The following is a 144,179-nucleotide window of genomic DNA, read 5'->3' as shown; positions in this document are numbered from 1 at the left end:
TCATACTGATACAATGAATAAACATAAAGTAGTTAAGTTCAATCTATATAATGAAACCAAATATAAAACATCTTTGAAAAACTGAAATTAATTTAAATAGAATTAATTCATGTTATCCAACTTATTATTCTTCATATATATTGGTTCATTTTCCCAACAATTGAACTTTTCCCAAAACAAAAGGAGGCAAAAATTGATAAAATTTTACGTAATTTAAGAATGAACTCGTTCAATTTTCTCCGTTTGAAGTACTTAATATCGCTCATCCAGGTAAAACATCATTTCGGCATTCATGTTCTTGCAGAAGAATATCACGGAAGAAAAGAGTAAAAGCTCAAACCAGAAATAAACGCTTCATAAAACAGCAAGCAAAATTCTAACTTCTAACGTGGACAGACCGAAACAATCTACAGCCACCACAAGTAGTCAATCCATGTTCTCCTTGGAAAATTTACTAAAACTCAAACGTGAAGTTATGAAGCCTGAACATCAATTACATGAAGAGCATGGTTCTATACAAATACTGCTAGTGGCTCGACAAAAAGGCAAGATGTCTAATATTTCACCTTTTTCTTTTTGGAGCTTGAGCAACCTTTTTCCCAGATGCGGAAGCACCTTTACCTCTACCAGCCGATGCCTTCTTGGAACTCGAATTACCCGTTCCCTTCAGTTCCAACTGCACTTGCGTGGCTACATGAATCAAGATGTATAAATCATAAATCACTTAAAACTCCAATAAAGCAACCTCCAATGGCACATGACGAGCACCTACCTTTTGAATTCAAGCTTTGAAGTTCTGATTGCAGCTTCTCTCCCTTGGTGATGCCTTCTAATGCATCACAAGAACAAAAATTGTCAGAAGCAATCAATCAATATTAAAATAATAATAATAAAACCAAATAACTTACCCAACTCTTCTGTATCAGAGGTGTTCTCTTCTTCACTCTCGTCCAAGGTGTCATCTTCATTTTTGCCTCCTTCCTCGGCTGGTTCAAGTATAGCAGCAATCCGCTTCTTAGGGGCCTTCTTTACACCGGGAAGTGTGATTTGGTCGGCAACTCGAACCACCCGAGATCTGCTTTGCTCTTTATAGGCTTTTGTCAAAGCTGACTTAACAGCAGGCTGGATCCCATCTAGTGGATTAGATTGACCCTGATGCATGTAAAATCAAAACATTAACCCGAGGTTGATAGTAGTATGTAGTATAAAGAAAAACATCAAATATATTTAAGGAACCTTGAATTTTGATAACTCTACTATAGTATCAAAATCTTCCTGACTGATAGAGTATGTATTCATGAATTCCACAACTTGTTGAACCGCTTCAGCCTGGTCATTATTCCGAAAGGGCAATTAAATTTTGTTCAGCATTTCAGCTTAAAACATTTGGAATATTTAGAATCAAAGAAACACATATACTTCCAACCTTAGGAAGGGTTCGTAGGGGTTCAGTCAGTCGTTTAAGAATAAGAGTAAGGTATTCCATGCGAATGGTATCCCTGCAAACCATTTAGTGAAGCGTGACTATAATCACTCTACTAGAAACTGTACTAATGGAGATCACTGGAGATGTAACTCTAGAAACCTAATAGATAAGCCCACATTGTACATATAAAACGGAAGCACCAAAAGATTGGCAAAATATTCAAAAATATAAAAAAGATGACACAATGTCACCGGATTTGATCTGCATTTTATTTCTTTCCAAAATCATCAAGGTTTACAAATTTGCATGTATCGACAGAAGCATTTAGCAAGTGACAATAAACTCACAAAAAGATGGGATCTGAAGGTAAAATATTGAATTCATATTTACCTTCCTGAACTGGATTCACGAGAAGCAAGAATGTGAACATGAAGATCATCCAAAAGCCTAAAGTTTTTACCCATTGTCGAGTTCTTCCCCAGCCACCCACCAAACCGGTTGAAATTGCGTTCTCCCTGCAAATATAATACGAGTTATGATAGAGACCTACAAGCAAAATCAGATGAGTTCAATGAAAAGACCAGTATAAAACGACCCACAAAAGCCCACCATGAATAGGGATAATCAAAAAGGTCAATCAATTCACCCCGCCAAAATGGGTTGGTGGCATGACTGAACCCACCAACCCGCAAAAACAACCAAAGCAACTCATAATCAACCGAATCAACAATGGACTGCAACTCATAATCCACCAAGTCAACAACGGGCTGGGATGACTTGCTCAGTTGATTCCTTTCAATTTGAAATTCTAAAAGTGAGGTATTAGGATTGTCATTATATCATCACTGATTTGTGTTTGCACGTTATGGTTATCAGTGGTTTGAATTTTTTCATTTTCTGTTTATATTTATTTAGTGATTAACTTGTACGGTATCGTTTTTTAACCTACTTTAATTATTTCAATTTTTTAAAAAATATATTAACCTAACCTGTCTGTTATGGAATTTCCAAATATAACACTTGACACCAAGCATACAAGACATTAATATCTAAATATATTAACCTAACCTATCTGTTATGAAATTTCCAAATATATTAACTTGTACGGTATCGTTTTACATCTTCAAGTATCTAAATAGGAGAATGCAACGAAACCAAGTCATGAGCCAAGCATACAAGACATTAATATAAAGACATATAACACTTGTAAACTTGAGATAACGCCAATTTTTTCGAGGAGAGACCTAGAGGAGATTGGAAACTGATAGGTCATGAGCAAACACATAAAGAACCATGACGCTTCCTCCAACCTAAAATCTTAATGCAATAGTTTTGTGGGTCTTTTCTTCTTATATGTTTTTATTCTTGTATATTTTTACACGAGATGTGAAACTCCAACACATACTTAACTCTAATGAACTCCCCCCCAAGTGTGTCCCTTTGACATTGGTTATACTCTCCCTCGATGGAAGTATTCTTCACCCAAACCATGTTGGTACACATTTGAGCTAGTCACTACGACCAACGACTTTGATTGTTAAGTATCTTTTAGGGAAGACACCAGGCAAATTTAAGAGATATAAGTCATGAGTAAACCCATATATGGAATCATGACATCCCCTTCAACTTAAAACCTTAAGGAACAGTCTAATCAGATCCAAAACTGCAGAATATAGTAGACTGAAGTGAAAGATGGGTTTCGCTGGAGATGGATGCCTCTGTCACTCGGGTAGCATAGAAGGAAGGGACTCTGGTGCTCTAGTTTTCAAAGGTCCGTAAGTTAACTTTGTCCTCGATCATTTTCAAAGGTCCGTAAGTTAACTTTGTCCTCACTATAGCAACCCTTCTTTATGGGCAAAAAAACTTTAAAGGGCTGACACGTGAATGAAAAATGAACTCATCATGTACTGTCACTGCTGAAGGCTTCTCAGCCACACGCTGAATGTGCCATTGATAACTATGTTCTCCCCCTGAGCCCAAAATAAAGAGGGGAGCAGGATGGTAAAGACATACTGCAACTGCCAACACAATAAATTTTTTACCTGTTCAAGTATTTCTCTTTGGCCATGCAACAATGATGCACTGAAATAGACAAAGATGAAAAAGTGAATGGATAAAAAACTAGATAGAGCAAAATCTAAAAGAAAACTGTTATTTGCCATATCAGTTACAAGGTTACATACGGAATTATGCATGTTGCTGTACAACTAGCTTGAGAGAGCTGCCACTGTCTATATCTGCGAATCTGAACATTCACTATATCCCCATCAGCAATAGACTCAGCAGCACGGGCAATCAGGTTCATGCGTTTTATCCCATTGTCATCCTTACCGGCCAAGCTTGGTTTATAATTAATATAATTTTCCTGCAATGCATAATGCCATAAGGAACAGTTATGAAAGGAGTACTTGAAACACAAGCCACATTTGCAGCATTCAAGAATACGAATGTTCATGGATCAATTTAACCTAGGGCAGGTTTCAGATATATTTTCAGGATAGGGAATTCTAACATATAATTGGTATAACAACTGATTGAAATCTAAAACCATACCAATTTTAAATAAGTCATTCTGCAATACTGTTCATATAATGTACACGTGAAATCAAATTTGAAAGAGGTTAATATAAGAAGTGCTATCCAAGCCATTGTCCACCAAGTTCTTCAGGCTATTGGTCTTCAAAGATAATAATTTAAACAAGCTAAATTGATAAAATAATGAAAATGAATTACCAAACCTGAATAAGAAGAGGAACAAGATCAGGATCACTCATGCTAAGGTTTATCCTCTCATCCATTTTCAACTTCCCAGCATTAAAACCAAAAAGCCTACAAGAAAAGAGATGTTGTTGTGAGATTGAACTTGGCCACAACCTTCTGAGCAGTTAATCCTTCAGATTTGAATGAAATCTAAGCCATGCAGAGCGCCTCCAACCACCCCCCGCCCCCCCTCCCAATGGATCATTGATGAAACGGCAAACATTCACAGAACTACAGCTTATAAAGTATAAACCTTATAAATGTCATCACACCCACTTGTATCAGAGCAGACTAGTGAAAAAAAACAACATAATAACTAGAAATCAACACTTGAAATGAGTGTAGGGGTCCTCAAATTGATTAATTGGAACAAATAAAAATAATTAAGAGAAAGAACCATATTCATTAAAGAACAACTTTAATAGAAAAAATTCATTTGTTTGTCTAAACCATATCAACTCAGTTCACATCCTAAACATATTTTTCTTAACTCCTCAGAATACCAATTGAAAGTCCATTTTGCCTTCACCCAAGTCCCGTTATCATATAAAATTTCTCACAGAAAAATCTACCTTTGAATAAGTTCATATTTTATTCCAAGGGAATAAAAAATTGTTTAGTCCATTAAGGAGGCCCATTGACATTCTAATGCTACGAACGAAGGCATGAGATATTCAACAGTATATAATGATTTTAAAGACTAGTACAGAGATAAAATATATATTATACTTATCAACAGCCGTGAATGGTGAAATGTCTTCATCCTTTGCATTGGTAAGAAAGCGTTGTCTAATGTCGTCATAGTTGATAATTGACATAGAGAGGCTCATATACTGTAACTGATTTACTGCCATCCGCATATCTCCATTAACTCTTTCTGCTAGTTCCTCAAGAGCAATCTGAAACAATCATTGTGAACAATTTAAGAAAATAGGTAAGTGAACGCAAAGAAAATATTTCACAATTTGAGATGGATATAAATGATTGGAAGTAACTTTGAACCCTCGAAGTCCACACAATTAATCCAAAATAAAAATCCTCACAAACAAGATGGAACTTCGTAAGTCAAAAAGAAATCACCTCATTGACTTGAAGCCCTTCAGACTTTGCAACATCCATCAACCTCTTTGCCATCTGACATGAATAAAATATTAAGTTCAAAACTCTCCGTCCTCAGCATAATTGTTTTTTTAACATGCAAAGGAAACTAACAAACTTAAGAAAGTAATGCTACATGTTGCCGAATAGACCTGCATTTTAGGCTATGCAGACTACATATAAAAACTAAGATAATCTAATTTCCAAATGCAATGAAGCACATATCACTTAACAATAATAATCACTTTTATGATCTAGAACATGGTCATAAAATTGCACGAGTTAAAGATCCCAACTCCTCATTTCAAGTTAATTAGGTAGCAGGCTATGAAGAATTGTGGTGGACTCAAGTAAAACTCAACCAAACTAGCAAGTTTGTGATCAAGTTGGCGAGACTATTTGTTCTTTTTCTTTTAAGTGAAACAACTCAAGTTGTGTTGTTTTGGCTTACAAAGAAAGAAGAAAAAGCAATTAATGTGTAGTTCGCATTTCTCTCTCCCTTTCTCTTTCTTGTTAATAGAAATGTTTTCTGTTGCAGGTTGCATCAATTGTCTTGTGGAGGAAGCCAGGTGGACAAAGTAGCAATAAAATCATATGACACTTGGATTGTTACAACCTTAAGTAAAAAAAGCTATACCCAATCTATTAGTTATATCATTTGGCCTAGTAATAAACATTGGATCCAACACTTCTCCATTCATGACAGTACTTCTAAGGTTTGTTGCAAGATTTTGGGCAGTTGAAGGTTGTCATCATGGTTATCGAACAATGATTTGTTCTTCTCCCTGCCTTGTTGTGGGATTGCATAGAAGTTTGGAAACTCCACAAGCATGATCTTCTCCTCTACCCACTTACTTTCAATTTAAGGAAGACATTGTGCATTTTAACTGAAATCTGCACAACTAAAATTATTGAACATAAACTAAAATTTTCATAGATCTTCTCCTTGCATTATTGAACATAAACTAAAATTTTATTTTCATATTTACTTCTTATAGTCCGAATTTACTACTTCTGCAATTCCTATATTGTTAGTACCATCTTATAATCTAATATACCTAGGAGTGTATAAAAATTCAGCAAAAGGAAAAGGGAATGCCTCTCAAATGTTAAAAGTAGAAGTAAAATGGTACATATTAGGTGGAAACACAATAGATGAAGATATAAATGGAGTCATAGTACGGAATCCTTATGTCTTAAGCACAACAAAGAAACATGTTACACACACACACACACACACACACACACACACACACACACACATATATATATATATATATATATATATATATATATATATATATATATATATATATATATATATATATATAATTTACATTGCATTAAATAGAGATGGGCCTAGGTCCATATAGTAAAATACATCTAGCACTCTCCCTTAAGTTAGAGGAGGGTGGGAAAGGTTGTGGGTTCAACTCCCCCCACTAACACTTAAGAGTTATAAGGTTGGCTTGACAGGTTTGGAAGGGAGGGTGAGAGAGGTTGTGGATTCAACTCCCTCCACTAAAAAAATACTAACAACTACCATTTGCCGATAAAAAAAAACTCTACCTTAAGTTGGCATATATATATATATATATATATATATATATATATATAGAGAGAGAGAGAGAGAGAGAGAGAGATACATAGATATATATAGTAAAGTACAGCAAACAAATGTTATTGCTAGACTTGTTATGAATTTGCTACTTCACATTGCTTGAGCTTATTTAATGGTAATGAACTACTAGATTTGTTAACTTAATAGAGGATTACTATTTTGCATTATTATGAAATTAAAATGTTCAACCATTATGTTATTTATAAATATTTTGACAATCTTTTAAATATTTATGAACTCTCATGAGCCTATGAACCTCTAACAGGTTTATGCAAACTTTGAAGTTTGGCAATCTTGATATAGAGAAATAACTCAGTATTGAGATTATACACCCCATCTATGCCATAGAGGGGAAGCAAAGAAAACAGGATAACCAATAACAAACTATTTGCCAAAAAATAACAACTGACTGTCATCATTTCCCTCCCAAAAACAATTAAATTAGCTCCACAGTTGAGGCAAGGTATGTAACATTTAAAATAGTTATATTTGGCTGGAGGTACTTCATTTAGCATCACCCAATAATGACTAACTATTTTTATTGATAAAAACAGAAAGACCTGCTGCTTTGTAGGCTTCCGAAAACTTAGAAGCAAACAGTAGTTCACAAGGCTTTTAAGTTTCTGGCTGTAACGGTCATTGCAAATGCAGATAATAGGAATTTTTGATATCTTGATGGAAGCAATAAGATCAGCAACACCACCCCTATCACCAGCTGACATCCCATCAACCTCATCCATAATTAGCACAGATTTGGTAAGCTTGGACCTGAAATTTATAATTAAAACGATTTAACAGGGTGCATTATGGACTCAAAACTTACATGTTATGATGAGAGATCAACCGTTCCATATTAGCACCAATAGACTCATTGGTTACAAGCTCCTTAACAGAATTTGTCTTGCTTCCACTAATTCCTTTCTCAATTTTGTTATCAGCTTTTCCACGGCTATCACTAGCATTAACCTTCAATGCATGTATGGACACATGTGAGAGAAATTACATGGCAAAATAGATTTATCCAAATATACAAATTTACCGAGAAATATTGCAACCTCTATGGCTTGGAAACCAAGCTCCTGACAGACCAACTTTGCTGAAGTTGTTTTTCCTATACCAGGGGTTCCACTTAACAAGACAGCTTTTTTCAAACCAGAGTCATTTTGCTTTTTACCCTTTGTTTTGTTACCAGTGTCCAAAAATTGGTCATGCCAAGCTTTTAACCAGTTACGTAGTTGAACAATCTGTACATTACATTTAAGGAAGTGAAAACTGATTATTCAAGTTCAGGTATACATTAGAACAGAATATAACCGCTAAAATATGCCAATGAAGACTAGTGATATACAAGTGACTGGTTCCCTATGACATCTTTTGGATCTTTAGGTCGATATTTCTCTGTCCACATCACAGAAGATTGAACAGTAGTAGCAGCCTTTGGCTTAGCTTGCTTAGAAGGTGAGCGTGAAGACAGAGGAACTGCATTTGTTCATAAGGAATGCAACTCAGAACGTAAATAAACAAATACCCTTTGATTGTAATAAGTTAATTTGAACCTTCTGCTGATTCATGAATATAAAAAAATGATAATTAAAAGCACAACCAAACAATGCAGAAAATAGAAGCAGAAAGCATAAACTTATTAGGGCTTACGCTTTACTTGCGATTTCGGAGAAACTTTTGACGGGGATCCTACTACAACAGCCTTATTCACAGGTTTCTTTTCTGCCTCTGAAGGAGCTTTTGCAGGTTTTGATGCACGAATCATATCAAATAATCCATCCTCCGTGAGGAAGGAAGTTCTATATAGAAATATAAAACATAGGTCGTATTACAATGGAAACAAAAACTGTTTTAAATGCTTTGTAACAGCATAAAAAATAATGCTAACCCTAGCTCTTTGGCCTTTTCAGACTTCCGTCCCCCAATGTCTTCATCACATAGCAAATAATTCTGCAACGGAGGGTGTTAATCACATGCTGATTATAAAATTAAAACACACTTGAATGCAAAACCCTTATCCAACCGTTTTCTTGCTGACAGATCCAGTGACTCGACCACCATGGCGCTTAATCAAATCTTCAGCTTCTTCACGTTCCAAACTGTAAATGTGCAGAATAAAAAATATATAAAAACCTAAACTAGCGAAATATGATCTATAGACCCAAACTTTCAAAAATAGAATGAGAAACAATATTAAAACTAATAGTGGAGGACAAAAGATGAGCAATGAACAAACCAAGTTCTGAACAAGCAAGTCAAGGAAAATATGAGAAGGCTACGAAAAAAATTTAGAATTCAATTACCTGTCCAGTGTTCCACTAATCACAAAAGTCAAGCCAGCTAAACAGTTAGGAGCACCTTCAGGGACTTCCTGACACACAAAAGAAGTCTCAATTCATTGACAAAAATTTTAAAAAATAAATAAATCAAAAAATCCAAATGCTTGATAAATCTGAACCTTTTCTCCTTTGTGTGGAGGATCTTTTCTTTCTCCAAAATTCATGAATCCACCCCTACCACCTCCTCTACCTCTCCCACCACTTGATCGCCCAGGTGCTCCCCTTCCACCACCACCCCTTCCAGCAGATTTAACAGCAGACACGGCATCTTTGTCATCATCTTCGTCACTTTCTTCCAAAACTGCAGATTTTTGGGGAATTCCTTTACCTGATTCACTCTTTAATTTTTTTTTCGGAGTGGTCTCAGCTAACTTCTTTTTATTGGTGGGCAAGACAGAATCATCTCCAACATCTTCATGAATTTTCTTAGGCTCCGGTATATCTTCACTGTCCTTCACATTCTTTCTTTTAGCAGGTAATTCCTGCGTTTCTTTCTCATCTTTCACCTTTTGCTTGTTTGTGTTAAAATATTTGCTAGTTACCCTTCTCCCTGAGCTTTCTTGACCTCCAGCCACCTGCAAGAAGAGCAAAAATCATTTTCCCTTTTCCCTTCAATAATTTTCTATGCATTCAAATACCCTACCATCTCAAATGATAATAATTAATTCCCTGATTCGCCAAGCACCGGATGAAACCTAGAACAATATTCAGCTGAAAGAGATAGAAATACGCGAAAAAAAAAAACAACGACATAAAAATTTTGCTTTTATCCATTACTTATACAAGCAAGCAAACCCGTAACAAAAAAAAAAGTATCCCAAAACGATATTGTTGTTCTGAGGACAATGTAAGAACCAAAGTTTCGCATTCTTCAAATTCCATTATTTTTTTTCCATGCATGCCCCCATTTCCATTAACCATTGGAAATAGAAACTAAACCTACACTCTGACTTCAAAACTCACTGCATTTAAAAATGAAAAAAAACAATAAAATAAAATAAAATAAAACATACAGCAGCAGCACACTAACATTTTTATCGGACTGGGGTTTATCCGAAGAAGGCTTGGATTGATTGGAAGGCTTGGAGGGAGCGGCATTGTTGCCCTTGTCATGTGATTTCATAAACCACTTCCTTATATCACTCTGCAATTCGACAGAGAGAAAGAAAAAACATAAGGTAACAAATTTCAAGGTGCAGAGAAAGATAATCGAAACGATAACGGTTTTTAAGAGGCGAAGAGAAGAGAAAGATAGAGAAAATAAGAACCCTAACTTACCATCTCTGTTTAGGGCGGGAGAACAGAAAGTTTGCACCACCTGAATGCAGACTGTGTTGTGACTTCACTCCAAAACAGCAATATTATAAGTTATTTTATTTATTATTTTAAAAGAGAAAAAATAACTTCGGCTAATTTTAAAATGAAGACTTGAAAACCCATAAATATAAAATATTAATTTTAATTCAAACCAGAGAAATAAAGTCAAAGTTACTAGAACATATATATAATTAACTTTTCTTAGTACCATAGAAATAAAAAATAAATAAAACAGAATCAGTATTAAATAGTATGTATGTATGGTTTAATATATTTAAGAAAATATATGTTTATTTTTCTTCAGAAAAAAAAGAAAGTATTTGTGGAAAGTAATATGTCTTATAATTAATATTACTATTTTATGATATGTAAATATTCTCCTCAAAATCTATTTATTTTTTCTTTCGGTACAGAATTTAAAATTTAAAAATATATTTAAATTTATATTCAACTATTTAAAATGTGATGATTTGGTTTCTTTTTTGTTTTCAATATTTACATTTAATAAACAAATAATGCGTATTTATTTATTTCTGTTTTGACATTTTTAAGGTACTGACTTATTCTTAGGAAGTCAAAATAAATGACATTTATGTTTCTTAAATACTTTAAACAAAAATAATTGAAAGACGTTAGTTTAAAAAATCATACTTTCAAAGATTGAAATATAGTCAAGTTATTTAAAATGTAAAATTTAACTTAAAAATTGAAATATAGTCGATCATTGTACAAACGTATTTCATAAAATTATTCGTCTTTCATGGTAGTATTAAGTATTTTATTCATGGTGGGATTAAGTATTTTATTTATATCATGCTAATATTTTTTTAAATATAATTTTGTTGTAAAATTGAAATTTATTTATATTCAAGATGGTTATGCTATTTGTTTTCGTAATTTTAGAAAATAACTTTTATAGTCCATTTTATTAAAAAAACATTAATTTTTTTAACGAGCAGCATTTTACTATAGCATCTATCTTTTTACACGTTTTGTACTTTCCTAAAAAGAAAGTTTGTGAATTAATTTTTTTTTAAGTGCAGTGAAATGTTTCACTGAAGGTAAAAGCTTGTAAATGTTGAGTTTTACTAAAATTAAAACATGTTGAAACCTTATTTATTTATATTGAAATTGAAATCCATGGTATTGAACATTATACGTGGCATCGAGGAATTTTGTGAAAATCAAAAGGTTGATCATCTTTGCATGGAATAGATGCAATTGTGTGGTTTTTTTATGGTTGAGAGGGAGAGTGATACAAGTGAGGTGAGTGTTTCTTTGTATATTTTTATTGAAAAGTTTGGTCTTATTTGAGTAAAAATTATTTGTCTTTATTTTCATTGCATGCTAACAATATTGATGTTTATGGTGGTCACATTTAGGGTTATCTTGTTTTTTTAATGGTTGTTGAATAAAAATTCAAGAGAAGTGATGCAAATTCATCTTATTGATTTTTAGTGGAGAAGATGTTTGTGTTTAAGTAAATTAATAAATTCTAATGAAAATTCTTATTGGACATTAAGATAACTAAGTTATCTAAATGTGAAAATTCACTTCAAAGGACTCGACTAGAAATAAAAGATGATGGATTTAAGTTCATGAAAAGAAGAAACAACATAATGAAACATAAAACACAATATAGTAAAACATAAGCTAAAAAATGAAATAAAAAATGAAAAATCAAAAAGGAAAAGGCAGGCAAGGTGGTCACATCACTTGGGGATCAAAGCCACCTAAGATAAGTGGTGGTGCAGCCACTCGAACATAGGTTCGAAATAAGACCACTAGTACAAAAATCGCGTACAACGTCGAATATTTTGGGCTTTTAACGGTGAATTCGCGAACGGCGTCATATCAGGGACGTTAAATTGACATCGAATTTATCAATATACGACGTTAATTTAACATCGAATTTTGTCAATATACGACGTTAAACAATTATTTTTGTTTTTTTTAATTAATTAAGATCTTTTTTACAACTCTACGAGACTTGAAAAGCAGAAAAATAACAAATTTCAGTTTTTGGTATTTTATAAAGCAAGAACTATGAGCGTGTAGTGTAGTATCAACAACAAACAATAATAACCAACAACAAACAAGTTCAATCAAACAACAACAACAAACAAATTCAACCAAACAACAACAAACAAGTTCAACAAAAAAAACAACAAACAAGTTCAACAAATAAGTTCTTCAAAACGAAAACTAACCTTCAAAAGGTGGGTTCGTCGGAATAAAGTGTCGTCACCAGTGATAAAGAAAGCAGAATACGCCTATGAAGGACAAAAGCACAAAAATAACTGGTCAATAACATATGAGCCTAACCATATAAGGGATCAACACCACTCTCTACCCAAAACTTTAAGGCAATGGGTTAATGAGTCTTTCATCTTTATATAGTGATCTACTTTCTCATTTCTATCTAATGTGAGACTTAGATTCACACTTGGATTCCCAATAATCAATTGTTAAGTACAAACAAAGTCCCACATCAGATAAAATAAGAGATGGACATGAGTTTATATACACATAAGATACCTTCATTGGTAAGAGGCCTTTTGGAGTGGTACCAAAAACAAATTCGTGAGCGGACCATATCTTACCAGTGTGGAGATCTATGTGTGTATGTTGACCCTCCCTATAAATGGTATCAGAGTCCATGGTTCAGGTCTGGTGACCGGGTTCAAACAAGTATTTCCCTTCATGGTAGGTGGCCAGTGACAGATAGCCAAATGTATCATGAGAGGTGGAAAGCAAGAGATGCTTAGTGTTTGACCATGGATCGTGAAAGAGAGCAAAGAGAAGTGGCGACCATGGTGTACTCGAGGATAAGAAAAGACTTCCGTTGTAGGGGTGGTGGAGGTAGAGAACCATAGTCCTTTGTTTGAAGGGAGGATTGTTGGGTACAAACAAAGTTTCACATGAGATAAAACAAGAGATGGACATGGGTTTATATACACATAAGATACCTCCATTAGTGAGAGGTCTTTTGGAGTGGTACTAAAAGAAAATTCGTGAGCGGACAATATCTTACCAGTGTGGAGATATATGTGTGTGTGTTGAACCTCCCTACAATGGTATCAAAGCCCATGGTTCAGACCTGGTGACCGGGCTCAGACGAGTACGTCCCTCCATGGTAAGGTGAAGCCTTGGTAGGTGGTCGGTGACAGATAGCCAGATGTATCATGAGAGGTGGAGAGCAAGAGATGCTCAATGTTTGACCATGGATCGTGAAAGAGAGCAAAGAGAAGTGGCGACCATGGTGTACTCGAGGATAAGAAAAGACTTCCGGTATAGGGAAGGTGAAGGTAGAGAACCATAATCCTTTGTTTGAGGAGAGATTGTTGGGTACAAACAAAGTCCAACATCAGATAAAACAAGAGATGAACATGAGTTTATATACACATAAGATACCTCCATTGGTAAGAAGCCTTTTGGAGTGGTACCAAAAGCAAATTCGTGAGGGTTTAGCCCAAAGCGGACAATATCTTACCAATGTGGAGATCTATGTGTGTATGTTGAACCTCCCTACACTATTTACAAGTGGTTGATATGCCTTCTTAAATACACAGTGGGAAGACCCTCTTAACAAATACCAAAAAGGAGAAATGATAACCTGATAAAACCAAAAAGGAGAAATGATAACCTGATAACCTAGCAAAAACAAAAAGTATATTTCTAGAAGCTTAATGATGAAGGAAATGGCAAATATGGTTTACTCATTACAAAACCATGAAAAAGGTAAATTCTCACTTTTCGAAGTGTGCAAGGTGACCCCCACTCCAAAATGCTATTTTTTCCACTTTCTAGATGTTATCTTTTTCCATTTCCAAAATGGTCTTTTTAGAAAAATTAAAGGTTTCTTGGGCTAGGCTCCTCTCAAACCCTCCATTCTTATAGAAGGTGACAACCTCCAAAAAGAGAATGTGTCACTAGCATCCTTACAAAATACAACACAAACATGAGCTTTATTTAAGACAAAGACTAAACAAAGTAAAAGAAAGAAGGTGAAGAAACTTTCCTCCTAAACATGTTTATTTTTCTTGAAGTTCCTCTTCCATCCTTGGTTGGGATTAGGGGCTCATCAATATAGGTCTCTTGGTAGTTTTTCATCACATAGGAAAGTTTGTAAGTATAATAGGTTATGTTACAGATGAGAAGTTGTGCAAGGAGTGGATCCTGATATGTGGTCTCATTTTGAAGCATTGAGGACAAGGAAATGGATTTTAATTTTGATAATGGGTAAAGCTTTGGCATAAGCCAAAGAAATATATGATGAATAAATATTTAAGGCAACTAGGTACAAATAAGGATGTTATGAAATTGGCTAATTATGCAAAATATAATAAAGAGAATGTTGTTATGTATGTTGAGCCTATTGTTAGTTTAACTTAGAAAATTAAATTAGTTGAAGGTTTCAAGATTAAAGGAGTGAACGTGGGTGAGGGTGGTGGTATTGAGGGTGAGGGTCTTGATGTTGTGGTTGGGTATGAAGAGATTGTTGGTGTTAGTGGTGAGATTGTTGAAGTTGAAGTTGAGGAGAATAAAAGGTTTGTGGTGTTTGTGGTTTGACTAACATTGTTATTGAATGACATTGGGATATTTAAACCAATAGTTGGATTTTCATTCACGAGTAGCAAAAGATACTATAATAACTTTTTATCAATATTTTAATCACAATTGAATATTATACCTAGTAGCACGTAACAATTAATTGTATTACTTGCAAACATTTATTCAAGTTTTTTTATGGAATTCTTGAAGGAGTTGAACATAGATTTTATTCAAAATATTTGTACAACAACTACAAGAAGAAATTTGGTGGAGGATAATTCATTAAAAATCTTACGATAAGAGTTGCAAAACCAAAATACTACCAAGACTAAGAATAACAAATAAAGTACTTTAAAAGGTCAAATCCATAAACATATGAATGATTATATGCAATTCCTCGTAAATCTTGTTGCAACCAGGCCTTTAGTGCATACCCTATGTGTACTAATGAACAATTTGTTAGAATCATTTAACAATATAATAATATTTTTTTATAACATTAAACATAATAATTGCATATGAATGACAAGAGAAAACGCACAAAACCAACATTATTTTACACCGTCATTCATGTTGTTTGTTTTAAAAGCAACAATCTTTCTCCACAACTATAAAGTTATTGTTCGAACTATGAAGATGATAATGTTGTACATTTTACTATAGAACTCCTTCACAAAGATCCAAATGTACAACACTAAGACTTCATCACACAACACTGAGACCACTAGTCAAATCAACACGTAAGAACTTAAATCCTAAAAATCCCTAATTTATTATCATAATAAAAAAACAAAATTATTTACCCTTATTTTCACCACAAAATTTATTAATACCACTATTCTTCAACACTTTTTGTTTTCACAAACACATTAACCTTTTATTTCAATTTCGATTCATAAGAACACAAATAAAAGCATTCCTCGATGATGTTGATATATAATCAAAGCACAAATGTAATCACATGACAATAATATATATGTAAAAACCAAAAAAACTAAAAACATATTTAACTTTTATTTTATACACTGTTATGTTTCCGTTCTTTATATTTATATACAACTTCATGTTTTACGTTTGAGAATAAAAATAATATAAAATAAACGAATAAATTAATTAAGATAAAATCATCGAAAAAAATGTGTTAAAGTATTTAAATTAAAGCTTATATATAATTCATATACACATGATTTATTCTCAATAAGGCTTCTTTTTTTTCTTTCATCTCCATAATTCTTAAAATATCATTTGACTTTTGGAAAAGTGACTTCCAAAAATTTTGAATTTTTTTTGGAATATATTTTTTTGGAATATATATGATAATTTTTAGAACAAGCTTTCGTAATATAATTTCTATAATAAGTTCTCGAGAATTCATTAAATGCTTTCCGAAACCAATTTTTTTAGAACAAACTTTTTGGAATATATATGAAACGTTTTAGAACAAGTTTTCCATAGACATAAATGCATTTCGAGACGAGGATTTATAACAAAATTTGCAGAATAAGCTTTTTGGAACATAAATAATAGCTTCCGTAACGAGTTTTTTTTTTTTTCAAAATGAGCCTTTTCTTTTCTTCTTCCTCTCACAGAGAACAGTAAAGAACAAATGCACAATAGTAATGACACAACGCGACAATGGCTATAGCAACGATGACAATGACTATAATGACTATAGCAGCGATGATTACGAGTAACATAGGCGTGATGCAGTTAAAAGGGGTATTCTAGTTTTTTCCAATTTCAATACCAGGTAGTTAATGATAATGGGGTGCAAGAGGAAAAAACCTAAATGTCACAATGACAATATTTTCAATGCAAATTCTTCCGACATCTCCATATTTTCATCCTACACCCTCATGAATATAAAATGGTGTATATAAAATTTCCATTTTATCCTTTGTGCAATTTAAAAGTGAAGAATATTTTTCAAAATACATAATCCAATAGTAGTTTTTTTTAAATCTGAAAATTGATTTTCAAATTATATAATCTAGAAGCTTCTAAATTATGCATTATTTTCTTAAGAAAATACTTTTGAATTACACAATTCAAAAGCCACAAATAATATCCCGATTGCACACTTCATAAGCCATTTTTTAAAAAAGTTTCCAAATTATGCAAAATATCCTTCGTTTTTTTTGTACAAAATACCCAAATGTCATTGACTTTCAGATTATCCAAATCTGAAGATTAAAAATAACTTTCATGCAAAATAACTTTCAAAAGTTTTGTTTTTTAAATTGGGAAATTTGAAAGTCTTAAAACAAAAACTCTTCCAAATAATATAATTCAAAAATTAGTTTTTGTTTTTGAATTTCACAATCTCAAAGATACTTTTAACTTTCAGATATAGAGTACAGGACGAAAATTATGGAGATGCTGGAAGAATTTGCCTACTTTCAAACAAATCCGCATTTTTACTATCTTTTTAACGCAAACCCTTTGTTCCAATAATATTTACTTTCAATCTTCTGGCTAGCACAGAATTACATTAACCTTCTAAACACGGTCACGATATTAAGTTAGAGGTAGTAGTTGCTGTTATCTACTCCCGTTGCAGCTAAGTTCATTGAAGAACAATTCATATAAATATTTTGGATATTCATTCTTCATTTTGATAATCAATAAAAACACTAGTAGCCACATATAAAAGTTGTTTATCAATGGAAACACCACCAACCACTGTAATGGTAACGTGGAAGCAAAACTTGTTACATCATTTCAATTTCAAACCAGGAATTTAAGACTCATTATTGATAATATTGAATCAAAACCCTCTTCAATTGCCAAGTCAACATAGCAAAGAGAATCTAAAGATTGCCAAGTCAACCTAGCAAAGAGAATCTCATTTCAAGTTGTATACTGCAACAAAAGGCATGAGAACACTTCCTATCCATAGTCTACCATCCTTCTCCTCCACTTCACTTATCGCTCTAACAACTTTCCCCTCACTGTCTTCCAATATCTGCAAAATTCTACCTTCAGGGCTATACTTCATAACTACTGCATGTTGGTGACCTCCTATTTGTAGCATGTAATGAAATTTTAATGGTATAGGAAGCTTGAGTATGATTTTCCTTATCTTTGGGTACAGACCCATATAGTATGGATACATATACCTTCTACAATGAAGAGCTACCCAAAAATCACCATCTTCATTGACTCTCACATTGTCAGGAAATCCAGGTAGAGTGGCTAAAATCTCTGAAGTCCCAGCCTTTTCTCCTTTCAGCCAGTATTTACGTAACCTACATAACAGAAAATGGTTTGAGAAGGTGACTTTTGCAGTAACTTGAATTCAGATGTAGAAGTAATTGCCAGCAGCTGACAACAACAATCAATAAACTGGATTTGCATCATTTGCAACCTAGAGAGATATATTAGTATCAGGCTTTGAGTAAATAAGAACTAAATTTCTTATGCCCAATTGAGTACAAAGCATGCTCAGGTAAAGGTAAATAACAAACATTGGGAGAAATTCATAGGTTCTCCACAGCAAGAGAAGATTTTTGTAATTAGAAGTGTAGCATTTCGATTTTGTGTTTAGTCAAGTGGAAAACGCATTGATGATGAAGTTGACTATATGAATCACATGGCGTCATTCAGCTTGGTTAAAGATCAAATATTACAAGATCCATTTGTGAAATAGAAAAAAAAAAGCCAGAAACTTTTCTTGCTTTAAGAGCATATAAGAAATTCTACATAAAAGGTTAGCATAGAAAATGCTGAAATATGATATATTAGATTCACCTGCCAACAACCCCTTCACACAAGACAAAGAAGGAACCATCCTTGCTTAAGGTAATGCCATTTGGGAATTGAATGTTCCTAAAAAGAACAGTGGTTTCCTTAGTGACTAGGTTGTATTTCAAAACCCTGCCACTATCATCCCCAGAGAATACCAGTTGAAGGAAATTCCTGTACAACAATTATGTCAGAATCACCAGAACAAAACAGATGAAACAATACAGTATAAGCATTTTAAAATTCCAAGCCCTGAGGTAGTAGATTGGATCATTCTCCTATATTATTCAAATTTCTCATTTCTATAAAATGTAGGACACCCACAAACTCCAACAATAATAACCTTTAAAAACATTTTAAACAATAACATGCCATTTCTTTAAACTGAGCATGATTTAGAAACAAAAATGACCAAATAGTGTATTTATAGTTATTGACTAATGTTAGGGAACTAATTGTATATAGTAGAAGGAGAAACGTTACCCAGCCTAACTGCCAAGGCAGTTAGGAAAGTCAGTATAAAAGGGGTGGCTTGGTTGGTGAGAGGACAGTTTTTGGAGTATTATTGTTTTGCGAGAACTCTTGTAGTTCTTTGGAGAGAGGTTAAGCTCTCGGGTTACGTTGTAACACCATTCTTGTTGATTCTTTTCAATAAAAGGAGGCTGTATAATTCCGAGTACCTGTTCTGTGTTGTGTTTCTAGTGCTATTCATAGGTTCTTGATTAAAAGAACCTACCATTTGGTCCGACCTGCCGGATCGGAGTGGGGGTGAAGGATCAAGAAGTAATCGAGAAACTGCCGGATTGAAACGCCACCGGAATCGTGTGCGGGTGAAGGAAATTGCGGTTGATAGAATGAAGGCGCAGATAGGGGAGCTACGACCAGATTATGCAGCAATACGCCAAAATTATGCTGCAATACGCCAAGATTTGCAAGAAATAATGAGGATGATGGGGGCGCGGGCTCACAACAACGACGAACAATCAGGTGGAAGTCAGGCTTACGTCAAAGGGAACAAGCGACGGTGCGAGGAGGATATTAGAGGGAGAGTGGGTGGCGATTACGGTGGGACCCAAACCCACAATCACTGTGGCGATCACCAGGAGGTGCAAAATCAATGGCGGAAAAGGGGTGAATTAACCGCTTTCGAAGGGTTGGACCCGTTAAACTGGATCAATAGGGCGGAGAGGGTTTTCGAGCTTCAAGGAGTAGCGGAGGAGGAGAAAGTGCAGTTCGCGGACTTAAGCATGGAGGGCAGCGCGGGCTACTGGTTCAGAGCCTGGAAGGAGAAAGCCAAGAACCGTTCCTGGGATGGCTTGAAGGAGGCCCTGGTGATAAGGTTTGGAACCATTGTTGAGCGTTTGGCGGCATCGAAACAGGTAGCGACAGGAGAAGAGTATGTGCAAGGAGGCGAAAAGGTAAGAAAAGGGAGCGGAATAGAAGACGAGTCATCTGGGGACGAACGCGAGAAGCGGTTACCGAGCGGTACGAGGCCAAGTACTGTAGACCAGACCGAGCGGGATTAGCCGAACAGTCCGAGGCCGATCGCTATAACACAGGCAGATCAAGAGCTGCCGAGCAGTCAGACGAAATAGAAGACCAGTCGACATGGGGACGAACGAGCGGTCAGTGGACACAGTCCGAGGCCGATCGCTATAACTCAAGCCGATCGAGATTTCCCAAGCGGTCCGAGGACATAGAAGACCAGTCGTCTTGGAGACGAACGAGCGGTCAGTGGACACAGTGCGAGGCCGATCGCTATAACACAGGCCAATCGAAGGTTGTCGAGTGGTCTGAGGTCAAGCGCAATATCCCAGGTGAGGTTGCCGAGCGGTCCGAGATAGAATTAGACCTGAAGCAGACGGAGTTGTCCACTATCTCGGCTGGTGGCCCTATTCAGCCAAAAGTGATGGAGCTGCATGGGTCGATAGATAAAGAGCCGAACGGTATAAATATAGTGGGAAGAGAGCCGAACGGTATAAAGATAGTGGGAATTGAGCCGAACGGTAGAGGAGGACTGTTGGATCCGAACGTGAGAAGACCGGAACCGAACGTGAGGGGACTAACAGAACCGAACGGGAGAGGACGTCGGGAAGCCAACGGGAGAGGATTGCCGGATCCGCACGGGAGAGGACTGACGGACCAGAATGGAAGAGGACGGGAGGAACTGAACGGTCTTATAGCCACAGTAAAATGCCGAACGGTTTTACACTCAAAACGGTCTCCTAGTCATTGGCCGAACGGTCTTACAATTAGATTCAAAGGCCGAACGGTCTTACAGTCCAAACAACCTCTCAGTACTTGGTCGAACGGCCTTACCATTAGAATGAAGGATGAGGAAGGAAAGATGGATGTTACATCGGGAGGCGATAACAGGGGAAGAATGGTCAGAAACTTACCTTATTCAGAGTTTCTGAAGAGGCGGGAAGAAGGAAGGTGTTTCCGATGCGGTGGACCATTCGCTCCGGGTCATCGATGTGCGGAGAAGAGCTTAAGGGTCCTGTTACTAGCAGAAGACGAGGAGGAGGAATGGGAGGAAAACTTTAACCTGGAAGCAAAAACCCTGGAGCTGTCGGCATGTTCGGCGGAGGGGCTGACGCCTTCCAAGACCCTGAAGTTGACCAGGTTGATAGGGGAGAGAAGAGTGGTAGTCCTGATCGATAGTGGGGCCAACCACAATTTCATTAGCCGGAAGGTGGTGGAGGAACTGAGGCTTCCGGTAACAGAAACGGCCACATACGCGGTGAGTTTGGGTGACGGGTGTAAGAAGTGGACTCGGGGGCGATGTGAAAAGGTGGGATTGAAGTTGGGTAATGTGAAGGTAGAGGAGGACATGCATGTGTTTGATCTCGGTGGAGTGGATTTAATATTGGGTATTGCATGGTTGGCAAAACTAGGTGAGGTGGTTATTAACTGGAAAGAAATGTCTATGCTGTATGTGGTGGATGGAGAGAAGAAGAAAATCTGCAGTGACCCAGCCTTGGCAGGACAGCTGGGTGACAACACAGAACATATGAATAGCACTAGAAACACAATTTTAAATGATAGGTTCTTTTAATCAAGAACCTATGAATAGCACTAGAAACACAACACAGAACAAGTACTCGGAATTATACAGCCTCCTTTTATTAACTGTATTGCAGCATAATTTTGGCGTATTGCAACATAATTTTGGCGTATTGCTGCATAATCTGGTCGTAGCTCCCCTATCTGCGCCTTCATTCTATCAACCGCAATTTCCTTCACCCGCACACGATTCCGGTGGCATCTCAATCCGGCAGTTTCTCGATTACTTCTTGATCCTTCACCCCCACTCCGATCCGGCAGGTCGGACCAAATGATAGGTTCTTTTAATCAAGAACCTATGAATAGCACTAGAAACACAACACAGAACAGGTACTCGGAATTATACAGCCTCCTTTTATTGAAAAGAATCAACAAGAATGGTGTTACAATGTAACCCGAGAGCTTAACCTCTCTCCAAAGAACTACAAGAGTTCTCGCAAAACAATAATACTCCAAAACTGTCTTCTCACCAACCAAGCCACCCCTTTTATACTGACTTTCCTAACTGCCTTGGCAGTTAGCCTGGGTAACGTTTCTCCTTCTACTATATACAATTAGTTCCCTAACAACTAACGTGTATAACACTCACCAATAATATCACGCCCATACCACCATTAACAAATACTAATGTAGCACTGCTATAATGTAATGTGTGGCAACAAGTTCAACATTCCTAATTATGGTATCAGTATTCCCTTTTCAGCAGTGGTACATTATAATTATGTTAGAATACTTTTATCTAAAACGGTGACAAAATAAAAACTTGCAACTCTAATGACGATCAAAATCCTACCTCCTCTGATAATGAGCACTGCTCTCTGTAAAATAAACATTCCCTTCCCCATCAACATCAACATCATTAGTAAATTTCAGTGGAATCCCTTCAGCCTCAGTCACAAGAGATGTTGCCAAGCCACCCTCAGGCCCCACCTTCAAGAGCCCAAAATATGCATCTGCTATGAACAAATCACCTGTTTTCTTGTGAAATCTGAGCCCCAAAGGCCTTCCACAGATATGCTCAGTCTTCACATAACTAAATGGGGTTGCAGATGCTACTGGATTACATATCTCCGACCTGTGTTTAGGAACAAATCATAACTATACAGTGGAAACGATATTGTATGCAAACTTAGCCACAATCTGGATGAGGAAAAAGGTTAACATTTAGTCATCACTCCAATGCTAAAGATTTGTGCTTAAACTTAAATAGAAAATGACACTGGCATGTAAGGTCCATCAATCATGTCACAAGAAGGTAGCGTTTCACAGCAGTATCATGGAATATGATATGTGGGGTAGAAAATCAGAGACTAGGGAAAAAAAAGGCTTGCATTGATAGTTCTGTTAACATCTTCAAGTAAAGAATTGATAGATTTTCATCCAATTAAGCCATTCATCTATGAATGCAGCTATGATGGATTTGAAATAGGCTGTTAAGTTACAAACCTTTCATCGTTAGAAAAACTTATTTTCAAAGTGTCAAAGGGAACGGGGTGACTCACAGGTGCATAGTCACCCCCAAATATTCCAACGTTTTTAATATTCCTTTATTAAAATAATTGTGGCACACCCGAATTACTGGCTTGTTTCCTCTGTCGTTAATTTAATATATTTACTATTACTAATTTTATTCAGATTACGAGCTCAATGGATCAATGACCACTGACACTCTAAAGATTGTGCATCTAATGAATTATTTAAGTTCTAATAAAGCCCAAAACACAAAATACTGAAAAAAGAGAAAAAGACTCTAAATATATATATAAACAATGATATCGGAGGAAGTTGAGTAATAAAAGCCTAGATAACCACCTTTTATTAAAATCTTTCCAACATCCTCAACTTTAACGTGTAACATATTATAGGATTCAAGTTGTTACTATAAAAAAGTCAGTTTAAACTCACATGTCTCTTTAAAAAGCCAATAATATTATAATACAAAGTTTGCAAAAGGAGACTCTTCCGCGGTCTCTAAATAGACATTCTTAAATCTAAATATTCTTTTTTTTCTTATGCATTTCAAACCCAATCATCCAATTGGATAAAAAAATCCCACAGAATTGCGTCAAAACACCGTCTGCATTTGATATTTTCAATAGCTAAACTAAAAAACATTTTTCTATTATAAAAAAACTAGTTACTTAAGTTAATTTTAAACCTTACGTTAGGGCTCTACCTTATGATTCTGGAATCATGTTAAGAAATTAAGTAAACCAAACAAAACAGGACCTGTAAAATAAAAAAAGTATTTATCATATAAAATTCACAAAACCATACAATACCATTAATAAAACTGTCCTACGAAATAAACCTAGTTAAGAACAGTAGTGCAGTAAGAGTGAGGGAATGAAGTGAGGTAGTACCTATTGGGAGAGGTATAGGCAAAGTCAAGCCAAGAGTGAGAGTTCCAGAAGACGATTCTTCCATCAGCAAGACCAGTGTAAGGGCCACGACCATGATGATCGAAAGCAATGCTCTCTGGTCCCTGCACCTCGTTCAGGAACTTAATCTCGGACTTCTGCAACAGATTATGTTTGTCTTGGTCGGTGGGAATGTCCGACCATGGGGGAAGGTCCACCCTCTTGCTCTGGAATTCCGGGAAATGGGCTATTGGGCTGTGGTGGAAGGGGTCCAGCCCACAGTAGAGAGCAACCAAGAGGAAGAAGATCGCAAGACCTCGCAGCAGAGTCATGGAAAAGTCGTTACGAGGAAGAAAGGGTTGTTGGATCAAACAAACTAATAGCAGCGTGGGTTAGGTAGGTGACCAGGCCTTAGCCTCGTGACCACCTAAAACACTTCAATGCCCAATGCATTTTTTCAACCTCCATCAGACAGCCTTCCTTCCATTATTAAATTCGCCACGTTCTTACTATTTGTTTGATAAAAATCAGGATTAAATAAGTATTTAATTTTGGATACATTGGTTTTTAAATTTTAAAATGTTAATTTTTTTTATGTTGAATGTATTTTTCAAATAACATTGATTCAAAGTATAAACAAATTTCAATTAAGTTTAAAAAATTAAAAAAAAAATTGAATTCAACTTTTTTTTTTTATTCAAAATTTTTCATTCTTATAATATTTTTTTTTCATTAAAGATATTATTAAGTTTCTTCTCAATAAAATTGTTTTACTAATAGATTAATTTTGAATTAATATTATTGGTTGAAGTTAATCCTTAATATTTTATTGTATAAAGTATTTTAAATTTTTATAAAGATAAATTTCACTGATTAGGATTTGGATTGGAACATGACCGTGTCCTGTTCATTGCAACAAAGTACTTTGAGTGCTTCATCCTACACCTCCAACATCTCATCCTGCACCTCCAAAAATTCCATTTTTAACCTTCTGACATCCTGCACCTCTAATTTTTAACTTTTTTCTTTTTTTTATTAAAGATATTTTAATAACTATCTTTTTATTTTCTTCTCTTTTTTATTAAAGACACTCTACACCACCTTAAAATTAATTCTAATTTAATTTAAAATTTAAATATTATTTAATATAATTTTATATTTTAATAATTATTAAAATATGATTTATATTATAATAATAGCTATATTAAAAAATTAAAAATCAGTTTTGTTTTTTATTTAAAATTTAATCAATATTTAATTTAATTAAATTTATAGCATTATTTATTATATTTTTATATTTTAATAATTATTAAAATATGATTTATATTTTTATAATAGTTTTATTAACAAATAAAAATAATAATAACTAAAATAAGAGTAAAAGTAATAAAAGTAAAAATTATATTAAAAATCACATTTAATATATTTAAATATATTAAATTATATCAAAATATTAAATTAAATTAAATAATTATTAAAATTTAAATAAAAAGCAAAATTTTAAAAACGTTATCGGATATTGACGTCCGATAAATTTATAATCGGATATGGATATTCGATAAATAAATTTTTCTAAAATTTTGATTTTTATTTCAATTTTATTAATTATTTAATTTAGTTTAATATTTTAATATAATGTATTTAAATATATTAAATGTGATTTTTAATATTATTTTTATTCTTATTTTAGTTATTATTATTTTTAATTTTTAATAAAACTATTATAAAAATATAAATTATATTTTAATAATTATAAAAATATAAATTATATTTTAATAATTATTAAAATATAAAAATATAATAAATAATGCTATAATATTTAGTTAAAATAAATATTGATTAAATTTTAAATAAAAAGCAAAACTGTTTTTCGATAACAAGTTTTTAAAAATTTGTTTCTATTTATTGTTTAATTTATTTTAATATTTTAATATAATTTAATATATTTGAATATATTAAGTCAAATTTTATATTATTATTATTATTTTATTTTTATTTTTATTTTTTTATTATAGTTATTATTATAATATAAATCATATTTTAATAATTATTAAAATATAAAATTATATTAAATAATATTTAAATTTTAAATTAAATTAGAATTATTATTAAGGTGGTGTAGAGTGTCTTTAATAGAAAAAGAGAAGAAAATAAAATGTATTTAATTAGAAAGAAAAGAAAGTTAAAAATGAAATTTTTAAAAAGGTTGGAGGTGCAGGATGTCAGAAGGTTAAAAATGGAATTTTTGGAGGTGCAGGATGAGATGTTGGAGGTGTAGGATGAAACACTCAAGTACTTTTATTGGGCCAAGAATCAGACAAATTGTAACAATAGTTGATGGATATAATAGAATTAAAAAAAAGAAAAAAAAACAAGAAGAAGTAACCCATATAATTAAATTTCTTAATAAATGAAAAAAATAATTAATATATTACATATAAAAAATAAGTTATAATTAAAAAATAAATTATAACTAAATTAAGGTTTATATTTTAATAAAATTTTTTAAATTAAATTGAGTGGTATAAAGAGGACAAATATTATAGTTAAAAAATATGGTCCAAAAGACATTTTTTTTTATCAGGTTTGAAATACACATTCAAGGTAAATGTTTGGTTTAATTGTTTCCTTTGTCCCCAGTTTGATTGAATTGTGTCAAATTCATCCTCATTTTTAAAAAAGTGTCAATTGAATCCAAACATAGAAAAAATTTGTGTCAATGTAGTCATCTCCGTTAAATACACACTAATGGTGTTAAGTGGCTGATTATTTGGCACTAGAGAATTAAAACGTGGCAAATGAGTCACAGTAGTGGTAATGACGTGTCAATGACGTGGCAGTCCTTAGGAAGGAAGAACTCGACGATTGAGATTTCAGATTAACCTTAATTAAATTCAATTTGGAAATTTCAATTCTAGAAGTCCAAATCTTTCCTCAATCCTCGTTTCTGTTCTTGAATAACCCAACTTAGGGTTTGTTTTCTTCTTCTCCTCCCTGTCGAGGCTTCATAAGAAGATGGAGGCACCCATTTTCTTTTTTTTTTTTGTCGCTTTGTTTGTTCCGCGGTGAGGGAGGCGCGAACCTCCTTTTCCTCTTCCCAATTTCTGGTTCGTGCTTCGCAGGGAGGGAAGACTCCCTTTCGCTTCTCCGTGGCCGGTTCGTTCCTGCAGGGAGGGAGGCGATTTTGAATGGCTCAGGCGCGTCTTTCATTTTATCGCGGCGTGGTGGATGTTGAAGCCGGGACGCCTTTGCAGCAGCGGCGCCTCCGCGCTAGGTTCGTGTTCCGGCGTATTCGCAATGAAGGGAAGTCGCGTCTGACTCGAAGTTTGGGGTTCCTTATTGTCGCGACTTGGAAATTTGGGGGTTTCTGATTTTGCGATTTGAGTGGGTTTCTTGTTTTCCTCTCTGTAGATTGGTGTTCTTCATCTTGTAATTTCGGAATATTTTTTTCCTTTCTTGGCAATTTTGGGTAGGTTGAGTCGCGCGGAAGAAGACCCTGTCGCATTTTGTTCTTGATTATTGTTAAGAAGCTGCGGGCAATAGTTGATGGTGTCGCAGGGAGGCGTTAGAATCTGGATGACTCATTACCACTACTGTGACTCATTTGCCACGTTTTAATTCTCTAGTGCCAAATAATCAGCCACTTAACACCGTTAGTCTGTATTTAACGGAGATGACTACATTGACACAAATTTTTTCTATGTTTGGATTCAATTGACACTTTTACACCACGTGAAGACGACAATGAAACTTTTTTAAAAATGAGAATGAATTTGACACAATTCAACCAAACTGGGGACAAAGGAAGCAATTAAACCTAAATGTTTTGATTGATGTTTTAATTCATAATATAAAAATATTGGCATCAACTAATTTAATTTAATTTGTTAATACAAGTTAAGTAAAGTCATGTCTGAAATAGTTATGAATATAATATAATTTAATATAGCAACAAAATATATGTTTCACATTTTTTAAGTCACAAAAATGATATTATGGAAAAGATCTAATGTTGAACGTAATAATTAATTATGTCACTCTGAAATCATGTATGCTTGTTTAGTTTAACAACTATCTAATGTAAATTCATATTTAAACATAAAATGACATCTAAATAAAAATATTTAATTTAAACTAATAATTAATTACAAATACATTAAGTTTTACGTATCTGATATGAATAGTCAACTTCTTAGCCAACATGGTGGTTGGATGTCGAACAATTTGTTTGTACATTGTTTGTACATATTTTACATCTAATATATTATTTAAGAACGATTGATAGCACCTGCTTTGCATAAATTTGGGTAAAATATTAAATATGAGAGTAATACCTAAAGTAGAATGGTTTAATTAGCGTAACGAATAAAAAAAAAAGTCACAATGTCTAAATGTTTTTTCACTCTGTGATTCAATTTATTTGCCAGTGAGACTTTTTATTTACTTATTCATTGAGCTTTTGTTATTAATTTATCTTGAATTTTCCATGAAGGAAGAATGTTTGAACTTTTTGTTTCTATCTCGACATAAACAGATTTTATTGTTTGAGAATAATTAAGTATTACATTTAGAGATATCAAATAACTAATTATTGTATTATTATAATATTTTGAAAAAATAATAAAATATAATAATAAGTTATTACATTATAAAATATTATAAGATATTTTAAGGCATGTATAGTTTTTATTTACGTTTTAGTTTTTTTTAATTGGTTATATAAATTGGGTTAATTATTATAAAATCTATTAATTTATTGTCCACCTAGTTTAGTTATGTACTTTCTTTTACATGACATAGATTATTTTTTAATTAATTTGCAAGGACATAAGTTAATTTTGACATTTGTTATAAAATTAATAATTTCTTATTATAGTTGTAAAATAATAATAGATATGTGCATCTCACACAGTTTATAAGTTAGTTCCGATTATTTTTAAATAAATTTCACTTTTAGTAGGTTAAGGTTAATTAGTAGCAAAGTGGATTTAAATCAACTAAATTTTTTAATTAATTTTTAAATATAATATCTTTAGTAAGAGTTGAAAGTTGAGCTAAGTTAGTCTAAATTAAAAGTCGAACTGAGTTAACCTATATTGAAACTTAAGCTTAGTCAACCTATACTGAAAGTCTAGTTGAGTAGCCTAGGCTGAAAGTCAAACTAAATCAATTTAGATCAAAAATTGAGAAAAGGTTGTAAGGGTTGAAGTTCGAGAAAATTCAGTAAGAGTCAAAAGTTGAGACGAGTCATTCAAGATCAATGGTTAGGCCGAGTCGACAAGGACCACAGGTCGAGATGAGACAATTTAGCGAATACTGAATTAAGTTGGCTCATGTAAAAGGGGTGGAGCCTGGTCTGTTCACGTTGAAGGTCAAGTTGAACTAAACAAGGGTCGAAGATTGAGCAGTGTCAACACGAGCTATTGGTCAAGGTGAGTTAGCCTGAATGGTGGAGTTGAGCTAATTCAAGCTAAATGAAAAAACCGAGTCATCATAAGCCCAATGTAACTTGTCTATCTTGACCTCATATATACATATAAACTCATAAATTATTCCTTATCCATGAAACTTTTATTATATTTTAATCTTGTAATCTTTTTTTTATTAGTTTTTTAACCTTGTGAGTGTTTTTCTCTCTCGCAAATGTGAGCCAAAGTCAAATTTTATGAATTAGACTAAAATGAAAAATATAAGTATTGATAAGAATTAAATATTCTTTCCCCTTAGCTTTCAATAAAATTTGAAATTAGTTAGTCTCTTAATATACCTGAATTTAGTCTTTTAGCTAAATTATGTTAAGTTTATTTGACATTCTAAATGCATTTAATGATAGCATTTGATTTGTTTATAATATGCATTTAGAATGTTAAGTTTATTTGACATTCTAAATGTTATCATTAAATGCATTTAGAATGTCAAATAAACTTAACATAATTTAGCTAAAGAGACTAAATTCACGTATATTAAGAGACTAACTAAATTCAAGGTAAAAAACAATATGCAATACAAAATTCTCCTCGTTAAAAACTAACTATTTATTTAAAGTCTTCTTTTAGTTTTTTATTATTTATTATGAAAAGTGTTTTAAATATTATATACTTATTACTTATGAAACATATATATATATATATATATATATATATAATATGATAATAATAACTTGATTAATTTTTAATTAAATGGATAGAGAAAGTTTTTATACATTTTATTTACTTTGTCAAGCATTTTTTTTTGTCCGTTATGTTTGTGCATAATAATGATATTTTAAGATATAACCACTACAAGAAATGCAGTAATTACCGAAGGATAAATACCGAAGGTTTTTTGACCGTCGGTAATATCGATTTATTGAAGGCTTTACCGAAGAGCATGTGAGGTGATTTTACCAAAGGGTATGTGACCGTCGATAATGGCTGAGTGATTTTACCGAAGGCTTACGATTGTCGATATAAGCATCGACTTGATGAAATACGAATTCGGGATTTTCCTCTCCATTCTCCCAAATTGTTTTCGCGCAAGTCTTCCTTTCTCCCTTTACTCGAACTTTCTTTCTTCGAGCACTACTCCCTTTCTTCATTCCTCAATCCATTTGAGTCCGAGAAAATTGTTTCTCCTTTGCTCCCAATCAATATTGGCTTCCTTCTTCGGTAGGTGGTGGTGAGGTGAGGCTTGGAGCTGGTTTGGTGCTATCGCTACGAGAGGCTGGGTGGTGCGTTTCTCTCATCTTCGTTAGGGGTTTTCGTTGACGGCTATTGTACGGTAGAGGCTTACTTGCTGCCTTTTGTGTTGCTGTCGAGGAGGCTATGTTGGAGGGAGGATATGGACAATCCCTACAGTGGAGGTTTTGTGTTGCGCTACTTCCCCTACCGTCAAGGTAAGTAGGTTTCTTATTGAACCTGAATGTGTTGAGCCCCTATTCTTCGTAAGAGGGTGTTTGATGATTAATATTTGTTGGTGTTACGTTTTGCTAATGTAATTTGTCCATTATTCTACAAGGTTTTAGGGTTTCGATAAGGGATTGAGTCACAAAATGTGTGGAAGGTTCCAACACAATGGGTTAAAGCTGGTTGCAAAAGGGCTGCACTCAAGTGTCCAACAGTTCATCATTTCCAGGTAGGTAAAGTTCATCCAGCCTACACCAGCCCAACCATCTACATAGCAACAGGATGATGAAGATCATTCTCATGATGGCTATGTAGACTTTTAGTTTTATTTTGTTAATGAACATAGTTGTTAGAACATTTTTTATGTTACATTAGGATTTTGTTACATTACATTTGCTAGATGAACATATTGTTTTATGTTTTATGATTTTGAAATACAAGTTCTTAAATTTCAACAATACAAATGATGTTATTATATTGTTGTTTACTCCATTAATGATTGAATGATTTTGGAATCTATATTATGGAGCTCTGTTTGTGGTTTGAAAATTTATACAGGTCTATCTGTGCTGTGAACATCTTATGCAGGTTTGTGTGGTTTGATAACAAATACAAATATCATTTCCTTCTGCCTGGTTTTTACTGAAGGCTTTACCGAGGGCTGCTGCTTTTCGGTAATTACCGAGGTTTTCCCCCTCGGTAATTACCGAAGGACAAAAGCCCTCGGTAAAGGTTAGCGACAAGAGAATTACCGACAGTAATTTGACCGTCGATAAGCCCTCGGAAAACTGTCATTACCGACGATTTATGGTTGTCTCTAAGGGATTGTGGCCTTCGGTAATGCCCTTTCTTTTTGTGTATTTTATCATCCATCAAAATTTGGTGACCTTTAAGAGTGTGTTCATAATTAGGGAAGGGTGAGTGGATGAATTTGATGGATTTGAGATTGAATTTATTACTGTTTTCTTGACAGGATTTGGAGGTGAATGAAAATTAATTTAAAATTAAAGTTTGTAAAAATTAATGTAGAATTTAATCACATGATGAATAAAAAAAATATTTAATTAGTAGAAATAAAAAATGACTAAAATACCCTTTGTAGTAAAAGTAATATAAAATTATAATTGTTAATATTATATATAATTCTAAAAATTATTATAAAAATTGAAATTAATATTATTTTTTTTATTATTATTATTAAAACTGTAGGGGTCATGTTTTCCTTAGTGAAGTTGTGTTCATTGAACATGACTTCAAGTTTTATATTTGACATCGAAATTTATAAATGAAATCGTGACAATTAATAATAACTTTCAGTTGTTAATTTTCAATTGAAAGTCTTCGAACATAAAAGTTGTAATATATGGATACGACTTTTGTTTTTCTTTTGAAAATAAGGATCTAAGGATACTTTGTTTTTATTTTTTTATAAAAAGAATTAAAGGAAGAAAGATGCAGTGAATGATAACAGAGTACAAAAAACATAGCAAACAGTAATTATTTTTTGTAAGTAATGGTTCATTTAAAATAATATAATTTTTAATTTTGATTTTTAAGTATTAATAATATTAAAATTTATCTATGAAAAAAATTGTCAAAAAGAATTTAACACTCAATAAATATATTAATTACAATTGTTGAAGATTACGTTATTATATGTAATAAAACAATTATTATATAAATTTGCATTATTATTCTATGAATTTAAATTGTTCTTTAGTTGTAGCTTATACCCCACTTAATATATCTTTTACCTTTAATTCTTTTAAAATAGGAAAAACAAAATACTCAATTAATAGATCCTTACTTTTCTAGAAAAAAAAAACAAAAATCATGTTCAATAGATCATGACTTTTATGAAAAAAATAAGTCTAAATTATTATTTGCAATTAAAAATTAATAATTAAAAGTCGTCTTAGTTAATTAGGTTTCATCTTGAAAATTATATTTTAAACATACGACTTTTTGATAAAGTAGAACATTATATAAAAATAAAATATTTATTGCTTTAAAGTTTTAAGAGTAATATCAATCTTTGACCTGAAAGATGTTATTGGTGTTTATGTCTCTCTTACGAACTCTCTTTGATAAACTCAAGTGTTGTCTCATCTATTAGCAAAGACAAATTTTTAATTGCTACATAAAAGAAGAACCATGATGGTCCCATACCAAAGAAATAAGTAGACATCCCATTAACAAGAATAACCAGAAATTACGGAGTTTAAACATCCTTTTAGACTACACTTTTGTCAAAAGCTTAAAAAAATTTCTACTTTTGTAGTAACATAACATATGTATGATATAGTGTTGAAGACCGTCACCATGTTTCTCACACTCACCATCACCAGTCAAAAACATCCCGAATGACTTCGACCCGAAATTGGATAGATTTATATTACTGTACAATGATTTGATAAAAGCCAAATTAACGCTTCTTTTCTTGTTTCATAGATTTCACATATCTTAAGAAACAACTTGTCTGCAACCAACAACAACCAACCATCAATCTATCTCACCAGCCACCATATCTTGTTCTAAATATCCCTTCCAACAATATTAGTTAAGGAAATCACCAAAAAGTTCTGCCAACTCCTTTTAGCCATCATTTATCTGCTTTACATATTACCTTTTAATTAAGGCAATGTTACACTCAATCACTTCTCATACAATAATTCCTTAATAATAATTTTACTTTCAATCACTTTCCAAACAACCTAGTTTAATATCTTACTTTAAATCATGCCATCATGTTGTGATGATTATAAATCTTTTTTAAATATGATATTATGCTTTGAATGAATATATAAATATGTTTTAAATTCTAAAATAATTTAGAGAAGATATAATGTAGGTAAGATAGAATAAGAACGTAACTTTTTTTAGACTCAATAACTTTTTTTTTTAGTAAAGTGAGAAAATTTAAAATGCATAAAATATATACTTTTTTATAACATTTAGTAGAATGTTTTGGCCATGCATGATTAGTAGAAGTACATTTTTGTTGGAACATAAACAATAACACGAGGCTTAGCCACAACTTTTGCTTACAATGAAGTTACATCCACTTTAAAAATTGTCTTCAAAATATCTCCAAACGATTCAATATATATTGTGATGAAAAAGACCTCTGTAACGAAAGCAAGTACAAGGTTCAATTGATCTTTTTTGTGTGTGGTTAGCGTCACTAAAGATGAAGGTTATGTATGAACATGAGAAAATATGTTTATATACCTGCCATTTATCTCATGTAATTTGCATATCACTTATGTTTTTACACAGGTTGCAATACTCACAATATTCCCGTTGATAAAAAAGCAATAAATATATATTTTTATATAATTTATATTCTCATGCTAAAATAGAAAAGGTTAGATAAACAAGTTATTTTCTGAATTCACAATAACGTATATTTCATATTGCTATAAGTTTAAAAGAGTCATTCTTAATAATATAGGGTAACTTAACATTTTTGTATGGCTAAGTTAGGAAAATGTATAAATCTAAAGAAGAGGCTTAGGAGTTTAAAATTTAGAAACTTTTGACATAGTTTTATTAGGAAAATAACAATGGAGGTTAGAAAAAAAGATAAGTACGGCCTTATGGAAAGATATTTTTGGAGTTAAAGTATAGTTTTTAGGAAACTTAAATTATATATTGAAAATAATTATGAATCTTAGTGGTGGGATACTTAAGAAAAGTATGTGAGAAAAGTTTTTGGACGAAAATTAAAACAGGTTTTTTACTGCTGATTTAGATCTATTGTTAAAATGATTGTCGATAAAAGTATTAAAAAAAATGACTGAACCGCCGTCAATTCTCTTAAAATCATGACGATTTTCAAATCAGGTCGCCATAAGCTATCTGAAACTTAAAAATAAATTTTTTACAAAACAACAACTGTTATTATTTTAACCGTCATTATAATCTATATAAAAATTTAAAAAACAAAAATATTTACAATTAAAAAACGAGGACAAGTTTAACTATAATCATCATTGAAAATAAGTTCTTTTTTAATGTAGTATTTACAATTTCTTTTTATCACAAACTTGTCTGAAACTTTTACACAAACACGTTAAAAAAGTTCGAAATATTTAAAGATCTTAAAATTGTAACAAATAACTAAATAACTAATATATATATAAAAAGTATTATAAACTAACTCTAACTACTCTATATTTTTATCCATTAGTCACACTCATAACTTTTTAGTTTGTTTATTTCACTACACATATAATAAAAATATTTACATAAATAGATTTAGGCATCTACTATACTTGCAGAACTGACAACTACATTGAAAATTAGTCAAAAAATATATTAAAACTTTTCAATTCCTATCTCGTAATCATTACTTATCTGTGATAAATTAACCCAACTCCGATCCATATCTATGTTTCGTAGATACATGATTGAAATTAGTTCTCTATAAATTCATGCAAATCTTACTTTTTCTCATAAAAGGTATGATCTTATCCCATTCGAAAAGATTCACTTTATTATAATTGAATAGTACAAAAATTGCAATTATTACCCCTTATATTTTGCAAAATTTCGCATTGGTATTTAGGTGACACGAAATAGGAACAAAAAATCTCCACAGTCAAATATGAATACGAAAATCAACACAAAGTGCAATAAACCAAAATTGAGTAAAATATATGAAAAGTAAATTATAGTTTATGTATTAATCAACTAACAAAACATGATTATTCTTCACTAACTGTCCTATAAGCCAATTCAAGATTTAATACAATTATTGTTAGTACAACCTCAACTAAATTAAAATTAAATTTATGCTGCTTAAAATTGGAGTACTAGACAAATCAATGTATTTAATATCAACCGAAAAACTAATGATCGCTCATTGTTTGTTGAAGGTCGGATACCTTCAGACTTAATCCTAACACGTTTAACCGATAATTCAAACAACAGTTCATACTCATTAATTCCAAACTAATTAAATTAAATAAAAACTATCTAACAATTCATACTTATTACCGAAAGAAAAAAAAAGCATTTTTAAAAATAAACTTATTCAAAATTATGCATTTACATTAATACTAACCATGAGAAAGAAAAGCAGCGAACGAGAGGTGATGGGGAAAATGTTGGCCAACAAACCACAATGGCGACGAACACGATGGTCGCATACATCGGCAAATAGGTTGGTCATGTATGTTAACGAAGAAGGCGAGAAAGGTGATCATGAATATCAACGAAGGAGAAGATGTACGCAAACCAGGTAAGAAAGCCCAACTGCACTGTCGAATGGTTATTAACAATGCAGTGATCTATAGTGGCTTACGAATGATTGTGGCATAGGCGAGGAAAGTTGTCGTGAAAGATACGGACAATAGGGGAGAAGATTTATGCAAACCATGTAGGAATTGCATTCTCGAACAATTACTTTAACGGTGGAAGCGACTTCTGGTGGCTTGCGAATGATGGTGCTAGCGGTAATGAGCGATAGTAATGAACATTTTCAACGACAAAGAAATAAGCAGTTGCCTGGGTAAGTAGTGAAAAACTAGGGTATGAAATTTGAATGCCCTGTAAAAGTGAAAATTAAATGGTCATGTGACGACAGTTCTACTTAGAACCATCGTTATTTTCAATAACAATGATGATTGTTACTCCCAACTAGGGATGATAACGGGTCGGGTCGAACACAAATAGTGTGATACCTGAATCCGACCCGCATGTAAAAAGTTGTACTCGTACCCGCCGAATACCCGCATGAAAAAAACCTGCGGATTTTTTTCAACCCGCGGATACCCGTTGGATACTCGTTTTAACCCGCAATTTTAAAAAAAAGTTTAATACATCATTTGGTCCCTACTTTTATGGGTTTGGTTCAAAATGATCCTACCTTTTAAAAAGTTCAACAAGGTCCCATAATTTGTTAAAAAATGTTCAATCCGGTCCTTTTCGCTCACGTCGTTAAAAATCTAACGGTGCAAATGCCACCGTGGCCAAACTTGACTGAGCTATGAAATTTGATGAATACGTTGCATGTTCCACTGTTAAATATTTTAAAAAATTAAAAATGACGTATTTCTTCCGCCACTTGAAGTTGCAGCACGGCCACCGCCACTGTCACCGCTACGGCCACTCCCACCGCCACCACCTATATCTTCTGAATCAACGGCAACACCTTCCACAACCCCCAAATCGATTGTCATGGATTTCGATCCCAAATCTTTCACATCATCGGCGCCAAACCCTAACTACGCAAATATCATCAATTGTTCCGCCATTCAAAATCCTTGACGTGAATCGTTCATCAACGGCTACCGCCTCAAGCTTTCCACTATGCAGTCTGCATACAAGCTCCTTCTCAACAAAGAGAAGTTTTATAAGAAACTAATGCAGATGTCTGATTGTATATGCCAATAAAAAAACTATAAAAACTAAAATGTAGGGGAATTTGAAAGACAGATTCTACAAATTTAAAAAGTCATTTCAAAGAAAATAGAACATGGTGTGGAACTAAGAACTGAATAACTCAATTCAAAACCTTTGGACCACTTGAGCTTCTAAACTAGTAATGATTGAAGTAAAATAGTAAAGAGGAGTGTTGCTTACATGGTTCTCTTAACCGCTTCAAAAGCAGCTGAGCAGGCAAAAAGTCGTTTACAACAACTTCCTTGTTTTCATTCTTCTTGTCTATAAATCCTTTATGAAGGAAAATGTATAGCTTTCATTACATGCTGAACTAAAATGACCAATGCGTTTTCATGATTCCATTATGTCTATAGACCATAAAAAATAGAAAAATTGAGAATCAGGTGTTAGATTTTGAAATTTTGGAAGGATACAGTCTTCAAAAAAGCGAAGAATTTCAGCAAAAGACGACTTATTGGCGTGTGGTAAATTTAATGTTTGATATACTATACCTGATCAATCATGGGAATGAGACCGATTGCTTTGGCCCGAAGAAAGCAGCCGGGAAGAACTTTCTTATTTCTTGTAGTTAGGGTTTGGCGTTGGTGATGTGGAAGATTTGGGATCGAAATTCATGACAATCGATTTGGGGGTTGTGGAAGGTGTTGCCGTTGATTCAGAAGATATAGGTGGTGGCGGTGGCGGTGGCAGTGACCGTAGCGGTGACAGTGGCGGTGGTCGTGCTGCAACTTCAAGTGGCGGAAGAAATACGTCATTTTTAATTTTTTAAAATATTTAACGGTGCAACGTGCCACGTATTCATCAAATTTCACAGCTCAGTCAAGTTTGGCCATGGTGGCATTTGCACCGTTAGATTTTTAATGGCGTGAGCGAAAAGGACCGAATTGAACATTTTTTAATAAATTATGGGACCTTGTTGAACTTTTTTAAAAGGTAGGATCATTTTGAACCAAACCCATAAAAGTAGGGACCAAATGATGTATTAAACCTTAAAAAAATAATATTTTATGATTTTTTTAAAATGTTTAAATTAAATTGAAAAAAAAAACATACAATTTTCTGAAACAAAATTGGGCCAATGTTCAAATCATTTATTTTATGAAAACGGGCCAAAAGTCCAAATCACCTTTTTTATTATTAATTTTTTTTTTTGAAAATAGGCCAAACCCAAACCCTTCTTTAGGATTTCTTCCTCAAGTTCATCGTAGTGGTCCTTTCCCTCCCCATCTGGTGCGGTAGGAAAGCATGGGAATGATGCCATGTGGCAGCCCTCATTCTCACCCAAAAAATTAGGGTTCCAGAATGTAGAGAGTTTGCGCCGCGTATTGGACCAGGGCAAGGATGCTTCGCGGTAGCTGCTGGAAATTTTTCCCTGCGTTGGAGGTTCTCTCGTGATGATAGGGTTTCGCCTGTTATCTTTTGCAGCGGCACTCCATGGTGGCTCCTTCGAAGGAGGTGGTGGCGGCACAAGTTGCATTTTTGGTTCCCTAGAGTCGCGATTGAGAGGTGCGATTAAGTTTGCAATTTTTTTTCTGGAATCTCTGTTTGGATTCTTCTTACAGGTTGCGCGAGAGAAAGATGATGAACTCGCGAGATTTACGCGACAAAGATGACTGGTTGGCGCTGCTTGTGACCGCAATTTAGGGTATGGAGAACGACTAGAGGAAACCCTAAGATTGAACTTCATTTTTTTCTCCCCTTCTCTGACGGCAATTTGAATGAGAGGAAAGTGTATGAAAAAATAATTGAGATTTAAGGTTTGACGGCAGAGACCAGATACAATAGCTACTAAGAAAAATAATTTAAAGGACGAAGGATAAAATTATAATTTCATTTTTCAGACAGTTAGAGATATCCGCAGGTACTAAATCCCTACCCCCAAGCATTGTCATTCAAACAAAAGTTACTATTTTAATGAAAGGAATGATTTGAACACGAGAAAACACAAGTTATTATTTTAATGCATGAGTTAGGCAATATTACACTAGACATGGAAAAGAAGAAAAATGGGTTTGGAAGGATAGTAAAACTAAAATTTACACATTGAAATCAATGTATAACAAAATTAGAAATCAAGCTAAGATATTAATTTATATGAACTATTTTTTAATATCAAAGTGTCACCAATTGCTTTGAAAATTATTGTTAAATCTAATTTCAACTTGAGACGATTTAACCAAAAGCGGGGTGGATGTCATAAGTCATGAATGTGTCATGTGCGCAAGAGGTGATTAAACAATTCAACATGTATTATTTAACTGTATAACAAAGGGAAAATTTCGGAATATGTGTGCCAAATGATTGAAAACTATTACAAATCACAACATAACAATAACATCATTTCCAAAATTTAGGTTGCCTAGGTTAACCAATAAAGAAAAATAATATGAAAATGTATATGGATTACTATAGGATGAATTGTATGAACATATAAGAACAATAAAATTGTTTGGTTCACTGTGAAAGATGTTGAGAAGGTATTCAAATAACTCAAATAAAGGCTTGGATTTAGATTTCAATAAAGTGCCAAGTTAAGTTTGTGTATTCCGGTTGGTGTTTTTGTCCAATTTTATGCATAAAAGTCTAGATGATATGATCCAGGAAAGATTACGATCTTTTCTAAATTTGAATCCTCAAGAGGCACAATAAAAATAAATCAAAGAAGAACAATCTAGCATATTGATAAGTCTAGTGAAGATTCACCACAAATATGTTAATCTTTGATAAGAATATGAGTTCAAATCCAAAATCAAAGAGAATCCTCTCTCAAAAATGCAAATGCATATATTAAGACTAAATAGTGTCTACATTAGTTTTTGGTGTCTCTATATATAAGTATATAAGTTTAAGAAAACCTGGAAACCTAAAATAAAATTCAAAGCCCAAAACACATAAAAATAACAAAAAAAAATTCACAAATCAAACTTTTTGCCTTATGAGACCCGTTCGTCTAGTGAACACAAATTGGCTCACCCAGCGAAGTAAAATTAAATTAAAATTACAAATTATTTAATTTCCTAAATTATTCTTCAATTGTGCTCATAATCATAATTATAATGTTCTTTAAATTCTCTCTTTCATGAAACATTATAAGATTTAAGGAGACTGTTTTGATCTTGGACCTTGTCATAAATCCTTTGAATTGCGAATATTTTTTTTTTCAAGTTCTTCTCATATTTGTTTTAGGAGATAGTCCTCTATCTAATAGAGCTTTTATATTCTTATAAAAATATAGCCAGATATTGATTGTATGATCTCATAAAAGTTCGTATTGAGGCCGAAGAAAAAAAAAGAATAAATGAAGTAGGTTGGACCTATGATCATCATGAGTCATACATCATATTCTTTGTTTGAAGGTAATAATGCAGGTAGACAATTAAATCAAATTTGCATGTGAAACTTAATTCTAATTCTTAACCATATTGTTTTGATTAGCATGTAATAAGATGAGCCCAAATGTTCTTATATTCGTTGTTAATCAAATTTTTATCATTTTTAAAGGATGAGATAAATATCACGTATTTGTTCTAATTATTGTCTTACGACAAAGTTAAGAGCTCTAATATTTCAAATTGCAATGGATGTTTTACTCAAAGCAATTTTCTTACCATGCAACATGTGAGTTATACTCCATGGGAAAAATATAATTAGGCTCTACATGAATGACAACAAGAAATTTTGAGAATGCAAGTTTTGAAACAAATTAATGTGTTCTTATCGTTCATCTTGTATTTTTCTTTTCAACTAAATATTTTTCATTATTTAAAATATTATTTATTATTATACTAATAAGTTTTTTAATCCGTCATAACAATAATATTTCATATGGGTTATAGATTAAAATTTAGAAAATGTAGAAAGTATGATTTTGTAAGATATGAAGGGCGCGAGGTGTATGAAGTGAAATGATATATTTTGGGATAAGTAGGAACTAACCCTAATCTCGAAATCCCATAGAATGTCATGTTGGAAGTGACCTTTAACACATGAATGGGGTTTGGGATGATGATGAGAGAGAGGACAAAGAGACATAGTGTCAGAAGGGTTTTGCATGAATACGATCTTGTACAAAGCTCTTACAAGCGAGAAGGAGGAGCTTCTTGGTGGCCCTGCTCATCGCAAGAACTATACCGCAACACAAGGAGGCAAGCTATCGTGGCTTTGACAAGGAGCTTGAAGAAGAATGAGATTGGTCACCACCTACAAAATTAATAATACATAATATTATACTTATATATATATATATATATATATATATATATATATAGTATTTTTTAGAAGAATATGTATATTTCAATTGTCATTCTAAATATTAATGATAGTTCGTTAGATTTAAAAACAATAAATCTAGACTAAATATTAATAATTAATATGATAAATTTAAAAACAACAATGTTACTAAAATATATATATCTCAAAAAATAAGATTCGAATTCATTTATATGTTGTAATTTGCTTTTACTCTAATAAAGGTAGGATCTCCAACACAATAAACATATATTTTCATATAGGACAACAAATAATTTCAACTTTTGATTTCCTTCAATGTTATGGTTGACGTGATTAAATACTGTGGTTGATTTTTAAGAATGATCACGTATATTTTATTTTAATAATACATGTGATAATTAATAAAAATCAAATATATATTTAATTACCTTAATCATTAGCAAAGTTAAAACAAAATTTTCAAGACTTTTTTAATATTATTGAAAATTTATATCAACTAAAAATAAAAGTTAATTTATAGTATAGAAATTAAACCTTGTATTACAAATTGATTTGGTAGAAAAATAAACTTAAAGTCAACTGAGTAAGAAAATATGTTGGAGATCTTATATAATTAAATATATTGTGAAATTACACTGTATAAGTGAATAAAAATATCATTTTATAATTTAATTTTATAAAATTAAATTAGACTTAGATTTTAATTCTTAATAATTATACTAAAAACAAAGTAATAAGTTTATTGTAAAACTATTTATTTTTTCAGTGGTGAAAAGTATAACGAGAAAATAAGTTTTATTTGATTTTTTTGAGTGACGACGCACTTGAGAATTATATAGATTCTGCTATCTATCTCAATTATTTAGGGGGGAAATTATTGGTGGGGTGCTAGTTGTAGCTAGTACGATACGTATCCCTACTTTGTGCTTCTTCACATTTGTAGTTTCGACAACTGCATGTTGTCTTTCCTTTATTCCTTTTCCTAAACCATATTTTCTAATAATTTTTTATTCTAATAAATCAAATATATAATATGAAGGTCATGTAGTCAAACTTTTAAATTTTCTTAAAAATCTAGCTTCTCAACTTTCATTTATTCATAATTATTCAACTCATATTAAACACACATTTTTAGGTTTGAATTTTCACTTTTCTGTATTTCACATTTGTTTATTAAAACTAAGAAACACATAGGACAATACTCGCTAAATATGTATTTGATTGGTAGAAATGAATTGTCAAATGTGAATTATTATTGAATGTCAATTTTCTATTTTAATTTTTTTATAATAAATATATGTAACCGGCAACCGTGGTACTACGAAAAAAGAGGGGTCCCGACTAGTGTCCTTCTTTTTGTCATAATCATACTAATTTATAATTGTTTTATAAAGTTATCATTTGATATTGTGACACATGTTTTGCATTCACAATTTTGATATGGAATATTGAATTTTACAGTATTTTGAATTAGAAATGACAGGAATGAGTAGTATCAATATGTTATCTATCATGTTTGGAATAACTTACTCTATTATCGTTTAGCTACTTGTGATGAAAAAATATTTTTGATTTTTTTGGATTAAAATGCTATAAGACGTCGGGGACCTCACTAATATGACGTCCATTCGATTTAAAAATTAATATTCGCAGTGTATATCGATGTCGGACGTAAGGGGAGTTGACGTCCAAAACAACTTTTCACCTACCCTGTCAGGTCATTTAGACGTCGGATGGCGAGATCAAACGTCTATATGGCGGAAAAAATATAGACGTCTGTGATAGGAGGACCGACATCGATAATCGTATATAGACATCGGGATGACGGGATCAGACGACTATATGGCGGAAAAAAGAACTTTTCATCTACCTGTCAGACATATAAACGTCTGTTAGGAGGGGCACCGACGTCTATAATATTATAGATGTCAGGGACCCCCTCTAACTGACGTCTATATGCTCAACTTATTTACAAAAATTCCACCGATCAATAATTTACGTGGATTATTTTGAAGTTTGACGTATACGGATGACGTTAAAGGCTAATTTTGTACTAGTATAACATATATATATATATATATATATATATATATATATATATATATATATATATATATATATATATATATGATATCTGTCGATATTTTTTTTAAATTTAAGTTAAATTATTTAAAACAAGTCTTACAATATAAATAAGATAAAAAAGTAATTTTAAAATACAATTTTAATAAAGTTAGATATTAAATTATTTATATAAGTAAATGCTCTCTTTAAAAGATAAATTTAAATGAATTACGTCAAAGTATAAACTTCAAAAAAATCAACCTTTTTAAAAATCAATCATTTAATAAAAAGTATAAATATATAAAATTAAATTCTAAATAATTATTTAATAATTGATATTTTTTTTAAAATAAGTTTATACTGGATATTACTCTCATTACATAAGGATATTATTAGAAAAAAAGATAAAAAAATAAAAAAGATCACATCAAACTTATATAAAATTACATGACATATTACGAAAAAAAAAACTAAGTAAAAACATGAACTAATAACATTAAACCCATTTCCTTCACAAAATTTCTTATACTTTAAACTACATATATAAGGAAAAAGACAAATTCTTTCACATATGAAAACTTTTATCATTAGTTAGGAATCTCACATTCCAAACAAAATCTTTAAAACTCATTATGTTTTTTAGAAGTCATTATTTTCAATGATTTAGTATTATAACTTTCTTTGACCTATTCTACTATGTTTTTTTTAGTTTAAACTGATGCATCATTATCTTTAGTATTATAATTTTCCTCTCATCTAGAATATTAGTCTATTTAAAAGCCAATTTCAACTCATTCTCAAAATAAACTTCTTTAGACGTCAAATAATTAGGAATTTTCTCAAAATTACTAAGGTGAATCTAGCTGTTGTAAACTTTATAAATTACCGCGACAATAGAAATGAAGTCTTTTAAAGAAGATAAACCAACTAAGAAACCAGACTCCACTAATACACCACCATCTAAATTCTTAACAAGAGAAGATCCTTTATAAAACAAATATTATCATGATTCTGACTAAGTAACATGTTGTGCCAACATAGTTTACACTATAAAAGACTAATCACATACTCCACTATATATTTTACTAATAATATTACTTTATCATTTACTTTTAAGAATATTCAATTTATAATGATTAACAAACAAGGAATACTCACCCATTAACTAGGATGTAATTAAAATACCCATATTTATTATTCGCAGCTATTCATTTAATATCTTATATAAATTTTATTTGTTATGTGCAAATATTTTTATCATTTCTATATTTAACATACATCTTATCGTTATACTAATATGAAAGAATTAAATATGTTTTTTCGTTTCCAAACTATTATCAAAATTTGTGATTAGTCTCTAAATTAATCTATAAAGAATTTTATTAATTAAACTTTATTTAAAACATTATTTCCAACGAACTACTCATGAAGGTTATATTTTAATGGAGAGTAGTTATTTGACAACGTAAATTTTCTCGTACTTTCAATTTACACTTTAAAAAATTATTATTTTGTTGTAACATTTAATTTATATTTATTTTTAATATATATATATATATATATATATATATATATATATATATATATATAATTAAAATTTGGTGTCAAATAGACGTAAAAAATAAAAGTGGTGTCCAACCACTTTTTTTTCTATTTTAATTATGGAATTCTATTATTACAAGAAAAACACTCTGCACGTCGTTTATTAGAAAAGATGGTTTATATTGACTTTGATAAAGTATAAATACTAAATGCTTTATAATTTAGTTTAAAGATGAAACATAATATTTTATATTAGTTTAAAAACAAAAAAAAACATGTTTATTCTAAAATATAATTATTGAAACATTTTAATTTCATACAAAATATAATTCAAGTAAATTAAAAATTTAATTAATTAATTATTAAAATAGACTATTTATGTGAGAATAATTGATAATACAATATTGATTCAGTGAAGGATATTACAGGAATAAGAATTGTATGGTAGATTACCTGAGCCAATCAACTAATAACCCAGGCGACCACCGAAGATAAGCAGTTTACGGTCGTTTCTAAATGATCGTCTACTTATTAAAAGGAACGATCGTATAGAGACATCCTATGTTGGTCATCGCCGCCCTCGACATCAACCATCATAAGCGATCGCTATCTAACGATCGTCTATCGATTGACGAGCGATCGCTGTCTAACGATCGTCTATCGATTGACGAGCGATCGTTGTCTAACGATCGCCTATCAATTAAACTATAGGGCGATCGGTCGATTTTAGTCAAAATTGACATCTTAATCCTAAGAAGTTAAGAAGCAAGTGGTTGGATGTATCCGGTTATAACGCAGCGGATCAAGGAGTCAACTGACCCAGTATCAAGTACGACTTAACGGTTGTATTTTCTGGAAAGTCAGACTCTCAACCCACCGGATTTTAAGGTAAACGGTTTATTTTCATTACTGGGATAAATATGACAAAGCAAGAGGAAGAAATGTACGTTTTTTCCCCTAGAGAGAAATTAAGAAAGAGAATATTGATCTTCTTCTTCATTTTGAACTGATAAAGGTTCAATCCATCCTTTTCTAACTTGAGCGTCGGAGTGCCTTTGCAGGTACCCAGTCCATTTTATTTCAAAAAGCTTTATACAGGAAGGAGACGCGACAGAAACAGTATCACTGGAAGGACCGATGGAGATTCATTACGCTCGTATCTCGGCCTCAACTAATTTACCGAAACAAGAATGTTATTAAATAGAGTAAAACTACATAAAATTAACTTCAATTTGACCAAAATACTTTTTCCTTTTATTTGAAACCAGAAAAAAAAAATACTTACCACGAGTAACCAGTGATAAAAGTTTATAATTTACATGAAGTATTAAGTTAAGCTTAATTAATATAATAGATAAAGCATATGGTCTATTGTCCAATCAATTCCCCATCAATTGACAATGCTCTCATTTTCTACTTTACGTGAATAATATACGCAACATTTCTAGCTGGATGTTGCGGCATCACCGTTTATTGTAATTATATGTTTCGTGTAATTAAATATATTTCTAATTAACTAAAAATTTTCTTACGTCCAACGTAATCTCATTTAATTTAAGCAAAATCTTGAACACTGATAGATCATGTGAATAGACATTAAAAATATTCGTAATTTTACACATCTTTCCATTTACTAGTTACCCCTCCTATATCTGAAAATATAAATAATTTGTTCTAAATTCTTTAAAAAAAAACGAAAAAATAAAAACATTTAAAGATGAGTGAGTGGACTATGAGAAATGAGAAATTCTAAGATGTATATAGTAACTATTGTTATTAGATTTATTATGCGAATTAAAACGTGATTATAATAAAGGCCTGTAATTTTAATGGAATTTAATACTAACATGAGTTCAGTAACATTAGTGTGTTATTTGAGTAAATATATTCGAGATCTAAATATACTGGGAATTGGAAGATTTGAATCCGATAACTCATAAGTCAATTTATACAAGAGATATGGTATCAAATTTTTAACTAATGGTATTATCGACCTAAAAATAATTAATTTAATTATGTTCATTTTTTGGTAATATAGAAATTTATTATTTGGCTTGACGACGGTGAATTAGGTGAATTGATTTGGTTAAAAATATTTTGTTTTTTTATTTTTTTTTTGTATATATTTTAACGCAGTACAATCATGATGAATTAATTCGACTCTTTTATTTATAATCATACAATTATAATGGATATTTATTTGATCAAACATTATTATAAATATAGTAATTGAAAATTAAAATATCAATAAACAAACAAATTAAATAGTTAAACTATTTAAATATTATTAAACAGTATAAAAATCTCAATTTGCTAATCTATATAATTAGAAGTAATAAATAATTATGCTAATAAAATTATGAAAATACGGTAAAAAAATAATAAATATTTGTTGTTGATGGATTATAAATCAAATCTATTGGACTCGACACAAACCTGTTTAATAATTTAAGTGAGTTAATTTGAATTTGACCTACATTTAAAAAAAACTATTTTTTTAAAATTAATTAGACTTAAACTTGTAATGAGTATTTAAATAACCTTTTAAAGGATATATTTTTAACTCAAAATTTTAATATTTTAGGTTGGAAGTGTTCCTCACAATTTATTGTATTAAAGTTTGTCTAATTACATCTCTTGGTATTATTTGTATTCGAAGAATCCATTTATAAGTAAGTTGAAGCAATTTTTATAATGGTGAACATATTTTTTGATTAGGAGAATTGAGCTGGTAGATGTAATTTCCATCAACAGAAAGATCTAAACGAGAAGCCGTATGCTAGAATCAATGAATTATGCAGAAACTTGTGTGTCTAGAGGGTGTCTTTTATCGAGCAGCTGGCACGCATAATTTGGTAATTATTTGTTTAGAATAATGAATGATGTTGAATGAAAGACAGTGTGAAAGAATATGAAGTTGTGCAAAGGTGAGGAAGGTGCACACACACAAGTTATAACTAAATTTAGAAAACCCCCTAAATTCTTCTAACCCATATTTGTGATGAGTGTTAACTCTTCTCTCAAACACAAACTCACATCATAATTCAACACTTTTAATTTTCTATTTAAACTTTACAACATTCTCTTTTTGGAACAAAGAATGTGTTGCTCCAATTTTGTTCCTCACTCCTACTTTCTCAAAAAGGAATGTTTAGTGTGTGTGTGTATATATAGTGTGAAACTAAACCACACTATTGAATTTATAGAGCAATATTATTTCTATAATGATTTTAAATAAAGAAAATACACATGATAAACTTGATAGAATGAAAAAAAAGAGAGTAAAAATATTGAACACATTTTAATACTTTTTTATTTATAATATCCACAAAAAATCACATAAAAATACCCGATAAACTGGTTAATATGTGTGATTTTACATGAAGGACTTAATTAATCTATACATGATTTTGAGATGAAATAACTTTAAATAACTTTTGTTTAGACCTAAAAATTTATCGTAAATTTGATTACAAGAAAATCATTAAATAACAATCAATTTCAAAGATAAACATAATTAGTCACTATATTACTAAATTAGATACTATTTTATAACTAAAAATTATTGATTAAAAAAATATTTTTTATTATGAATAAAAGATTATAATTAATTTTTAAATTAGAATTTAAATTGATCTCTACTAAGATTTTAGCTAATTAGTATTATTGATTCTAAACTAGTATCTGATTTTGAATTAAATAGATTAGTTTAAACATTAATATCTTAGTAACTAAAACTTTGTTAACTAATGTTAGAAGTTAATTTAGATTCAATTTATACATTTTAAATATAGTAATTAATTACTTTTATCTCTAAAATTAATTGTTATTTAATGATTTTTTAAATTTTAGTCTACTAACTTTTTTTATAATAGAAATCACACATAGATTAAATGATTACTAAAGTCCAATTTTAATGCAATCAAATTTATTGAAAGTAACAAAACTTTCATTAAGTAATTTGTTAAAATACTAATTATGATTTATTAAAAAAAAATCTCCTAATAAGAATTCTACTGACCAAATATTCATAGATACAAACAGACACGGAAATGGAACAGCTTATGAATATTTAACGACATGATTATTCTGAATCATGTCACCCAATGTTGGTGACAAATGCACATGTTGGTCATGCCCGTCTAGAGGTTCACTCTGTTTAGTTTTGGATCCGAATATGATTAAGGTTTTATTTTACGAATCAAACGAATAAAAAAGATTCTAATTATGGTGATAAATCCACGTGGAGAGTTTCACGGGGAAATACGTGAGATGAATGTGTACAAGAACACGTCTAATCACTTTTAACGCAGTACACCGCCATAGATAAACAGAAACAAAAATGGACAAAAGTTATTTTCCACCACTTCCTATTTCCATACTCTTTTCCACCACCTCATGCTTAATTACATCAAAAACACAACTTCTTAATCGGAATGTTTTTCTCTTAATTCATTTTGTGTTCTTTGTCTTAATCCCTGCACAATAAATGAACCTGTTCCATCACCTTTCTATCAGAAACTCATTATTTTATATTATTTTAAGAAAAACAACATGTTTCTGTTAATATATTTAATTTAAATAAACAATTATAGATTTTTTAATATTTTCTTTATATTCGAAAGCAAATAATGGAGAAACAATCCAAAAGTAACAAATACAATAAGACAGAGAGAAAGTTAAATAGTTAACTTTTGAAAAAGTTTCATTGAAAACTACAAAGACAATTATTTTCATTAAAAACCCTGGTTAGCTAGGTATCTATCTATCTATGAACGGTAACAAACGTAGGAAAAAAAGTTCAACTCTTTGAAGTAAAATGAAACCCTATGAATTCTTTCATTCCACACGTAACAACCTTAATCATAGATGAACAATGTTGTGGTTTTTTTAATGTTTTTTTTTTCCTATGTTAGATTGAATTATGAATAGTTTATTGGTTTGGAACACATCCCTAAACATTCATTCCAAATTTCTAAGCATTGATGGCTCGCCCCCCTCGTCCGCTACAGAAAGCCAGTATGGTTAGAGATGGGTCACTCCCACCCACTCATTCTCTCAATCATAACACAGACACATCTACACACCCACTCTCTCATCGCACGTGTCACTCACACGCGCACACTTCCCATAATCAATCTTTTCTTCCTAAATCAAATGCCACTAACCCCACCCCACTTCCCCGACCACACCACACTAGTCCCATCTTTAACCTATCTGCAAACACACTCTCTCTCTCTCTCCCTCTCTCTTCTTAAATAACACAACAATAATAAGTAAATAAATTATTTATTTTTTTATTTCTTTTTATTTATTTTCTCTTCCTTCCGCGTCTTCTGTAAATCGTTGATGATCATGTTCACTTTTCTTTCAGCCAAGTGATTCTCTCCCCCGTGATCTGCCTATAAATCCACCAAGCACACACTCAAAGGACACAGTCACATATAGATTAAAAATGTCAATGGAAATGATGGCAACGGAACGTGTTTGTTATGTTCACTGCAACTTCTGCAACACCATTCTAGCGGTACAGAACTCTCTTTCTCTCTTTCTCTTTCTCTCTCTATATCTATCTACCTATCTATGTCTCTCTTTCTTTCTTCTCTTTGGTTATTTCTTTCCATACTCTTCTGAGCTTTCTGTTGCGCCACGCCCTTCACCAGCTAATTTGGCAAGTCTGGTTTTTTCTAATTTCTTTAATCGATCGAGATCGTGAGATGATACAACAGCCAGGAATAAAGAAAAAGCGCTTCTGGGTACCCATCAAAAAGCGAAATTCAGTTCAGACCTAATCAGAATGCATGTCTGTTGTGTGTGAATATATATATATCCACATATTTATATATATTACATAAATGGATGAAAACTTAACTGTTGGAAAGCATGCAACAGAAGTATCCCAATTTATACATAAGGGTAACTTAATTCCCGGGGAAACACTCCAATCTATCACTTAAAGTGAATTAATTCGGTAAATGGGGTGGTTTTTTGTACCAAGGATTCCACTGCTATGTAATATTTTATGAGAAAGTGTAACTGGGTTTTGCTCCCTAACCTCTACCTTGATATGAGTGGTGCTAGTTTGGTCAGCGGCAAGAGATATATATGTATATATATATTTATATTATATATGCAGCCAAAGTAATAGCAGAAAGTTATGAAATTAAATAATTGAAACCCCTACCCGTACCTAACAACACAATTGTGAGAAATAAAGGAATTTTGTGAGTCAGAAGTGGAAGAAATTTTGAGATGCTTAAAAAATGCTTACTAAGGCTCAGCCTTGAGATCTATATACTAGGGTTATTCACAGGTATTAGGGTTCCCCTCTTTTGTTCAACTTTGTAATAAATAATAATTTTTTTTGGCAGAAGAGTAAACAGCAACTAGTATATGAGTATATGATTTGGTTTGGTATATGGTATTTTTTATTCTTTGTTGGTCTGTGTACTTGTGTGCTAAATTAACACGGTTCAGAAAATTAAATCTGAACACAACAAATCCATGTGATGGTACGCAGTGCAGTTTCTCTCTCCTCAGTCTTTGATTTGATCCCTTAATTGCCTTTCTGTGGCGATGAGGGTGAAGCATCATATCGTCTTTTATGATATCGTATATTTCATCAAGTTTTTTCACGGTTTCAGCCTTGTTGCTTCCCTTAAGTACAGAGGCAGTGTCCTCTCTTTCTTTCTACAAGAACTTGTGGGGATTCTGATAAATTCATATTTCACCACCAGAACAAGCTATATCACATCATATCATATGCCCCCTCTCTCCTTTTCTTAAATCTTTCTTGTTACTTTCTTTTGTGTCTCTCCTTTCATCATAGCATGTTGAAATTATAATTACCCCTTTTGAGAAAGCATTCTCTTTTCTTCTCTCCTTCTCAAATGAGATCTTACCATACCTAAAGGGCTAATCTGCTTCATTATGATACATCATTCTCTTCTGGTAGTGGTTAACGGTGGTGTAGCCCTTCAAGGCCTTGATGGTTTCCGTTCCAGTCAAGTCCTTTTCACCCTCTCTCTTTCCACCACACTGTGTGCAACAATTTCTATCTTTTATCATCTTGCCTTGTAGTGTCAGCAAAAAGTGATGCGCACCCACAACAAGGGGACATTGTGAGAGATTGAGAGTACTGAATTTTAAATCGCCCCATGTCAGGTTCAGAGCGTTTGCTGCTATTATATGGATGTATTGAATGTGCCACACCACACCACACTCTCCCTAGCTGGACACTGCACACTACACACCCTTAAAAGTATACCTCTCTCAGAATGAATGAGAAAAAATTACTGCATTCGCTTCCCTCTCTAGCTTATTTATCATCTTCTTATAACCTCTTTCTTCTGGCAGCTATGCATTTTGTCTTTTTCTCTGTTCATTTTTCATTGCAGTGCTGCATGGTGTGCTTTAGAAGCACTTTTCTTGGGAATGTGAAAGCTTCACTTATCCTATACATGTATAAACGTTAACCTCTTTTGACAATGTGAACACCCGTATATGTATGTATGTATACATACACACATATCTATTTCTATAATATATATATATATATATATATATATATATATATATATATATATATGTAAGTGCGTCCATTGGTGATCAAAATTGTGCAGCTTTAAGTTCTTGGTTTTCATTCGTGAATGCATGTTTTACTGTATGCATATAAGTGAAGAGGATGTTCTTATACTCACTTTTCTACTGTATATTGTGTTTATTATGTATTTGAAAACGGGGTGTTGCAGGTTAGTGTTCCATACAACAGTTTGCTAACCATAGTGACGGTTAGATGTGGACATTGCGCTAATTTGCTATCAGTTAACATGGGAGCATCCCTTCAACCATTTCCTCCTCAAGACCTTCAGGTGTGTGTATATATATATATATATATATATGCATATACATTTCAGACTGTATTGGTCAATTCCCTCTTTCTGACGCCATGGGCAACCATAAATGAGATAACATAATTTCTTTATACTCAGAAAAAAAAGAAGAAAAAAGCCTGCAGCTCTTTGAATGAATAACTGTGTGATCCTTTATTAATTCTTCTGTGTAATCTGTTGCTAATGAAGTCACAGAAACAGCACCTAAGCTTTGAAGAACCCAGCAGCAAGGAACTGGGATCCTCATCTTCAAAATGTAACAAAATAGCGCCATTTGAGGCAGTAGAGCATGAACAACCAAGGATTCCTCCCATTCGTCGTGAGTATACATTCTCACATTTCATGATTAATTTTCCCTCCTTTTGGTATCTGCTTTTGGATCGTATCCTAATTCGCCTAAATCTGAATGAACAAAAAGGCAACATGTATAACTAGACCAGCTAACCTGATGAGGAACTTTTTAATATCAGTGACAAGTTTTAATTAAGGATGAAAAAGACTCAAACTACTCTCTCCATAGCAGCAGAAGCTAATTTAATACAAGCAGCAGCAGAGCAGAACGACCTTATCATTGAGGGCCACTAGTCATAAAAACAAGTTTTTCCAGTTTTTTCAGAGAGTCGGCGTCCATCTGAGTAACCAGTTTTTATGTGCCCAATTGGGGCATCTTGTTTTCTCCATCAATTTTAATGGCCCCCTCTAAGATGGTGACCTTACGTAACAAAAAATTGACCCATCCTTAATTCATTGCTGTCATGCCATGCCCTAAAACAAGAACAAGGACTTGTGTATTTTATATCACACACATATACACATTTGAACGCAATTATCCACGTGTAATTCATTTTACAGTCACAGATTCCTTTCACCATTATATAATAACAGCTCATCATGGTAATTATATTGATACTTGCAAGAAAAAGGTAGTAAGAGGTAGCAGTACTTAAGTTATGTAGTGGTCGATCTTCTCTCGCTGTGAGTGAACTGTACAAAGCAATGACGACAAAAACTGTTTCAGAAATTAGAAAGAAAATCCAATGGACTCTTGGATAAACAACGGAAATTTCAATGCTATTTGAATGCTAGAGCATATAATTGAATGGTCCTCCACAACCCAGTTCCACAGCTTCAGTCTGTCCAGGGAATTTGGCCTTTCGTGTGAAAAATTCCATATCTCAACCAGTTTTTCTGTTGGGGAATCTCTGATGTAAATTTTTTTGGGTTACAGATCTAGTGCAAATTGATGATTCATTCTACTTAATTTTTCTCTTACATCGTTATTCAATATTCCTAATTAATTCATCTCATGATTGTTCAACAGCTACAGAGAAGAGACATCGTGTGCCTTCTGCTTATAATCGATTCATTAAGTAAGTAGTTTTCGCCCTTTGTTATTTTAAAATCAACCTCCTTGCTTCTCCCTAATTACTGTGATATATTATGTAGGATTTGATTAAGGACTGAAATTATCATCATCACCATTATTAGAGATAATTATACGCATTTCGTTAAAGTTATAATGTCAATTATATTTATACTTTCCTGACTTTTACTTTTTTTTTCAGATTATATAAAAATAAAAGTGATGACATGCATAATAATTTAAATTTTTTAAGAGTCAATAAAGTATTATATTGGATAATTTGTCATTGATTAATAACATTTATCATTACATTATTTATTCTAAAAAGTAGTATATATATAAAGATAATAGTAAAGGGTGTAATTACTAAAGAAAGAAACAAGCATTATTAATGTCAAGCGAAATGATTAAAATTTTATTTCGTATTCAAAGAATAAAGATGATCCAACAATCCAAGTAAATAAGTTTCTTAATTCTAAAGTACAGTAGAGATGATTCCATTGAGTAAAAACAAATAGCAAGTCTTTTCAAGTGTCTGATTTTGCAGGGAGGAAATCCAAAGGATTAAGGCTAGTAATCCAGATATCAGCCACAGGGAGGCTTTCAGCTCCGCAGCCAAAAACGTGAGTTTAACCTTAATTACTACATTAATCAGTATATATCATTCTCTGATCCATACAACTGCGTGCTGCACTTTTCTACATTTTTCATGTTTTTTGGAGCCACTTCTGTCAATTTACAGACACTCTTGTCTCTTCTATAAACTTCTTGCTCAAGGTCACAATCCAATATTATTCCTACGGTTATTTCAAACATCCTTCCAAAGTAATCATCTAGCTTGAGGGTATATGTGGGAAATCACATTTTTTAATTGGTTTACAACCCAGGAACATGGTATTTTATGTTATAGCCGTGTGTATATATATATATATATATATATATATATATATATATATATATATATATATATATATATATATATATATATATATTTATTGGTCATATACAACATGAGATGTTGATAGAAAAACAATACATACAACATGAGGTTATCCAATCTTGTAAAGACAAAGTTTACAAAAGCTGATGCATTAGAAAAGGGATGTGAATCAACATTTGTTGAGGAATATGTTTAAGCATTTGAGTGGGCAACTATGTTCATTATCATAAAACCGTATCAAATCTCCCTTTTAAAAAGCCTACAACCTGTCAAATTAGGTCAAGTTTGATAGGCCATAGCCACTTTCACTTTCACGTGATCACTTTGTTAACCCTAACACATGCTGTAACCAGTGTCACTTGTCTAATTCGTCTACATGTGATTCCATCACTCTCCTATGTACTACACTGTGCTGCTTTTGAACTCTCTTATTTTTCCTATGTACCATAGCATGTTTTTCACCGCATTTTATTTGGACGCCACACACAGTCCAAGTTGATTGAAAAACCAGACCTGATCGATCACCCTTCTTCAAAATGACCATACCTGTTCAAAATTATGCATGTTAATTTGTACAAGAAAAGCACAAGCATCACAGACATTAGAATTTCCAGAAAAAACTCTCACTTTATCCATCACAACTAATGCCATTGAAAGATATATATATATACAGAAAAAATAACTAATAAAATGGATCTGAAAGTGTTGTAAAGTGAGTTACTATAATAACATGGTCATGCTATAGCCATTTTAAAGACTAATAAGTGAAAATCTGTTCAAAGTTTTGAAGTTAACTTTGGAGTTTATTAGTTATATTATCTGCCAGTTCCTGCAAGAATCTTGACTATATATGGCATAAACAGCAGTTCATTGTTATATATAAATATATATGTTTGTGAGTCCATGAAATTTGTCTTTATGAAGAGTGCTTGATGTTTATATGTGTATGCAGTGGGCACATTTCCCTCACATTCACTTTGGGTTAAAGCTGGATGGTAACAGTCAAGGAAAGTTGGAGCAGGGAGAAGGAGGTGAAAAGACCAATGGATTCTACTGATATAAATGGAAGCCTGTGAGTATGAGCTTGTTTTTTTCATGCTTGACCTAAATCAGTGAAAATGAGGTTGATCAAATTTCCCAATCGTACAACTGGATGGGAGACTCCTGCAAATTAACCTCACCCTCTCTCACCAATGTTTAATAGTACATGTATTGCCCTTTTCTATATATATAGATATATCGTTGTTATGAAATGATTGCCATTCTTGTGATTGCATTTATTGTGTTGAATTTGAGCCCTTAAGTAAACAACACGTTCCTCTATATATCATAATGATGATGATGTTTCTTCAGTCATCATAATCTAAAGTGTTTGAGTGTGTTTAAATCTCTCTTTGCTTTCACATTAATTTGGAAGACGTAAAGAGAAAAGATTGTTACATTTATGTACTGTTTATCTAAATGATTTATTCTTTTTATGACAACCCCTAAGCACACCAATAATATTTCACCCTCTCATAGGACCACATGAACACCTTTTTCATCTCTGAGAAGGTTACCGTTTGACCATTTTTGGGTATATAGTGCTTCCTCTGGAGAAACTCTTTTTTACCCACCTTGCATGGTAGTTCCTTCAGTAAATTAAAGAGTGTAATATTACATTTCTTGCTCTTTAATGGGCTCCTTTTTTCTTCTTTCTTTCTATTTTTCTTCCTGGACCATTTTTTCAGTTAATGGAGTACAGCCCTATTAAAAGAGCAACATGTAGTGCAGGTTCTGCATGCATGATCACCTGCCACACTCGCAGAACTCAGTTTGTTTTTAAGCTTCTAAGTAAAAGGGAATTGTATGGAAAGCAGTGAGGGAAACACTCTATCTCCTCATAAATTCAAACCAAAACTGTCCAACTTAAATAAACTAATAAAACAAAAATATAAACCAACCTACGAAAATAGGTGGCAAAAGAAGAACTCACAATATTAATAATGAAATATCACTATATTCTACAGATAGTTGTATTTTAATCCTTTAGAATCATAATCTGTCATTTAAAAAGATTGTAATATATACTCTTTAGCATCAGTATATATCAACATGCTCATCAGTTCTAAGCAAGAATATCAGATAAATCTTCCTCAAGTATACAAAATCCTAAAATTTTAGTGACAAAATGATGAATTGTTCAATAATATATCAAACTACTTGTTTCAATAATTAAAATTTTCCTGTCAGATATAATGATAATTTTTTTATGTTTTAAAAAGTTGAATCAGTACATAAATGTATGAACCCAGTTAGTTGGAGTTCATTGATGTACATCTGTTGCCTTTATGTATTTCCGTAATTGGTTTCATTTTCATCTTCTACTTTTATATTATTTATATATAGAAAGAAGGAGACTTAAATTTTGATGCTATATATTAATGTAAAAGTATCATCATTTTACATATGATTTCAAAAAATAACTATACAAAAAAGTAATAAATAATCACATGCTTCATTTACGTGTGTATATATTTTGTGAATCTTATTTAACTATAATTACCTTTTATTCTCTCAAATACAAAAATTTAATGACCTAGAAGTTTTCATTATGAGAAAATATCAACTGTTTGATATTAATTATAACTATACTTTTGTATTAAAATTCATTTATATATGTAACCCAAACAAAAACTGCTTATAAATACTGAATATTAAAAATGAAACATTAACGTTGTAAGTATGTTCCTCTTGTTTAGGGTGAGTTGCAGCAAACAAAGATTTTAATTGTAAATGTGTAAAGAGTTCTGTGTTTTTATAAAGTTTTGTTTAAATTCGTGAAAAATAAAATTATGTAACTTTTTAACAAACTTTTGTCATTTTATTTGAACAGTTTGATTTTTCATGATCAGTTGTTTGTAAAAGACTTCGTCAACTAATAAAATTTACTTAAAATATAACTTTAAATTGTAATTATGATTGTTATAAAAAGTAGAGAATCTATCATTCAATTACAAACAACAATGTACTGTAAACCACTTGAATTTTACCATAATTACCTTAAAAATCATATTAACAATATTTTTTAATCAATTTGGAAAGTATAATTTCTGTACAACACCCATATACACTTATCAAACTCTCATAAGAAAAATTCATTAATTTTAGGCCACCTCTTACATTCATTTTGCAGAACCTATACATATGCCTATTAAAATCTTGCCTTACATTTTCATCTTATTAAGAATGTGACAAGCACCAGTTGGTTATACAAGAAGTCTATAATTCTACTTTTTATCAAACAATATTGATAAAAATATAAAGATGTGAGATTTAATCAGTAAAAACATGTATAAGTTGCAGGGTTTTAGAGAATATAAGAAAGTTGAAATGGTGGAATTCAGGTCACTTGATATGCATTAAGAATTAAAAAAATGTGAGTGATAGAAATAGTGTGATAATTAAGAATGTAATTAAGTGTGACATATATAGTAAGTATAATGTATCCGTATATATAGATTATGAAGTAAAGAAAGTAATGAGTAATTAATCTGGAAAATGTGAAAAGGCGCGTGAGTGGTGGAAGCAGAAGATTGGATGGTAGCTGCAGAAAGAGGTTGTTTTGTTTTGTTGTTGGGAGTGTTTTCCATTATGAAAAACTACTATTGGTGCAGTCATGGTGACGTGACGTATAATGTTAGACACAGTAGACGGGGTGGCTATATATGGTTATGAGATGCATGGTCCTTTGAAATGCTACTGTTCCAGCATCATAATGTTTGATCCTTGATTGAAGGAAGGCACACGTGAGAGAGAGGTTTTAGGTTTAGATTTAGATTTAGGGTTTTGATAGGTTAGAGAGTGTAAAATGATTGTTAAAGATGGTTTAAGAAATGGAAGATTAGAAGAATGGAGGTGTTTGTTTGGTGGGAAGAGGTCAAATGTAGAGAATCTGAGAGGTCAAATCAAGGAGGTTGGTGGGGTTAAATGGATCCATGTGAAATAGGGTGTTGTCTGATAGATGGATAGATGGATGGATGGATGTATGACTTCACTTTATCTTTCTCTGCACAAAACAATAAATGGATGTCTCTCACCCAAACCTATTCAGACTGTCATGTCACTTACACACACCTTTCCTCTTCCCACTCATAACCCTAATTAATCCTCTTTTACATCTCATCATAACTCATTAATCTAAATTACCTTTCTCATTTCTTCTATAAAACCATATCAAAACACACTCTGTTTTTATAAATATGTTTTTAGGTTTTGAATTTGAAACTGAAAGTCAAACTCATTTCCCTTTAAATTTTTAAGATAATTTAATTTATAAACTTTTATAAATAAATAAATATAGTCTTTTTATTCAAATTTTTTAAATGTATTAAACAAAATTTTAACCTGCTATAGAAATTATTTGCACCATCAAATTATAAAAAAATTATATTTATTTATTTTTAAAATTTGAAACAAAAATCATTTCAATTTTATATATAAATTTAAAAACTAAAAATATATTTAACCATTTTATTTTACATTACTATGAAATATATACTAGTAAAATATATATAAATAAAATCATCTTTATCATTTTTTATGAAATTTTTGTTTCAGAAACTTAAAATATATTAAAAACTACGTATTTAGTAAAATACACCTCCCTACCTAAATCATGATAGCTATCTCAAATTACAGTATACCTGGAAATTATTTTTGGCAAGAAATTGTGTTTTGAGAGCTTTCTTAAATTAAAGTATTTTTTACTATTTTTTAAATATTTAATGTTTTCCAAACTATCTTTTTTCTTATATTTTATTTAAATTAAATTTTAGTTGTCTTAAAAGAAGTTGTCAATAGTCAATGTAACCTAATATGGTAATATGAATTGTTTATCAATACAATTTATAGCTTTAAAAAGTATACATTATTGATGAGTTTTAATTATATATAATATTTTTTAAACTTTTGGAATGCACATATTAAAATACTAGTAATCAATTTTACTCCATGTATTCTTATAGCGATGATTTTTTATTTTTTATTGAAAAAAAACATATATAAAACATTTAGAAGTATATAACTTTTTTTTTTTACAAAATTATCTTTAAATATGATTCAAACATAAATAAGTTAAAGAAAACAAAATAAAAATTATAAAAAAAATTCGTCACATAAAAAATCGTATTTTTTTATATTCTATTGTTTTAACAAAACTTTAGAGAACTTAAGTTAACTTCTTTTTGGAACATCGTGGATTCATTTTATTAGAATAAGATTACATAAATATAACCTAAATCTAACCAAACATCACTTTCTGTCTAAAACTTTAACAATAAATTTACTTTTTATATAATAAATAAGTCAAACATTGATTTTAACTTTGTTTTTCTTATTAATCTTTTGAATTATTCCCATCTAAAATCCATGTATATCTTAAAAAACAATATTTTGGCATTAGTTAACCATCTTAATATAATCATATAATATTAAAAGTTTACTTCGTTAATTTAGCAGTTATATCATTATATTATTATAAATTGTTGTGTTAATTATATAAAAAATAAAAGCCGAATATATTACCTAAGTCTATAAAATTACTAAATGGTAAATCTACACATTATAAAATTATTTTTTTAAAATAACTAACATAGTATAATATATTTATATACGTAGTTAATCATCTAGTGCATAATAAATACATAATGCAACATAATATAAAAAAGGGTATAACTACTAATGTGTCTAGCACAAACTCCATTGTAGGTTTTGCTGCAGCACTTGTGAGAGTTGCAGAAAGAGATGATGGAAACGAGTGTGAGGTATCCTCAAACACCTTAATCTGATGGATTTGAAGAATCCAAATCTGCGGTTATATGAATGCAGTAGCGATAAATATGATATATGAGACGGTATATGAAGTAATTGATGATTGCAATATAAAAAGAGAAGTTACAGATATATAAGAAATAAGAATAGTGTGTAGTAGTAGTCCTTGAATGGAAGTACGTAAACAGTGACAGCGAAAGTGGTGAGTGGGGAGAGATAAGAATAGGAAGATGGTGGAATTCCATGGCAGAAGTGGTGATGATTAAAGGAAGAAGATGATTCATTTCTTTATTCTGTTCACACCAAGTAGTAGGCCACATGACATGTAACAAGACATGCAAGATAATATAAAGTCACGTTTGATTCTACTCTAACATGTTTTCATTCTACCATTCAAACATTACCTCATATGGCAAACTATCTCTGCTCATCGCTCAAAGTCATCACAAAAGCTCAAAATAACATTAAACCCTTTCATCCATGACCATTCATCCTAACATCTCTTTTATATTGGTTGGTTATGTTATGTGTTTTCTGGTCATAGTGTACTTTAAATCACATCTCTCTTTAATATCAAATATCCATTTTTTAACATAATATTATAACCATGTTTATTAGAAAGTGGAATTTAAGTCTAACTCAACCCCACATAATCGACTTATAAGGTAAGATTAGCATCTCACTTATATATTATAATTTGGTCTTATCTCTAATCGATGTGGAACTTCCAACACACCCCATTCACACCGAGATATAGACATCTCGTGCGTGATAGTAGAAATTTGGTGGTCCAATAGTGATCCGACAATGGGTGGAAACAGAAATGTCCACTTAGAACTCGCTAGAATAAGCTTCAACCATGGTATCAGAGTCATGGTTAGAGCCTATCCTAGCGAGTTCTAAGTGGGCATTCTATTCTTCTATTCCACCTGCAATCGGACCGTTATCGGACCACCCAATTTCTACTATGATGCACGAGATGTCTATACCTCGGCGTGAAGGAAGTGTGTTGGAAGTCCCACATCGACTAAAGATAAGGCCAATTCTTAGTTTATAAGTAGGTGCAAACCTCACTTTACAATACAAACTGGTTTTATGGGGTTGAGTTAGGCTTAAAGTCCGTTGCTAACAATATTAAAATGTTATTGTTGTTTATTCAACATGCTATTCCATTAATTAAAATTCACTTCTTAACTAATATAATTTGTATAAGTTGATTTTAGAATGAAATTTACACCCCTATGGTTACAACTCTATTTATTTCATGTCACGATTTTAGTTTTGGATTATGAAAAATGAATGTCGTCTTCGGAGAACACAACTTCGAAGTACCGATTTTGAATTAAAATTTTTTAAAAAGTAGAAATAGTACACATCCATTTTTAATGTTATGAATTATTATTTTGAGAGAAAAGTTTGAAAAAGGGTCGATGTTGGTAGCTAATCAAAGTCAGTATAGTGGTCTTAGTTACAACATGGCATGTGTCCTCTTTTTTTTGTCCCTTCCATTCCTTACAAAATAATGCATCTAAACTGTAACCCAATTAAGATACGGATCATTTACTTTCGCCCTTTTCTTCTCTATTTTTTCTTTTACAAAAAAACCCACTAACAAATTAAATACTTCCCTGTGCTATGAATATTAAAAGCTATATATTTTTATAAGCTTATATCCTTGCGTAAAATTAACTAAATTAATTTCATCTATTTAATTAGAAAACTTAAAACATCTATCTAAAGACTTTTGGTGACCAAAATCATATTTTTTAACAAAACAATTATAGTATTTTCCGACTCTAAAAGAAAAAAAAAAAAGCAAACAAATTTGGAGAGAGAATATATAAAGTGTCTATAATTAGCATTAATCAAGTGAGTTTCTGACAAAATAGATTATATTTTTTACCATATATTTGCAAAAAGGTTATACAACTCTTATAAAAATTAAAATAAAAACTTTATCTGATTAGCTCTAAACTTTATAATTATAAAATTATCTTGATTATTAAATGTTACTTTTCATTAGAAAAAATAGAGTCTTAAATAGTGATAATTGTCGGAATTTTCTTTTCTTTATCTTAAAACTCTTATACTTTAAGAAGACAATTTTGATATGCTTCCATCTAAGTTTTGACCTCTCATTTCCTAAAATTTAAAAAAAAAAGGTTTAATGTCTCGGTAGGTCCCTATTTTCGGCGTGAATCTCAAATAGGTCCCTTTTCTTTTCGGCGTCTCAATTGGGTCCCCATTTTTGTAAAATTGTAACAATTAGGGGTCTGCCGTCAAATTGGACAAACGGCCGTTTAATTGTTGCTTACGTGTCAGATGGGAATCATGCCACGTGTCATTACTGAAAACACTGTTCATGCCACGTAAGCAACAATTAAACGGCCGTTTGTCCAATTTGACGGCAGACCCCTAATTGTTACAATTTTACAAAAATGGGGACCCAATTGAGATGCCGAAAAGAAAAGGGACCTATTTGAGATTCACGCCGAAAATAGGGACCTACCGAGACATTAAACAAAAAAAAAAAAGCGTAAACGTCCTTTCAAAAGTTTTGTTTTCGGCAAACACTGGCAAGTGCAACAAAAGAAAAATGCATTGAAAAGTTATCACAACTGACCAATAACATCAATTAAAATGTTGATGTTTTCTTCATCTTAAAAAGCTCAGTGTTTTTTTTTTCCAGAAGAACCGATGGAATATATATTATAAAAGAAATTACATTGAAACCTACAAAAACATGATTATGTGAGCTATAAATTTAAAATTTGAATTTTCCTAATAAATACTATATCTTAAGAATTCAAAATGTTTGCATTATATAATCAATTAATTTTTTGAAATTATAAAAATTAAAATATAAAAGTATAGGTTTTATAAAACTATTAGAGAGAAACTTGCAAAAGAAGCTTAAAAAATATTATGAGATTTAGTTAAAATAAAATAAAATTCTATATAAAAACTTAGAAGACTTTTACTTTGAAAATATAAGCTGATAAGTATAGTTGTACAAAGTACATATTTTATTTAAAAAATGAAAGTCTAGCGTAAGTACATTTAATATAATGAAATAGATTAATTTTTAAAAAATAATCTATTTAATAAGAAAACTTAAAACACTAAGCTAAGGTGACGTGCCTTTCGGGCCTTATATACCAATATTTGGTTAGCCTTGAGACAATTAATTTAATTAATTTAAAAATAATAGTATAATGACAGATCGTTTAATATATATATATTATAAAAGTAAAATGGTCATAAAAAATTGTATTTTTTTTAAGAAAGAAAAAAAAAGATAATATTAAATAAATGTAAAAAAATTATATATACCAAAATATCATTTTTCTTAATTTAAAGACTGGTGGTCACTAATGTTATCTTTATTTAAGAAAAAAAATCATTAAGTATTTTTTGTCTCCTTAAAAAGTTTGTGTTCTATTTTTAGTCCATACATCTAAAACCCCACAAAACTGTTTTCAAAGAGATAACTTTATTTTTCATTTAAACTTAGATTCTAGTTTAGATAATGTAAGATCCTACTCATTAAAATAATCATTAATAAGAAAATGCTTGCATATAAGCTCAGATTAGGAATTTGTTATGAGTTTGATATAGAATTTTCATTATGCATAGGTATAAGAAAGAAATTATTTTAAAAACTCAGTCATTAAATAACAGAAATCGGCCACTAATATGTTTTATAATTGAATTTTTATGGTAACAAAAGTCCTAATAGCAAAGTAATTAATGGCTGGTTTTTAATTTTGCCGTTAAAAGCAATCATTATCATACACATTCTTTGTTTTAAATTACTTATTTAGTGTATTATGTAACCTAACGTATTTTCCTTATTCTCCTTTTGATTCTTTAATTCGTTATAATTGGAAAATTCTTCTTTTGTTACATAATTTTTCATTATCTTTATTAATTGCCTTCATTCAATATTCACTAAATTCATTTATTTTAACTTTAGAGGTATTTTTCTTTTCATCACAATTTTAATTTAATTTTTTATTTTACTCAAAAAACATAAATTACAATTTTATCAAATTAAATAATTTTTATATTACATTTGACTCTTCTTTTTTTTTTCAGGAAAGAATGTACAGTATCAATAGTGTAAATCATTAGTAGGTAAACTAAAAAAACCATTTAATTTTTCTTGGATTCTTAGTTTCAAATATATTTTTTCACTATACAAATTTGTATTCTCCATCTTATTATTTGGACTATTTGATAAACAACAAGATCACTAAAATCCTTTTCTTAACTTTGACAATGAAGAAAATAAAATGTATGTTCTTTTTACGTTAAGTTGTTAATAATGTAATCTGTTTTTTATTTTAATTGTATTTCTTTTATAAGAAAAATATTTAATTAATATTTGGGATAGTATCCAAGAATTCATACTTATTATCCAATGAAAATAAAAATAAGACAAATTTTATACTCAACAAAAATGAAGACAAAGATATGTATATATGAATTTTGCTTTTGAGGAAGAGGAGGAGTGTAATCAAACTTGGACCTTCTAGTATTAAAAAAGTAAGAACAAAAATTACCCTGGAATAATCTCTCAGAAAACAATTTTTTAAAAAGCATAAATTAGATTCTGGTGTTGTATAAAAAAAAACTGTCTGAAAAGTAATTATTAAATCATTGTATAGCAGAAAGAGTTTCTTTTTTTGGACATAACAAAGAGGCCATTATGTATTAAATAACTGATTTCTGAAAGTGTTGTGTAACTGAAGTGGCACAAGTGGCTTCTTCTATGTCTAGTTTGATCATCCTTGTCTTATTTAAACTTTACCTCAGTCTCTTGCATTTAAATTATTATATCTGTAAAATGTGAATGACAAAGACAAATTCACCCTAAGTCCTATCAATCACTGGTCCCTCCCTAAGGCTGTCTCTCAAGTACTTTCCTACAACACACCAACACTTCTGCCACTCCTTAACACCAATATGGAAATGTGGTCCATGATGCTCAAAACTAACAAATGTCAGACATTATGTTACTATACTACTGCTCAAATCCTGTGCTTCTGTAATCACTCCAAAATCTTCTTTCTTCTTTTCTCCCTCAACACCTCCTTCAGAATCAACAAACTTATCCTTCAATCTCTTCCAGGGCTTTCATGTTTAATCTTTCTCATGCATACATTCATATTCTTGTCTTAATAATGTCAATCACAGAAGAATCTCCTACTTTTGTTACCTATATATATATATATATATATATATATATATATATATATATATATATATATATATATATATATATATATATATATATATATATATATATTGTATTGTATACTTTGTAATAATGGTGATAATAATAGTAACATTGTCTTATCTTATCAGCTACATGAATTTTACAATGTCATTGTCAGAGTTAGAAATCAAAGTTTCAAGATATTATTTATCATAAGATATGATGTCTAGTGACAATTTCATCCTAAATTTTAAACCTCATTTTTGTCTTCTGGTCTCATAGTGAGATCTCTTGAAGAAAATTAATTTCCATTACACAAATGAGACTTTAATTTAACTCACCTATAAGAAATTTACATAATTTCCAATCCAAACTTTTACAATAGTAAATTTATTGATTTTCTTTTTACATGATATTCAACTTTCTCATTTTTATTCTATAGAAAGCTTGGACTCCTATTTAAATTTTCAAGAATCTTCGTGTCAAATGTAAGTCTCTTCACATTAAAAATTTAATCTCTTTCAAGCTAAACCATGAGTATCTTTATTTGTATTGTTATTCACTTTAACGGGACACATGATATTGAGAAAATATTCATTATAAAAATAGAACACCGATTAAACATGAATTTAATGCATTGATTTAATATCACTTTTAATCAAAAACCTTAACATAATAAATTCAAAGATTTCTTTTCTTATATAATATTTAACTTTTTCATTTTTTCTTATATATATATATATATATATATATATATATATATATATATATATATATATATATATATATTCTTACAGAAACTCTTCTGAAGAAAAAAAAAACATAGACAGGTGCAGATTTTGTCTTCTCTTGATTTGCTGATGGGGTGAACATGGGTATTGAAAAGATGAACAGCAGTTTTAGATGGACAGATGCTCTATAATGAGCACCTGGTAGCATAAAGGAACATGTACGTAAGATTTGTCACTTCCATGCGCAATACAAGCTGACAGATCAAGATTATTATCTGCAGGAAAATCAACATGTCTCCAGCTTCTTCTTCATGAAGTCACTATATTGGAACCCTTATCAATCACCAAACTCTCTGTTAGTCTCAACGATCCAACTTCTCGCTAGCTTCACAATACCTAACATTACACAAAAGTGCACCTCAGAAATTACTAACACTCGTTCATACACTACACAATGCGCAGTATAACCTTCATAGTAACAACTATTGATGAAACTTGAAGTCAAGTAGTTTATTCTTCACAAAAAAATTATAGACATGTTCTGTGTGTAAGACTCTAATATAAAGAACAAAATGAGAGAGAAAAAACCATAAATACAATCATATGAAATACTAACAAGACAATGTTTTCTTGCAGAAAGTGTAGTATATGGAAAGTACTTGTGATGTATTGTTAATGATAGTCTAGTTACTGTGGCTTTGATGACATACTCCACATAAACTCCATAATGTACAATGACGAGTTACATATGCATAAATTATTTGCATGCTAAAGTTTGAATGCATTACAATCGGCAAGTATAATATATTTAAATGAAAGCTTAATTAAGTTTTGAATTCAAAAATACAAAAATTTAATAAAGACTTCATTGAAAGTTTTCAACTGTATCAAAGACTTACAATTGCACTTTTAAAATACACAAAAGCAGAACGTAATTTATTATATATATAACTTGGAAACTCAATATTCATAAATTTAAGAGTTTACTTAAAAAAATATATATTTAAAAAACTATTAATGACATGTATATATAACAACTCCGTAATAAAGCATAGGAAACCATTTGTGATATTGCATTAATTCTAAATAAGATCAAACTTCATGAATAATTAAATCATACATAAAATTCACAAATGAAGATATAAATTTCGAAGTGAAAATATTTCTAAATGAAGTTAATTTTTCAAATTATCATGAGTCCTAATCAAATAGTTACCTTGTAAGGTTAATGGAACAAAAATTACATATTCGTAATCCAAGAATATATACAAGTTTACTCGAAATTATTTGAAAGAGCTCAGCGAGAAGTTAGCTTCTTTTTTTCTATAATTGTAAGCTTATAATGGTTATTCAGGGTCTCCGGCTCAAGAATAGATCCCCTGAAAATTTTGCTATTTGTTTTCTTCTTGATTACATAATTGTCCACTTAATTAATTTCTTTTAAACCCACTTTTGTGATCCATCAACGTAACTTAGCTTAAATAGCAGCAGCAATAAATTTGCAAGCTCCGTTTCAGTATAACCTCAACATCCAATAATTTCTAAGAGAATCTTTAATAATGCAAATGTCTTCGTGGTTGTCTTATTCTGATACAATATTTTATTTTATTTTTCTTCTCATTAAATAAAATATGTATTTTATAGAGAATACAGTCGCGTATTTTACCGTTATAGAGAGAAGAGGAGATCAGGGTAGAAGAGAGAAGAAAAACAAATCAGTGGCAAGAAAAATCATAACCAGTAAACTTGAAAATTTAAAGCCAACAAACCAACGAAAAAGCTTAAAAGATGTTCTCCTTCTACAACCAATCAGTGCCAACAGATGCAATGCGCAACAACAGTCTTCTTGGAATCGCAAGAAGCTCTTTAAGAAGCACGATCTGATGGGCTTGTACAAGTTCGCGATCCAGGCCCACCGAGTGGTTGGAGGCATCGTCTTCCGCCGTATGCTCCTTGCCTGAGCTCCGATTGCGTCCACCCCAACGCTACCATTCTTCTCCCACGTTCTGATCATGCAGGGCTATGGTGTGTACGGTTACATGGGCTGGGGAAGAAATTGGAAGAAAAAGACTTATGGGATAAGTTTAACTAACTACAAAAATTATATGAATTGCTCATTGTTTACCCTCCAAACAATTTTATACAATAATTGCTTATTTATAATGTAACATCAGTCACTTAATAAAGCTCTAAAATTTATGGCATTAGATATACTGCAACATATGTCCTATCCTATCATGAGTCATTGAACATTTAAAGGCCATTCTATATTCTTTTGTGCCCAGTTTGGATTTTAGAGTTTTTTTCTTTTCAGTAAATCATTTTAGTTCTAAAAGTGTATAACAATCATAATAGTCCTAAAACTGAAAAAAACACTAAAAAGATTATCTAAAGTATAACTGATCAACCATACTACTTTAAAAATTAAAATGTGACTGAAATTATAAGTGACCAACATGACAATAAATAGTAAACGTAGAAACTTATTTAAAATCTCCTTAGCTTCAAAAATCAAGGTGTGAACAAGACACATTTAGGAAATAAAATGGTTCACTCGTCTGTTATCTGTTTTGGTTGTTTAAATTAGCGGTTTTTACTATTTGAATCACAAACATCGAAGACCAGCAGCAGAAGCATAAGGTTTGGTGCTTTGCTCTGCTTCTTGTGTGGTTGGCATCGATGCTTGCTACAAGTTATCCGAGTAATGCTATCTCTCCGTATGCAGTTGAATTAAATGAAACACCGTATTACATAGTTTTTTTATGTTATTGACTTTCATAAGCACAAACAACAAATATCCTAGCGGTTCTACATCTAAATGCACAACACCAATGTTGCACCTCCAATGTTGATCTATATAAATAACAGTTAACTTCCATAAACAGGGTAACGAAAAGATGATAAAACGACAAAGCATTAGATCATGTCAATATAATTTCACCTGCAGTAGAAACCCAAAATGAGAGATAAACCTTTGGGTCAAAACTCAATTGTAGTAGCGTGAACCAGTGTCGTAGACACGACCACCAGGATATGGACCCCTAGGTTCAAATCCTTGATCTCTACCACCTCCAAGAAATCGAGCTCTCTCCCTGTTAGGATCAAAATGATCGGCAGAATAACCTCGTTGCACTTCTCCACCTACACCTGGAGCATTCGCATTGTTGAAACCATGAGGGTCTCGGGGTGCCAAGCCACTGCTTGGGTAAGGATCCCTTATGAGTTGCTGGTACTGTTGTTGCCTAGCATGTGCTTCCCTTTGAAGAAATTCAGCTCTTCGGTTGCTATGCTGAGCTCGAAGTGCTGCCAGTTTTTCTTCATACTGAGCATTGATTGCATTAATTTTCTGAAAAGAAATATGTAGAACTTAGTTAAAGCTCAATGGAATTGAAAAATATACAGAATTCAACACGAATAAGATTATCCTTGCAACACCCAGTGTGCTGCAAATATCCAGCTTCAAGACAGTTATATAGATCATTTAAAATACAAGGAAATATGCAGGTGACAACTAACCCAGTGCTCACAGTTAGCTATAAGAAGAACCCAACTCAACAATAAAAAATAAGAATACTCATGCAAAGATGATTTTGCACATCAATTTAATATTCAGGAAGTATTATAAAAATTATAAAATGGGTCACAGTACTAAGATCAGACAACACACTGGGCTAGTTCATATAGTTTAAACGATGCAAAAAAGTACACGCAACTGCTGTATTCAAAGTTTTGCATTATCACTTCAAGTTTATCAAATGGAAAAAGCCTAGGTATACAAGTTACAACAAAACTATCCATTAGAAACAATTTTTTCCTTCCAAAAATTATTCCATAAATGGAGATAGTAACCCGTTGATAAGCTTGCATTGACATAGTTGGATCCCTGCAAATCGTAATTCTAAGAAGATCTGTATCTGATACCTTGGTGTGTTTCTAACTCTACGTAACAGCTATAAAAAGTTTTATAGCTTCAACAGTATCTTTAACATCTTCAAAAAAAGGCAAACTGTATAACATCTATTAGGAAAAAGAAAGAAACAAGACAAAAGAAGTTGCAAAAAGAGTAGAGGACATAGGGTATTTCAAGAACACCGTAACAAATTAATAATGTTTATTTTTATGTTTATCTCAAACCTCTCTGTGTCTGGCATATTCTGCATCTTCAGCGTCATTCTGTTCTTTAGTGAGTTTAATAATGTCATCACGAAAATTCTGCTCAAGACCTTCAAAAGTTTGTGATAAATGATTTCCTTCGTATCCAACATCCATATTTTCTTCATGGGCCTGAGATCTGGAATCATTGTTGTTCCGGCCCTGCCCTTGAAAATAGGACTTTGAAGCATCAACCCCTTGACCTACACTAGAACATGAAACGGTTCCCCTCTGTTTAGGAGTTTGAAAACTCTTTCCGTAATATAAACATGTGTAACCAGGCCTTCTAGACACGGAAGCTAATGTTTTGAAAATTCAAAACTAAAATAGGTTCTGAAAATGTGCCATGTTTACTGAATTACAACTCCATAAAAGCAGACATCAAAAGTAAAATAAATTCATCTCCTATACATCAAGTACTACTTTTAAGTCTGTTCATTGAAAAAGAAGCAAAATTTGCAGAAAGGATGCCAGGAACAAGAATAACTATATGCATTTAATAGCAAATTGGAAAGGATGACATTTAAAAGGATTATGCTGCCCAATTGAGTCACGTGAATTGTTAATCTGTTTTCTGAAGGATTATGCTGCCCAATTGAGTCACGCTAATACCTCACTTCTAATTTAGAAACAAAAATCTCCATATTGAAATACAGAAGAAAGGTTAACAATCATAATACTTTAGATAACTATGACTACACCATATAACGTCTCTTCCTCTTCTTTTCCTAGTCTTCTTTATAATCTCATTATCTTTGTTTCCTCGTCTTCTCTTTACTTTCTCTCCAATTCAGCATTTTCACTTTCTCGATATTTTTTTACAAAATTCAGTACACAAGTGCAGCATGAGTTATTCTTCTGTCTTATGCCATTTATCAGGTGATTTAGTTCTGGCAACAGCGTAAAAAACAGAAGATATATCATACATACACACTCTTCTCCATTAAGTCTACATCATAGATCCTACTTTTTATTTAGTGAAAAACCAACGGTTCAAGACTCGACATTTATGTCAATTTCATGAAAAAAATGGCAAGAAATCAAAATATACATTATACTAAATAATCATAAAAACTTGTAAAAACAATACTTAGTTACAACTTCAAGATTTATGGGCCCCTCACGTGACATACTTCAAAAACATAATTGTTTTCACAAAGCCAGATGCAGCACATAGCTAGGTTAACAGAAGGATAAACAAGTGTGAAGTGGCAGCGAAAAATACTTGCCTTCACTAAACATCCGAGATGCCATTGAATTGGACATCTTCGATTCGTCCATTTCCCATCTCCACTGACCCTCTGGCTTGGAATTCGCATACGGATTCTCTCTTTCTGGAGTAAAGGCTTCGAGCCGTCCTTCAAAATTGCCAGACTTGGCCTCCCCCCTTGGACCGGCCACCATATGATGCATCTGGCTACCAACACTAGTGTTGGCCGATGGATCCCCATAGTGCCCCTGCCGTCGCATTGTCACAAACAACTCCTATGTGAACACAACCTCTGAGACATCAAAACCACAAAACCCAAACCAATCACTAAACCACATAACCCACACTGCAATCATACAGCAACACGCATTTACCGATTACTTGCTCTCACACGAAACATTCCATAAACAAATTGAAACAGATATTTCAAAATAATTACCAACTCTGGGAACTGAATCCCAAATAGAACCATCAAGACATATCAGTCTGTATAATAAACATAAGTCATTGAATCCTAGGGTTGAATAAAGAAATCAAACTAAAAAGTTTAAGTAAATCAATCATAGAAGACGAGCAAGTGTATAGAACGTGCAAAATAACGGGAAAATAAAAAGGATAAAATATGTCAACAGAGCTCTATAACATACCGAATCAATTAGCACTTTGGAATATCGAGCTAGCGAAACAGAACGAGAGTGGAAATGCAATGATATGTTCAACAATTAGCGATCCAAAGGAAAATACATTGCAGGTGACGAGGATGATGAAGTGAGAGTGAAATGAAAATCTGAAAACCCTAATTCAAGAAGGAGGAAGAACCCGTAACTCTACCAGCATTGCTCACAGTTTGCAAAATACACATGGAAAAAATAAAGACAAAGATTTTAGCAACAATAAAAGAAAAATATATAAGAATTAAATAACATTTTCGTAAATTTGCGAATTTTGAATAGGTTCTCAATATTTTTTTTCTTCAGTTTTGGTATTAAAATTTTTTATTTGTTTTTTATTCTTATTATTCAGTAACAAGTTGTCTGTACTTTTTGTTTCGCATGAATCTATATATTTTTTCTTTTAGTCTTCAATCATTTTTTTCTCACTTTTTTTTCTGTTGTAAATTTTCTTTCGTTCGTGTTTATGTATTTTATTAGCATATGTGTAAACAATTAAGTAAAAACCAATATTATATATATATATATATATATATATAAATAAGGGTTTAATTTCTTTTTTCAGCTAGTATATTTTAGCTGTATATCAGGTTTTAGTAGATAAAAATGTTCTCATATATTATGGATTTTTTGATCAAGAGTATTTGAATAATTTTCATTCTCAAAACTAAAAAAAACAAAAAACCTCTAAACTCTTACTCACCTCCCTCATTCTTCTCAATCTTTTCTCTTTGATCTTTCTCACTCCAACATTTTCTCTGTCATCCCTACTGTAATCCCAACTGAAAAAAATTCATAAACACTCGTCTAACCCTAATTCACTTTCATCACTTATCCAATTTGTTTCTCTCTCGTCTACATACTCTCTTACCCACACAATTTCAATTGAAGTGAAATCTTTCGGATAAATCAATGCAATTAGGAGGATTCAATGAAAAGACATCAATTCAAATCCTGAGTTTTCGAATTGAGAGAAATCAAGAATTCTCACTATTTCTTACATTCATGAATAGGTTGGGGTAAAAATATCATAAAAAATACTTTAGATAAAACTAAAATATTGGCAATTTGAAACGAAATATGGTTCCAGATCCATGTATTCTTTTTGTAGTATTTTTTTGTACTAGATTCAATTAAATTAGAACAAATCATTTTTTGAATTCTTCTTTTTTATCTTAGTTGTTTTTATCTTTTTCTTAGATTCGAATCCGAAAAAAATTATAAGTTAATTAAAAGCAACCCGTGACACCTTTCTGATTTTTCCAGTTGGAGTACATTAGGGATGACAGAGAAAATGTTGGAGTGAGAGGGATGAAAGAGAAATGATTGAAAGGAATGAGGAGGTGAGTAAGGGTTTGGGGTTTATTCTTTTTTTTTAGAATGAAATTATTCAAATACCATTTACCTTAAAACTTAGAATCCATAATATATGAGAACATTTTTGTCTACTAAAATCCGGTACACATTGCTTGCAAGTTAGCAAACTCATATATCTATCTATATATATATATATATATATATATATATATATATATATATATATATATATATATATATATATATATATATATATATATAATTCTTATTTCTTTTTACCTTAAGAAATGTGAATCGTGCATGTTTTTAAAGTTCTTTTTGCTGGAACAAAAATTAATCAACTTGACCCAAATGATGTTCATAAGGGTTTTAATATTTTTTTTATTTCAATATTTTCAATTTGAAGGTAAAAACTAAACAAAAAACTCTTATGCATAATAATATTGTGTAATTATTTAAGTATAATATTGCTTAATAATTTGCTTTCTAGATTTACTTAATAATTATAATAAACTTAAATGTTAAAAATAATTAACATTATATTGATGTGATACAGTTAAAAGTCGTGTTTTCTAAATAAAATTTCATGTTAGTGCTTAAACCAACACTTGATATAATCAAAGGAAAGAAAAATGTTAATAATAAACATATAAAAAATAATAATCTATAAACAAAGGTCTAATATAAACAAGAGAGATAATTTTTTTAAATAAAAATAGTAAATTTTTAAAATTTAAGACAATAAAGAATACAAAATGAGATTTCTAAGAGAATATACTATTCCAACACTGGATTAAATGAAAAACAGGTAAAAAAAAGTGAAGATATTATTTCAATAATACAAGTTTTTATTACTGCTGTATTATATATGGCTACAAGAAAAAAAAATGTATTTTTATACAACTATTTATTGAATAATTTAGTATTAATTAAGATAATTTAGTATTTTTTTTCTATCCAACCAAAACACAGTGTAAGAGATCACATCTTATTAGGCAATTTTATAAAATTGAATTAAATCTAAACAGAAATAAATTTCAATCATGAACCTTATATAGCATCACAAGTCCAAAGTCATGCAGTGACTTTGACATCACTGAATTTTAGCCTTACATGATTCTGACTGGTGAAAGGTGATATACGGTACACATTACAATGAAAACACTTGACAATGAAGCAAAGAAGTTCGCCAGATCAATCATACAAAGGACACTTCATATATCAGACACCAAAGATCCAAGAACGATCTTAAAATTAAACTTAATGCAAGTTAACAACTCGTCCCGATCATTCTTCAGTGTCATCTTCAGAGAGTAAGGTCCCTGCAAAACGAACAGTGAGGGAAATGAGCTCAGTAATGTGAGGTTTAACCAAAACAAAATTTTGCTGTCGAAGACAGATGACTAAACCAAGAAGACAGAATTCAAGAAAATTTTACCACGTGATTATTCTGTGCCTTAGGACCCAACCAAAACATCAGTACAGTACGTGACAAAATAGGTGCTGATTATCACCTTATCAGTGTCTATTACCCTGAGTGCTCAGATCAAGCATCAAACGAAACAAAATTGTCTTTTTGTGGGAGATGGGTACTCTCACAGTTCACATTCAGCTGTGTTTTTTTCTTGTTACAATAGGATGGTTTATTTTAGAGGATGTATTCATTAGGAATAGATTATATATATATATGTGAAAATGTAAGGAATTGACACCACTTCTAATGTAGGATTTAAATTTATACTTAGATTATTCTCAATACAGTGATTACTGTTAGATATATCATATCTTTTATCTTTTATTAGTTTGTTATTATTTCTCGGAAAATGACACTTGAACAACCATTTTTGACAACATTTAGACACGCGCACACGTGTCTAAATTTGAGTGGTCCATTTTCATTTAATTTTTCCAACTGGACCACTCAAATTTAGACACGTGTGTGCGTGTCTAAATGTTGTCAAAAATGGTTGTTCAAGTATCATTTTCCTTATTTCTCATTTGTATTTTGGGCTTAGCCCATATTTCTTCTATTATAAATAGAGAACCCTATGTGTGTATTTTACACAAGGGAGATTAATCCAAATATAGTTTTTCACTATATTCAACATGGTATCAGAGCATGCTCTCTGATCTTCTTCCGGCGTCTCTGTTGTCTGCCGGCGGCCGGCCATCATGGTCGCCGGCAGCCCCTAAAATTTCAGTGGGCAGCCCTTTCTTTTCTTCTTAAATATGTGCCACAGTCAGTATCCGTGCAGCCAGTCGCCTCTGTCGTCGACCATCGCCAGCCACTGTCCGCTTCCAACCTCTGTCCGCAGCCGGCCACCATCGCCGCCTCTGTTGTCGCCGTCGCCACGCCGGCCACCGTCACAGTTTCGACGGGTGACCTGCGGATCTGGACCGTCTCTTCGAGCGACGGCCAACCACGCCGGTTTCGAGAGCCACTTCTCAGTCACGCGCCGCCACGCAGCGCTTCTTTCCGGCCAGTCCGCCGTCGCCGCCGCCCCGAACGTCGTTTGCTCCGGCGAAGTCAAGGGTTAGGTGCGCCTTGAGAAGCGCAACCCAATCCTAGTGGTCCCGTTCTCCGAAGCCTCCGCACCAGCTGTCACGCGCCGCTTCTTCTCGGCCAGTCTCGGTCGCGTGTTCTGCACGCACCGCCTTCCATAGCTCTCGCCGGACCTCCCTCTCTCTGTTCAGACCTTCCAGAGCAGCCATTGCTGCCATCTTCGTCTGTCTTCGTCTCCGCCGTTGATTGTCCGGTTGTTTGCCGTTGGCCGCTGTCGGCACCGTTTTCCGCTGTACAGCCACTGTATGCTTCCAACCACTGTAGGCCCCCATCACCTCGTCAGTTAGTGATGGCAGTCCCTGTAGTTTTGTTGCTTCTAGCCATCAGTCAGTGATGGCAATTTAGTCCCTACAGTTTTATAGCTATCAACCGCCGCTGCAGTCGCTACCGTCTCAAACAGACGCAACTGCGTCAGTTCTTCTTGGGCTAGAGTTTAGTCCGATCTTCTTGTGATACACTGCTAAGTATCACCACTTGGGAGTTGTCCAGCAAAGAATTTTGGACCTCCAACATGTCTTTGGATCTTTGATGCCTTTGTTTCAGCATTGTAGCTTAATATTTTGTTTTGTTTTAGTGGTTCACATTTCCACCTTCACACTAAGGGGGAGTACGTTTCCAAGACACTGCAAGTCACATAAATATGGGTGTAGTCCCTGCAGTTTTGTAGATTTCAGCCATATTTCTTCTATTATAAATAGAGAACCCTATGTGTGTATTTTACACAAGGGAGATTAATCCAAATATAGTTTTTCACTATATTCAACAATTACAAAGGTGTAATATTTTCCTTTTATCTTGTGGTTTGACCTTGTACAGGATGACCGCCCGGTCAGCCACATATCGAGTGGTCAATACTCCTTCATCCATTGTGAAACATTCAGTCCGCCACGGATTTTATTTTGGTATCACTCCAAAAGACTTCTTACCAATGGAAGTATCTTATGTGTATATAAACTTTTTTCCATCTCTTATTTTATCCGATATGAGACTTTGTTTGTACCCAACATTAGACATAGTGACACACCATGTGGAATGCACACTTCATCCCAAAGTCCCTGACAGGAAACATTGAAAGAGATCACAACAATTGACATTTAGGAAAAGTAAACATCCCAGCACCCGCTCTAACTTTACCATTTTCATCTACCACTTCCTTCTATCTACCTTTAGCAGGAAACTCCCTCCCTTCTAATATTCTATTACATCTATCCACCAATGCATAAATGTGCCCATCCATCCTTGTAGCTCCAGTCTATTCTATTATTCACCTTCTGCCTAAGAAGGCCTTATATCCCTATAAAATTAGAAAGGTTTGCACCCTATGAAGCCCAGATACGGATAGGGACGCGGATGCGATACGGACACAGAGCTATGGCAAAATTGAATAAACAGAGAACACAGGGCACGGCAAGTATACACACATTAGTTTCGAACTGTCAACTAACACAAAAATGAATTTAATCTATCTATCTAATATCCAAAAAGTGAAAAGTAGTGATCATATACGATTTGTTCCTTATTTTTATAAACATAATAGAAACTTATGTAATAAGTTTAGAAGTTTGAGTTTTTTAGAAAATCATTAGATTTGTGATTATTAACATTATGTTGGAGCCATGTCAAAATCATGTCAAAGACAAAAAAATGTCTTTTAAATTGGACACTTTACGGATTTGTGTGTCATACGAGTATCGTAAGTGCGTTAGTGTCCGATATATATCAGACACGGGACAACCGGACACGCCATTTATGAGGTGTGTCCGAGCTTTATAGTTTGCACGTGCATAGGACCAACAACTGAGTTAAATCTAACCTTTCAGACAATCATATAAAATAAATAAATCCAACACATGAATCATATATTGTTCTTGCCTACTAAAAGTTTAAATGCCACTTGAAAAGAATCATGCTCGACTAGCTGCAAAGTATTTCATAAATTAAAAAAATATTAAGAACCTTAGAAGATACTATAGATGGAAGGAAGTATGAACAACAATGACTTAATATAAAAAAGACAAAGGCCTAATGTTCAGTTAAACTCTTTATAGTAAAAGCATGTTCTAATGGTTATTTTTCTGAAGCTTCATTCAGCATTCCTTTATCACTTTTGATTGAATTATCTTCCACTTGATTAACATTTCTTGATAAAGCTTATATTGTTCTTCCCATATGTCCAAACATAATCGTATCAATAGGAGATCCTTCAACTTTCCCCAAATACATTTGTTCCTAATTTTATCTTTCCTCGTGTCTAACCATATCATCTCTGCTACACATGCTTATCACTGCCTGCCTAATATTAACTATCATAGAGCATTGACCATCTTATACATGTATTGTAACAGACATTTGATGTCACGGGTCTCGCTTTAAACACTTTTAGCCAACAGAGACTGATTTAGAAAGGCAGAACGACTATTGATTCAAATTCAATCTGTTATATGGGTTTGTTAACTCAGTCTCCATGACCATCACAGATATAAATAGCATTTCAATGATCATTCATTTGCATGTTCACTGGTAGCAAAATGACTTGTGATTTCACATTTCGGTGATTCTTGATGTCACGGAGAGAGAACAAGACAACTTTTAAAAGTACATTTAGATATAGGAAAACTTGTTATGTGAAAAAAGGCTAGTTTGAATGTCTCCAATAAACCCACTTTTCAAAAGAAAAAGAAAATCATGTGTAAAAGAACTACATGTGAGGATCTCCTGGAAGTAACACTGCAAGACATTTCACATTCTAATGGGATAAATTTAATTACTCTTGATCATAGCAAACTTTAAATTGCAATAATTTTTAAGTTACAAGCCTATAAAAGAGAAGATGGTACAATACACACCGAGTGCAAATTTGTAAATGCCCAACAATAAAAAATAAATTAGCACCAGAATCAAAGGAAGCTACATTTCCTGATAGGATTATATTTTTGCAAAGTCATCAGCATTGGTAAGATAGTGATAAAGTGAAACTAACCGGTGGAGTAATTGCAGGCAATGTTTGGGTGTGTGAAATCACAAAATTGCCATTAGAAACAGGGCACTTTACTTCTTTACAAAGATCAATGTTTTCTGTATGGACAGGCACCCCAACGTATGAAACTCCAATTACTACCTCTCCACCAAGGATAGATTTACCTGCATGAAGGATAGACAGAAATCTCACTTGTAATCTGTTAAAATAGACAAGTGATACTCTAAGATAAGGAGCAAATAAAGTGAGCCAAAAATATAAATGATAGCTTCTGAATCATTTGCAAATTACAGGCGTCTATACAAATTATTTTGCTTACAGATACTTAAAATTCAAAAACAACGCTGAAATGTATGTAATGTACTACAATCCAGATAAAATAAAATTTGATGGAATTTTTGAAAACAACAAAACTAGACAAATAAGAAGAGAGGATAAGGGTATTACCTGAAGTAGCATAGATCTTAAAGGTAGCCGGATGGCCACTCTTCACAGGGTCTGGTGATATATCAACTCCAGTCACCTTCACAGGATAGTTTGCCTTCTTATCTGCAAGGATTGTTTAGTGAAAAAATAAATATACACAAGAAGATTACCATGACCTAAACAACCTGAACAAACCATGAACACAACAGATAAGCTACCAGCACTACATGAAATCACACAGTGACACATTCCCAAAATTAATATAAAGAGAAATATTAGCAATACGTGCTCTTGCTCACACTAAAGCACGCCTTAATATATACTAAAACTTATTAAAAATGACAGTTTCATAGGTCTCACCGAGCATCGAAAATATACGGTTGCTTAAATGAACTGTTTAACTTAATTTTATGGATCTTGAAATATCATACAGATTTAAACACTATTCAGTGAAACTCATGTGAATAATAAAGTTGCTATAGTCTTTGTTTAATCTAGTTTTGCAGATCCTACGATTGATTCCTTTTAATGATTTTTTTTTTGGGATCAAAGTTCTATTTCTTGAGTTTCATCATTCAAATTGTTTAGGTTGCATTGCACCGTCTGTCTTGTTGATCGATCATTTTTCTCCTCGATAGTTTTTTTTTTCTCAAAAATATTTTAAGCAACATTTCTATACAATCAATTGTGCTAGTATAGTCAACGCCAGCTCATATGCTTGGATGCTATAAAAATTTAAGAAGCAGTGTTTATCATTGATCAACCTCTTAAAAACGCACATGGGAGGAGATAGTCGTAAGGAGACAACCACTTTCATGATTTTGTTGTTTTCAATAAATTTCAACCTAATAGCATCTTCCTGCAGTTTTTCTTCGTCCAAAAACAACAGGTTCCAATTTCAAACAGAAACCAAAAAAGGTTTATATTTTCGTATAAACTTTGAAATTTGCAGGATCAATTGGAGGGTGGCAAAGGGAGCAGAAAAAACCAATTGTGCAGATGAAAAGTTAAAATCAACAAACAGAAGTAGTTAAACGTTAAAACACACAGAGAAGTAAAACTGAATTTCTAATCTAATATTTAACCGATCGGATCAAACCAAAATGATAAGAACAAAAAGTCAACACAGAAAGAGAGAGTGATGAAGTACCGCAATAAGAGATTTGAGTTGCAGCTTGTGCCTGAAAGGGTGAAAGGAAGAGAATGAATAAGGAAAAGAGAAGGTAGAGTTTGGGAAGAGAGTGAAACTCCATGGCTCAGTGCAAATCGTTGAACAAGGAAGAAAGCTTGGATGAACAAGAGAGTGAGAACTAGGAAGGAAGAGATACACTCATAAACTCAAGGTTTTGCTTAGATATTAAACAAAATTAGTGGCTCCCACAATGTGACGACAAATACAATAAAATCAACATTAAATATAATTCTGAAAGCACGTGGGCGCGTGTGTGGGTATTTCTTTTTCAATTACCAAAATGAAAATAACATAGCACAGTAGTTTTTATTTAAAAAAAATAGTTTAAAAGTAAGGATAAAATTATAAAAAAGTTATACCAAAAAATTGTGTGGTATTAGTGTAGATGAGTCTACGTTTTAAGAATTCTACTTGATCTAATTCACCTGAGTAGGACGTCTGCGTTCAATTTTTAAATTTATCATGATTTTAATATCGGTAACTTCTTTTAATATTTATTTCTTTATTATACTATGTCCCAATATCTCACTATCATATTATTATTAGTATGTTCCTAAGATAATACAGTGCAAATTATAACCACCTACATTTTCAATATTTGCACCTTAATATTATCTAATTTACATGGTATATGATTATCACTAGACAATTTGATTAATTACATATTAGTTTACGAAAATTAATGATGTACCAATTATTACATGTAACTTATCATCTGATCAAACATTTTTTTATAAAGTAAACGAATTATTTGATTCAAACTCATTCACATAAAAACCCACCAATATAATAAATTATATTATATATAGTAAAATTATTAAAATAATTTATTTATATTTTCATTAACTACACATTTAATATAAATACAAAATTATTTTAATATAAACACAACTTTTATTTTAAAAATAGAATAAACACTTTGAAGATAAAATGTTGAAAACTGTGTGAAGTTATTAAAGTATCTGCAAATAATTTGACTCCATGATTTTTTATATTATAACTAACAAAAAGAGTATTAGATAATTTTTTTAAAGCAGTGTGTTTTTATCTGTAACTCATGCCTTAGGTCACAGAGTTGTCATCTTTAATTAAGAATATAATGAGATAGCTTGATTAATCTTTATTTAAAATGAGAATTTTTAAAATGACATTTATTTATATGTTTAGTTATACAATGACATCACATGAACTAAAAGTTAGTTATGAAGTATGATTATAATAAAGTATTTTTACACTATCATTATGTTTAAATTAACTTCTTGATTAAAATTTCATTTCTCTTTCTCTGTTTTCTTTAAAAAGTACTACAAAAGTAGTTTCTTTTTTAATATTTTATTTTATTAACATACACTCAAAAGTTGCTCAGGGTAGAATCTTTCCAAGTAATTCCCTTAAGATCTGGTGTAAAAAATAAAAACAGTAATGATATCAGCATGATGTAAATTTAAAAATAAGGGTATTGGTTTATTTACATTTGGTATATCTTTCTTTATATTGTTCATTGTATTGTATTGAATGGTAAGAGTTATAAATTAAAATAAACAATATGCACCGCGTGCAGTGCATGGGAATGTGGTATTCTAGTAAAATACAGAGGTCATAGGAGCCTTTTTTTTAATATTTTTTTTATAACTTACATGATGATGAGTGGTGACTCATAATTAATCATTAATATTTTTTCAAAAATGAATCACTAAAATAATGACATACAATACTGTTAAAATTGTTAACAAACATATGACCTTATTGTAAAAAAACAAAAAGTTATTATGAAAAGCTTTTAACATATTAAATTCCCTTGCAGAAAGACATTTAAAGGAGTTTACTTAAATCTATAAACTTAATATTAAAGTTAACTTTCAAGCTTAATTTTAATTTTAGTAAACTAAAAAACATCATTTTCATTTAATAAATAATTATATTATTTGTTCAACTCCAAACATTTTACCCTATGGTTCAATATATCATCTTCTAGTATATCATTAATATAAAAATTTCGATCGAACTGTTATGATGTTGAAACTCCAATGAAAATGAACAAAAAGTTACTTATTTATCAGCATCTCCCTGCAAATGATGTTGAAACTCCAATGAACATGTTGAAGAATACCTATGGTGTACAACAACCCACCATATTTCAACCACTTCAACTGCTCATTCAACTTCATATTTTAAAAACCAAAAGACATACAATATAAAAACTCTTCCTAATCCTGACAAACTCAGACAGAGATACTTCTTGTGAGAATAATAAGGTTATCCCCATTCCACGGCAAGTTTCTTGAATGCATTCATTAGCAAGCAATCCCATTTAAGAAATGATAATAAAATTGAATAACCAAAACAGAAATATTTAAAATAAACAATAAGAGAAGTATTTAGGACACAACGAAAATTATCCTTTCCACATATTACTGTTTCACTTTCTCACAATCAACTACTAAAATGCTACTCATTTTTTAGTCCATAGTCCACGCTACAGTTACGGAACATCAAAACAGTATCATCATCATCAGTTTCATCATCATTCATTTTTCATCAATTCAGATTCTACATTCCTTCGGCACAAGTCATTACTGTTGGGCGCACTGTACCCTCTGTGCACCACCAGGCATATCATCATCCTCCTCATATGCTTCCTGAGCAGCTTGTTGCTGCCTCCTCCTAGACTCCTCATCCATGTTGACATCATGAAGTGTGGTCTCCTCACATTCGTCCAGCTCCATGTCTGTTAACTGTGAGGGCTGCTTTGGGGGCAGAACGGCTTCCAAAGCCTTAACCTGATCAGGATTTAGAAAATCTGGGAATTCCACAGTGAAGTGAAGATAAAGCTTCCCCTTCATGAATGGCCTCTGGTACATGGGCATCCCCTCGTCATTAATAGCCTTGTATGAATCTGCATGTGTAGACCTTACAAAAGTTAAAGATCACAGATAAATAGAAACCTAAAAGGATTACATGTGAATCATTTATGTACCAGGTTTCACAACTTCCCCAGGATTTGATTTAATAAGAAGCTGACGGCCATCCAAGTGGGTCAGGACAAATTGGAAACCACACAAAGCCTCAGTAAGGGACAAGGTGTGCTCAACAAAAAGATCTTCACTCTTTCTTTTGAATTTAGGATGCTCCTTCTGCTGAAGCACAAAGACAATATCCCCAGTAATGGTGTCCGGCTGCACACACAAACAATCATTGCACACAAACAATCATTAAACGTCTGATAAACTATGTAATCAATAATCATAAACTAAATGCCAATAAGAATATTGTAAGCATCACAGCATACCGCTTCATCAGCTTCACCAGGGAATGTAATCTTCTGCCCATTCTGCATTCCCTTTTCCACAATTACTTCAAGAACCTTCTTCTCCTGCACAACCTTCTCTCCCTTGCATTGTGGGCAGCGATCTCTATCATTGATAGTTTCTCCAGTACCCTTACATTCATTGCAAGCATGCTGCATTTGTTGAATCATGGATGGACCAAGGTGTCTTATAGAAACCTTCATACCAGTTCCTTGACAACCAGCACACTTCATCGAAGCCCCAGACTTAGAACCCTTGCTGTAAACAATTCACGAACACTAATACAATAAATCCCATGGATAGAACACACAACAATAATGCAAACAATAAAATCCAACTGGACAAATATGATTCCGCTTATCATCCAGTAAACATAAATTAAATCAAAAAACTACTCCATGTCTAAATCCTACAAAGAATAAAAACTACTCCATGTCTAAATTAAATCAAAAAACAAAAATTGTCCGTAAAAATTAATTTGTTCATAAAAGAAAACATTCAACCTCCCAACAATATAAAGTAGATCATGTCCAAACTAACTAATAACATAATTCTAAACCCAATACAAACGACTTTTCCAAAAAAGAAAACTACTATAAATCAATACCCAAACAAATTCTGAAAATACCTACCCACTGCACTTGGAGCATATGACATTTCTGGAGAGGGACAGCTTCTTTGAAGTCCCTAAGTAAAGGTCCTCCAGAGAGACCTTGAGAGGGTGAACCACATCTTCTCCGCGCCTCTGTCTCCTACCACGACTACTACCACCTGTTCACATAGCCATAACACCTTTAGCACACAGTCAAACTTATCATAAGATTATGAATCCATTAAAATTAACAAGCATTCATTAATTGAATAGTCAAACCTGATCCAAAAGGACTTCCACCGCCAAAGAAAGATGAAAAGATATCAAATGGATCATGGCCACCGCCACCACCCATTCCTTCCTTAAGCGCATCTTCACCATACTGATCATATATCTCACGCTTCTCAGGATCACTCAGAACCTCATAAGCTTGAGCCAACTCTTTAAACTACACCAGACAACAAAAAACATAAGCATAGCCTCACTTGCTACAAAGGACAGGGACAGAAAGCAATTAATCCCTAATTCAACCAACAATCCCTAAGTCAATTGAAACCTAAATCAACGAATTAAACCCTAATCAAAGCAGAAATGGAATAAACCTGAACTGATAAGGTACCTTCTCGGGATCACCGCCCTTGTCGGGGTGATTTTTGATGGCGGCTTTTTTGTAAGCCTTCTTCAAATCATCCTGTGAAGCATTTTTAGAGACGCCGAGGATTTCGTAGTACCGTGTGTTATCGCTCTTCTTTGGTGCCCTCCCAAACATCGTGCTCTAATGGATCGAAATGGAAACCCTAGTTTGAGGTTGCGAAGAACAGCGAAAAGAGAAAGTTAGATCGGAACAAACGAGAGAAGAAGAAACACCCTAGGTAAGAAAACTCTAGAGTTGAATATTTATATTTATATTCAAATTCTTCTTTATTTTTGTCTATTTTTTGTGGTGGAGATTGAGTGAAGAGTGCTAAATGGACGGCTGCGATAGAGGGTGCTTGTGGCGTGGGTCCCAGAGTAGAAGAGTCTAGAATTTTTTGTTTGCTTGTTTAGGTGAAGTTGAAGGTGTGAACCATTGGATATGAATGTGTGCCATTTGGAATTTTGTTCTAGATCCTTCTCCGTAAGCTCTAGGAAATGCAGGAGGGTTCTATTTCTTTTTCTAATGTTATATTCTTTAAAAATATTTTTTTTATTTTTTATTTAATTCAGTCAAAATTGTAATCCATAATTCTCTAAGAAAAAATGAAGGGTCAAAATGGTTGCTTAATGATATGTATTCTAAATATATGTGTATATATATTCTCACGTTTACTTTATAATTTTATCTTTTAAATAATTTTTATTTTAAAATTAAATTTATTTTATTAACTTCATATTAATATTTTAAAATTTAACTATTTTTTTTATTTTGATCATTTTTTAAATTTAATCATTTTGTAATTATAAAACTACTTATAAAATAAATAAAAAATATTTATAATAAAACTATAAAAATTATTAATATTTAATTTTATAATTATAGCACTATATAATAAAAAATTGTTACTTTTTTAGTATTATAACAAAAAGTAAACATGTGCATAAAAAAAGTTAAGTACTTTTTTATTGTGTTGTAAACAAAATGTTGATGGAAGTGTTTTTTCTTTATGATTTGCAGTTTTGTAATAATATATAACTTATTTTAGTAGGATGTTGATTTAGTGTTTCAAAAAAATTAATTTATGTTAAGTTATTTTATTATTTTATTTTTAAAAGAAAATAGAAATATGAAAGTTACAACATTTATGATTATGTTTCAGAAATTTTTTTGCAGTTACAAACTTTTAATGATTTGATGTAATGTTATATTTGTTTTTGTTTTAATTATTTATTTTTAATAGAATGCCTTTTTATTAAAAAATGTTAACTATTTTAAACTATCAAGAGATTTTTATACAAATATTATTTGAATCTTAATGTGTATACGAATTTGACTGTAAAATATTTAAAAATTATATTAATTTATAATTATTAAAATATATAATTACGTGATCTTAATATTTGAGTAAATATTAAGATAAGTTTGAGATGTTTATGTACATAAATTATTGAAAATTTTATTGTAAAATAAGTTTATATATATATATATATATATAACAATTATTTATATAAAAACAATTAAAAATTGTGAAAAAGAAACTAAAAATATTAAAAGGGATAGGTGAATTTTTTTCTTTAACAATTTGTTAACAATTTTACAAAGTTTTATCTAATAAATTTGAAGGGAGGCAAAGTTTAATTCCAAAAGAAGACAATATGTTACTTGATTTAATTTTTTGAATTTGTCATCAATAACATATTAATAACATGTAACGTAAAGAGGATAAAAAATATATAGATTTGTAAAAAAAAATCTTGATTCATTGGATAAATCCAAACTACATTTAATTATTGATTAATTTCATTAAGATTTCATTAAACCAATATGATGGAATACAGGGTAAATATTATTTTGACTCAACCACTTATATCTAATATAAATATTATCTTAACACATATACTTTTCGTTAAATCTAAGTATTATTTTTAATAGAGTCATTTCTACCAAAACAATTATTTTTTAAAATCTTGACTATAAATTGAGTATTCTTTAGATCCTATCACTTATGATTAAATTATTTTGTTAAACAAATTATGTGATTTAGATCACGGGTTGCTAACTAAAACTGATATAATATTCTAATACATATATTAAATGAGAAACATTCTTTCAAGTTCTTATTTAACACAAAAATATTCTTATTCACAAAAAAATGACCCAAGATTGCTTAAAATAATAAGAATATTAAGTTTATGTCATGACACTTCATGTTCCTTTTGAAAGAATGAATAAGCAAACAATTTCCACATATATAATAAGTATTAAAATATCTAACAAATATTATAAACATTTTACTTGTTAGATAAAGTTATATAAACACAAATTACTTTATACTTATCGAATGGACAAAATATTTTAACCTTTCATAAACACATTTTACGTTTTAGTTTAAATACTTACAGAAATCAAACTCGAAATCTAATGTAACAAAAATACATTTAAAAATTGATAATATTTGATTCAATTGTTGATTATGGTTTAATTTACCCTTTTACAATCTTAAACTGTTTTATAAATTAGTTTTTATCAAATGTTTAACATCTTAGTTTTGGAAATTTTTTCAAATTTTTCTTTTAAGAAACTTTAAGCCACTTCTATTCAAGCTAACTTTAACAAATTAATATAAATAATCACCAATGAGATATTATTTTAATTAAATTGAATATCTAAAAATCAATAGTATATTTCTATATCTAAATTTTAATTAATATTCCTTTTAAAGATTATTCTACTATTCATTTTTTAAATTAGTTTTAAAATAAATTAACTAATTTGTTTGAAAATATCATTCATTTTTCAGTAGTTTTTCTCTTAAGACTTCTCTTTTTATTCTTATTTGAAATTCTACATTCTTCCTTAGTTCTTACACCTCTTCTCCTGCCTTTTTTTTTCACCCCTTCCCCACTTATTTCATATCGTTTTTAATTTAAATTAAGTAGCTTATTTGTTCCTAATTATAAGACAATATTCTCTAATTATTTTAGAATAGTTAATACATTTAGTACAAAAAATAATAATATATTTTATTTTAAATACAATGAAAAACTACTAATAAAAGACTACTAACGTTAATTTTTATTTAATAAATATAAATATAATTTCTAAAGATAAAAATTATATTCAAACAACATTAATAAAAATAAAATTCATGTACTAATGGTTATGTTTAGTTGGTAGCTTTGTCATTGCGCACTACGTTTTAGAGGGGTTGTTCAAATGACAATGTATCTCTTGATTGAGTAAGGTTGGTAGGTAATGTATGTCATGCTCAAGAGGAGTACCTCAAGACTTCTTTTATATATACACTGACCTTGATCACAAATTTTCATGTCAAACTCCATTTTGATGAGTTAACCATAGGAGGATTGCATGTGTTAAATGGCGTCCTTAAGCAACTTCATCCTAATGCTTTGATAGTGCTCAAAGCATTTCATATAGTGTGAGAGTTCCTTAATTTAAAGTTTTCTCCTATATTACTCAATATAAAGATCCTATCAATTTGTTGTCTATGTTCGATCAATTGAAGTTGTGTTTTTTTTTTTGCACATTATACCTCCTATCAATACCCAAAAGAGCGGGAATTTTCCCTCCCAAATTCCGCTTCCAGTGCCAATATATGGGGGAAAACATCACGCTCATTTATCCTTCTCATTTTTCCCTACCATCTTAGTGTCATACTTTTTCCCACTAGCAGTGTCACCCTCCAATGTTTGGTCACCTGAACTTCTTGCCACCACTACTCATTTCTTCTTCTTATTTTTCCTTACCGTCTCGTAGTCTCATCACCGTTGCTCTCCACCATCGCGGGCTTGCCACTGTTGCAACCCACCACTGTCCGCTTTTCAGCCTTTTCGACAAGCTCAACTTTTCTGACGAGCTCAACTTTTTCGGTGAGCCGTTGCAGAGTTGATATCTGCGATTATGAACATCACCAGTCCTAATAACATATTCTTTCTCTTACAGATTTGACAATTGCAGAGAAACTCTACATGATTCCCTGTGATTTTAACTATTGAAAATAAATTAATTGTTTGATTGTTTGGAAATGAGTTGGTTATTGTCGTGATGCTGTTTTGGTGGCGGAGTTCGTGAAAACGAAAAAAAATGACACAGAGGGAGGAAGAAGATGAACTAGGTTGCGGTATTTTTCGATAGATGAAATGTTCGTCGGTAAAGTTTACCGACAACGTTTTTACCAACGACATTTTGACTGTCGGTAAGTCGTCGGTACATGACAATTATCGACGAATTTTATACATTACAGATGAATTATGGTCGTCGGTAATATCAATTATTCGTGTAGTTTTGTGCTTGCAGAGGTGGAGAATTTGAAATTACATTGAGTCTAGACAATGGAGCGGTTGAGCTTAGGAATATATAGGGTAATGAAGGGTACTATGAAGATGGTGATGATAGATATTGATGATGTAGTGATTGGGAGGCTGATGGTAAGCATAAAGGAATGATGAGGAAAGTGTAATGAATAATAGTGTTATGAGTTGGACGTTATGGAGCATAAATCTATGGAGGTGGGTGACAAACTTGTGTAGGTTTATGAGCGATAGATGGTGGGGAACCATGGTGACCTTGGATGCTTTCGTTCGCCATTCATGCTTTCCATCAACGACAAGACTTGGAGGTTCATCGAAGATGTTGCACCTTCGATGCTTCCATTTGGCATGAATAGAGAAATAGGAAGTTTCCTCACGCATGAATGAAAAAAAGATGGATTCCCAATTTTGGCCCTACATGTTTAATTGTTTTTTTAATTATAACCTGAAACAAAATTATAATTGACACATGTACAATGACTTGTCAAAAAATCACATAATATGGTTAGAACGTGTTAACTCCTTGGTAGGCGCACTAAATCATTTAAGTAATATAAATTGTATCGTTTTCCAGGGGATTTGTGTTTTTTTAGATTATTGTGGTTACTTGGTGGTTTAGGCAATGAATATAAACAATGATTGATTCAAATAAGTTGCAAATATATAAAGTTACTGGATATAAAGTTTATAAAGTGATACAGACAAAGACTCATCAGGGTTGGACTTCATGATCCAAACTTTATGCACTCATCCACATAATATATCTCTAACATATTCAAACATTCACATCACAAGTGTACAAGCCCTAATTCCTTATAGCAAGCTTTAAATCTCTGTGTGAGAATACTAATCCCTTAGATATTCAAACATAAGATTTGCATTAAGAAAAGATGTTTATAGTGACCAATAACCTTGGTCTATGTCTAAAACCAAACTTCTTGATTGTTCTATCCATGTCTAGAATCCAAAGCATTTTCCAATGATTAGACATCACCAAAATAGCCTAGATATTTCATTATGCAAGTGAATAAAAAGGATAAAACACAAGAAATATGAAAGATGTTCTATTCCACAAAAATAACTAAGGTACATTACATCTAACCGAATGAAATGATGTTTAGTTACTCCTATACATCAAGAACACAATAATGGACTGGAATGATGAAAAGGATAGAGGAAGATGGAGTTCTTGAATCCTATAAATCTGAATGTAATATCACACTTATCAAACAATGTTACACGTGTTTTGAGGACATGGTACATTGTTAATTACATTAGAAAAAAAAACTAACATTATGATTATGAAAGACTAAATTTGAGGTTTTTTTTAAAAATAAGGACGAAAATTGATCAAAGTTTCAAAAATAGACGAAAACCAAAAAGTATTTAACCCTTAATTTTATATTATATTCATTTATTTTAAAATTTGATAACTTTTTGGTAAGTATACCAAATCGTTACAAGTAATACAGTGAATAAGTAAAATATCGTTCTTCCAAGGGAATTTGAATCAGGTTATTTAATCAAGCTTGTTTATCAAAATCAATTTCTAATGATAACTTTTGATTTCAACTTTGGAAAATAGCATAAAATTAACAATGTAAAAATTTAATAATGTAAAATTGGATAAAAGATCATTGGAATTGGTCTTGACTAACTGAACAACATTTGTTCTCTATTCAAACATTCACATAAGTGTATCTTGATTTAATTCCTTAAAGCAAGTTCTAAAATTATCTATTAAATTATTAATTCCTTAATTAATTCAACAGATAACTTAGCATTAATTTCAGATGTTGAGAATGACCAAAAACACAGAAGTTATCCCTGGCGTAGTTACTTTTAGTTGCTTTTCTTAAGTTTCTGTTCCAAAAATACATCCCAGTACAAAAGAACGTTTAAAGAAATTTATACTTCGGTATAATCATAAGCAAGTCAAGAAAAGCACAAAAATACAAACAGGAAGATTACATTAATGTAAAGTCATACAACCAATTCCAAAGAACAAAAAAACTAGCCTCTCCTATACATCTAGAACATACTTTTTACAACAATTCCTTGCATAAAGCAAAGTCTTGATGCTTTGAAGTGTCTCCTGAGCGTCTCCTGAAGTCTCTAGCATTTTTCGTGCTCTGTTTTGTGTCAGAAGATAGTTTTTGTCTTTTTGTCACGTCTTTTTAAGCCACTTAACTTTATTAATTTGCTCAGCGCACATGTGTGTATGCGTTGTGCGAATTTTCTTAACTGTTGTACTTCAACTGACGCTCTACTGGTGCGTTGTGCAAATGTCCTCCTTCTGGTCATACGAATTTTGGCTTGCTCTTAGCGAGAAATGATTAACAACCGTCCAAATAATACAACATTTTCTGTACAATGTTTTATATAATATATACTTCTTATTACAACTTTCACTGAGTAATAACATAAATAATTACCAAATTGAGTTTATTTATAAGTGTAAAAACAACTTCTTTTCACACTTATCAATTTTTTTGACATAAAAGTATATCATATAAAAAAAAATTCTAATTCTAATGTAGAAGTTTAAGATATATATATATATATATATATATATATATATATATATATATATATATATCCCAACAACTTTTAAATTGAAGAGATTAAAACAACAATAAAGACAAAAATAATTTTATTTTGAGAAATAAAAATACAATTAAAAATAAATTACTTCCGCCTTTTTTATTATCTTTTTAACACATTCTTTGCTGCAATATTACGAAAATACTAAAGTTAAAAAAAAAGTTAACAATCTAAAATTGAACCAAGTTAAAAAAAAAAAAGAATTTTGTTATTTGTTACCAAACTTGCCACCATCACAGAACTCTAATAACCATTTTCGTCTTATAGCTCTGCAAAGTTTGTAAAGTAGGATAAAAACCAGCCACACCCCGTTAGTAGCCAGTAGATTCAAAGTTGAGGGGAAAGAAGAAAACAAAAGCTTGGGACTCCTACCACACTATCATCATCATCAAATCCAAACACAACAATGGCAGCGAAAGGTGCATTGTGTTTGATGATGCTGCCACTGGTAGTAGCTGTTGTTATTGCCACTAACACCAATAACGTGTACCAGCCTTGTGCTGATGCCAAGATTCAGAGATCTGATGGCTTCACTTTTGGCATTGCCTTCAGTTCCAGGGAGTCTTTCTTCTTCAATCAATCCCTTCAGCTCTCTCCCTGTGACCACCGTCTTTCTCTCTCCTCCTCCAACTCACAGCTCGCTCTCTTTCGTCCCAAGGTTGATGAGATCTCTCTCCTCACCATCAACACCTCTAGTTTTTTCCCTGTAAGTAACAGTGTCACCTCTCGTCTCGTTTTCTCACCATCTGGTGTTATTCTTTGATCGTTTTTTATCTGGGTCTCTGGCTGATTGAAACTGATGATATCCATTTGTTTCTCTTGGTTGTTAACTTTTGGGGCTATAATTTTACTGTGATATGAATGTTTGATTCTGTTTGTTTTGAAAAGTTTGGAGCTTTGAGGTGATATGTTGATTGTATTCATAGAAATTTATCGTTTTCTACCATAAATATATAAGAGAGTAAGATAAGACAATGCTCAGGATAAAATAGTCGACATGGTGATATTGTTGTACGAATCAGTGATGTATATTAGATGAAGACTATATTTGGATAAATTTTATTGGTATAAAAGTTTTGTACAAAATTAGTTAGTTGGTGTGGTAGAGATAGAGGTAAAAGATAATGTTAAAGAAAATGGTGGATGATACCATTGTACAAACAATGGATCCCTTATATTTATGTGTTATAATTTTCATAGTAGAATATGGGATGGGGATAATGGGATTGTGGCTTCTGTTCATTGGTTGGTCAAGTGGGGCACTTCTGTATTTGATATTGACTTGGTGACTTCTCGGGTTTGTTGTAGTTCTTGTGAGCGATGAATTCATCTTTCGTGTCATGGTGAAGGTTCAACAATCATTCGATATTGTTTTGGAAAATATGAATTTGGTCTTGGAAAATGTTAGATGTAGAAATAAGTTTTCATACATTTTTATAGCTGTCATACGACTTTCTCGTTCGACATGACCAATGAACCTAATTTTATGTTCTAGTTATGGCAAGAAGAAATTAAGCTGTACGAGGAGGTTATTGAGGTCGTTGAATGTCATAAATCCAGCTTTAAAGTGTTTTAGATGAGATATAAGAGGTTATTTATTATTGTAGCACATGGAGGAGAAATTGTTATGTATTTCAGAGACTTGTGCTCCAATATAGAAACATCAAATATGGTACAATATACCATGTTGCTGAGAGATCAACTAGAGCTTTGGTCAAAATGGTAAACCTAAGCCAGGGAATAGAGACTCAACCCCCATTGCAGTAATACCCATCATATTACGCACGCCCTGTCCTGAATCCTGCTTAAAGGAGTTAGGTACAACGAGCAAACCTGACCTATATTCTTTGCATTTAGGTCAATAATGTCATTTTCTTTTATTTTTGCATTGTGCTAATTAAATTTTTTCTCTTGCTAGTATTTGCCTCTATAGGATTGGAATAGTCCTCATCCACCAGTTTCAACCATAATGTATTTTTACTGTGTTGACATGTTACTATGTATTAGTCAATAGGCTTATCCTTAACTCGATCTCACAAAGTTGGCTTATAGTAGAGATTGCATCCTATTTATATATTATAATTTGACTTTTTTCTAATTGATATGGAATCTTCAACACACACTCTCATGCTGAGGAATAAACATCTTGAATGTTGGATTAGATATTTGTGGGTGGCTTAAGAAGAGCACAATATCCGGTGACAGAATAGTCTTAATGAACTTGATTAAGATGGACTGTTTTTTTCTTAATTACTACGAAGATATATCCTGATAACCTGCTATTTACAAACTATTTCCCCTTATTCTTGTTTTAGCACCAACTTAAAGTTAAGCCACCCCTTATTGGTACAACTGTTCAACTTGATTGCACACAGTGTACTGACCAAATTATCTAATTTTTTTTTATGTAGTTATCTTCACTGTTGAAATTAAACCACTCCTCAACGAGTATATGCTGAAGTCAAGCCAACTTGGCAGTATTTCTATTTCTGTTTGACATGACAAATTTGTTTAACACATTGTAGAAGATGTACATATGTTCAACATAAACTCAAATTAAGATAGTAAAGCTAACTATGACTCTTAACTGTTAGGATTGCAGTATGCAAATTACTCTTAACTATTAGGCTCATTCACATGTACGTAGACATAAAATCAATAACCACAAATTCAAATAATTAGGCAGCATAATCTAAAGTAAGGAGCTTGCTACTTTTAGAGAAGAAAAAAAATTAGATGTACTATTAGTGTAAAAAAAAATTTAGGTCACAACTAGTTAGAAATCATGGGAAGAATGAATTTTCATTGTAATTCGGTACAGTTGTTGTCTAAGTTGACAAACTCATCGTATATGGTGATTTTAACAGATGACTTTGTAAAAACTTTTTACACTGCTATTGTATATTATGATTTTTGTATGGAATTTGAAAATTGAGTTAATAATAAAATGACTTTTGTTATGTTTTTCATGAAACATTCAAATTCACAAGATTGTTATACAAGTTCCCTAGTTGACTTTAAGTATTGGAGGAGGCTATACTCAAACATCCGTTTGAAACGCTTATGCTTTGATAGGATAGAATTGAAAATCACAAGTCATGGTAATTTGCACTGGGATCCCTTAAACCAACTTTTGTTACCCTGGAAGCAAAAATGAGAACCACAAGCTGAAATGAAACTTGCATGAACAGTGGCATCATAACAACTAATTTATAACTTTCATTTTCATCTCAATGAGTAGGATAGTTATGGTGGATATATGGTGGCATTTGCTGGGAGAAAGTATGCTGCACGGTCTCCACTTGCATTTGTTGCAAACAGCACGTATACAGTGACAAGTTTCACACTGGTAAGAGATGTAGATCATGGACATGATGAGTTGAGTTTTGTTTAGTTATTGAAAAATCTAAGGTGTGGTTGGACTTTCCATTTGATTAGGTGCTGGAGTTTCAGAAGGGTAGGCTGCAGAACTTGTACTGGAAGAGAGATGGTTGCTCTTCATGCAAGGGAAAATCCAACTTTGTTTGCCTCAACAAACAAGATTGTGCTATCAGAACATCATCTTGTAAAGGCAGAGGAGGGGCAGTAGATTGCAGTCTAGGAATTCAGCTAGCATTTTCTGGTACAGACAAGCATCTATCAGTGCTTAATTCATGGTATGAAGTGGAAAATCTGCGGCAGTACTCTCTCTACGGCTTGTACTCAAATCTGAGGGACTCTCTCACCAGCCAGTATAACAAATTCTTTTAACAACATAAAGAAAATCTCTTCCTATGGATTATTTTAATGGTTTGGGGATGGTATTGTAACTTCTGGGACTATATTGTTCTTTGCCTTCTTATTTGTTACTGCATATTTATTGCATACCAGTTTTTGGTTTATGTCAGCATTACATGAAGAGTGTTTGTACATTCTTGCAGGCTGCATGCGCTTTTACTTGTTCATTTATTTAAAAAGATTTTAAATATATTTTTAAAACATTAAAATCAGTGTATATTAGTATATTTTAAAGACACAACAAATGACAATATAAAAAAACTCACCACAGAATTTAAATTTGTTTGTTTCATTAGTTTGATAAAAGAGTTTACTACCAAATCTGAAATTGTGTATTGAAAATGTGGCTTGAGAAGAGGTTATAGCATATAAGAATTGAACGATATATACTACAATGGCTTGAGAATGAAAAGAAAAGGTTCCATGTCAATTCAGAAAAGAAAAAGATACAATGTATCACCTAATTAACTAATCACTAGCAATTCACGCAACTGTTCTTTTACAGAAAAATCATAGTAGATTCTACACTTTATTAAAGAACATTTTCAGCATTTTAATTTGCACACAAATTCTACCCTCTTTTTTTCATTCCACTAATCTTTCTCCAAATTAAATACACAAAACATCTATCAAATAATTTTTTTGTTTCATTGGAAATTTTGGTTCCTTAATAATTGTAGTATAAAAGACAATAGTAAAATAATATTACAGTATTATTAAACTAGATTACAATTTTAGTTTTCTTTAATATATTATCCGAAATTTTAATCTCTAGACATTGTAATTTTAATTTAATTTTTATTCTCTTACAACCATAATGAAATACCTGAAAAATTATAATAATTACATATATATATATATATATATATATATATATATATATATATATATATATAAAGTGAACTACTAATTATTTAATTTTAAATTTATTTTATTATGATAGGAGATAAAATTGTTTATTAGTTATTTGAAAAGATTTATTTTATTCAAAAGAATATGATAAGATATATAATGACTTATTAATTATTTTATTTTAAAAATATAATAGGAGATACAATGTTTTATTAATTTAAAAAGTTTATAATATTTAAAAAATTTATAATTTTTAAAATATTTTATAAAAATAAAATATTTGAAGAATAATTATTAAAATAAGGGTTAAATATGTTTTTAGTCTGTAAAGTATAAAGTGAATTTGTTTTTAGTCCTTCTTTCAAACTAAGCTATATTTTGATCAATTTTTCGTCCTCCAAAACAACCAACATTAGAAAGAAGCTTCTGATCACGATGACATTTTTCCTTCTTAACTTTTGCTACGTTGGTTAAGGGCCGAACGGTCAAGGGAAGGAAGTGAAGGAACCGAACGGTTTCTTAAGTGTTGAATCGTTCGACCTTTCACCCCCTTCCCTTAACTGTTTGGTCTCCTTTATCTCCTTTCTTTAACCGTTCGGTCCCTTCACCCCTATTCTCTTAACCGTCTGGCTCCTTCAACTCTATTCCACCTAAAATTAATTAATTTAAATTTAGGTACTTTATAGAATGATTTATTTTTAGGTTTTTCTTAAATTTTATTTTTACTAATATTCATATTAATTATAAAATTTCGTTTTTATTTTAGTTTTTAAATTTTATTTCAATCTTTATTTATATTCTTAAAATTTATTCATTTTTATATAATATTATTTTACAAAATCAAACATGCTGGCACTGAATAATGGATGAGTATATTATAAAAAGATATCAAGAAACAAACATCTTAAGTAGATGATAAATATTTAAATAATTTTTAATAGTTAAGTAAATCTAACTTTTAATAAAGAGTTGTTTTATCATTCCATGAATTGTCTAATTATTACATATTTATATTCTACTACATATAGTTTATTATGAAAATTTTATTTATTCTTATCTTCATTTTTATCTTGGTATGAATAGTTTATATTCTACTACATATGGTTATAGATAGAAGTATTAATTGCGTATCGGGTCGGTTTAACAGGCTAAATAAACCGGACGGGGCCGGGTCACGGCACCTCTTCATTGCAACAAATCCGAACCCTAAATCCGAAATCAGCCATGGTAGCATAGCGGAAGCAGAAAGCGAAAAGCAAAGAAACAGAAAGAGGAAGGAGAAGAAGCACTGCTTGGAAGCCATGGGCAAGAAGAACGAGAACCAGAAAACGGGGCTAGGTCGAGCCCTAGTGAAGCAGCACAATCAGATGATTCAACAGAGCAAGGACAAGTCTCGCTTCTACAAAAAGAAGGTTCTCGAATCCTTCACCGAAGTCTCCGACATCGACGCCGTCATCGAACAATCCCTCGAATCTCTCCCCGAACACGCCGTCGCCTCCACCACCATCATCAGCCTGTGAGTCTTCTTTCTTTTCCTTCGGCACTCACGCGCCACGCCCTTCTTTCCGCGAATGTTCTGTGACTTTAATCCTTCTGTGAGAGTAGGGACCCTACCGAAATGACGCCTGAAGAAACGAGAAAGCAGGAGGAGGCGATCCACGCCAGCAGCCTCCGAGTTCCGCGCCGGCCGCCGTGGAAGCCCGACATGTCTCCCGATGAGCTTCACGACAGCGAAACACAAGCTTTTTTGGTTTGGCGTCGCAGTTTAGCGAGGTTAGTTGTAGTTGGTTTAGGCTTGTCCGGATATTAGGCTATGAGTCGGATTTCTAGACTAAATTATGGAAACTAGGGTTATTGCATGTTCTGGGATTACGAATGTAATTTCATCTTTCTAATTTTGCTGGCGTTATTAAAGGATTTAGAGGATTTTAGTTTGTGTTTTGGCGGTGGTTCAGGCTTGAGGAGAATAAGAAGCTTGTCCTTACACCTTTTGAGAAAAATCTTGACATCTGGAGACAGCTCTGGCGTGTTGTTGAGCGTAGTGATCTGGTGAGTTCATATCCTCTTTGAAGTTTTATGGGTTGATGAATAGTCTGATTATGTGATATGCTGGAATGACTGATAATGACCTAGTTACTTGGATTGTACACAATGAAGATAAGCATGGTTCTACTTTTTATGAATATGATTGCAAAACAACGGCATCCTCTTATCCATGCAATACTTTATGTTGTTGAAGTAAATAAGTCTAGTGTGTCATGTTCTTGTTTTCTATGTTGGTGAGTTCTATCTCAATTCCCTAATCACTTCATTTGCTGGAAAGAAAACAGTATATTGGTATGATAACAAATAATGGAGCTCTGCTCTGTTTAAGATAATTGTTAGTAGTATATTAATAGATACAGAAGGAGTTCCACAACACTTTGTGATCCTTTGTTATTATTTTCTTGTTTAACTATACTGGTTTCATTGATTCCATTTCTTACTGGCCTTATCTTTAATTTGGCCTGTTATTCAAACAAAAAAAATAAGGGAAAACGGCTAAACAAGTTGGAGCTGCATCATTAGCTGCAAATTGAGAATTGTTCGAAACAATCTCATTTTGCAACTTTCTAATACTATGAAAAAAAGAAAGAAAAGCTCTAGTAGGAAACCTGGTACAGTGGATATCGGTCTACTTATTCCTCCTTAGATGTACATTCATTTTTTTCTTCCTATCAATATATATACTGATAATATATATATATCAGTAATGGATTTGTATGTGTATTGAAGTATCAATTATGTTTTGCTTTTTATATATTTCCTTTTTTTTTTGAAGTGCATGAAATGTTAAAGTTGACGATCCTTTCATACCTTTTTGTCAGCTTGTTATGGTTGTCGATTCCCGAGATCCTCTGTTTTATCGGTGTCCAGACCTTGAGGTGAGATGCTCTTTTCATTCTTCATAACTAAATGCTAACTTGACAACTCTAGAGGTGGTTAGGTTTGTAGCAAATAATGGAAGATTTTTGACTGGGTATTCTTGTGTAATGAGTTCAGAACAGTTAAAGCATCCTTTCAGAGTTACTACTTCTATTCTCTAAAAAATATTAACTTAAATTAATCTCCATAAAAATTATGGCAAGCAGTAATGAGATAGATTTGATCAGACATTGTATGTTTGTATAGCCTACTCTGAACCCTTATCTTTATTTATTTCTTTTAAGAATCACTATCGCATGAGCCAAGCATGATTTGTTTTGCACCTATTTCTTTGAGACAGGCTTATGCACGGGAGGTTGATGAACATAAACGCACATTGCTTCTGGTTAATAAGGCAGATCTTTTGCCTGCTTCTATCAGGTTTGAATGTCCCATTCCACGATGAGGTTTATACAGCATCAAATCATTGGCCTTGGTTGTATCTTGCCTCATTATTTGTCCGTATTTATTTTATTTTTTGTAGAGATAAATGGGCAGAATATTTTCGAGCTCACGATATTCTCTTCATCTTCTGGTCTGCTAAAGCTGCCACAGCAGCCCTGGAAGGCAAAAATCTTGGTTCATCATGGGATGATGATAACACGGGGAGAACTAATAGCCCAGACACAAAGATATACGGAAGGGACGAGCTATTGGCCCGCCTTCAATCAGAAGCAGAACAGATAGTGAACAGGAGGAATTCCGGCACCTCCGGTGCAGGGCCATCTAACATTAAATCACCTGCTGAAAATACTGCTGGTAGTTCATCATCGAGTAATGTAGTTGTGGGATTTGTTGGATATCCTAATGTGGGGAAAAGTTCAACTATCAATGCTCTCGTTGGTGAAAAACGGACTGGTGTCACCTCCACCCCTGGGAAAACAAAGCACTTTCAGACATTAATTATCTCTGATAAGCTGACCCTCTGTGATTGTCCTGGATTAGTTTTTCCATCTTTCTCTAGCTCAAGATATGAGATGATTGCTTGTGGGGTGTTGCCAATTGATAGGATGACTGAACACCGGGAATCTGTCCAAGTTGTGGCTGATAGAGTCCCAAGACATGTCATCGAACAGATTTATAAGATAAGGCTTCCTAAACCTAAGCCATATGAGTCCCAATCCCGTCCCCCTCTAGCATCTGAACTTTTAAGAGCATACTGTGCTTCCCGTGGGTATGTTGCTTCTAGTGGACTCCCTGATGAAACTAGGGCCACCCGTCAGATACTGAAAGATTACATTGATGGGAAGCTGCCTCACTATGAAATGCCTCCAGGTACATCAGAAGAGGAACAAGCTTTGGAAGATCCCACCACACATGACTCAATTGACTTGCATGCATCAGATTCGTCTGATATTGAAGATTCTTCAGATGTCGAGAGTGGTCTTGCACCAAATCTTGAGCATGTATTGGATGACCTCAGTTCATTCGACCTAGCTAATGGACTTGCTCCAAAAAGTACTACTCTTAAGAAGTCCAAGGCATCGCATAAACATCATAAAAAACCGCAGAGGAAAAAAGATCGTGCCTGGAGAGCAGGAAACGATGATGCTGATGGGACGCCGGTTGTAAGATTCTTTCAGAAACCAGCTAACACAGGTTCTCTGAAGGATTGATGAGGCCATGTGATATTGTTCTTGTACAACAGCTTATGTGTTAAAACTTATTTACATTGTTAATACGAGGTTAAAGATAACGTTTGTTTGGGATATTCCGGTAATATGATTTGAGCAATTTTACGTAAGCTCGTCTTGTAGGAAAAAGATGTTTGTGTGAATATTGTTGTTCTTATTAATGTGTTGAGAATGATGCCGTAGGACTGAAAAATTAGGTTCTATTGTACTAGTACTAGTGATAGCTACGCATCTGTGTGCCAATAATTGAGACGATTTTGAAGGTTCCTTGATGTTTAGGACAATAAAACATTATACAAAGCATTTTTATTTCTATCTATATGGATTAGTTTTATTTGAGCTATTTTTTCGACCACTATGTATGTGCCTTTGCTTCTCAAGTTTCACTGTGCGTGAGGTTAGAAGAGAGGAAAATGTTTCATAGATATCTGGTTTGCTTCTATTCATAAATGAGAGAAAGAATTATGTGGACCTCACTCTTCATTATCACACTTTGATAAGACAGACTTAATGTCTTATGCATCTAAATGAAAGGAAAATAAGTCTAAGCTATAAATCCAGAGAAGCTATAAATCCAGAGAAGCTATAAATCCAGAGAAGAGAGAATGCATTTTTATTTAAGTTAACGTTTTGTAGACCATCAGAATAAAAATTCCTCCAAATATTCTGCTTCACTCCTTCACAACCAAGGAGAGAAGTAAAATTTTCAGTTCCTATATTGATAGTCTTAAGTTCCTCTAGTTTGAATTTATTTTCGCCCTTCTTACCACTCTAAATTTCATTCTATTAATTGAAGTTCTTCATTTCAATAGAAAAAAAACTAATGCTTTGAGCTTTCTACTATTCCTTGATGTCATCAAAGACTTTTTAAAGAGATAAGCGTTATCTCTCATAATTTAAATTCAAAATAATAATTTTCTAACTTTTGTAGCCATTATCATGTTTTTTCTTATTTTTTGCGAATACAGTTGTACAAATTTGAGTTCACTTTGAAGTATGAAAACTTAATCAATGTTTTATGGGAAAAATTATAAATAAAATACTTTTTCTATTTTCGTACAAACTTTTAAGCGAATTTAATGTTTTAATAAAGTGCGTTTAATAAATTTTCAATATTTTTTTAGTGTAAAATATTTACATTGTTGATTAATTAGGAATAAAAAATTGTACTATGATTTACAAGATAACTATCATAAAAAGTAATAAACTCACTATACGCTATATTTTATCATTACATATCATTATATAAATGATTTTTCTTCTAAGTTACATGAATATGGAAACAAAATTATGTACAGTATTAAAAACCAGTGATTGATTAAGATAAAATCTCTTAAAAAAAGTTAAATGAATCAGAAGCGGATACATACTGATCTGGCATGCATTTTGGTCCATGTGAGATTGTCTACGAGATTCCACCTCGCATGAAAACAACGAAAATGATGAACTCATGAAATAATAGAAGTTAACCTTCTTCCACAGTGAGCCAAACATGTATTCCCCACCATACTTCAAACCTCAAATAATTAACTAACAAGTACAAGAATAAACCTGGTTAATGAACAAATCTTGTGTAAAGTTGAAATCTGATTCTTGGTTTGTGGACAAATTATTAATTAATTATAAAATCAATTTAAAATATATAACTAGATGGAAAACTCATTTTATAAATTAGTTCTATAATTTAAATTAAATTTAAAATTTATTTTTTAATATTCAAAATCATGAGTTAAAACTTATTTTAATAAGATTTTTTATTTGATTGATTTATTATGTCATCTTTTATCAAAATATTTAGTATTTATTAGATATATTGTTATCAAAATATCGGATCACTCGTTAATATACAAGATAGTTTTATAAAATTAAATTAATATTAAAATCAAATTCTTAATGCATAAACCATATTTAAAAATAAAAATTAAAAGATAAATCTCAAATAAAAAAAAGCATAAATGAAACCTTTGTAGGAAGACATGGAGGTCCTATCCTTAGTTGTCAATAATTGGCATGACATGGGAAATGAGCTAAGCAAAAGGAATGCAGTCATGAAATGTGACATTGTAATGTAGTATTTAATAAAGTGCCTTTTTTTCCATAACCAGAAAGAATGTGTACCCTCATGTTTTCATAACTCACCTAAACATAATACAACACATGCCACTCAACACCATTAATGTCTTTATGAATAGGTTTCCTTTCCACTCTACAAACTTTCCTTCTCAACATTCCTTTTGCCAAAATATACTCATACCACAACACTTTCACCCTTTTTTTATTTATTAAAAAAACAACTTTTAAATTCATGTTTACATAACTATCACTGAAAACAGAAACTACAGTGAAGGGATAAGTGTTTTTATTTTTGTTTCATATGAAGAAAAAGAGAGTTCAAATGTTTTATTTTATTTTAGTAAATAGTTTACAATCAAAATTTTCACCATCATTTCACTGACTTTGACTTTTTGACAGTAAATAGTTTCAGCTGAAAAAAAAACAAAAGTCAATGCTCATATATTGTTGAGACAAAAAAATATTGCAATTAAAAGAAGTCAACTTATTCACTACGTGTTATTATAAAATATTAGTTTAAGAGCATAAAAAGATTTTTTAAATATAAGTGATAAAATAAGAAACTATTGTTTGAAATAATTTTCAAACATGAATTTATCCTACTTTATTCATTGATGATTATTCAACCATAGCTTATAAGATAATTATATTTAATTTTTTCTAAATTATTTTTTAAATAAAAAATTTCCGCTTCTTGATCATAAAAAGGAGAATTTTTTGTAAAGACAGCGCGTGGTGTCACCTTCCATGTTTATTGGCACGGTAATGCGAAAAAGAAAGAGAATGATGTTACCTTAACTAGCTGGTTTGTTTTTGTAGAGTTAAACCAATCGCCGGTTGTCCCGGTAACTCTTCCGTTCTCCGCTGTGTCGCCGCCTGTGAATTCGTCCGTACGACCGCCCCTACCGGTCACCAACTTCACTCTCCGTTCCTCGACACAATCAACCTTGTCAACCAACCAAATACCGAATAATTCGGTATCAATAAATACATGCCCTTCAAAATAATATATATAGTATAATATATAATAATTACCTTTTTTAAAAAAAGATTAGAAAGGTAGAAAAATAAAAGTAGAGAGAGAAAGACACGATCCTTTTGCCTCAGTTAAAGAATTTTTTTTCTTCTAATTTTTTATTAATTTATTTTTCTGCTTTGGGTTGCGAATTGTGTGTGAGAATTCAGATTGCTCCTCCGTCCCGTTTTGTTTCGTTCACCACCGCTTCTTTCATTTCTTTGTTTTTCGCACAGACAGAGAGCGAAAACACAGAGAGAGAAAGAGAGACGAAATAACCTAATTGAATTTTCCTCTATTTTTGGAAAATTTGCGTGCGTGAAAATCTTAATTTGAATTGGAGGAGCGGAGGATCTGTCTTAGGGTTTTTAATAGCAATTTTTTGAACCGAATCGAAATGTTGGCTCAGGACGCGGTTTCGCGGGAATTCTAGCTCCGATCTTAGAGCAATTGCTCGAATCTTAGGGTTAAGAAATGGACGTTGATTCCTCGATGTTGCCGGAGGCCGATCACGATTCGGCGGTGCAGAACCATGCTGAGAGAGACCAGTTAAAAGAGTCACCGCCTCCTCCGTCGCCGCCGCCTTTGTCGACGGCAGGTGGATCTCAGGCTCAGTCGCCGTCGCAACAGCAGCCGTCTTCGCCGGTGACGGGGGGTCAGGTGCAGCATAGTCCGGTGGTTGGTCCGAGACTCGCGCCGACTTACTCAGTGGTGAATGCTATTTTGGAGAAGAAGGAGGATGGGCCGGGACCGCGGTGCGGTCACACTTTGACGGCGGTGGCGGCGGTCGGAGAGGAGGGGACGCCGGGGTACATTGGTCCGAGGCTGATTTTGTTCGGCGGTGCCACTGAGCTTGAAGGGAATTCTGCGGCCTCAGGGACCCCTTCATCCGCTGGAAATGCTGGCATACGTATGTATTTTATTTTCCTTTTCGTCGTGAAGGCAATAACATAACGTAGATGCAGCTGCCGAGTATTTTAACTTTTGGTTTGTTAGTCTGATCAGAATCTTGAAATTTATGCTTCGCGCTTTGCATGCGGCCATGTATCTATTTGGCAAGTTATTATAGATGTTTATACACGATGGCTTCGATTGTTTTGTTGGTTAAGGTTATGGAAATGTAAGTGCTATGCCAGAGGTTTTTTTCCTTCGCGTCGTTATCCATATGAACTAAATGCTGGTCATGGAGACCATGGTTCTCATTAACCTGGTTTTGGATACTTCATTCATCTTGGGCACACTACAGTGCAATAAATGAATTGAAATCTATGGAAATTTTTGCAGATATTGCGTTTAATTATTTGTTTCCTTTTTTGTGTTCTGTGGGTTAAATTGGAAGTTTATAGTTAATTTTAAAACGTTTCCATTTGCATGGCTTTCTGCCCCCTTTTTAGTGGGGCACGAAATTGATGGAAAAAACAGTATTGGGAAACATTTCATCACATTAGCTGGTCTTTAATTTCTGAATATAATGTGTCTCATCCATTCCAATCCAATACATGTTTACTCCATCCGTACTTCTATGCTTACTTATGAGCCAGAATTTTATTTCATTATCAATTACATCTTAACCAATTGTTCAATTAGACCAATCCCCATTTCTTTGCTGTGGATTATGGAATATTGTCTTTGTCTGAAGCTATGAAGCTCAGATTCTTAAAAAACTGGTAACTTATTGGTGCAATCCACATATCTGATATCTGATACCAATATCCTATATAAAGTATTTAAGGAGTATTCTTCAACTTTTATTTTCATTTATTTTTAAATTTAATTGACTGATGTTTGGATGTGTTTCTGCTACTTTGAGTACAAATAAAATTATATATGATTGTATCTTTTCCTCAATATCCATAAAGCTATTGGCAATTATATGTAGCCAGTATTCTTTTAAATAGTACAAATGATACATTTTGTCACATTCTAACACAGGTTATGGAAAAATATGTAAAGGGAAGATACTTTTTTGGTTCCAAATTTTGATCATCATCCATGATAAAGTCTTGAATTAACGGCAAAATATCAATATCTCTTTACAAACACTATGCATTTGCATGGGTTTGTCGTTTTATTTTTTTGTATATAATTCATGTCAACATATCTAGCACTCAAATTATATATTGTATTTTTACTAAATTTCTGTATTCTTGTATCCGTGTCACATAATTTCCGAGTTACTTGAAGATCTAGGCTCCGTTTGTCTTAACTTTTTTAATTCCTTTCTTCCTATTGCTTTTCTTGCTGCTGTAACTGGTAAGTTTTTTGTTTGAGATATTGTGATGTATAATGGAAACAGTCATTTTATTCCTGAAAAACTTTGGATTCGAAAAAGGTACTTATCATATCTGTCAAGAGATGGTTGTTTGCATATTTGGCTCTTTATTTCCTGAATACCCGAATATGTTTTTTTTCTCGTGAATTGCAGTATTAAGTAGTATTGATTGTAAATTATCATAAATTATAGGACAGAAATGGTTCAACAAGATTGATGGTTGACTGTTGTTGTTTCTGGTGGGTTACTTTATATATCACTACTGATCAAGGAAAAAAAAATAAGGCTGATAAAGAATGTTTTGTTTCTCATCTGGGCCCAAGTGATATTGTTTTGGGCAAGCAATGCCACCCATTTCTACGTAGTTGACAGGCCTTGCTATATATCATAATTTAACGGTTATACTTTTGTACATCATTTGAAGCTCCATACAATTGGTGCAGTTCTTGAAGTTCCAGCTATCATTCATTATTTCTGGTGCAAGCCAATGTCAGAAGCTAAAGACTGATGTTAAAACTTGATTAGGCCGTTCCTAATTTAATGGAATTTGCATAATCTGTTCATTGTGTTAGGGATGTTTCAAGACAAACAATGATTTTTGTCTACATGTTGTGCATTCCTCGCCCCACCCTTTGTATAAGCATTGATATTGATTGGATTGGATTGGTTGGTGTTTATGGTTGAAATTTGTCATGACTGGTGCATTTCATTTGCCACGCAGGTTTATCTGGTGCCACTGCTGATGTCCACTGTTATGATGTCATAACTAATAAATGGTCTAGGTAAGCTCAGTACTAAGTTCTTCTTTTCAGCCTCTTTTATGGCTTAAGTAATGCTTGTATAGCCTTGCATACTTTGCTTCAGTGCTTATAAGGAAATTTGATGCAGGATAACTCCCATTGGTGAACCGCCAACGCCTAGGGCTGCACATGTGGCAACTGCTGTGGGAACTATGGTTGTTATTCAGGTATTGTTGAGAGTCTATCTCTTAGGTTATCTGAATATTGTTTAATTTGTTTCCCTAAATGAGTACTGCCATTCTCACTGGAGTATTTGCACACCATAAAACAGGGTGGCATCGGTCCTGCTGGTTTGTTTGCTGAGGATCTTCATGTTCTTGATCTCACTCAGCAACGACCACGATGGCATAGGTTAGATAGAATAATAAACTACGTTTTCTTTTCCTCCTTAATGATGTTTATCTGATTTAGTTTGTTCTGAATTGCATTTAGAGTTGGTGTTCCTGGCCCTGGACCAGGACCACGCTATGGACATGTTATGGCTTTGGTGGGGCAGAGGTATCTCATGGTAATTGGAGGCAATGATGGTAACTACTGGAATGCTCCTTTTTACATTGTTCGTACTGGATGTTTCCTCTGAATGCAAATTTACTGATGTTAACTCATTTGTTCCCTGCTTTCCAGGAAAGAGACCTTTGGCTGATGTATGGGCTTTGGACACAGCTGCCAAGCCTTATGAATGGCGCAAGTTGGAGCCAGAAGGAGAGGGTCCACCTCCATGCATGTAATGTGTCTGACCCTTCCTTAGTAATATCTTGACTTCACTATGCACACATTTCAATTAACCACATTGAATATTATGCATGTCTCGTTTCAAAATCCATTGATGTCATGGACTAGGTTCTGAGGGTCACTTAGGGCAGGTTTTTCTTGTTCTGTAGCCTTTGATGTCTTAACTAGGTTCTGATGGTCAACATAGAGGTGACTGTAATTGAGTTGAATAAATTTGAATCCTTCATGTTGGTTTGTTAGATTGACATGCGTGTGAAGATGTGGATGTGTTGGTTTGTTAGACTGACATGCTTTTGGTTAAATTTATTTTTAAGTTTGCTTCCCTTCATATCATATTATTTGTCCCATTTTTTCACTATTTCTATGCCTTGGGTTTGTTCCTAATGTTCTTTGTTCTTTCTATCCCCCTCTTCCCCCTCCAGGACAAAATTGGTGAAAACAGATTTTTCTGTAATTTTCAGTAGTGCTGCCATGTTAAGCATGCTATTATCTAGTTTACTATTGCATTGTATATTTGGGCTGGTATATTTGTTGATCACTGCTTTATTCTTCCTACAGCTTGAGAACGTTTTGATATTAGAGTTGGATTGCCTTTATATTGGGGTTGCTTTTATGTATGATGATAATTAGGTTGTGGAATATTCTTAATGAAGAGTGAATTAAATGCTACATTATTGTTTAATGGAAAAGGCAACTCGGAAGCAAGTTTGTATTTGTTGAGGTTAGCAAATAAAGATAACCTCCCTTAATTTTGTTGGAGATCCTATATCAATTAGAGATATAGCCAAATTATAGTTTATAAATAGATACAAATCTTACTTTGGAAGTTATTTTTATAGGGTGGAGTTAGGCTTTACTCCACTTTCTATTGTGCTTCTTGCTATTGGACCACTGTCAAATCACCACAAGTATTTAGTCACATGCTCTAAACATATTGTAGGGTGTATTGGAGATCTCACGGGAACTAAACATATGACTATATTATAATATATAAGTGGGTGCAAACCTTATCTTACAAGATAGTTTTGTAGGGTTGAGTTAGGTCTAGTTCTACTTTCTTAGAAATTTAATAAATTACATTGTAATCTTAACTCAATATATGATGTAAGGTTGAATGTACCCTTAGTTGTTCACTTTGGTGGCAAACTTACTTTAGGGGAGCTTTCTCCTGTTGTTATTTAATCAATCATGATTCATGACCCTTTTTGCTAAAGTCTTGCTTAGCTAATACTGTTTTTATTGAGCTCAGGAGTGTACTATAAGGATCTTGATTGTTGTTACCACAACTAAAACTTTCCTTTTCTTTATTATCTTGTATACTTGAATTTTTTATGATTTGGGATTGAGTTACTGTTTTGTCATTTACTTTTTATTAGGTATGCAACTGCCAGTGCACGATCTGATGGGCTTCTTCTGCTTTGTGGAGGGAGGGATGCCAATAGTGCTGTGAGTTATCTATTCAGACATTCACTTTGTCATTCTATTGAATTAAATTCTGTAGGAATTTCCTGGTATGAATTTGCCATAGTCTGTCATTAGTATCACTTTTATTTCCCGTTATGCCTTTGTGGTTTAGCTGCACAGTGGCCCATCCACTTTTCTTAAGCTACCATGGTAGATTAAGATGTTAACTCACCATAATAATTAGGTCTGTCTCTACCTGGTTGCCATATAAGGAACATTCTGATGGAGGAGTAAACAGAGGCAAAGATAAGGTATGTTCAAGAGTTGAAAAAAAAAGGCAAAAACAAAACAGAGATACTAGGAGGAATGTAGCAAATTACAGGACAGTATATTTCTTTTGCAAATTGGATTGATCCAAAGAATCGTGACTGCCTTTCAATTCTTCATAAATAAGTGATCTTCTGTTTTTGTGCTTGGCTTGAGTGTGAAGTAGATCAAGAATGAGAGCAATGTGAGGCTTGCAATTCAGTGGAAAATAATATCTTAATCCTGTTGAACTGCTGTTTGAGCAAAGGAACCTCAATTTACTATTGAGGGAACTTTGAACTTCCAGCTAGTTTTGTCTGGGAAAAACCTTTGACATTCAGGTAACTAAGAAGCCACAGGAATATAAAATGAAGAATAATCGAGAAGTGAGTTCAAACCCTTGTGCCTGAATATGCACAGAAGCAAGTAGATTCAAGTGAATTAAAAAAAAAAATTATGAATACTTGGTCTAACTTGCCTCTAATACTGAAGGTTTTTTCCTCTTCCTAAAATCTCAATAAAAGGAGCAGCATGGCTAGGATTTTATTTTGTGTCCTATTATCAGAATTAGAAAAGTTATATGGTCAAGCACACGTATAGTTTCCACCCAGGCATCATCAGAAAACTTAATTTGGGCGAAGTCAGGTTGATTTTAAGAGTGACCAGTTCTCTGAAAGAAATGTTCCTGAGATAAGCATCCATGGATTAGTGTGAGTAGAGGTAATCACTGGAATGACATCTCCATCCATTCTGTTGTAAACTGTATTTACTCTTTCTTGATAAGTAAAATAATTTGCTTCCTTGTAGAGTTATTACTTTGAAGGAAAAAAATCCATGACCCCATTAGCTCTTCATTTGGTCAAAGTGCGGTACAAAATCCAGCTAGTAGCAATATATGATCATTTCGTAGATCCCACTCCCTTGACTAAGCATAATCTCTGTTCATTTTGCCCACTGTTTTAACATCCATCCAGAGCACATTGTTGAATTGAGTCTTGGCACCCACTCATTTAATTTTAAAATCTGACTTACCCACTGATACAGACCCACACCTTAAAAGCTTAGAAGAAAAAGAAAGGAATGAAAGGAACACTATGTAAGTATTATTCTGTCAACAAAACATGAAATAGAAGGATAATAAATCCCACCCAGAGCTTCGCTCCTCTCTAGAGCAACACAAACGGTTCCTCTCCTCTCACAACCAAAATGCCAGTCCTCCCCGACGTTCAGTCAAAACTAATACCAATAGAATCTCTCCATTCCCCTCCTGATTTCTCTCTCCTCTAACTACATGCCACCTCAGCCCTTGGATTCTTCTTTCTCACTTATACTTTTCCCCACCATGTCTTGGTACCTTCGTGGGCTAGAGGTTGAGGAAACTCACTCATTCTCTAGGCCTCATCACCCATATACAGGCTTGATATAGAATCCGGTGATAAATTGTTAGGTTTCTTTATGCGAGAAACCTAAATCGATGCTCTCTCCTCACTCAAATACTATAACAACAAAAATGAAAGTATGTATGTGTACGAATTTTATTAATTCTGTAGAGTATGTATCCTACCGTTCGGCCTAACCCCCCTTGTCTTTCTTCTCTCATACACTCTTAGTATCCTACCATAAATGGTTGAATATTTTCTTATTGATATTTGAGTTCCAATAAATGAAGCTAGATAATACTTTTGGCAATATGATAGGGCCAACAGAACTTACAGAAATATTGAAGACAGACTCTAGAATGATAGGGCCAACAGAACTTACAGAACAAGACTGTCTCTTCGAATGTGGTAGAAAACAGTAACAGTGTACAACAATTGAGGTTCCTTTGAGAGGACCTTACCCTCCCACCACTCCTTTCCCCTTTAGAAAACAGCAAGCTAACCTCCCTAAAACTAAACCTTGACTATTTATAATAGTCAGGTACATGGAAAACATCTACAGGAGGTTATGACTGTCACATTCAGTTATTCCTCCTTTTATACACAAGGCCAAACCTATCACAATAATCTGTTGAAAAATCTGACAACTATACAGAATCTTTAAATTTTCAGGCAGGCTATTACCTGCGGGAAAATAGTCAACACTCGTGGTTATTTTATGATTGACCTCGTTTCTACTGATAGCTATTATCAATTTATGTTTTTTGTTTTCATCAACAAACACTTATTGGTGGATTCATGTAATTCTGTCTTTGTTAAGCATTTTCACGTGGCTCATACGAATTTCTTGTTTCTAACCTGACCACATGTTCTTTCATTCTTGCCCTTCCCCTAAATCTTATATTACAGCCATTGGCAAGTGCATATGGACTTGCTAAGCATAGAGATGGTCGTTGGGAATGGGCCATTGCTCCTGGTGTCTCACCATCTCCAAGATATCAACATGCAGCAGTATGACTTAGTTTCTTTTATTTTTTATATTTATTTCTTAGTTGGTCATATATTCTAAGGATTTCGATTTACTTGTTTAACGATTCCAGGTATTTGTTAATGCAAGGCTTCATGTGTTTGGTGGGGCTCTTGGGGGAGGACAGATGGTTGAAGATTCATCAAGTGTTGCAGGTACTTGGTTCTTAGTTGTGATGCTTAATCTTGGATAAAGAGCAGAGGTACAACTGGTGATTGAAAAGTTAGTGGCTTATATTGTACTAACATACATCCTATGGCATAACAAACTATGAAGTTGTTAAAATCTATGCCTTTTTAATTTTGGATCAACTGTTATGACTTGTACTTTATCTGTGTATCCCTCACTTTAGAGAACTTATATCTTTTATAAAGTAGCCTTTATAACCTTATATCTTCCTATGTTCTTGTGTACATATTTTTTCATTTTTGACTGAAGGATGAATTTACTTTGCACAAATTGAGAAAGAGAATCTTGTGGAAATTGGGATGATCTTGTTATAAGCGATACCAAATGCTTTTGAAGTTTCATTACTGTTTTAGCTACTGTTTGTAGGGTAGCTTGCTCGTGCCTAGATGCTGCTGTAGCCTTTAGTTATTTTTTTCCGATGGTAATTTCTTTTGTATGTGAAAGCATGATTTATTGTTATGCCAATTAATGTGGCATTTATAAGTATTTCTATTGTTTTTTTTTTGCCTTTTGTAGTGTTGGACACCGCTGCTGGTGTTTGGTGTGATACAAAATCTGTTGTTACCAGTCCAAGAACAGGTAGATACAGTGCTGATGCTGCTGGTGGAGATGCATCAGTTGAGTTGACACGGCGTTGTAGGCATGCTGCCGCAGCTATCGGTGACCTGATTTTTATCTATGGTGGTTTGCGTGGGGGTAAGTCTTAAATTTAAGTTAAATCGGTTCATCTAAATTGAATTAATTTCCTATTTGCTTGAACATGCATGACTGTTTTTGTTATAATTATAAAAATAAGGAGTAAATTTTATGTAATAAAGAATATCTAGATTATATATGTGTATTATTAGGAAAGTTTTTATGTATTACCGTATCATATCTTTATTATTAGGGGATATAAAATCTCCTCTAATTATTGTATTGATTATAAATAAAGCAAGTGTTGTTTTAAAAACACATACAACTCAATGTCTCTCTCTTTCCTATAGTTTAACATGGTTTTAGGCCTATTCTAGCAAAGTTTGTTGTTGGATCTATCGCACCAACTACTATTGTTCAAAAGTATATTGATAAGGAGGGTATCGTACAACTAAAACAGTATATTGTTCAAAAGTTCTAGACAAAAGATCTTGGACACATAAGGCATTTCTTGGTATAGAAGTTGCACAATCCAAGGATAGTCATATGTTAGAGAAAATATGCTCTTGACATTCTAGGAGAAATAGAGATGTATAGTCTGTGGACACATGAATGACTGAGTGTCAACTTGTACTTGACCGAGTAGTGCTGTATTTTGATTCTGGGGTATACATTATGTTAATTGGTAAACTAAATTCCTAACTGTGACTAAACCTGAGATGATCTCTGTAGTGACCATAGTAAGTCAATTTTTAAACTTTTCTGGTCAAGTTCACAACCATACAAATACTAAAGTATGATAAGAATGCTCTTGTTAAAAGCCTCATTTACAAAGATAAGGGAAACAATCAAATCGTTGGATATTTTGATGTCGACTAGGCAGGGAGCCAAGTGATTGACCCTCCTCTTTAGGGTATTGTATTCTTGTTGAAGTGATTTAATATTGTAGAACAATAAGAACAAATTTTTGTGGCAAGATCAAGTACAGAACAAGAATACAAAGAAATAACATGAGTCATTTGTGAGCTCATATGGCTAAAACAACTCCTCAAAGAGCTTAGACTTGAATAAAATTTCTTAATGCATCTTATATGTAACAACTAGACAATATTACACATTGTCTCGTATGCTGTCTTTAGTAGGAGGGCCAAGCATATAAAGGGGATTGTCACTCATAAAAGAAGAAACTGGAGTCTCCAGATATCACCACTAGATTTGTCAATTCTAGTAAATTGTTGGTTGCATTCACGAAGTCTCTAAGAGGATAAAAAAATGATTATATTTGCTGCAAGCTGGACACATATGACTCATGCTCCAACTTGAGGAGTGTTATACTTAAAGAAACAAGGATCATATCTTTATTATTTGAGGATATCAAATATACTTTATTTATTGTATCAGTTCCTTTTTATTAGAAAAACACAGTTTCAGCTCAATCTCTTTTTTTCCTATTGTTCAACACCTTTATCAATATCAAATCTCCTATATTTATTGTATTCATTCCGTTTTATTAGAAAAACACAGTTTCAGTTCAATCTCTTTTTTTTCCTATTGTTCAACACCTTTATCAATATCAATGTTGTTGATAAGGTCAGACTGCTTTGTGATGTTAATTTAGTTACTTTAATGTATCTAATTCACACATTTTATTTTGCTTAATATTCAGTTGAATTTATTATTATTATTATTTTTTATATTTTTGTTTGGACTTTGAAGCAAATGGTATTAAATGTTAGTATTGCTTACTAGAATATGAATTCTTAAATGGTGTTAGGAGATAAGGTGGAAGGTAGAAACTTATGAAATAGCTCAAATCACATGATCATCTTAGCATATCTTAGAATATGGATTCAGGCTTAATTTAACCTCAAAATTAATTTATAAGATGAGATTTACGCTCCATTTATATATTACATTTTAGTCATATTACTAGTTAACGCAGGATCTTCAATATACTATTTCAAGTTGAGGATTGGACATCTTCAATGTGAGCATAAATATGAGTGGTCTAATTATGGCCCAATAGTTTATTGGATGGTCGGTCCAACAAAATAGCCAGGATAACCTCTTTCATTATAATTTGTGAAATGAGATCTGATTGAACTCAACTTTACGCAAATGGTTTTTAAGGTAAGGTTTACACTCACTTATATGTTATATTTTGACCATACCAAGCCATGTTAGATTCTCAAGCATGAGACTAGATATTTACAAAATATCCCACTTCAACCATATATGTGGCCAAATAGTAGCATATTAATCGGAGCAATTCTCATCTTTTTATTTTGTCCCACTTGCTATCGACTATTTTGTCATCTACTATTGAATTACTCACCACAAATATTTAGTCTTATGCTTGAGATGTTTGATGCATAGTGTGAAAGAATATGTTGGATATCTTATATTAACTAGAGAATGATCAAATTATAGTGTAAAAGTAGGGAACGGTCCTTATCATGAAAACTGTATTTTCCATTATCAGAGCTTCAATTTTTCGGATCGATGAATATTTCTTAGCTTTTTACTATTTTGTCAGAATAATTCTGTTGAAGATATTTCTTTCTCTTTTCGGTTGCACTGATTTTCTGTTAGACTCTCTTATGTTAGTGTTAGAATATTTATTCTATTTATCATGATTATATTATGTCTAGGGTTACCCTATTTATCATTATTATTTTGTGTCTAGGTTACCCTATTTATCATGATTATATTGTGTCTAGGTTACCCTATCATGATTATATTGTGTCTAAGGTTATCTTAATTATTATGTACTCTTGTATCAATTTATTTTTATAAATAGAAGATTATGAGAGGGATCAATCAAGCCTTCTAGAATTATTTTATAGTTTCAATCTCAAGTTGGTATCAGATCAGGTTGTTTAAGTCTCTTCCTACTCTGTCTTTGTTGCCGCCGGTGGCCCGTGGCTGCCGCCACCGACGGCCTTAAAAATTTCATTTTTTCCAAAATATCTCAATGACCAGTCTCATTTTGATTTGTGTCTAGTCTTCAAATCTTAGTTGTTGTCCGCAACTGCTTGTTTGTCTCTGTCCGACGTTGTTTGCCACTGTCTGGCGCCGTTTGTCGTTGTCTGGTGCCATTTGCCGTTGTCCATCTAACACTGTTTTGCCACCATGAGGAGCTGTCCACAAAAGTTTGTCACCATCAACCACGGTTCCTGATGTCGTTCGCCACTGTCTGCCACTGTGTGTTGTTTCCCAACGTCCGTTGCCGCCCACTGTTCGCCTCTGTCCACTGCCAACCATCGTCTACCGTCTACTGTCGTATGTTGCCATTTGCTGCCACAGTTTAGTCTGACGACTAGTGGATCTGGATCCCCTCCTTGAGCGAGAGGGTTAGTTCTCATCCAGGCACTGTCACGTGCGCCACATCCGTCCGCCTCTGCCGTCGTCATATTTTCTCTGGTAAAGTTAGGGGTTTTGTGCGCCTCGAGGAGCGCGACCCATCCCTAGTCGTTGCCTCATTCTCATCCACACGCGATGTCATGCACAATTTCTCTCCGATAAGCTTCCGGCGCGTGTTTGCCATATGCCACCTTCCTGGTGTCGGAATCACACGTGCCACTGCCGTTCGTCTCGCTCGATCAAATAAAAAAAAAAGAAAAAACTCTCTGTTTCAACATTTTACCTCTGTTTCAGCATTGTTCATTAGCCTCCCTTCATAATATTTGTTTAGCTTTGCATATTGTAGCAGTTGTGATGTTCTTGATGACTTATGTTATTTATTTAAAAGTCTCTAAGGAGAGTCAGTGTTATCAACTAGTTAAGACCAAGGAATTTCAACACTAAAGTCATGGGTTGAACGTTGCTCATGACATGAGGGGGAGTCTATTTATGGCAAGATTAAGAATCTTAGTCAAACAATTTCACCAGTCCCTTGTCAGATTTGTTTTTGGATGCTTTGATGAATTATAGAGACCATTATGATCTTCCACCTTCATGATTTGTCATTGGCGCGTCATCATTTTCGTCGTTTGTCGTAAGGGGGAGTATGTTTCAGCCACTACAGGCCTCATCAGTCACTGATGGCCACTTTAATCCCTATAGTTTGTCGCTTTTAGCCACTACAGGCCCCATCCTTACTTGATGGCAGTTTAGTCCCTGCAGTTCACTGATGGCCACTTTAATCCCTATAGTTTGTCGCTTTTAGCCACTACAGGCCCCATCCTTACTTGATGGCAGTTTAGTCCCTGCAGTATGATTTTGTCCACTGCAGGCTCCATCCTTATTTGATGGCAATTTAGTCCTTGCAGGCTCCATCAATACAATTTAGTCCCTGCAGGCCCCATCAATCAGTAATGGCAATTTAGTCCCTGTAGTGAGGGGAGTATGTTTCCACCCACTAGTCAAACACTAGTCAGAGGCCCCAACTAGTCAGAGATGACAGTCCTGTTTTCCGTCATTGCAGGCCCCAATTAGTCAGAGATGGCAGTCCCTGCAGTTTTGTCGCTTTCCGCCACTGCAGGCCCCAACTAGTCAGAGATAGCAGTCCCTGCATTTTTTGTCGCTTTCAGCCACTGTAGGCCCCAACTAGTCAGAAATAACAGTCTCTGCATTTTTGTCGCTTTTAGCCATGCAGGTCCCATCCTTACTTGATGGAAATCCAGTCTCTGCAGTTTGTCGTTGTCTACCACTCATCATTCACTTTTGATGGAAATCAACTTTGTCAAAGTCATCCTACTTGAAGGTTCATGGTGCTAGATGAAGTTTTGTGGTTGTCCAATATTATTCTCCATAAGCTTATGAAGAGTCTCTTTGGTTACGCTGGTTTGTGAGTCCAATTTGGTTTATAGACATTCTCTCTTGATGGTCTGAAGCATATGTACATCTTATTCGAAGTCAGAGTTACCATGTCTAGGGTTACCCTATTTATCATTATTATTTTGTGTCTAGGTTACCCTATCATGATTATATTGTGTCTAGGTTACCCTATCATGATTATATTGTGTCTAAGGTTACCTAATTATCAAGTACTCTTTTATCAATTTATTTTTATAAATAAAAGATTATGAGAGGGATCAATCAAGCCTTCTAGAATTATTTTATAGTTTCAATCTCAAGTGTTAGTTTTAACTGACAAGAGCAGTCAGTTAATTCTAATACCTATCAGTGATTGTTCTCTGGTCTTCTTACATGACTTTCGAAAATCTTAATCTTAATATTGCTCAACTGCATGTTTAGCTAGCTGTTTTTGAGGAAGACTTTGAGTTGAGAAGAGCACATCTAGACTGTTGAGAGAAACATTGGGGTATTGATAGTTGCTATAATTGTAGAAATAAAAATAAGGTGCTTATCCTATATAATCAGGAAAATCTAAATTATATATGTATGATTAGGAACATTTTTATTTTTTTCCCGTTCTATATCTTTATTATTATAGGATATAAAATCTCCTCTATTTATTGTATTGATTATTTTTTCTGAATATAAATAATGCACGAGTGTTGTGTCAAAAACATATGGTTTCGGTTTAACTTTTCTCTCTTCCCACACTAGGCATGCGTGAACATTATGAGAGATAATTCCTATTAACAGTTGTAAAATTCATTAGAGGATATAAAATTCATTTATTTTTTCTTTTTTATGGATCTAGGATAACAATATAATTTCAAATTTGAACTGTTATTGAGCATGACCAGTGACTTTTTTTTTCTTGGAAGCTGAAAAGCTTGTTATCAACCTCAGTTTGGTATTGTATGTTGTGGTGAGTTCTGATATTTTTGCTTGATGTATGTGAGTGACCATGTTGTATTCTTCATGCTGTAGGGGTCTTGCTGGACGATCTACTTGTTGCTGAAGATCTTGCTGCTGCTGAAACAACAGCTGCTGCTTCACATGCAGCAGCTGCAGCTGCATCTAATGTACAAGCTGGACGACTACCTGGACGATATGGTGGATTTGTTGATGATAGGACAAGGCAAACCATGATTGAAGCAACTCCGGATGGTGCTGTTGTTTTGGGAAATCCAGTTGCACCCCCTGTAAATGGGGACATACATACTGATATCAGCACTGAAAATGCCTTACTCCCAGGATCTAGGTATGTCTGTTTTTATCATCTGAACGTATTGAATTGTTATTTTGGCTGTCATTCATGTGAAGAATTTTTAACAGGCGAACAAGCAAAGGAGTTGAATATCTAGTTGAAGCATCAGCCGCAGAAGCTGAAGCTATTAGTGCCACACTGGCTGCTGCCAAAGCACGGCAAGTAAATGGGGAAGTTGAATTGCCTGACCGAGATCGTGGGGCTGAGGCAACACCTAGTGGGAAACAAATATATTCCTTGATTAAGCCTGATTCTTCTGCGTCAAATAGCATTCCTCCTGGTGGAGTGAGGCTGCATCACAGAGCTGTGAGTAATACATTTTTTATCTCCTTGGGAAAATTTTGTTGTCTCAAATTTCATGGATGTTGAAGCCCAATTTCCATTTCCTGGAATTTTCTGCAGGTGGTTGTTGCTGCAGAGACTGGTGGTGCATTAGGTGGCATGGTTAGACAGCTTTCAATTGATCAGTTTGAGAATGAAGGCAGGCGAGTCAGTTATGGGACTCCTGAAAGTGCAACAGCTGCTAGGAAGTTATTAGATCGGCAGATGTCTATCAATAGTGTACCAAAGAAGGTCGTGTCTCTTTATTAGTTATAATTGATTACAGTATTCATACTAATAGTATTAGAAAAAAATCTTTAATCTTCCATATATTTTTAATGGTATCAATAATAGGTTGCCACACTGTTGGAAGCGTTTGAGCTAATGGTGGTTATAATGGTCAAACTCTTTAATGACGTTAAAACTGAGAATAAATGATTGGATGACAGTGAAGAATTTTTGCACTACTAGAAGATTAAAATTAAATTCTTTAAGAATAAATAGTATTTGTGTTTATTAGTTAAGCAATAGTAGTGGATCGGTGCACTATATCTTTATATGTGATCGATTTAAAATAACATGAACAACTAAAAATTAACAACCTGACCAATAAAATCTGGTAGTCATGAGTAGGGTCAGGTATTCGTTTAGTCTTGTTCGTTAACCTTCCTTTTGTTGGCATTCACTAATAAATACACCATTACATTCACATCATTTTCCTGCATTGCAATATTTTAAATCTGTGGTGTTGAAGCTTGATTTCCTTGTACGTCTCTTCATGGGTTACTTTGTAAATATTATGTTTAATCACCCAGCTTGTTGGCTTCAAGTTATATCTGCCTGTTTCTTATCAAGCTTCTGGACCTTCTTTTTTAGGTTGTAGCTCACCTCTTAAAGCCACGTGGTTGGAAACCTCCGGTTCGGCGACAGTTTTTCTTGGACTGCAATGAAATTGCGGATCTTTGTGATAGTGCAGAACGAATATTTTCAAGTGAACCAAGCGTCATACAGCTTAGGGCTCCAATTAAAATATTTGGTGATTTACATGGGCAATTTGGAGATCTCATGCGCCTCTTTGATGAGTATGGCTCACCATCCACGGCTGGTGACATAGCGTAAGTTGCTTAGTTTTTGTGGATTATTTGTATATAAATGTGAATGAAGGATAGTTATATTGTGTCAATAATTTTATTTATTATTATTATTATGGCATCTGTCTCTTATTTCTAGTAATAGCCTATGGGTCAGTATTTATCAGATCGTTTCTGTGCATGATTAGTAGCATGTTAAGATGTCCAAACGATGGCAACCTGCTTTTTAATTGTTTGAGCCAGAGGGTTTGCTTTCATAATATGTCTTGAACATCGTGGAGTCCAACTGTATGGTTAATGTTAATGATTTGTTTTAAATCAGACCAAACAATGGACTGGTAAGGGGCTTGATTGAGAGCTCGCTGGTTTAATTGTGGTTGAAGTAGGTTGAGTTGGTAATTTTAACGCATACTTTTATATTATATCAAGAAATATACTATTACAGAATTGTTAAATTATTTAGTTAGATCATTTTTAAGTTAGTATATAAAAGGATCATATTGCAGATTCTTAATTTTTTAAAGTTCTTTATAACTAGTTAAATGAAAGCAAAATATGTAAATATCATATATGATCCTTTATTCATTTCTAAAATTATTGATTCCTTTTCACTGCTAGAATCTTTCCTTGAATCCGAGACAAAAATATTTATAACATTTTTTAGAACAAACAAAGCTACTAATGCTTAGAATTTAGAATCAAACCCAATTCTCAAGACTCCTTTCTTGCTTCTGTTAGAAAAAACGTTTTCTAAAAAAAATAATATAATCTTTCATTTCAAGTTTCTTATCAAATAGATTCTTTAGAATATTTTTTAAATTAATAAAAAAATTGAATAAGTCATTTTTTTTCTTGTTTTTTCTAAAAAGACCAGTTCAAATCAGTTTATAAGAAGGTTCTTAAACTTTTACTGGTTTTCTGGCTATTGCAGAGGTACTGAAGAGAATAAATAATTTGTATTTATTTCCCCTTCCCCCATGACCGAGCAGCATTATATTTTTTGGTCTATTCTAATGTAAGTGATTTAGGCATTTAATGTCCTCTAATGATAATTTGTATAATGACTATCAGATACATCGACTATCTATTCCTTGGAGATTATGTTGATAGGGGTCAACACAGCCTGGAAACTATTAGCCTTCTGCTTGCTCTGAAGGTACTCTGGATGCTATAGGTTGTCTTTTTGTGTTGTTTGACATGTTTGATGGCATCAAATTTATGCATGGTTGTTTGGATTATGCAGGTTGAGTATCCAAACAACGTACATTTAATACGTGGAAATCATGAAGCTGCAGATATTAATGCCCTTTTTGGATTCCGAATAGAGTGCATCGAGAGGATGGTAAGGACTTTGACATTACATATGCAGGGCATATTTTCTTTTGTTTGTCACTCAAGAACTTCTGTTATTTGCTGATAGGGTGAGAGAGATGGAATTTGGGCATGGCACCGTATAAACCGTCTGTTTAATTGGCTTCCTCTGGCAGCACTAATTGAGAAAAAAATTATTTGCATGCATGGGGGTATTGGTCGTTCAATAAACCACGTTGAACAAATTGAGAATATTCAGCGTCCAATTACGATGGAAGCAGGATCAATCGTGCTTATGGATCTATTGTGGTTGGTGCTTTTTGTATACTCATGATGTTTGTAACAATTTATTTCATTTTCTTTGGAAAGAATGACAGCATGAAGTGTTTCTCCAGGTCTGACCCTACAGAGAATGACAGTGTGGAAGGGCTGCGGCCAAATGCTCGGGGTCCAGGATTAGTTACTTTTGGGGTGAGTGGTTGTTATTTGGTATTTGGACAAACCATTATGATTTTTAGTTTGCAGTAGAATGACAAATAGGTTCAGGTTTTGTTTTTTCTACATTTGACAACAAATATACAAGAGTTTAATTTTTATTTACTGGCATTGTAAATATTTTTACTCCATCAAAGAATTAAAAAAATACCTTATATGAGTTATAAAGTAATTGTTATTAATGTCAACAGTTGTACATAATTGACTTATATGATCAGAGGATGGTGAATAAAATCTTTAGAATGTCATTACATTATAATTCAATTTGTATAATAATATTGTTTATTTTGTTTTTTCGGTTTCATAACTTTGACAAATTTTAATGCTCATACATTAATTGTTTTATTATTCTAGAAAATTCATGTTTATGTATTACTGTATAATAATTTTGATGAATCATTTGAAACTTTTCAAATAAATTGTGCAGTGTTTATGCCCTGAAACTTATGTACTTGTAACGTGCATATATTGGGCGATTATTTTCAAAGCTAGCCTTATCATAGATAGTTGCAAAAACTACAAATCTGATTTCATTCATTTACTAGTGCTGTTGTTTGGCTTTTCTATACTGCATGTCTCCAGTCTCATTTATTCCCTTCCCATAAAGAGTCTCTCAACAGCTGAAGAATGAGTGTTCTTGAGCCATCGTAGAATCATAGATAGGGTAGATGAAGAACGAAGAACTCACCCTAGATACAGTTTTTCCGTACACGTTCACTTACATCACATACACAAGTATTCTTTGAACCGTGCAATAAGGTCACCCATAATACGGCTCTCCAACTTGAGTTACCTTAGCCCCAAGCATTTTCTGACGTTATTGTTAATGCTACAACTTGAGTTACCTTAGCCCCAAACATTTTCTGACGTTATTGTTAATGCTACACTCAATATTTCGTCTAATTTGAAGTGCATACATTTTGTGATGGCTATTATTTTTATTGTTCTAGTGTTGGTAGAAACAAGTTAGTCTGTACAGCTTATATAGTCATCATATGTAAGTCATTTTGTACTGCTTTAGGTTTTATTAGTGAGTTAGTTAGTACAACTGTCAGTAACCAATGCCTATAAATACATTTCTGTACTCATGTTTTCAGTGTGATGGGATAAAATATTTTCGGTTCTTCTCTAATTCTATCTTTTGTTTCGTTCACCTAAGATCTAGGCACTTGCCTTCTTGGATAGTCTTTTTTTTTTAAAATTTTTTTTTTTAAAATTTTTTTTTTTAAGGCTTCTGTTGGCTTAATTGTTTAAACTCCAAACTCCTATATGTGATATTATGCTCATCTAAATGGGTCTTACTGTTGCAGCCTGATCGGGTCATGGAATTTTGCAACAACAATGATCTTCAGCTGATTGTTCGGGCACATGAATGCGTGATGGATGGCTTTGAGCGATTTGCTCAGGGACATTTGATCACACTTTTTTCTGCGACAAACTACTGTGGTATTTGTTACTGGCCTTTGTCTATTGCACTTTCCTCTAAAGATAATTCTCCGTTCTAAATTTTGGCACTGTATTGTTGGCTGGGTAATAGGTACGGCAAATAATGCTGGGGCGATTTTAGTTTTGGGAAGAGATCTTGTTGTGGTTCCTAAATTGATTCATCCATTACCACCTGCAATTTCTTCACCGGAAACTTCACCGGAGCGACACATTGAGGACACATGGATGCAGGTATTGTTCATTCAATTTTTAGCACGCTCTTGGTGCTGCATAATATTTCACTTATTAAATGATTACGTTCATATCTATCTAAGTGACTTTTAATCTGAAAATTAGTATTATGCGACTAAATCTATATTTCTGGCGTTTTCTCTTTGCTATTCACACATTTCTTTTTGGTTAAAACGTAAATAGGAGTTGAATGCCAACAGACCACCAACACCAACTAGAGGCCGTCCTCAAGTAACAAATGACCGAGGTTCTCTTGCTTGGATATAATGATTATTAAGGAAACCCGTAATGTTTATGCCTTGACGCTTGTGCTATCGCCTGAATTTCCGGTGTTACATATATAGCATGATGCCATTTACGGGGTATTGGAGCTTGTGATCGATACCCGCAGAATGCTTGAAGGACCAAGCTTTTCTTTGTCTTGGTTCTCACCACTCAATCATCTGGCATCTACAAGATACAAGCTCGAGAAGCAAAGTTGGTAGCCACTGCTAGGTTGGTTGACTTTGACAAAGCTAGAAGTTGCAGTTTGGGTTCCCACCCAGCTGTTGTAAATTGAGCCGTAGGTACAAAATCAAGGTCATGGATGTGTGCATCATGGATTGTCAGTGCTGGTTATTTTTGTCATTATTTTTCTTACATATTTTTTACTCATCGTCCCTAGGTTATTGTTTTTTGAATTTATATTTTAAATGAAGAGGACGGGTTTCTTTTCTTTTTCCCTGTGATGGTGAGATATATAAATCAGAAATCTTTCTTGGGGGGTCCATGTATCATAGGTGTTGCTTTGTGTAATTCCCATCCATGCTCTGTACAACTAACTTCTGTGTGAACCCACATATTCTGACAGAAATGTGAATTTTGAAAATAGAATTTTGTATATTGCCTTGTGCTTCAAATAGCATACACTGTTCCCGGCAGTGATAGAAATTGCATGTTTTAATTCCCATTCTTACTTTCCAACTCTGAATAGGAATATACTTGGTCCGTTTTCATCTGTTTTGTATTTAACTGGTAAAAAAGCGGATTGAGATGCATCAGTCTGCCTAAGAATTTCATTTTTTACATGTTAATCTGTATAAAAAACTTAAAAAAAAAAAAATTACATAAAGTTGATAAATTTTATTTGTTTAATTTGAAATAATATCTTTAGAATATTTCTGATTAGAGGAAATATATATATATATAATATTTTATTTTTAGTTTTTCTATTTTTTATTTTAGGAGAATTATATTATTATAAATAGAGGATATTATAATGTATTTTTTATGGTTGAGAATAATAAATCAGTTTTATTTTTTAACTTTATTTTTTAAAAATAAATATTTTTTTGTACATTGTAATTGAAATTCATAATGAAGATTATATTTAAATATAATTTATGTTTTCGATTTACAAATACTTTTTGACTACCAATGTTTCTTACAAAGATAGGATGATGATAAAAAGGGACATTAGAAGGGATAGACAGTTAGGAAATTAAAATATAGATATCTTGAGGTAAAATAAGAAGTTTGAAATGATCGGAGAACATTTTTTTGGTTAATATCTATGAAAAGCACATTTGGAGAATACTGAGAATGTTTAATTAAAAGTAAAAGTAATGAAACTAAGAAAATACTTGAGGGGCCTATACTGAACAGTAATGGAATTTTCAAGAAGGTAATTTATATGTACAGATTTATACGAAAGTGGTTAATACACAATTATATCATAAGGTCTAATATATGAAAGTGTTACTTATATGTGTTATTTGCTTGAGGCTTAACATGTGAATGTGTTATTTATGTGTTATTTGCTTGCAACTAAACTCAATTGTTAGACTTTGAATAAAAGATTTAAAATTTTATTTGTTATTTTATTTTTTGTAAAAAGCATATAAATAATTTTGTGAGCGAAGGAATAGATAAAATGTTTTAGTTATTATTTGAAGTAGGAGAAATTCTTTTTTAGGATTTTTCTTGAACTATTTTTATTTTACTAAGAATTTATTATTTTTTGTTGTGATTTTGAAATACTTATCAAACCTTATGGTTGGTGGAGTCTATTTTTATGTCTTTTTCCGTCTAATTATATTTCTACAAGTCAAAATTTGTATTTCTTAATTCTTTAAGTGTTAGGATTAATCGTTGTTAATATCTTTCTCTAACTTTTATATTTGTTCACATTTGTTTGTAAACATATGAATAAAGTAGCGAAATCCATTATTTTTCTTGATAATTTAATTTGAAGTATGAGAGAACGATGTGGTATAGAAGTTTTCAATTTTTAAGAACTTAAAAGTTTCTTATTGATATATATTATGGATGCAAAAAATATAAAACAAAATAACCATTTTTTTTTTGAAAGAATTGAACAATCTCAGAAGTATAAGAACATGAAGAAGTACGAAAAGAAAAAGTACAAGAAGAAGAAGAAATAACATTAGTAATAGTACAACAAGAACTGATATTTGTCACATGTTCAAAGAAGAAGTATGAGAAAAAGAAGTACAAAAAGAAGATGAAGAAGTGATATTTGCCATATGTTAAAAAAGTAAAAAAAAATAATATAAAAAAAAAGTACAAGGAAAAAGAAGAAGAAATAAGTGGTACAAGAATAATAATAAGAAGAAATAATACTACACTTAACAAGAAATAAACTTAACAAAATATGATATTTGACACATTCAAAGCATCTAAACTTAAATTAAAAAAATAGACTGAATACCTATTTTGGTCAATTGATTCATAACGTTTATTTAAAGTGGTCTTAAAAAAAGTTCAAAATTATTCCATATTGTGTAAAAATGGTTCAAGTTAGTTCTTTTTACTGGTGGTGTTAAAAACTCTATCGATATAGCTGCCCTCTAACCAAAACTGAATGAACTATCCACTTTCTTCATTGTGTTTCAGATCTTGCAAATTTTAGGGATTTTAGATTACGGTTTTGAATAAGGGTTGATTTCGCATTTTGAGGTTCTTTTCTTTATTTGCGAATTGAATTTCCTTTTCTTGGGTTGATCTCGCGTTTTGGATTTTGATGTTCATGATCTTGCAATTTGGGATTTTTGGTTCTTGCTTTCTCAATTTTTAAATTTGGGATTTGCAGGTTGGTAATTGGATGTTTGGGATTCCTATGCGTTCTTGAATTTTCTGTGTTAGTTTGGTATTGCAATTTTTTTGTATTGATTTGGGATTCCTATGTGTTTTTGATTAAAAAATAAATAAAATCACTTTGAACAAATACGAGAGACCAAAATAGATATTAAATCTAAAAATATATTAAAAACTTCCCATATCTTTACCTCAAAGGAAATTTGTTAAATGGCAACAACCTAACTCAACCATATGTAAAAAAAATTAAATCACATCTAATAGGTGCCTAGAGTCCAAAATAAAAAAAGAGTAAATGTAATAAAATGATGCCACACTTATCATACTTTTGCTGAGTAAGAAAAAAACATTTATGCAACATAATAAATAAGCTTCTCTCTTCTTAACACACAATCTCCCTAATTTCATTTTTTTCTAATTCACCTTTCTCTCATTTCCTCATACTTTCACGAATGTGAAAAAATCTTCAATCTCTCTCTTCTCTTTTCTCATTTCTCCTAAGGCTTGATACTGACAAGTGTGCTTACAGAAAAAAAATGAAACATTTTTTTTGCACATCTATAAAAAAAACATTGGATTCTAATGTTTTTAATTTTTTTCCTCTGTCCTTTCATGCTTTTTAGTTTTCCATTACAGGTTTAATCCAAATTTAGGGTTTATTGTTTTCACTAATTTTGGCTCTGTTGCATAGATTTAGGGTTCAAGTTCAATTCATGTTTCGAATTTTGAATTTTGGGCTATTATAGCAGGTTTTTATGTGTATATATACATTTCTACACCTATCTTTTTTTTTATTCTTTTTTATGCTGTTAAAACTTTTTATAGCTGGATTTACTCTTCGTCTCTTTGATTTTCTATTTTTTTCTCACTTATTTTTCCTTTTAAAATTTTTCATTTTCTTGATCTAAATTATATTTTAGTGTTTTTGCTTGTATGGAAGGCGTCCAATGAGTATGTTCTCACTTATGTTGTTTGTTTTCGAAATATCCTTGAAAGATATGGTGGGAGGGTGAAGGGGATTAATATTGGTACATTAAAAGGGAAAATGTGGGTTAAGGTTGTTTAAAGAGTAAGGCGAGTGGGTAAAAGTTACATATACTGTTACGACTATGTTAAGGTTCGTTTTGTGGGTAAATTTTTGGCACAGGCGTGGGTTAGAGTTCTTTAAAGAGAAAGACAAGTGGGTAAGGGTTATGGATGGTGGCCATGAAGAAATGCGAAGTCGTGAAAATATTGTGGCAATTGTGTTAGGGTTCTTTTGTGGGTGATTGTTTGACGCAAGGAGAACATGTGTTAGGGTTCTTTAAAGGGAAATACGAATCGGTAAGGGTTACAAATAATGGTTGTGAAGAGGCGCAAAGTCGTGAAAATGCTAGGGTCGTTTCATGGGTGATTGTTGGGCGCTATGGTGGTTGCCGTGGGAAAAAGTACAATAAATCGAATTATTGTGATGACTTGAATAAGATTCCTGTCGTGGATGATTTGTTGGCAACTGTGTGAGTCATTGTGAAAATTATTGGTTGATGGTTCGTCCCTTATGGTTGTTGTAGTGGGTGCTCTAAGGGCAGAGTAAATCTCCATTTGTTTATTCCTTTCATAATTATTTTTTAAAATATGAAAAAGGCGTCGTTTTGAAAAGAAATTATTTGATGATGTTTGTGTATTTTGTAGTATAAGATTATTTGGTTTGTTGATCTAATAGTTAATTTTTTTTAACAAAAGGAAAAAACTATGTGGGACTTGACAACAACTTGGGTGGAGTATTCAAGGTTTCTGTACAGTGGAAAAAAACTTGTTGTCCTGTTCGTTTTACTCATCCATAGTATTATTTTTCAATAATATTGGTAGTTATGTTTGGAATACATTATTTGAAATGAGACATTGGTGGCAATAGTAATATATATTGGAATTTAGTGGCACTATGAATTTTCTTTTATGGTGATGCAGTAAAAGTAGAGACTTGCTTGCAGTGGAAATTATGGAGAAAAAAGTTTAAATGGAAATTATGGAGAAAAAAAGTTTGAAGGGAAACTATAATGTTTTTATTTCATTAAATATTATTTGTTAAAGTTGTGTTTGACATGTTGAATTGTTTACTCTCATATGTAGGTCTATCTACGACAATCGTGCAAAATAAAGTATTTGGCAGGTGTGAATAGATTATTAACGGATTGGAAAAAGTCATTTACACAGTGAACTCCTTTTTCATGACTATTGTCCATTGTTGTGAAGGTGAAATATAGTAGAACATTACTTGAAGAATTGTGTAGTAAGTGATTAAAGATGAGGGGAGGATTTCAAGTTAGATGTGTGTTTATTCCATTTATGTTTGCTTAGGTTTGGGGGTTAGGGTTGATGGATAAAGGTTTAAGTTGTTTAAACAAGAAGTTGATTGTCATAGTAGGAGATTGTTTGATAGAACTGAAGTGGTCGACCTCCAAAGCATACAAGCTAAGTTCTAAAACCTCTAATACGAGGTCTAAAACAACTCGGTCCAAACAACATAGCTCAATCAGAAACAACCCAACTTGACACAATCACTAACATAGCCCGACCAAGACCTACTCAGCCCGACAAAAAACAAACCCAACCTGGTACAAAACTACACAACACGATAACTGACCAAAAACTAACATGATAACATACTAAAATAGCATAACATACCAAAAAAACACGACAACATACCAAATTAGCATAGATCAATCTTGGACAACTCATTTGAAGCTTGAAGCAACACATCAAAAACTTACAGTACATATTCAAAATCGAACAACACAAATTAAGCCTTATTGACTACTTGAAAACACTATGACCTACATGGGAGTTGGAAAAATGAGGAAACAAACATGTGGTTGGCTAAGATCTAGTGTGGAAAATAGATTAGTGCAAGGCCTTTGGAAAAGTAGTAAAGGGTAATGCTAACAAATGGGCTAGCACAACATAAGACAATTAAGGTGGTTGGGCTGGTGAGAGGCAGGGGTGAAAAGATGTATAATATATAACAAATGCTTGAGAGTTATCTACTATATTTGCAAGCATTAAATTGCAAGGAATATAAATCTAACCTACTGAGATAAGAATAATACATTGGGCAGAGTATTAGTATAATATAGTGGTTTGGAATAAAACCTATAACATGGTGTCATTTTGACTCTTTATTGTTGCACTGACTTAGACCAAAAACTAGAATCTAGGTGTTTTTTTATCAAACAAATAGTTTGATTATATTTGTTGTTTTGGAAGGGTTTGATAGCTATAAAGACACATGGGTAACTTGTTGTGTTTAATTGTAAAAAGGTTCTGGACACACCTATCATCTATGCAACCATTCTCACTCTATCGTTAACGATTTAAAAGTTGTCATTGATTAAGACTAAATTGGATATTTTTAAAAATTAGATAACTTAATTAAACCAAAAAGAAATTAGGAACGTAATTAAAATTTTCAAACAAATAAGAGGACTGAAAAGAGATTTTAGCTAAAGCCAAATTATTTAACTTATTGATGTAATGATTTCTTTCATAAAAACATGTAAATTTTTAAAGTGTATATGCTTAAAAAATGTAAGCATCGATGTCATCTCTTTTTAAAACTTGAAGAAGTTACTCATTTATACAATAAATCATGACAAACTAAACTAAAATCACTTTCTAATAAAAACTTGTAAAAGCTATTCTTCCAAAACATAAACGATTTCATAAACCTAATATAAACAAAAGTTTCCATTCTTAAAACGATAAGTCATTCCCATATTCACTTAAATTTTTTCTAAAAATACCAACACATATAACTAAATTAGAACAACCCATAAATGATGTCATTTCTTCGTAAATAAAACTTATCTTACCCTATCTATTTTAAATTATCAATTTCAATGTAATGAATATGACAATTTTTTAAAGACGTGGATGTATAATATGACAAGTAGATGTATAATAATACAAGTAAACAAAGGAAAGGTTTTCTTTCTTGTAGCCCAAGAGAATAAAGAGATAACCTTAGGAAATTTAGGTTACTACAGAAAAACAAAATGAGTAGCATGCAATCCATGGTTTACCATTAGCAACATATTGGAAGTAAAATCACACTTGATGTTAATTTTTTATTCCTAAGTTTGTGCATTTCTGTTTTCTATTGGTAAGTCGTCATCTCCACCAACAGAAAATTGACAGCTAAAATATATATGTATCAGATGAAGTTGATGATGCTGTCATCTTCCTTTCCATAGTTGTCTCACATGTTTAATAATATTATTCAAAAATGCAGTGCTGATGTAGCATGACACATATAGCTACATTTTCCTTTTATAGTGCTAGGCTCTTTTCACAACTTTATTTCTCTCAAAACCAAGGAACGCAAAACCAAAAGCATGAATCGGTGGATGCACGTACAACCATTAACTGCAGTATAGATTAGTCTCTATTAACAAAATCATAGATATAACTAAGGTTTTTCCTATGTTTCCTTGTTCTTCAAATTTACCTCTCACGAAATTGTAATTATGGACATTTCTAAAAAAAGTTTAGTACAATAAAGAAAAATATGATTTTAATTTAGTTGGTTACGTACATATAGCTGTCACTTTGTTAGTTTAACAGCTCGGAAGGGAAAGGCATATCAGGGAATGATCATGGTGTTCCCAAAAAATAAGACCAATTAGGCAGGACAGGACTGATTCTGAAACCCCATTGGTTAGGATTAGAAAAGTAAGAAAGCTGAAAAGCTAAGAAGTGATGATAATCTTAGAGCAAGACAAGACAATCGTCCAAGTCAAAGATGAGCTAAGATTACGTTGTGTACGTATTAAACCATTAGCCAATAGCAAATACAGACAGATAAATAGTATTATATATGACAACACTGTTCAAGTCATCTCTCTCGTCTTACAACACAAATAAAGTATTTTCTCCTCTCTCTCTCTCTCACTGTCCTTTTCTTCCGCTCCCTTTTCCTTTATTTGATTGCACTAAACAACTCCCTCAAAGACTGGAACCAGGTAGAGATAAAAGGATGATGAAGCAATAATTAGCGTTTTGAGCAATGGATTTTGGATTAGTTGTTTGTCACTGACTCAAGAGGTGGCAATGCAATAGGGTTCCCAGAACAGAAACGACCTTCTAGAATCCTTGCAACTCTTCAGATTGTGAACCAAGTAATCACCATTCTTCCCTCTTAGAACCAACACCTGTTGTTGCTCCCTTGGGACCATCTTGTTCATGTCCCTGGAGACAACAACCTTGCTCTTCATGTTCTCTTGATGGTTCTGATGATGTTTTTTGTTTTGGTCAAGTGGGTTAAGTTTAACACTCGTACCTTTTGATGGAGCAGAGTTGGACCTCCAATAGTACTCATAAGCATTGAAATTGAAAGAAGCTGCAGCTGCAGCCACCGCTGGTGCTGATGGAATCAACCTTGCCACCCTTGGCCTCGGGGGCAGCGATTGTGCCACATTAGCATCATTAAAACTGGTCATCTCATTGAACTTCTCCGTCCACTTTGGACTCCTGTTCAATACCCCGATTGTCTTTTTCTTATTATTCGTCATCAAAGCCAACCCTTGAACATTACTTGTCACCCCACTAGACAATAAGTGTCCTTTCGTCCCAAAAGCGTATTCTTCTTCCGCGTCTGCCTCATCTTCCTCAAACTCCAACCCTCCTGAGTATTCTTGCTCCACACAATCATCATTCTCTTCTTCTTCCTCCTCCTCCTCATCCTCTTCTTGGTGGTTGGAGAAAGAGAGGACGAGGCGACCACCTTGGCGCTGAATGCTGAAATTGTTGTGAGAAGGGACCGAAACAGCTTCTAGAACCAACCTTCCGTTGTCACGGCGTGAACGCATGTGAAGTGAAGGACCGGCTTGTTGATGAGAGAGTGAAGGGAGTGGCGGAGGGAAAGCACGTGTTGGTGACGAAGCCTTCTTTGTAGCCACCACTACTGATGCATAATTGCTCAACTCTTCTTCTTCTTGGTGTGTTGGTTCTGCAACTTTCTCTTGTTCCTCTGCATCCCCTGTCTCAGTAGAAGAATAAGAAGAGGACAACAACCCATCAGAGCCAGTCTCGGATCCGAGACTCTCTGTGCAGATTTGGAGGCTCTTCTCACTCAAACAACTCTTGGTCCTTTTCACAAGAGGATGAACATAAAGTGACGCAGGAAGAGATTTCGAGATTTCATCTTTTCCTTTCAGGGATATGATTGAGCTCCACGTATCAAATGACCCTGATTTCTCTTGCTCCTCCTTCTTGTTCCGTTGGATGGAACTCCAAATCTCGAGCCTCTCTCTTTCAGCTTCATCGTCAAGCTCCTTGTCATTGCTCTCTTCATCTTCCGAGTCGTCAATGGTTTTGGCATGCACGAATTCTTCGGAAAGAGCAATGGTTTGAGAGAGGAAGTTCTCTGAGGACATGTCTGCCGAGAGAGCTCTTGGCATAGAAGAAGCAGGAGAAATTGTGTTTGTGTTTGAGTCGAAAATGGTGATGATGCCTTGATTCTGCATCATGGTCTCTTCTTCTCTCTTCACAGAGGAAGAAGAAGAAGAAGAAGAAGAAGAAGAAGAAAGGAATAGACTTTGGCCTTGAAGCTTGTTGTTGACGTTGTTGTTGGTGATGGCAACAGAAGATGCTGACATGTCCAATAAAAGTGCTTCTTACTTAGCTAGCTGCACAGAAAGGTCACAAGAATTTAGAACAAGACGCCAAATAACAATTAACAACATCATAAACACTCCCTAGAAGTGTACATGATAAAAACTATAAAGTAGTGAGGAGTGTTTAAAAACAAGTTTTCAAGTTTCAAAGTGGAGTCAGATAGGTAACATGCATGAGGTTTTGGAAAACGCACAATATTAATGAAGGGCAGGGAAAATACATGCAGAAAACTTAGATACATTTATGTAAGTGATTTTAGTGTTATTTTTTGTTTTCAGAAATGAAGTTTTATCTTAATTCTGACAAGAAAAGAGAAGAAAAAATGAGTTAAAAAAATTGTATGGAGATTTTGTAAAAGAGTGAAGTGAAAGGAATTGAATTAAGAAAATATACCTTGAAAGAAGATTGAAGGCAAGAACGTGAAAGAGAGGGTGAGTGTTGGTTTGGTTTGTGGTTGATGATGGGAATGGTGGAAGGGGAGAATGAGGGTATTTAAAGGGCCAAAAGCTCTAGGAACCGTGTTCAGTGGGCCCTACTTACGCACCAGGAAAACACTCCTTTATCAATTTCTATTTTATTTTTCTTTCTCTTTTCCCATTTTATTATGGACACAGGTTTCTGAGGGATTCTGTAAAATGTTGATGTGCCTATTTATTATAGATAATTTCAAGATATAAATTCATGCGTGTTGTCAAAATTTATCAATACTCTGCACTTGATAATAGGAAAAAGACGTGAAACTCATAATTTCATCCATTTGTTTTCAATAAAAATATTTAATTAGTAATTTACTTTTTATATTTAAATTTATATTAATTTTTATATTTCTTTTTATTTCATTAAATTTTAATAATTTTCATCTATTCAATTTGATTTATTAATTAATTAAACATTAACATGTCATTTTGAAGATGTCGCGTCCAAATCTTGAAGATGTTACATATCAAACTCTTTAGAGAATATCACGTATTAAACAAAAACATTATCAAAATAAATGAGAATTTACATTTTGACACACGACAGATTTCAAATAATATTAGCATGTAAGAAGTTAAATTAACTCTATTTAAAATATATTAAAACTTAATTAAATAAAAAAATTATAAAAACTAAAATATATATAAGAAATAAATTGTTAAATTAAATAAATATAATTTGATTCGATTTAATTTTAAAAAAGTAAAAAAAATTATAATCTAAATAGATCAACTACACATGAATAAGTTAACTCAATTAAGTAAATTTTTTCTCCAATTTCATTTTATGTATTTAGTTCAGTGTAATTAAAATATCAATTTTATAATTAAATATATAAACCATTCAAATATTATTAAATAAATTTTAATATTTTAAAAATAAATTATATAATTAAAAAAATAAATTATATAATTAAAAAAATAAATTATTACAATAGAAAAGTGATGAAAATAGAAAAACAAAAATAAAAATACAGTAAATTTTAACAAAAATAGAAATTATTTTGAGAAGAGAAACAGGATCCGTGATTGGATATTAAATACACTGTGATCTGTCACGCAATATATGTTATGTGCCGTTTACTCGTTTTCTGAATTTAATTACATCGGTGAACAAATGAAAATGGACGACGATGATGAGCAGTCAAAATGAATATGCATAATCACATCACCGTTCTTACCTTCTATTTAATATAGTAAAAGTTATATATAAATTAATTTCCTTGAATTGAATATTCAATAAAACATATATAATAAAACAAACATGAACTAAATTCATAATACAAATAAAAAATAATAATAAATTAATTAAAGATAAAAATTAAAAATGAAATATTTATATAAAATATCTAATAATTTAATATATGTAACATTTATAATATTAATATAAAAAATAAATTTATAAATTTATTTCTATTTTAATAAAATTAGAAAATTTTTTACAAAGAGATCCACCAACAACCATAATAATTTAAATTGTTGGCTCAGAAGTAAATCAAGTGATTTTTGTGGTGCCTCTTTTGTTTAACTTGATTTTTATCGTATGAAAATTCAGCTTTATGGTTCTGTAATTTCGTATGGATAGCTTTAAAACATTAGGATTAAATGACACACTTTCAAAAGAAAAATTAAGAAAAATACATAAATAAAATAAAAGATAATGATAGTTTGACAACATTTTTTTATAATATTTTAATATTATTTACGTGTCATTTTGTTATTGGTCTAAAATTATTTTACTATCAATAATAATAATCATAAACACTAACATGGACTAATCACATAATAACAAGTAGATGATGTTAAAATATTGTAAAAAAATGTTGTCAAACTATCGTTATCCTAAAATAAAAGCATTATTAGTTTTAAATTCTCTGTCTTATCAACAGTGATATTTCCAAAAAAAAAAAAAACATATATGCTAAAATTTAGTCATATTTCAGAAGTTATTGATACTATGAAGCATATATGTACCTGCCAAACCATGCTAATATGGTTACATAGTCATTGCAAGTTGAATTATACCCAATTTGAAATCTGATGTGTGGAAATTGAGGTAATAGCAACATAAGACAGTGTCATACATAACATTTAATTTTGCAACTATTTTGCAAGTTTGAGTTTAAGTTTTATATTAAATAAAAATAAAAATAAATAAAATTATATAATAATAAAATTCATAAATTTATTATTTTAATATTTTAAATTGAAATATGGTAGAATTCACCACACCAAATTTGGATGTTATAAATTATACATTTATTATGTTGTGTATTAGTTCATCTGGTTCATGCAATTACCTTTCACTAATTAAGATGTTTACTTTGAGAATGAAAATATCTTAAAAGCATTTTAAGTGAAATTTATTAACGTGTATTAATTATGTTAGTTAGTAATATTTTGTTAGTGGTAAGAGTTGAACTTACAACCTCTTTCACTTTTCTTTTCTAACTTTTCAAATATCAATTTTATATCTTTTAAAAGTTGGTATGAAAAGTTCAACACAATTTCTTCCACCCTCTCTTCAAAATGTTATCACTAAATCAACTTTATAGTTGCTTTTAAATGGCTAATGATTGATAATTTATGGGGGCTTTAGATTAAGAATTTTTACATGGTGAAGGGTCAATTTTTTTTCTTAGTTTTAGAAACCCTTACAAAAATTTCAAACTATACTTCGTAAACAAACCAAGTAATTTTTCTTGAAAAATTCTATACTTTTTTTTTGGGGAAATGTATTTTTACTTAATTAATTTTTTTTTGTTATTTGAATTTTAAAGATTCTGTATTAATAGAGTTTTTACTTTATTTTTAACTATTTTTTATATGAGTTGAGATAACCAATTGTCTTGTTTAATTATATTTATTTTTTTGATAAAAAAAACCAAATAAGTTAATTATATAAATTCTGTGGATTGCAAAAAGTTGTAAAATGTATATGGAAACAAATTACATAGAATTTTGAGAGTGAAAGAAACGGATCCTCCTCTCCCAGAAAAGAAAAAGTATTATTTTTGTAAAGAAATTGGGAAGGAACATAAAAGTGATATTGGTAGGGGAAATGCCAATAAGAGGATGACAAGAAAAGTGAGGTAATTAATTAGCACCATAACATTACTGAATGGAGAAAAACACAGTTTCATGCACATTACTAATACAACCAATTAGGTAAGACAGAAAGTGGTCGAAATTGGCTTAAGAAGGAAGCAAAGGAATCACCTTTGTAGAAGGAAAACATGATTGGCTGCTACAATCCCACAACACTTACATGCACACGCACACACACACATAACAATAAATAAATATTACAGAATAGTTTAATCACAAGGAATATTGTATGTGGAAACAAATGAACGCGCGTCACTTCTTGATTTTGAGGGACCCTTTTTGGATACAATCCTCACTTCTTTCTCTCCCTCCCATCACTCTACTTTTGTATTATTCGTATAAAATACTCATATTAGGGTTTCTCTATACAAATATATACAACTAAAAGGTGATGATGTTGATGATTTTCAAAGAGTATATTTAGAGAGAGAGAGAGAAAAAAGAATAATATATACGATGTATATATGAAATACGAAATAGCATAAAGAAAGTATATATATGAATGAATGAACGAATAGATAGAAGAATTGAAAGGCAAGTAGTATCCTTTGCCACGAACTGAGGAACGCAAAGATGGTAAGTAGATGCCCTTTGTCTGCCTATAAAAACTATAAAGCTAAGCCACTCAACCTACAAAAGCTTATCTACTACGTTCAACGCTATAGTATACCCTCTACATTTTTTTTTTTTTAAATTCTTTTCAATTTTAACCAGAAAAAAAAAATGGTGATCGATACCCAGATGCTACTTCAAGATATTTCCATGCAACTGGCAAGCACCACTAACCAAGCACAGACTCCTTCGTGTTTTTTGTTTTTTCGTCCATTAAAGAGAGAACCTTTAAGTTGCTTTTGTGTTTTATTAAGTTGTGATGTTACGTGTGCTAGGGTTAGGTTGTTGGTGATGCATGAATGAATGTGTGAGATTTTTGTTTTGTTTATGAACTGTAATTAATGATTGTGGTACTGTGACCTTGAGGAGCCAAAAAGGGAAGGGTGATCCTAAAAATTGATAGATGGAGATGGCTGGGTACCAAATTCGGAGGAGCATGGCCTAAGCACATTTGGCTTTGCAACATTGAAATGTCCTTTTAAATGCTCATCATTTGTTTATCCTTTTAATAAACAAAATGAAGCAGGAATCACATTCCAATTGTTTCGGCTCTGAAAAGGATAAACAATTCTCCAATGCTGCACTCCCCAACGTTCCTCATAACTACGCATATATACATGCTTTTCACATAACCCATTCTAAATACTACTCACTGTTTAAAATTACTTTAATTTTTAAGGTGTTATACTACAACTAAGAGAAAAAGAAAATCAAATTATTTCTCCAAAAACATTGTTTTTTATTACTGAAAATAATAAAAATTGAATTTTATATAGAAATCATATATATATAATAATAGTATAAACTACACCTCTTATCCTAATATTTGTCGGTTTATTTTAGTCCTCTTGGAGAACATGTAACTCCTTTCTTTTAAATAATAGCATTTTGAGTTGAGTTGAATGAAGTTTAATTAATGTGGTATGAATTTGTAATGTTTGGTTCGTTTTTCTTATTAAAAGTGTTATTGTATCTTAATTGTGTTATACGGATTGATACGTTTTAATTTATTTTTATTTTAGTTTAATTTCACATAATCAATTTATATACTGTGGTTAGCGTTAGTTTTACAAACGTATAACATATATCATTAAATTAAACATGGATAAAATGTTTCTTTAATACCAAAAATTGGTGAGAAAAAAACTTATGTATATATAATTACGACTCTAGGAGATTCAAATTGTTATAAAATAATAATCGATGGTCGTGAGTTTTTTTTTACCTAATATATTTCATAATCAATCACAAAAGTGTCAAAAGTATTAATTTAGTTAAGAAAAACTACTTCATATATAATGTTTTGGACCAACATATATTTTTATATATATCGGGCTCACTAAAATTATCCAAATTAATGATAGATTTCGAAGACAACAGATTAAAAGATGAATGTGATCATGTAGTGAAAATAACTTAAATAAATCCATAATATAAAAGAAAATTATGAAGAACACTTAAAAGGTTAATAAGAGAAAACTGAAAAAACATAAAAGAGATTAACTAAAGTGTTTAATTCAAATGTTATCAACTTCAATATATATTCACGACACAAATTCATTATGAAACAAAAACTGTAATTTGAAATTTCCCTAAACCCTAAAATCTAAAGTTGAACTTTAGATTCTCAATTAATCATAAAATCTTACCTATGCACAAATAAAGTTTGTTTAAAGAGTTTAGAATGAAAGATTAAGGAGGATGTGAGTTTAATTCTATTAATAAAATCAATTACTAACATTTATGATAAAAGAATTATATATAAATAAGTGTCATAATTAGTTTTCATAATCATACATAAATTATGATAGGAAAATACGTGAATAACGTTAACGTTTTCACCGTTAGACTGATTCTCTTATTACAAACAGAGAAAGTTAACTAAGATCTAATTCAATGCAAGTAAATTGATAAAGATAGATGAACTCATCAAGACAACTGATAAACCACCATAAAATTTTCAACTATATAACGATATTGAATTATAAACAATATTAAACTATCATATTATCTACAACATCAAACTATAAAAAAAAACTTAATTAAATCTTATTAAATCAATATTTAGTGATATAGTTTTTTAAAATCAAGTTATTTAATCTCTATATTAAATAAATATAGTATCTTACTAAAGTGGACTGGTAACGAAAAAAGACAGTGATGATATACAGTCATTATTTAATTAGCTATGGCTGTAGTAGCCACAGTATGCATGATGTTATACATTTTTGGTTTTATTTACAATATTCATATATAAGTCAAATATACAATAGTTAGCAGAACAAAAACATAACAGGGTCTGCACATTTAACCTGAAATATAATATTTGTTTTATGGCATATAAAATATAATATTAGTATAGTAGCTATGCCTATTGAAATATGTGTTGAACTGGCATTTAAGTGGAATCCAGAATGCAGGTGTGAAGAAACAAAAGATGATGAAAAATGGCATTTGTAGAGCATTAGTTTCTGATTTAGGTCATCTGATATTAGTGGAGGAAAGTATAAGTATATATATATATATAGCAAGCAATTGGCATATGAATTTAAAAATGTGTGAGAATCTTGTGCTAAGCAAAGTGTGAGATTAGTGAGCGAAGATTCATAATAGTAAAGTAAAATAAAATTAAAGGGGGAAAAAAATAAGCGGTTGTGGTAGCTGCAAAGGATTCATTTCACAAATTCTTTTGATAAGGATAAACAGAAGAGAATTAAGGAATGGGTGTTTCATCCTACACCTCCAACATCTCATCCTGCACCTCCAAAAATTCCATTTTTAACCTTCTGACATATGCACCTCCAACTTTTCAAAAAATTTTATTTTTTAATAAATATATTTTTATTTTCTTCTCTCTTATTAAAGACACTTTAATAAATACATTTTTATTTTTTTCTCTTTCTTATTAAAGTTCCTCTGCACCATTTTAATAATAATCTAATTTAATTTAAAATTTAAATATTATTTAATATAATTTTATATTTAATAATTATTAAAATATGATTTATATAATAGTTATATTAAATATATAAAAATCAAATAACTAAAATAAAAGTAATAATGATAAAAATAAAAAAATAAAATAATAATAATAATAATATAAAATTTGCTTTAATATATTAAATATATTAAATTATATTAAAATATTACAATAAATTAAACCGTTATTAAATTTTGAATAAAAACAAAATTTTTAAAAACTTATTTATTGGATACCGTAAAATATGTTAATAGTTTTGTTTTTAAATTTATTAAATATTTAATTTAATTAAAAATAATAATATTATTTATTATATCTTTCTAATTTAATATTATTAAAATATTATTTATATTTTATAATAATTTTATTAAAAACGTAAAATAAAATAACTAAAATAAAGTTAATAATAATAAAAATAAAAATAGTATTGAAAATCACATAAAAGATACTTAAATATATTATATTATATTAAAATGTTAATTTAATTAAATAATTATTAAAATTTAAATAGAAAATAAATTTAAAATTTCTTAATCGGATATAGAAATCCGATAACGTATGAATCGGATATGGGTATCCGAGAAGTTTTCAAAATTTTGTTTTTTATTTAATTTTAATAATTATTTAATTTAATTTAATAATTTAATATAATTTAACATATTTAAATATATTAAATGTGATTTTAAATATTATTATTATTTTTATTATTATTATTTTTAGTAATTTTAATAAAACTATTATAAAAATATATATTATATTTTAAATAAAAAACTATCCAATAAATAAGTTTTTAAAAATTTTGTTTTTATTTAAAATTTAATAACTCTTTAATTTATTGTAATATTTTAATATAATTTAATATATTTGAATATATTAAAGCAAATATTATATTATTGTTATTGTTATTTTATTTTTTATTTTTATCATTATTACTTTTATTTTGTTATTTGATTTTTATATATTTAATATAACTATTATTATGATATAAATCATATTTTAATAATTATTAAAATATAAAATTATATTAAATAATATTTAAATTTTAAATTAAATTAGATTATTATTAAAATGGTGCAGAGGAACTTTAATAAGAAAGAGAAAAAAATAAAAATGTATTTATTAAAGTGTCTTTAATAAGAGAGAGAAGAAAATAAAAATATATTTATTAAAAAATAAAATTTTTTGAAAAGTTGGAGGTGCATATGTCAGAAGGTTAAAAATGGAATTTTTGGAGGTGCAGGATGAGATGTTGGAGGTGTAGGATGAAACACTCTTAAGGAATTGATGGATATACGTACGTTTAAACAAAGGCCAAAAAACACAAAAAGTGACGTGACATTTCGTCGAACAATTTCTCCTCATCTTTCGAATATCATTTGTCATTTAACAAATCTAACAACAGTATTACTGCCCACATCTTACTTCCAGGTTTTTCTTTCTTCACCCCATTATGCCTATATTTTAATAACTATATTTCTCTAAAAATACTTTTTTCTTATCTCACGTTTAATAAAAATTAAAAAAATTAACTAATATATAAAAAATACTTTTTCACAATCTCTTTTAAATTATAAGAGTTTACTCATAACTCATTTATAACAATTCTATTCGATAATACCTTAAGAACATTGAACAATAAATATCATATACTTTGCTTTAGCACAAGATTTAATTAAGTTTCAACTTTCTTATAAATTTGGTATATTTTCAATTAATCTTTACTAATATTTTTTTCTAGTGGGTACTTGAATTTTTTATACTTTTTAATTGAGTTTCTATATGCTAATTTTTTTGTTAATTGAATGTACTAATTGTTATATTATCTTACCATCTCACTTTGTTATTTATAAGTGATAAGAAATATGAGATTTTATGTTTAATAT

The 144,179-nt window shown here is 32.0% G+C and overlaps 10 protein-coding genes across 15 annotated transcripts; 4 read left to right on the top strand and 6 right to left on the bottom strand.

Annotated features, from left to right (window-relative positions):
* Positions 1-327: 327 nt before the first annotated feature.
* LOC124820559 (replication factor C subunit 1-like) lies at positions 328-10,614 on the bottom strand. Of its 2 annotated transcripts, none has more exons than XM_088098907.1 (22): positions 10,526-10,614; positions 10,278-10,391; positions 9,367-9,822; positions 9,212-9,279; positions 8,932-9,007; positions 8,797-8,858; positions 8,559-8,707; positions 8,254-8,384; positions 7,961-8,149; positions 7,750-7,871; positions 7,466-7,673; positions 5,267-5,320; positions 4,916-5,085; positions 4,165-4,255; positions 3,610-3,791; positions 3,469-3,508; positions 1,817-1,941; positions 1,427-1,499; positions 1,237-1,329; positions 909-1,152; positions 773-829; positions 328-690 (listed from the first exon to the last, which is right to left on the bottom strand). In XM_088098907.1, the coding sequence occupies exons 1-22, from the start codon at positions 10,526-10,528 to the stop codon at positions 563-565; spliced, it is 2,835 nt and encodes a 944-aa protein (XP_087955033.1). In that variant the 5' UTR covers positions 10,529-10,614; the 3' UTR covers positions 328-562. The 2 variants fall into 2 exon arrangements, with proteins under 2 accessions (XP_087955033.1, XP_087955034.1); XM_088098908.1 differs by having other exon boundaries at positions 773-826.
* Positions 10,615-17,698: 7,084 nt separating this feature from the next.
* LOC148193085 (protein STRICTOSIDINE SYNTHASE-LIKE 3-like) lies at positions 17,699-24,748 on the bottom strand. Its single transcript, XM_088099664.1, has 4 exons — positions 24,292-24,748; positions 22,722-23,003; positions 18,869-19,036; positions 17,699-18,366 (listed from the first exon to the last, which is right to left on the bottom strand). The coding sequence occupies exons 1-4, from the start codon at positions 24,618-24,620 to the stop codon at positions 17,964-17,966; spliced, it is 1,182 nt and encodes a 393-aa protein (XP_087955790.1). The 5' UTR covers positions 24,621-24,748; the 3' UTR covers positions 17,699-17,963.
* A 25,834-nt stretch (positions 24,749-50,582) lies between these two features.
* LOC124827922 (putative axial regulator YABBY 2) lies at positions 50,583-56,998 on the top strand. 2 transcript variants are annotated; one of them, XM_088098805.1, is made up of 7 exons: positions 50,583-50,692; positions 50,791-50,943; positions 53,168-53,287; positions 53,504-53,627; positions 54,630-54,678; positions 55,219-55,294; positions 56,564-56,998. In XM_088098805.1, exons 2-7 carry the CDS (start codon positions 50,872-50,874, stop codon positions 56,666-56,668), a joined length of 546 nt encoding a protein of 181 aa, XP_087954931.1. In that variant the 5' UTR covers positions 50,583-50,692; positions 50,791-50,871; the 3' UTR covers positions 56,669-56,998. The 2 variants fall into 2 exon arrangements, with proteins under 2 accessions (XP_087954931.1, XP_087954929.1); XM_088098803.1 differs by having other exon boundaries at positions 50,585-50,692; positions 53,498-53,627.
* Positions 56,999-69,095: 12,097 nt separating this feature from the next.
* LOC124825773 (uncharacterized) lies at positions 69,096-73,607 on the bottom strand. 4 transcript variants are annotated; one of them, XM_047298474.2, is made up of 5 exons: positions 73,384-73,606; positions 72,756-73,028; positions 71,509-71,729; positions 70,316-70,720; positions 69,096-69,418 (listed from the first exon to the last, which is right to left on the bottom strand). In XM_047298474.2, exons 2-4 carry the CDS (start codon positions 72,994-72,996, stop codon positions 70,361-70,363), a joined length of 822 nt encoding a protein of 273 aa, XP_047154430.2. In that variant the 5' UTR covers positions 72,997-73,028; positions 73,384-73,606; the 3' UTR covers positions 69,096-69,418; positions 70,316-70,360. The 4 variants fall into 4 exon arrangements, with proteins under 4 accessions (XP_047154430.2, XP_047154433.2, XP_087955910.1 ...); XM_047298477.2 differs by lacking the exon at positions 69,096-69,418 and having other exon boundaries at positions 70,087-70,720; positions 72,756-73,011; positions 73,384-73,607; XM_088099784.1 differs by lacking the exon at positions 69,096-69,418 and having other exon boundaries at positions 70,087-70,720.
* Positions 73,608-75,738: 2,131 nt separating this feature from the next.
* On the bottom strand, positions 75,739-82,030 carry LOC148193084 (uncharacterized). Its single transcript, XM_088098964.1, has 4 exons — positions 81,841-82,030; positions 80,712-80,813; positions 80,268-80,428; positions 75,739-76,046 (listed from the first exon to the last, which is right to left on the bottom strand). The coding sequence occupies exons 1-4, from the start codon at positions 81,941-81,943 to the stop codon at positions 75,939-75,941; spliced, it is 474 nt and encodes a 157-aa protein (XP_087955090.1). The 5' UTR covers positions 81,944-82,030; the 3' UTR covers positions 75,739-75,938.
* A 2,182-nt stretch (positions 82,031-84,212) lies between these two features.
* On the bottom strand, positions 84,213-86,658 carry LOC124825775 (dnaJ protein homolog). Its single transcript, XM_088098686.1, has 6 exons — positions 86,402-86,658; positions 86,062-86,230; positions 85,823-85,961; positions 85,172-85,448; positions 84,860-85,058; positions 84,213-84,778 (listed from the first exon to the last, which is right to left on the bottom strand). Exons 1-6 carry the CDS (start codon positions 86,549-86,551, stop codon positions 84,456-84,458), a joined length of 1,257 nt encoding a protein of 418 aa, XP_087954812.1. The 5' UTR covers positions 86,552-86,658; the 3' UTR covers positions 84,213-84,455.
* Positions 86,659-93,627: 6,969 nt separating this feature from the next.
* LOC124846314 (uncharacterized) lies at positions 93,628-97,265 on the top strand. The gene is made up of 3 exons (XM_047323551.2): positions 93,628-94,060; positions 96,596-96,703; positions 96,793-97,265. The coding sequence occupies exons 1-3, from the start codon at positions 93,761-93,763 to the stop codon at positions 97,102-97,104; spliced, it is 720 nt and encodes a 239-aa protein (XP_047179507.1). The 5' UTR covers positions 93,628-93,760; the 3' UTR covers positions 97,105-97,265.
* A 1,883-nt stretch (positions 97,266-99,148) lies between these two features.
* Positions 99,149-102,900, top strand: LOC124846311 (GTPase LSG1-2-like). The gene is made up of 6 exons (XM_047323548.2): positions 99,149-99,499; positions 99,589-99,756; positions 99,939-100,032; positions 100,851-100,907; positions 101,249-101,328; positions 101,432-102,900. Exons 1-6 carry the CDS (start codon positions 99,285-99,287, stop codon positions 102,561-102,563), a joined length of 1,746 nt encoding a protein of 581 aa, XP_047179504.2. The 5' UTR covers positions 99,149-99,284; the 3' UTR covers positions 102,564-102,900.
* Positions 102,901-105,703: 2,803 nt separating this feature from the next.
* LOC124838594 (serine/threonine-protein phosphatase BSL3-like) lies at positions 105,704-126,253 on the top strand. Its single transcript, XM_088099827.1, has 21 exons — positions 105,704-106,579; positions 108,663-108,723; positions 108,830-108,908; positions 109,013-109,092; positions 109,174-109,268; positions 109,366-109,465; positions 110,850-110,919; positions 113,472-113,573; positions 113,663-113,744; positions 114,295-114,474; positions 120,199-120,472; positions 120,547-120,784; positions 120,881-121,051; positions 121,676-121,914; positions 122,962-123,046; positions 123,134-123,232; positions 123,311-123,510; positions 123,597-123,672; positions 125,007-125,142; positions 125,234-125,373; positions 125,557-126,253. Exons 1-21 carry the CDS (start codon positions 106,144-106,146, stop codon positions 125,638-125,640), a joined length of 3,027 nt encoding a protein of 1,008 aa, XP_087955953.1. The 5' UTR covers positions 105,704-106,143; the 3' UTR covers positions 125,641-126,253.
* A 6,981-nt stretch (positions 126,254-133,234) lies between these two features.
* Positions 133,235-135,582, bottom strand: LOC124838595 (protein FAF-like, chloroplastic). Its single transcript, XM_047314245.2, has 2 exons — positions 135,514-135,582; positions 133,235-135,131 (listed from the first exon to the last, which is right to left on the bottom strand). The coding sequence occupies exon 2, from the start codon at positions 135,099-135,101 to the stop codon at positions 133,542-133,544; it is 1,560 nt and encodes a 519-aa protein (XP_047170201.1). The 5' UTR covers positions 135,102-135,131; positions 135,514-135,582; the 3' UTR covers positions 133,235-133,541.
* Positions 135,583-144,179: the final 8,597 nt, after the last annotated feature.

Source organism: Vigna umbellata, chromosome 9 (assembly GCF_029865625.1).
Source record: "Vigna umbellata cultivar VRB3 chromosome 9, Vumbellata_1.0, whole genome shotgun sequence".
Classification (NCBI taxonomy): domain Eukaryota; kingdom Viridiplantae; phylum Streptophyta; class Magnoliopsida; order Fabales; family Fabaceae; genus Vigna; species Vigna umbellata.
This window is presented reverse-complemented; position numbering and strand designations above follow the sequence as displayed.

Coding starts and splice junctions, on each gene's coding strand:
- LOC124838594 (XM_088099827.1), top strand. CDS start 106,144: ATGGACGTTGATTCCTCGATGTTGCCGGAGGCCGATCACGATTCGGCG. Junction 108,909..109,012: donor GAACTATGGTTGTTATTCAG/GTATTGTTGAGA, acceptor ACCATAAAACAG/GGTGGCATCGGTCCTGCTGG. Junction 121,915..122,961: donor TCCACGGCTGGTGACATAGC/GTAAGTTGCTTA, acceptor AATGACTATCAG/ATACATCGACTATCTATTCC.
- LOC124846311 (XM_047323548.2), top strand. CDS start 99,285: ATGGGCAAGAAGAACGAGAACCAGAAAACGGGGCTAGGTCGAGCCCTA. Junction 100,908..101,248: donor ATCGGTGTCCAGACCTTGAG/GTGAGATGCTCT, acceptor TCTTTGAGACAG/GCTTATGCACGGGAGGTTGA. Junction 101,329..101,431: donor CTTTTGCCTGCTTCTATCAG/GTTTGAATGTCC, acceptor TATTTTTTGTAG/AGATAAATGGGCAGAATATT.
- LOC124820559 (XM_088098907.1), bottom strand. Junction 1,153..1,236: donor TAGAGTTATCAAAATTCAAG/GTTCCTTAAATA, acceptor TACATGCATCAG/GGTCAATCTAATCCACTAGA. Junction 830..908: donor CTCTGATACAGAAGAGTTGG/GTAAGTTATTTG, acceptor GTGATGCATTAG/AAGGCATCACCAAGGGAGAG.
- LOC124827922 (XM_088098803.1), top strand. CDS start 50,872: ATGTCAATGGAAATGATGGCAACGGAACGTGTTTGTTATGTTCACTGC. Junction 50,944..53,167: donor TCTGCAACACCATTCTAGCG/GTACAGAACTCT, acceptor GGGGTGTTGCAG/GTTAGTGTTCCATACAACAG. Junction 53,628..54,629: donor AAGGATTCCTCCCATTCGTC/GTGAGTATACAT, acceptor ATTGTTCAACAG/CTACAGAGAAGAGACATCGT.
- LOC148193085 (XM_088099664.1), bottom strand. CDS start 24,620: ATGACTCTGCTGCGAGGTCTTGCGATCTTCTTCCTCTTGGTTGCTCTC. Junction 23,004..24,291: donor GCCTATACCTCTCCCAATAG/GTACTACCTCAC, acceptor TCCTAAACACAG/GTCGGAGATATGTAATCCAG. Junction 19,037..22,721: donor AGTGCTCATTATCAGAGGAG/GTAGGATTTTGA, acceptor ATTGTTGTACAG/GAATTTCCTTCAACTGGTAT.
- LOC124825775 (XM_088098686.1), bottom strand. CDS start 86,551: ATGTTTGGGAGGGCACCAAAGAAGAGCGATAACACACGGTACTACGAA. Junction 85,962..86,061: donor TGGAAGTCCTTTTGGATCAG/GTTTGACTATTC, acceptor CTATGTGAACAG/GTGGTAGTAGTCGTGGTAGG. Junction 84,779..84,859: donor TGGGGAAGTTGTGAAACCTG/GTACATAAATGA, acceptor CTACACATGCAG/ATTCATACAAGGCTATTAAT.
- LOC124825773 (XM_047298477.2), bottom strand. CDS start 72,996: ATGCGACGGCAGGGGCACTATGGGGATCCATCGGCCAACACTAGTGTT. Junction 71,730..72,755: donor ATCTCGGATGTTTAGTGAAG/GCAAGTATTTTT, acceptor GTTCTAGTGTAG/GTCAAGGGGTTGATGCTTCA. Junction 70,721..71,508: donor AATATGCCAGACACAGAGAG/GTTTGAGATAAA, acceptor ATTTCTTTTCAG/AAAATTAATGCAATCAATGC.
- LOC124846314 (XM_047323551.2), top strand. CDS start 93,761: ATGGCAGCGAAAGGTGCATTGTGTTTGATGATGCTGCCACTGGTAGTA. Junction 94,061..96,595: donor ACACCTCTAGTTTTTTCCCT/GTAAGTAACAGT, acceptor CTCAATGAGTAG/GATAGTTATGGTGGATATAT. Junction 96,704..96,792: donor CAGTGACAAGTTTCACACTG/GTAAGAGATGTA, acceptor CCATTTGATTAG/GTGCTGGAGTTTCAGAAGGG.
- LOC148193084 (XM_088098964.1), bottom strand. CDS start 81,943: ATGGAGTTTCACTCTCTTCCCAAACTCTACCTTCTCTTTTCCTTATTC. Junction 80,814..81,840: donor AACTCAAATCTCTTATTGCG/GTACTTCATCAC, acceptor CAATCCTTGCAG/ATAAGAAGGCAAACTATCCT. Junction 76,047..80,267: donor TGCCTGCAATTACTCCACCG/GTTAGTTTCACT, acceptor TTCGTTTTGCAG/GGACCTTACTCTCTGAAGAT.
- LOC124838595 (XM_047314245.2), bottom strand. CDS start 135,101: ATGTCAGCATCTTCTGTTGCCATCACCAACAACAACGTCAACAACAAG.